The sequence below is a fragment of the Siniperca chuatsi genome, linkage group LG22, assembly GCF_020085105.1.
Source record: "Siniperca chuatsi isolate FFG_IHB_CAS linkage group LG22, ASM2008510v1, whole genome shotgun sequence".
NCBI lineage: Eukaryota > Metazoa > Chordata > Actinopteri > Centrarchiformes > Sinipercidae > Siniperca > Siniperca chuatsi.
The window spans coordinates 19,896,130-20,019,310 of NC_058063.1; the positions used below are offsets into that span (position 1 = coordinate 19,896,130).

Consider the following 123,181-nt stretch of genomic DNA (forward strand, 5'->3'; position numbering starts at 1 on the left):
CAATCATGTAAAGAAACACTATGCGCTAATCAGAAATGCAGTTTTATTGATAATACACATAATGCAGTGCACACAGTATTGCCCTTTGTAGATATGAAGTCAAATACACATCGTGTTTAGCATACATTCAGTCTGTGCCTCCCAGAAAACATTAAGATATCATCAATACTGTCAGGCATAATCAATCACCATTTACAAAAACAACAAAGGAATTTGTCACAGTGCTGTTCATGTAAAAACACATACTGGATTTTCACCAAGTCCCCACATGTTACTGTTTAGTGCAGTTTCATAGCAGCAGCAGAAGGACGCTTGTGTGTAAAACTGAAGCATAGCGCAGCATATTTCCAGAGACTTCAACTCAAGACAATGGGGAAAAACAACTGCTATTGAAGTGCACTTTCAAACATGTTTCACTTCAGGCCACACCCCTATCAGTGATGTCACAGCAGGTATTTTGCCCTCGACAGCTAATGGAAAATGTCTTGTGACATCACTGATTGGGCGGTGGGCGGAAGTGAAATGTGGCTAAATGTTTCAACCCACCAGAGATCAGCGCAGCAGCAGTTTTTCTGTTTTCAGTGCTGAGTTACCCTTTAAAAACAGATCTAGTATTTTCAGCTGAATGTGGGGTTTGAAATTATAGTTGCCTTCACTTCCACAGCAACAGTGTTTTAAGGTTCATAAAGGCAACTGGAAGCCATAGCTAATTAAAATACCAAACATTTTGTGTGTTTCTGGTCTCTGTATAGTTTTAATTAATGCTGAGGCACGAGTTAGTGTTACTACATGTCAAGGCAGCAAAGCTAAAGGCACGTTACATTTACTGACAGGAATAATATCTGGCAAAAACAGCGCTGAGTCAATGTTTTAAAGACAAATTTGCAGAACGAAGGCATTTTGAGGCTTTTAGGAAAATATAACTAAAACAATCACTGAAAATGGCAACTGACAGCAGGATTGTCTAAATAAAGTGTTTCCATTTGGAGACTTGTGGATTTACATCAGCAGGATGTTTAAAGCTCTTTCATATATATATATATATATATATATATATAAAACTATTTCAAGATACAAACACAAACATTAAATGTAAAACACAATGTAACACAAGTCCATAAAGTCATCATCTATCCAGGCTGACATGAATCAAAGTTAATTTATCTCATCCAGGTATCTGTCTTAACAGGTATCTGGTGTATTTTTCTTGTTTTTTGCACAAATGTCACCATGTTTTTTAATGCATTTACTAATTTTTCCTGAAGATAACAGCTATAGCATAGCTTTAGCATGGGCTATATGACTAGCCTATTTACTATTTATTGTTGAATGTCACACTGATTTTTGGCCAGACTTCCTTTTTTCTGCTTCTGTCGTCCCTATTATCATTAGAAAAGTGAAGACATACATCTGTGGAAAACCACAATCCAGGAGCATTAGTCTGACCCTCCATCTTTCTGATGCTTGGTATGAATTCCGGTGTCGATTGTTTTTTACGCAAGTGTATTGTGCAAATTTCTCGACCAAGCGGAACCATTTTCAGGTCAAATTATCACTTATTTGCATCCATTTGTATCATCTAAGGTGAAGAAACCTATTAATTTTTCTTTGCCTTGTATCTGCAGACACCTTTTCAGCAGGTATTTGACAAAAGCAGGTGGTAACATTCATTCTTCCAAACTAAAGATCATTTCTTTTAATGTAAACAGCTAGAAGAACCACACAGAGAGGTGACCTGAACCACAGGATGCCAAACAGGAAAACCCAACCCAACCATTCCCCCAAAACAGCTGAATACCTGAAGTACTTACACTAATAATACTGATATTAAAATGAAAGCAGGCGATAAGTCCTTACAGAAGCTTTCAAACACTTCGCACAAGAACTTTAGTATCTCACAACCAACCAGCTTTGGTGTATTTAACGGCCAATGTCCACAGGATCCAGCTGCGTCACGTTCCTGTCGTTCTACGGCACAGTCTCTGTTGTGGTTTCAATGTCCACTGGAGACGTTTCCGAAGCAAAGCCTCTGTTCTTCAGCAGCCACATTTATAATTTAGTTAAAGCATTTTTTACGTGTTTTACAAGCATAAAAACACATTTGCAGCCATGTGGTAACAGATGCTTTGTGGCTGTACTTTAATGTGACGACCTTTTTGTGCATCTAACTTTCTCTATAACGAATCATTGTGAATGTGAATTTCATGCTTTAGAGACACAAGCTGCTCCGGAAAAAACAGACCCAGCACATAAATATAGCCGAGCGGGGGAAAAGAGCCACGCTTGAGCCGTGTCTGAGACACTCCGGGTCACGGAGCCGGTAGACATTGCCACACCGACTGGAATGGTAGTGGATCATCTCCTGCGGCCACATCACAGCCGGATCCAGTCAGCACTGTTTGCAATGTTCACAGTGTGCACTTGCACCTTTTTCCACCAGTAAGAATTGCTTACATTCAAACAGGGAAGCCAAATGGTGCACAGAAAATGAACCAGGGCAACCTAAACCAACGTAGCGACACTAAATCCCTGAAAAATAATCATGGAGCACTTGACTCAACTCATCTTAATAGCGATCTATCTACTTTTGAGGGGTTTTAGTGATTTCAGTAAGTTTTTGTGACAGGTGAGAATAAAGCCATTTGAACTAAGTCAGCACTGACGGGCCTCGGCCCACCTCCAAGCAAAATGCACAGTGGTTTCTGAGGAGCAACAGCATAATCATAACTCTGCAGGAAACAACTCAAAATGCAAGAGTTTATGGGTACAAGGAGACAAATGGTGACATCTGATAGCAAGCAAGTCCCTCATGTTTGGAAAGCCAAGCAGAACAAACTGGATTCTGGAGTAAAAGTCTGGACTGATGTTTTTTAATATAATATAATATAATATTAACTGATTTTAAATCTCAAAAGAAGGTAAATTACTGTGATATATATGTTGAGGTTAGCGGTGCTGGAGTTAAACCCACTCTGACCTGGCAGGACGACAGGTTGCCAAAACTCTGTCCAATAAATGAGCTGCTTGTGAGTCCATGTGACGTTTGTTTACAAGGCCTGGTTGGCTCGTAATTGGCTGGTGTGAACCGAAAACGAACCAAACAGGACAAAGTCAACTTTTCCACTCTGGAGCGGACCAAAGCAAACTTACCGAACACATGATCGCACCCAACGAAAAAACTCAAATCTAGAGGAACCACTGAGAAGAACGAGTGGAGTTACTTTTCTCTCCTCTCTACTTTATGCAGGGGCTATTTAAGGGCCTTAACACACACACATATGTATATGTATATATATATATATATATATATATATATATATATATATATATATATATATATATATATAAAAAAACTTTGTCCTTCACCCTCCGCGGGTGGTCTCATCCTTTGAGCTCGGGTCCTCAGAGGCCTGGGAGCTTGAGGGTTCATATATGTATATATATATATATATATATATATATATACAAATATATATACGTAAACTGTACTTCAGGAAATCCCGTAGAATCTGGGTGGATTACTCCCTCTCCTCTAACCTTTCCTGTTCGGACTTTGTGTGTGTGTGTGTGTGTGTGTGTGTCGACCAGGACCATAACCCTGCCCTGACCTTAACACACACTCACGAATGTCTGTAGACACACAAACACACACATAAAATACTGTAAATGTGTGCATGCTCAAACACACACACAGAAAAGGAGGATGCAGGTTATGTCCATCAGAAGACAGACTAACCTACATGACTCCAGTTTTTTTTTCAACACTGTGTGTGTGTGTGTGTGTGTGCACGTGCGCGTGTGTGTGTGTGTGTGTGTCCTTCTTATCTGCGTACATCTTTCTAAAAACATGCTTTGTACTAATTAAGCTCAAACCCTGAGATCAACAAGAGCAAATCCCTGACTTAACCTGCCGAACCCTGAGAGTGCTGAAAGATTGGAGGAGGAGGAGGAGGAGGAGGAGGGAGGAGGGAGTGCAGGAGGACGCAAAGAGCAGAGGGAAGAAGAGGAGGATGAAAATGAAGGGGAGGGAAAGACAGAAAAGAAGCCGGAGAGTAGGAAGGAGAAAGGAAGGATGGGAAGAAAAGAATTTGATGCAGGAGGAAAAGAAGGAAGAAGAAAATTATTTTAAACAGGACGAGGAAGTCGAGAAGACAATTTAACAACATTTTTTATACAACTTTGATTTCTGATTGCACTTGAAGGCAGCATACGCAGCAATCATGTTTACTGTAAAGACGATTCAAAGAGAATGAAATTCCCTTCTTGCCTTAAGGTTCTTCTTCATGAAGGTTGAAGTTTTAGAGTGATAAAGTTTGACAGTTTGAAGCTGCTCCGTCACCGCTGCCTGACCTGGCTTCGCCTCATCGAAGCCGCGGGGCTGCAGGGAAACAGCAGGCGGTAAAAAGATCAGGCATCACAATCTCTGATTCTGTTTGCGCTTTTCGAACATGGCGACGTTTTTCCCAGTGGGCTTCTCTGCGTGAGGGCAGGCGAGACGAGAAAGAGGAATTAAAGAGGTGACAGAGGGATGATGAGGACACGGGTGACGCAAGTTGAGATCTGATAATAACTTTGGAAATGCATTCGGTACGGTAATGCAGTGTTTCTGATGAATGGAGAGACAGTGAGGCATAAATCTATCAGTGAAGGCACAAATGGAGACACACACACACACACACACACATGTCACAGGCGTTTGTGAACCTCGGGCACTATTGCTCATCAGGTTTATCTGTACAAAAGAGTGTCAACTTATCTGGAACACACAGTCAGATGACAGAACAGAAAGAAAAATAACATGAAAATCAGTTCAATTCAGCCCCATTTCACTTTTAGAAACTCGACATAGTTCTTCATTGTTTCAGCTTGTTTGTGTTTTCTTTCTTCTTCTTCTTTTTCTTTCCACTTTCCTGCTCTCTTGCATCATCACTCTGCTGCCTTGGCTGGTCCAAAAGGTCCCACCATCTTCATGGCAGCGTAGTTCTGTGGCACAAAAAGAAAAAAAAAACAGTAAAAACAGAAAAAGAAGAAAGGATGCAAGAGGTTGCTTTCCTCTCTAAATCACTCTGATTTGCTTTCTTCTCTTTTTCTCTCAGATTGTTTCATCACCTATGCTGAAGCTCTCTGTCTTTCTCATCCACATATCATCTTATTTATATAGTTCATTCCCTTCATCTGTCTTTCTTCTCCTTAGGAGGTTTTTAAAGACCTTTTCCTTTACTGTCATTCTTCTCTATACCGATAAAACATTAAACATAGAGGTCAATATTTACACTTTTTCATCAACATGTATTAATTTCTTACTTTTACTTAATTTTTATCTTTAGCTCTTGTTTTAGTCTTTTATTTTATGATTCTTTTGTACATTTCTTGTGCCCATTTAGAATCCCTGATGTTTTTGATTGTACTAGATTGTATTAGATCTTTTTTGTATTGTGGAGCAACTTTAGTTTATTCCAACTCTGATTTTATTTTAGTAGTTTCGGCCATCATTCCTATTGGTTATCACCATGTTAACGGCTAACATTTGGGAACGCAGCAACATTGCTAAAAAGAAGTCAGACGTTCAGGCAGATCTACCATACTTGCTGTAGTTGTGCACACACGCAGCTTTCTTGTGCAACATTTCGGGTGTGCTCACTTTTGGTTTTTCTTCATTTAGATATTCTGCCTGAACGGATGTTTACAACCTGTCCGATCTTCTTCATGACTGCTCGTGTTTCTTGACCCGACAGACTTTGTCGTATTGATGTCATCTTGTTCACAGAACTCAGTAATTACTTGTTGAGGACAATGCTATCATGACTGATAGAAATGATGGCCTGGGGCATCCTGGTGGTGGAATGGCTAAGACGCATACAACATAACCACCTCTCTCTCCCCTCATTTCCTGTCTGTCTCTATATCCGGCTGTCTAATGAAGGAGAAACTGCCCAAAAAATATTTATGAAATATGAAACTATGAAGACCAAAGTTGTAATAAACGAATTATAAAGAATTATAATTTCATTGTGCAAATAAAAATAAAATATAAGCAAATTTTACTGTCTGTTCCTTTCTTTCTCTATCTCCGTCCATGCACTGCGACAGTTTCTCATACACACACACACAGACTCAAACTTGCCGGGAACGAGTAGAGGAAGACGCCTAAGAAGAGGACGATGAAGAAGAAGATGATGAAGAGGATGATGAACCACTTGAACCGCCTCCACAGGATGAACTTGAGGGTCTTATAGGGGGAGGAGAACCACAGGAAGGAGGTCTCTGGACGCCTGGGAGGAGAGAACAGGGTGAGAAACCATATTTGTATGTTTGAGTGTGTGTGTGTGTGTGTGTGTGTGTGTGTGTGTGTGTGTGTGTGTGTGTGTGTGCATGTGTGTGTGTGTGAGAGAGAGAGAGACTCACTGAGGCTCCTCCAGGTGAGGGTTCATGTTGGGTTCATCCCTGCCGTTGCCAGCTGGTCTCTCCTCATGCTCCTGCTCCGTCACGATCTCCAGAGACATCTCCACCTTCCCCTGAAACAGAGACAACGGGCCTTTACGGGTCGGCCCCACCAGGAAGCGGCACCGCAAAATTCTACTGCTAACACGCTAGTTAGCCAGGAACATGCTAGCGCTAGTCAGTCACAATAGCTCTTTATTCCCCCCTGGCATTTTGTTCTCAGGATTGTGCATCATCTCATTTAAAAAAGCGTTTTATTTAAGAGGAAAAAAGCTAGCAAACTGCAATCAGTCAGTCAACAATCTCGTTAGCTTGGTTACTAACAGGACAATAACGTCACACAGTTTATTCAAAAGACACATTTGTAGCATCAACTCGTCTTCTCTCATAATTGTCTGCAAACCATTCCTCATTTGTGAGGTAGTTTATACTCAGAGAAGGTTAAATAAAATGGATGGTGCAACACAGCTAATGAGCTACGATAGCTTCCTTCATTTTGGACTTCCTGGCTCTCAGTTTCTCAAGACCGTCGAGACGCTTGCTATGGTAACGGTGCACATTCTTGTGCCAGTTGAACTTGACACAAAAAATGTATGCAGATTTACTTTACTGATTTTGTTGCGATATTTTTCCATTTTAAATGCTGGTGTGACTGGGCGTTTATAGTGTATTGTTTTGAAAGTTAATAAACAACAAAATGATCTATTTTACTGTTGTTGCACAAACTGGAAATGGCTAAGGTGTGCCGGTATGTCATATCAGGCCTCAGAGTATTGCATTTAAAATTTCACATATGGCTAGTTGCCACTCCAAACTTTTATCACTTTATGTGCCTTTTTTTCTGTTTTTCTTGTGTCATTATTTTTTACAGTATGATCACACTGCACGCTCAATAAGAAACATTTAAGTCATGACTACAACCACAAAAAATACATTCATGAACACACAAGATCAGATGTAACTATTCTATATAGAGTTAAGAGCCTAGAAATTGAATTTGGGTTAGAGTTTGAGTTTTTTAATAGTGCTGCTGTCATAACTTCCAAATAATGTGCCCAAAGATAATATTTTTTATTGTATAATTCTACTTTCTTGTCTTCCTGGAAATGTTTTTTTTTTTTTTTTTATTTTATTTTTGAGATTGTGGCTACAGAGTGAAATGGCTGAATCAAATTCTAAAAATAAAATCCGTATTAAGCTGCAGCCCAACATCCTGTTTCAGGTCAATAATGATGAATCATAAAGGAAATTTCAAACTCTTCTCAGTGGACCTTGTTGAGCAAAATGAATCATCATTGTTCAGTTTGTTTTGAAAATCACAAAGGATTATTCATATTAGAGTTGACCTTGACTGTATTGGTTTATGTTTTTTCCCTGTCCATGAGCGTGTGTGTGTGTGTTTACTGATAACGAGTGTCTCTGTCTGGGTGTGTTTGTGTTCTCACAGCGATGATCTTCTCTCCGTTCTGCTCGCAGGTGCAGGGCCACCATCCTTTGACGGTCTTCTGTTCAAACAGAGACACCAGTTTGTCCGCCGGCTGGTCCAGCAGCTGCAGGTTACATTTTTCGGGAGACTTGGCCGGACGCAGCATGTGGTTCAGGTCCATCACCAGGTGACCTGAAGAAACATTTACAGTACATTCGCACAGGCCTGGAGCACAAGGAAAAGTCAACGAGTCAACGAGTAGCCACTGAGGAGCATTTGTGTTGCATCCAGGGATTAAAGTGGTCATTTTTGTATTCATTGATTTTTATATTTCAGCCATTTTTTTCATTATTTTCTGTTCCCCCACACACAAAGTGTCTAAGAAAGCTTTAATGAATTAATATTGTCTGAAGAAGGACACTGATTTCTATAAAAACGTAAAAAAAAACTTAATTACTGAACAAAAACAATAACAACTTCACTGAAACGTGCAGTTTGCAGTTGCTCCTGCAGCTTCCAGAGCCTTTTAAGACGCTCTTAGCCTTCTACGAGTAGGATGAAGGCACTCTTGAATGTACGATTCAGAGTATCTTAAATTATGAGACTTTTGGGAAACACGTGTTAAGCTAAAGAAGGGCTGAAAGATGGATGTTACAATATTGGGCTTAAGATGCTTTTGGGAAACCCTGATCTGTATAAACCAGCAGTGTCAGGTCTCCATGTAGCCAGTTTTTCTTAATGACTAATTACTGAGTGTGTTATGAGTGAATTATAGACGATCCTGCGGTGGAGGGTAGTTAGTACAGTTTTGATCATTGTTGACATTAAGTATGGAGGGATTGTGGGCTGATGAATGGCACAAGAGGGACTAGATGTCCGCTGGAAGTGTTTTTCCAGAGTTAGCTGCAGTTTGACAGTGTGATCGTAGGAAAATGGCTCGTGTCTGACCCTCACACCGTGCAGGAAGATTAACAGTCAGCGGTCCGAGCTGACGAGCTGAAGACAGGCAGGAATGGAAAAAATGCTTTGAGGTGGCCACACACCCGCTGACTGTACGAGGTGAATAAACTCAAGCGAAAAAAAAAAACGCTGGTGACAGACAGGAACAGATCAGAGTCCTGGATTCCTCATCTTCCCCCTCCTCTCACGCCGCAGACACACGCTCAGTCTACACACCGTCATCCTCCCTTCTTTGGCGAAGAAAAGAAAAGATGAAGTGAAGCAGGGGGAGTGAAAGAGGAGAGGCACGGCTGTGAGTTATTTCAAGGGACAGAGCTGGGGCAGCGTCAGGGGTGAAGGAAAGGCAGAATTTTGACAGCTTGAGTCTCGCGCAGCAAAAATAAAATCAGCCCTTCCGCTCTCTGAAATGTGCCAACACAGTGGAAATGGAAGAGCGTTAATTCTAAAGATAAATGTTATCGCAGTAGTTTGTCTGTGCGCACATCGCACATGTGGTTCCCTGGATGGATATACCACCTAAACCTTGGCCAGAAATTAGGGAAAAACCTTCAAAATGTCAAACTGTATTTGAAGTAACTGTATTCCTACAACCAAAAGGCTTGTATGTATGTTTCTGACTTACTTGAAAAGGTAGTAATCTGGGAAATATGGGTCCATTTCCAGTAAGCCTTTTAAATATTTCAGAGTAAATCAAAATCGAAGAACTAACTAACTAAATCAACTTTTACTATTACTACTTTAATTTGGAAGTCAAAAACAGTATGATAGCTAAGATCCCATGGAGAGTGATGCACCTGACTCTCTTCTGTTACTCCTTAACTGCAATTGTATTGAATTTGATGACAAAACAACAAAGTACAATGATTTTACATATGTTTTAGTTAAAGATTTAACTGGATGGTTCCAAATTCTAGCCAAAAAGCGCAAAAGATTGTGCTTTAAAGATATTTGTTCTGGGAAATACTATCACTAAATCTGTAAAAATAAATGTATTAGCCAATGATTTTGTTCATGTTTATGTATCATGATTATCCAGGTTATAAACCCTTTGACAACCAACCAGAAAAGCAGCAATTCTAGCTAAAGATGAGATGAAGGAAGTGTATTAATGTACTAGTTTGGTGGAAATGTGATTTTCTCTGCTTTGTTAAAAGGCCCAAACACAGTCACCAATAGAAACACACACACACACACACAGCCATGTGTTTTACCGAGGTAGTCGTCGAAGGAGAACTTGTCATTGTCCCACACCTGGATGGTCAGTTTAGGAGTCAGTTTAGTCTCAGCTTTATCTATACTCCAGAAATGCTCCTGCAGACACACAGAAAGACCAGAGGGAAATAAAGGAGAAAAAGTTAGGTTTTGCCATTTTCTAACAGCAAGTTCTGTCTTTCTGTGATCTATATTCACTCTGTATGTGTTTCTAATGCCTTAACATTCACTTTTGCTCTGAACTGAAGGAGAAGACTTCAGAATATCTTAAAAATGAACGTGACGTGTTGAAATACGGAAAGTTCCTGCATGAAAAGAAAAAAAGTTCCTCCACCTAGAAATGTTTATGGAGACACAACAAAAGACGATAATTTGTCTCAGAAGCAGTGTTGTTGTCAACAAAGGTGTGAGGAAACATGTTTACCTCTGATAAAATCAGTTCAATTCAAAACTCAGTGCGACCGTGATATCTTACAGCCCTGAATCACACATTACAAATTTGCCTCAAAGGGCTTTACAATCTGAATAGCATACGACAAAGTTTTTCCAATTTAACCTTGACCAAAGTTTTAACCCTCAACCTTAAAAAAATGTTACAGCCGCGTAAACTTTTAGCTAAAAAACATCACTTACATTACATTACTAGTACTTCATAAGAACTGTTAACATTACTTAAAATGCAAGTTAATTTGTATCTGCAGTGTGTAACCAGAATGTTGAATGGCCTTATACTTGCAAAGATGAAAAAGTCTTGCATATTAGTTACTTATTTGTTTCCTGTCTCTATTTCCCTTTTTGTTAACCACTGGGAGTGAAGTTTTCATCTCTAATTTGCACTTTTCTTTTCAAACCTCAAACTTTATCAAACGTCATTCAGACAAAAACCCAAACCTCCCCGAGAAAGGTTTCTAAAGCTTCTTCAGCTCTTCTTTTACTGTTTATGTGCAGCTGGTGCTGCTATAATAAATTCTTCTCTATTCTTTGATGCATTTTGTGAAACTGTGTTGGATGAGGAGACAAAGGAGAGGAGAGACGCTCTGAGAAACATGTTCGGAGCAGCACTCAATCAACACATCTCTCACCACATCACCACTTCCACACTGGAGCTGTATGTGTGTGTACGTACGTACACCATCTATCTGCACAAACACATTTTTACAGGTGCAACCATGCGTGCGTGTGTGTGTGTATTAGACCTATTATCGCCTCTGGTAAATTCACACTAAACTGCCAGACAGTATCTGATCCTGTCTCACCTTTGTGCTAATGGGCTTCACTCTACAGCTGAGGCACGCCGAGTTGCCTCTCTTTCTCTTTCCATTCCCTCAGTCGTGCTTTTTATCTGTGTGCGTGAGACTCTTTGGCTGTTGTTATAAAAAAAATATGGCTTTTCACACCTGAAATAAAATAGGTCCCCTGTGATTTGCAGCAAATGTCAATACGTCACGGTAATGTTCCTAAAAATACTTGGTGAGGAGATTTTCCGCAAACTAAAAGCTGCACTTGCCAACTTCGAATTTTAGGGACCTTGCTAATAACCAGGACATGTGATGATCGATTTACAGCAAAGTGAGGCGAGAGGGGCTTTTGGAAAAACTTTTCACAGTCTCTCTGCTTAAGAAAGTTTGCATTTCGATTAGTGAATTCCCACATGCTGATTTCCTGCCTGACTCCATTTGGGGAATCCACAGTGTCTCAATTAGTAGGCATGAACCTCTATTGATTCACACTCATGAGACGGGTCTGTCCATCCATTTGCCGACCCTTACCGTGTGTGGGTCGTGGTGACAGCAGGTATCCAGGAGGCATCCAAATCAAAACCAAAACCACCTCAACTGGCTCTTTTCATTGTGAAGGAGCAGCGGTTTCTACTCTACGCCACTTCCAGGTGTCTCAGTTAGGCGTCTTCATGGGTTTAAAACCTTGGATCTGATCCTGGATACTGTAAACCAAGTGGATCTGTGAAGACCTCACACACATGGCAGCAGCACAGGTAGACACACTGCATCGCCACTCCTCTTTCTAACGCTGGGCGACGCCCCACAGAATCAGCATTATTTTCTACACTCCCTGCATCAACCGGCACATGCAGGCCTGACTTCCCTGGTCAGGCGATGTTACGTTCATATCGATTCATATCAATTTACTGTTTTTTGGCTGGCTGGTAGTGGGCGGGGCTTCAGAGACCCAGGTGCATTACAATACAGTATTTGCTTTGGCTCAGTTCTCACAACACCGAGTTTCAATGTGCAAAACCCTTAATCCAAAGAGCCAAGCTGTCTTGCTAAATTCATACCTTTAAGCACAAACTGTTGAACTTACATACAAAATCCAAAACTCTAGATTACATGCATATATTAGCACAAGTTTCGGTGCTAATTAATAAGTGTACAGATCACTGAATCCATGCAACATGTGTTTGCAAACACTTCTTATTTTAACATCACATATTGCGGCATAAATGCTAATTACATCACCACCACTGCCGTGCATGTGAAATGGATGGGAAAAAATGGAAAAAGACAAAAATGTTGCATTGTATTGAGTGTCTATTACAGCAGTGTAGATGTTGTTTACAGTAATGTTATATGTTGTCAAGCATTTCAGCGTACTGTATTTCAGATGATTAGTGTCTGGAATAAAGACAATCTTTGTTGTCGATACAGAACAGAAACCGATGTACAGTCACTGCATCAGTAGGATTGACTGTAGTGTAAAGTCAGACCTTAGATCTACATCATCTATATTTACAGTAAAACAGCATATTTAATAGATAAAATGAAAGTTTTCTTAAATACTGACTTGTTGCTATTGGTATAATCTTGAGGAAGTGACCCATGCAGACTCTGTTTTGATGAGATTTTTATTTGATTTTAAATTATTCATTATTTGGCTTTGTATTATGCTTGATACGCTGTGTTGTCCTTTGGATACACCCGAGAATTTAACCTCACAGTTCTGGCTTTTTCCTCGGAGATCTGGGACTCAGTTTTTCCTGATCTTCCTCTGAATATCCAGCTCAAAATGTGAGTGATGCTTGGCTTTAATTTGCTGGGAATTTTTCTGTAATTTTACCCTCAATTACTATGGAGTATAAGGGGACAAATATGACATTTAGCAATGCAAACCCAGTTTAGTGTTTTGCTTAACAATACATCTGATTTTTGCAAATATGCACAAAAAACCTGCTCTGTTTCTGTATGTTTAAATGATAAATGGACTCCTCTCTGCTGCCTGTGTTATGACTTCACACTGACTCTCTAAATCAGAGTCTAAATCCACATCATGCTCTCACACTTCATAACAACACACACAAACACTGAGAATAAACACACTACACCCTGTGTGTGTGTGTGTGTGTGTGTGTGTGCGCGTGGCTGCTAAAGCATGTACGCATGTCAGTGTCAATGTGTGTGTGTGTGTGTGTGTGTGTGTCACTGCTTGGCTCACTTTATCCACAAACTCTGTCCAAGTACATTAAGTTATCACTCTACAGCTGTCACACGCAGGGGTGGGACGCTGTATATGAGTGTGTGTTTGAGTGTGTGTGTGTGTGTGTGTGTGTGTGTGTGTGTGTGTGTGTAACTGCTCTGCAATATCTAACAACATCAATCAATTTCCTTTTTGTTGCCAGCATGCTAAGTACAGTCTTGTTCAGTCTTCTCTCTCATTTCCTCCATCCATCTTTCTCCCTCTCTCTGTTTTTCTCGCAAATCAAATAAACTCTAATGGCGTAAATGTTCATTTAAATTATCGCCAAAGTTAAATTACATATTGTTGAATGCAATGAACATGTACATAATTGTTAAATAATTAATAAGAAAAAGTACTAAATAGAAGAAAACAATTAACTTAGGCTTACCGACATTATTTTTCTTTCACTTTCTCCTGGGTTTTTTTCTCAAATTTTTTGGTGGCGTTGTTTGATGGTTGTGCAATAAAGAATCTTTTGCTGAGTGGAATAACCTGAGGCAATTGACATGTGTCCACCACGCAATCCTAGTAGCAACATCACATAATTAAACATACAATATGCTATGAAGAAATTGCAAATGTGACCGAAAACATTTTGATTAACAACAAAAGTTGAATCTTTTTATTTGTTATTTATTTGTTTTTTTGTGATATAAGGCCTGTTTAAGGACTGCTTTTATGTTTTGTTTTTTTATTACCCAACTCAACTCTAAGGATCTTTTTAGCATCTTTTAGCTCACCGCTCTCATGGTGTTTTTTTCAGCCACCCACTGTACACAGCAAACAGCAGACAGACACAGTTAGAGACCAGCTGGTGAACATAGTGGAGCATTCAGCAGCTTACTGTAAGACCCAAACATTTTCCTCAGGGGTTGGTGGAGACCAAAACAGAGCTAAAAGAAAGTGAATATTGGACTTACATTTGCCAGGTGGACAGAAACATGACTCCAAACGAATGCTAATGATGCTCCTTATCTGCTGAATGTGCAAATATGCAATAGCTGGCTAACAAGTTCACCATATCAATTTTATTAGGCGATAATACTGTATGTTGTGCTTTCAGCTTGTTGCGCTGTAGAGGCCAAACATCTGTTAATACAGGTTTATACACTAACGTAACTATGCAGAGAAGTAGCAGGGCAATATCAGCCTGTTAGCCTATATTTAGAATTTGCACACATTTATGGGGACTGTGCTGGTATTATGTCCGTGACAGCAGCTGTAGCACCTGGAAGATATAGTTGTACATTCGCGACTCACTGCCCTCCACCTTTTAACATTTCAACATGCTAATTAACTACAGTATAAATAAATGGTAAACAATTGTCAAAATGTACTTTAAGGTTTTTAGGTTTCTGAGGTGCTAAATAAGCTGTCTAACACCCCCTGAGATGCCTTACAGTTCAAACATACACCTTACATTCTGCATATGGGTATGATGCCTTGAAAAAACATGAGTTGACAAAGTCAGATTTTCTGAGACTAAAGGTAAAATTTCAATTAAAGGCAGGTTTCAGAGGAAATAGTCAGAATTCTGGGAAAAACACTCTAGGTTTTCTGAGTTGAACTAATCAAGCTGAACAAGTGCGAGTGTTGATAGTGTTGTTGATCAGTCCCTCTGACTCAGTCATTATATCACCAACCGCTGAGGTTTCTGGTTTCATAAACTCTGTTTCTGGCTCCATCTGTGTTTTGGAGTAAAAGCTCTCCACCCAGCAGATTTTTTATTTAAAACTCCCTCTTGTCTTTTCAGCTGCTCACTGATTGAGGATGCTGCTACGAGCGAGCGAACCCCGTTGTAAAACATGTCAGCTATGGACGGCTAAAGAGGCTCGTTTTCATGCCAAGAAAAGCAAATGACAGCCGTGTTGTTATTCCAGTTTTCAGTGTGATGTTATTTTAGCTCTTCACTACATGTTTCTGTTGAGTCTCAGAGATTCAACAACATTTAATTCACTCCTCTTTCTTGTTTAAATGTCACTTCATTATTTTTGTTAATTGCAGACCGCTGTAGATTATTCAGGGAGCAGAAAATCTGCAGACCTCCTGCTTTTACTTTTGGAGGGGATTTTTAACCAGGTTCAGTAAAACAAAATGAATAAAACATTGGAAACATTAGAAATGACACAAGTACAAAAAAACAGTAGTTACCGGTATGTAGCTTATGTTATATAACAAAATATGTCTTTGCTTTGTTTTAAACAGATGGATTTGGGTGAGATAGTCAGGAGCACTTTTCAGGTCCAGTAAAACGTGTTGGACCCACTAAGATTTCCAGTGGACCGTCTGTACTGTAGATGTAAAAAATCTGAAGTTCTTTCACGGATAAGACTGGCGATATTCTATATTTTTGTTAACAAATTCAATGAAAAGACCAAAACCAACAATGTGTTTCTTCCCTACCCTGTCTGTGGCTCTCAGCCCCAAGCCCACTGGTTCCTACTGAAGACGTAAATCTTTACAAACAGCTCACAAATATATAGTTTAAAGGCTGGTCACTGTAGTTTGTATCAAACTTTAATCAAACAATAGGAAACAGTGCATTTGTTGGGGACTTTTTTCAGCAGCAGGACGGTGTGTGTGGGATGAGTGAAAATATACTGCAGTGTGTGATCATGCTAATGAGGGAACATGTCACCCAGTGCAACAGTGCGGCTCACTGATGTGTTTTTATTAGTTTTTGGACAACAGTGGAGCTCTATGGCACAGAGGAAGAAGATATTACACAAACTGAAATTATTATTCTGTGTATTGTATTAGTCAATCCTGTCTTTTCTTTGTCTTCTTCTTTCTTTTTCTTTCCTTCCTTCCTTCTTTGTTTCATATTCCTGCTGCTGTTGTTGTTATTTAGCAGGTATGGGCGATAGATGAAAAACAGAAAGCTCAATTTTTTCCCTCCTTACCTTCCTGTCAACGACACAGAGTTGCTCTGCTGGTAAATAGTGGAAGGGAAACAGGAATCTGTAGTTGAAGTTTCCCTCTCCGCCCAGAGAGCGGTAATGGACGTCAGTCTTCTGCTTGTTGTGTTCGTGTCCGTCGAGCCAGCTGAGAACAGATGACGGGTGTGAGTTATTATTCTTTTTATTCATTTATTAGTGAGATAACTAATGTATATGTTTAAAGTAACAATAATGAGAACAAAACCAAATGAATAAATGACGACAGAGGCCTTCGTGGTTGACTTCCTCCTCTCACCCTTTAACGTAGATGTCGCTCATTTTCTCCCCACTGATGCTGACATCATCCAGGATGACATCACTGGTGTTCCAAATGATGCAACGCAGAAAAAACCTGAAGAAGAACCAAAAACACATCTGATTACCTCAACTATTGATGTATTTACTGGTGTATTGATTAGTTTATTGATTTTATTCATTATTCATTACTCATTATTATGAGTCATTATGTGACTGGGAAAAATGATTAAATGACCAATTGATCAATGGATTGTATGACTGAGTAAAAGACTAACTTACCAACTGGTAACAGCTTAATTAATTGACTGACGTCCTGATTGATTGATTGATTGACTGACTGACAACTGACTGACTTATTAACCAACATACTGGCTGAAGGACCAACTGACTCACTGACTGATTGACTGATAAACTGACTGATTCACTAACAAACTGACTGATTGATTTGTAACGTGATTGATTGACTGACTGACTGACTCACTGATCGATTGATTGATATACTCATTGATTGATTGACTGACTAACTGATATAGTCATTGACTGACTAACCAAGTAATTTAAACACTGAATGATCAACTGGCTTACTAATCCACTGATTGACTGACCAATCATATGATTGATTAACTGACTAACTAGCTGACATTCTACTTTATTGAGTGATCCACATACTTATTGATTGACTGACTGACTCACTGGCATTCTGACTGATTAATTGACTGAAATTGATGTCTGATTCCATCTCACACCAAAATTTGCACGTCTACAGTAGACTTGATGTATGTGTGTGTGTGTGTGTGTGTGTGTGTGTGTGTGTGTGTGTACTACTTCTTAGCCTTGCGTGGTGTGACATTGAACGGGGGTCCAGGTGATCCCAGGGACTTGGGGAACAGGTCCACCCACATCATCAGACGCCCCTGACAGACAGCACCGACGACCAATCAAAAGACACAGAAAAAAAACAACCAAAAAGAAGCTAAAAGGCTAAGAAACAGCTGACAGCAGATGGTAGTGGAAACCAAAGGGACACTAACTGTATAGGATCATACTGAGTGTACCTTACCTGCTCTATGTCAGGTTGCAATGGGCTGTACAGTGGTCTGGTCTCCACATGTTCAGGTACAAATCCCAATTTCCTCAAGATGAGGAGGGACAGTCGCTCCTTAATTGGGCCAAGGTGACGTTTGGACACATTTTTGTCCTCTGAAAACACACACAAACACATGCACACACACAGGCATAAAAAACTAGGTTTAATCTAGGTTTAAGTGTAGGTCAAACAAGTCTTTAAATGACTGTTTAGGCTCTGAGAATGGAGAATGGAAATACAGAATACTGGGTGGACTGGGAGGAGAGCAGGTCACATAGGAATTATTCATAATTCATACACACTCAGACACAAATACACTAAGCTGTTCATTGGTCTCTGCATCACAACTGAATGAGGAAAATCTGTGCTGTTTCCAAGCAAAACTAGAATATCAAACTAATGTCAAAAGTTTATGACTGTAAACCTTGACTGTGAGAGGAGAGGAAGGAAAGACTGAGGAAAGGGAAGGAGAGGAGATAAAGGAGGAGAGGGGAGGAGAGGAGCAGGGAGAGGAGACAAAAAGAAAAGAAAGGGAATAAAAGGTAAAGAAGAAAAGACATGAAAGGAAAAGGAGAGGCTAGGAGATGAGACAAGAGGAGACATTAGGAGAGGAGGAGGGAAGGGAAAGAGAGGAGAGGAGGAGACTAGGAGAAACAGGTCTGGAAAGTTGAAGAAAAGTAGAAAAAGAGGAAGAAGGGAGGAAAAGGAGAGGAAAGGTGAAAGAGAACAGAAATTAAAAATGAAAAAGGCAAGAGAGAAAGGTAGATGAAAAGGGGAGATAGAAAAGATGAGAGAAGGAAAGACGGAAATGAAGAGGGTGATATGGAAGATAGTGAAAAGAAAAGAAAACTAAATAACAGGAGAGAGAATAGGTTGAAAGGTGAGTGAAAGAAGGATGGAAGAAGAGAGAAGAGCAAACACAAGTAAGAAAGAGAAAAAAGAAACCAGGGGAAACTTGGAGGGGTAAAGACTGAAACAAATATGAAAAGAAAGGAAAGAAAAAAGGTTAGGGATAGAGAGATAGATAGAGAGAAAGTATAAAACAAAAATCAGAGGTAGGAGGAGGAAGAGGAGCGTGGCCTCTCAGCCAATTAGCAACCGCTTTTGACGGACAGCAGGCTGACGCACGGTAACCGCGGCAACTGTGGAAAGAGAACGCGGCGGCGTTCCTCGCTAACCGAGAGATGACCACGATGTTGACGTTGGCTTGTCCACACACACACACACACACATACACACACACACACACAGACAGACACACACACACACAGTTGTACCATAAATCACCAAAACGACAACCATGACCTTGTATCGCACCAGCCATGGAACATATGTGTGTTCAGTGTGTGTGTGTAGAGGTGAAAGTTAATCTTTAATATTTATCTCATCGCTCTGCTTTTCAGGTGGTCCTGTGGCTTAACTCCCCCCTCCTTCCTCCCCCTATCCTCTCCCCCTCCCAGGTTCTACAGTTTTAGTAGCAGAGGAGGCGATGGAGGAAAGGAAGGATGGAAGGAGGTAGATAGAGACGTGGAGAGAAATGATGGGGAAAAGAAATGGAGTGAAACCACTAGAGAAGAAGAGAGGAGAGGGGTAAGAAAGTGTAGGAGGAGCAAGGAAACAAAGGAGAAAAGGAGGGGAAAAGGAGACAAAGGAAAGAAAGAGAGGATAGAGTGAAAAACAGGATGGAGAAATGTGAGGGGAAGAAAGAAGCAAAGAGGGGAGAAAGGAGAGAAGCGGGTTCAGAAAGGGAAACTGCGGTCCAGGTTCACATTGTGGAAATTAGTTTGTGGTGATTAATTAATTGTAAATATATTTGCTAATATGCACCACGAAAGCACATTATGAACCGAAATCATAGGGGCCTAAGGTGACATCAGCATCATCACCTAATCTTGAGGCCCCAGCTTAAAGAGCAGGCAAATAGCTGCCCAGGGGCCCAGTTACCTCCCATGTAATGTAGGTCAAAATCTACTGTAGATAACAAAACCAATACGATCACGTGAATCCCAATAAACATGACCTCATATCGTCTAATAATAATCAATGCCCCCACGTGAAGAGAGGCATGCAATGGAAGAAAAATGAAGACACAGGGGGAAAGAAAAAGTGGGAAAGGAAGAGGAGCAGCAGGGTTAAAATGTTGAGAGAGAGAAAAAGAGGTATGTGTAGGATGGGACGAGGGAAATGAAAGAGGGGAACGAGGAAGAGAAAGAGGAGAAAAAAGGGTGAGAGTGGAGTGGAAAAGAAAGAAAACGAAACAGAAAAGGTAGAAAATCGAGCAATGGGAGGGACAGAAGGAAGAAAAGGGCGAATAAAGGAAAAGAAAAAGACAAGAGAGAGAGGGAGGTATGGGTGGAGTGGGAGTACAGTGTAGAGTGATTTATTTACTGTGAATTTACTGAACGTGTAAGCACCACTACACACTTATATACACACACACACGAATATGTGGATGATATAAATCTATGCAGTTTGTATTTTCATTAAACTGACTTTTTTTTAATGGTAGAAGGTCTGATGGAGTCTGAGCCAATCAGCAATGGACTGAAGGGCACGCGTGTGTGTGTGTGTGTGTGTGTGTGTGTGTGTGTGTGTGTGTGTGTGAGAGAGAGAGAATGTGTGTGTATGTGTGTGTGTGTGAGAGAGAAGAGAGAGTGTGTGTGTGTGTTTCAGTGGTGCCAATGATGCCCTAATCGAACTACCCTGCGTTTAAAGCTTTCCAGCCTCTCACTCTCTCTGACTCTCTCTCACTAGTTTTGTTTTCAGTTCACAGTGGCTTTAATGGTACAACACACACACACACACACACACACACACACACACACACACTCCTCCTGTTAAAGACAAAACAAGTCAGAAAGCACAAAACATTTCAATGAATCAATCTACAAGTCAATATCTGAGAGTGCAAGACAGATTCGGAAACAGAAACAGCGCTGTATTTAGATAAACTTTATCTAGTTTTAAACAGAGTAAGAATCACGATTGAACACTTGAGACATCCATCAAAATTAAGAAAAATAAAGAAAAGAGAGACAAAATAAAAGAACACATATACTGTAAGACAAAAAAATGTTAATAAAGAAGAACAGAAGTGCCTTCCTACTTGAGAACGTAAGAACTATGATGTATTTGCTTTTCACTATGCATGGGGAGTGGGGCTGAATCTTATGTTTCACTTTTTTTTTGTTTTTAAAACCAAAGCCAGTTCTCTCATTCAGGAAATATTGTTTATTTATATTCTTGTTTTATAACTGCATGGCGAAATAACACAAGCAGCAGAGAAGAAGGGATGGTGATTGTCTGTAGTGAGTGCAAGGACAGTGACATGAGTTACTGACAGTAAAATGTTTCATAAAACCCTGTGTAATTAACTAATATGTGGACTGCTGTTGTTAGTATGTTAGTCATGCTAGCCCCCGCAACTTATGTTTACAACCCTACCCACACAATTTCCTGTCCCCCCTGCTTTTGGGCACACCACAAGTAAATTTCGCCAGTGCATGCTTCGAAACAGGACACACCGATATCTCTTAATCTCTTTTTCACAGTTTCAGTATTTCAGACAAATGAGAAAGCCAGTGGAGCACGCTGGGAGGTATTCTGACAGGTCACGTTCAAAAAAAGGGTGTTTTGCAGGTGAGTGATACAAGCAAAACTTGGTGTGCCCTTACATATCTGTCTCTGCGCACTCTCAAATCTTGATTTGCTGATTTATTACGCCATATATTAATTTATTTTTGTTGATTTGTGAGCATTCGTCACTCACCGAGGTCTGCAGCGGTGTAATGGTCTCCTCTGAAGTGGACTACGTCGTCTTGGTAGACAGGCTTTCGCAGGTTTTGACGCTCACACGCTCTGTACAGCAGCTGCCTGGGTGTCAACTGATCTCGCCACTGGTTTACCCCTGATCTAATGGGCGAAAGACATAGAAACAGAGCGCGTGAGATAGAGAGGGGGAGAGATGGAGACTATAGTCCTCAGCAAGCTGGATTTAACTGGTTGACTCTATAGTAGAGAAATATTTCAGTTTATTTACATTCTGAGTGAGTGCATCTGCCTATTGTGCAAAGGGTAACCATGTTCTTTTATTTTTACAGACATGATAATTTGATTTTTATTTATTTTGCATTTATTTCAGTCACATAAAAAAAACACTGGAAGAACACAAATGGACACAAAACTAAATAAATAACACATTTCTAAATATTTAAAAGAATATTAAAAAATAGCATTCTTCTGTCTTAATCTTAGGAAAAAATGAACAATAAACAAAATAAATAAATAACGGGAGTTATAAAACTCATCAGGCGGTTGTGTCTACTCACACACAGTAGGACTGCGGCAGGCCACACATGGCTCCATATTTGGACAGGAAGCGATTCTCCAGGTCAATCACCGTCTCTCCGATCTTCTCGTCTTTGGTCAGCATGTCATGGTCATACAGCATCACACGAAGGTCCTTCTCCACAGGGAGGGAACAGGTGAGCTCGAACATCCTGAAAGAAAAAGAGTCAAGAACAGAGGGAAAACAGTCAGAGCTGTGATTAAGGCTTTAGAGGCTTTGCAGGGGCGTCCCAAACCTTCCGGTGACCACATCTGGCATCTGATTGTATGTAAATCATGTGGGTGGGGGGGGGTGTCAGCCACAGTCTTTCCTGCTCGCCTCAGGGTCCTGGAGGTGTACAGGTCCTTGAGGGAAGGTAGACTGCAGCCTTCTAGGCGGAGCAAATGACACGCTGCAGTCTGCCCTTGTCCTTGGCAGTGAGAGCAGCGTACCAGATGGTGAGAATGGACTCAATGATGGCGGTGTAGAAGTGCACCATCATTGTCTTTGGCAGGTTGAATTTCTTCAGCTGCCGCAGGTAGTACATGCTCTGCTGGGCTTTCTTGGTGAGGGAGCTCACACAGGGTGATGGGGCGGATGGGGCTGGGCTCTCCACTGTCTTTAGAGTGTTGAGCTCCAGGTTGTTCTGGCTGCACCAGGTCACCAGGTGGTCAATCTCCCACCTGTAGGCAGACTCATCCCCATCAGAGATGAGCCCAATGAGGGCGGTGTCATCCGCAAACTTCAGGAGCTTGACGGACTGGTGACCGGAGGTGCAGCTGTTGGTGTACAGGGAGAAGAGCAGAGGGGAAAGAACGCAGTCTTTGGGGGGAATCGGTGCTGATGGTCGGGGAGTCAGAGACATGTTTCCACAGCCTGACGTTCTGCCTCCTCTCGGACAGTAAGTCTGTGATCCACCTGCAGGTGGAGTCAGGCACACTCAGATGGGAGAGCTTGTCCTGTAGCAGAGCCGGGGTGATGGTGTTGAAGGCAGAGCTGAAATCCACAAACAGGATCCTGGCATAGGTTCCTGAGGAGTCCAGGTGCTGGAGGATGAAGTGGAGGGCCATGTTTACTGCATCGTCTACAGACCTGTTGGCTCTGTAGGCGAACTGCAGGAGATCCAGGAGTGGGTCTGTGATGACCTTGAGGTGGGACAACACAAGGCGCTCAAAAGTCTTCATTACCACAGAGGCCAGGGCGACAGGTCTGCAGTCGTTAAGTCCTGTTTTGGGGACGGGGATAATGGTGGAGGATTTGAAGCAGGCTGGCACATGGCATGTCTCCAGTGAGGTGCTGAAGATGTCCGTCTGTAACAGTGATCCAGAATATTCTGCTCTCTGGTCGGACATTTAATAAGGTGGTATTTGGGGAGTTCATGGCTGAGATTACCCTTGTTAAAGTCACCAAGGACAATAACTAAGGAGCTAAGGATATGATGTAACATGACATTACATTTCTTGTGACACGACATTTTGTGATGTAACAGTTTGCGACGTGGCGTGATGTGTTGTAACAGGAAATCTTGTCTCCTGAAGAAAGAGAATAAGAAGAAATCTGTTCTATTCCTTTCTATAGCTACAGTATATTGTAATGCACTGTATAATGAAAAGCAGAGATAAGAGTCTTCACCTTTATGTGCAGGTGAAAGAACTTTGAATTTGAGCTCTGAAGATTGAACCTCAACAAGTACAAAAAATGTCATGTCAAGAGTTTTCAGCAGGACTCTATCTGCTCTGCGCTGCTTGTTCAGCCACTGAGAGCAGTGAAGCAGTAAAGCATGCAGTCTGAGCTCTGAAGTGCACTGTACCTCTCTATGTCCTGGTGCTGTGATTGGTGTGAGTGTAGTGACCCCTACTGGTGTGAAAATGAAAAAGGCAAAGGGAGAGAAAGACAGAAGAGACAATGAGGAAAATGAGAAGGAAAAGTGATCAGATAGCGACTAACTTATTGAAGAGTGCAAGATAAATCTGTCAACTTGTTGAATTTATGTAGTCAAACATGCTCTTTAGTTTCACTGTACAATGTGATGTCTTCATGGAAAAGATTGCCTTAGTTTCAATCTGAGTAATGTGCTTGGGCTGGAAAGAGCAAATCCACCCATCATTTAACATGCTGAATGAGGATGAGAATAGCCTTGGGTTTTCTGCAGTGGAGCAGCCCCAATTTCAGTTTTCAAAGTCAGACCCCAGAGGAGGGAGAACCCCAAAAAGCTGCAAGGTCACAGGTGTTTTTCTCTTTGGACTCCAGACTTTCAGGGGCTGGAGATATGCACCACTAAAGCAGACTATTGACTGAAATTATCAGGGCTTTAAAGAGCAACTTAACACCTGGTTTTAGCTTGAACATGACCTCCTCACATATTCAAAAGTGCACCCAAACCCAGGACCCTGTGTCAAAATGTAGATGGTGCATATTCCTAAAAATAAATTATTAATTTATTTCACCAAATTACCACAAACAAGGGGTTAGTTTGGACCCACAGCTCATTTTTGGGGGTTCATCAGTTACAAAGTGAATTTCCCAAAAAGTTACCAAATGGAGAGTTTGTGTTGTGTTCTGTAAAGGATTTCGATGAAGTGTAAGAAGTTACAGTTGTAAAGAAATACTTTAACTCATCAGCTTTAGAGAAATACAAGATGTACAAAGCACAAACACAACACCTTGAGTTGGAGTTGGAGTTGGAGCTGAAGCTAATGTTATCATTTTATGAGGAAAAACAAGAAAAAAAAAAGTCAGACAGAAAGGCTGAATCCAAATGTCCACCATCCAAAACTGCAGACTGAGCCCATGTGGACTTTATATGTTACGTGATGTGTTCATGGTCATCACATCACGTCTGCAAGGGCGCTGGGGATAAAATGCGATCTGAGACGGACTGGACTCTCTGGAGGTCTGCAGATTTGATGAACAGTGGATTTGGACAGCCCTCAGCACTCGCAGACTTCCCGGGAACATGTCTCTATAGCCTGCGAGTCTGCAAGTTGAGGAAGTCCGAACATTTGGTTTCAGCCACACACAGATAGAGAGCTCAAAGGGACGTTACGTACTTTCCAAAGACAGGGTCCAGTGTACAGGGGATGTAGTTTTCATGGTCGTTGATGGTCTTTTTCCCCAAAGTGATCTTCACATAGGGGTCACACTGAAAAAACAAAGCAGGAGACAAGCTTTCCATTACCAAATTTGTTCTCCCATCCCCTTCTGTTGGTTGCACTTGTTTCATTTCAGTTCATTATTCCATTCTTCAATTAATGTTATTGTCTTTCCTGGCCATTTCTTTTATCTCAGTACCACTGAGTACCTCAAAACGTTAATACAAATTAAGTGTATAATATCCATCCATCCATCCATTTATCCATCCATGTCTTTTCATTTTAGCATCCAGGATTGTAGTCCATTAAATTGTATAATGAAAATAACAGATCTCCCTCTCGCTTTCTCCTCTCTCTTTGTACCTTTCCATTGGCGTCTTTGGGCTGCAATCCTTGAGCCTGGATGATGTAGACTCGGACTAAACACTCCTCGAGGCCATTGGGAGGAAGCTTTTTGAACTGTCTGGGCGGAGGAGGAGTGGAGGGGTCATCCGGCAGCGGGTAGATCTTAAACATACCCTGGTTAATGAGGGTGAGGGGGTTTGTGGGGTCAAAATAGACAAGACAGAGGGGAAATAAAACATTTGAATTCAGTTGAAATGAAAAGGGAATGTGAGTTGAGCAGGACATTTTGGCATGACACGATGTGAGATTTTTGCAAAATGACATCATGTTTTTGTGTGTAAGTGTGACGCGACGTGACACGATGTGGCATGACGAGATGGGACATTTTGTGGAGTGACTTTTTTGTCACATTTTTGTGACGCGATGTGGCGTGATGTGCACATGACCAGAGCAAGCAGCATTCTGACATGTTGGTATTTTCCTGACTTTGATATTTGCTTTGCCTGTCTGTGTGGTATTTTGCTGTGCACAGTGCACAGGTGAGAGGACAGGCGAAAACAGGTGGCAGATTCATTCAAATGAGGCAACGCAAAACGAGTTGTTCGTATTTTGGTCAAAATTGGGTTTCGAAGTTGAGCTGAGAATAGACCCCTCAGAACCCGGCAGCGACGGCCAATGTTTCGGGGTATCCGGTGTAGCCAGCGGTGTAGCCATCTGTTATCCGGATATCCAGGCCAAGACTTCCTCTTCCGTGCACCGGTCATTGTTTACAGTCTGATTAGCAATCTCGGAACCCATTGGCTATCGGCTGACGCCGATTTGAATGCAGATACATTTTTTAAAAAGCCAATAAAAAGCTAATCTCTAGGGGTCCGAGATTGATAAAAAGCTAAATCATCATCAGACAATAGTCGATGGGTTCTGAGATCGGATTTTGGCCAGTGTGTTCTGTTTCTTTTGCACACGGATTGTTTACCTGCATGCACCCAGATTATTTTGTGTTGTGTCGCTGTTGTGTCACATCAATTACCATATGATGTGACCATTTACGGGAGAGCCATAACTGAAAAGCATCATGTGATCATATGATACATACATTCAATGTACTAATTAACTAAAAAAAAACCCACACCATCTGGCTTTGGTTGCAGAAGCATTGTGTGTGCATGTTGTGCTGCTCTGCACCATCCAGACAACAATATGATTTCTTGGAGAAGTTGTTTCTTCATTTGATGAGTCATTGTTGTCATGCTTCACTGTGACTGGTTCAGCTGTTTCAGGGCTACGAGACCAGCAATGCAACTGGCTGAGAGTGCATTTATTAATCACCACACCCTCTGACCTATATTCCACCTTCACTCAGCCCTTTAGCACTTTGCACTGCTATACATACATGAAGTGGCATGACATGATGTAGAGGACGGGATAGAACATGCAACAACTTATAAAGTCATGCAGCATAACAGAAAGCAACACAATAGAATGCAACGTAATATAAATTACTAAAACAAAATAAAATAGGGCATAACGCAGAACAACATAGCATAAACGAACACAACAGTAGGGAACAAAATGGAACATAATAAAAAATGAACCAAACAGAATATAAAAAAAACTAAATGAAGCTAACTCTTAAAGCTGACAGAATGTAACTGAACAAAGGTAAATCAATACATAGTGTGATATTTGTATGCACCATAAGAACACAGCAGAGGAGAACACAATTTTTACCTTGAACTCTCCCACCACTGAAGGATCTTCTCCTTCATCCTGAGACTTTCCTCTGTACAGCTTGAAAGTCTGACAGAAATCTGAGAGACCTTCGAAACCCTCGACCTTCTCTAACTCCCGGTCATACACCTGAGGAAGAGGAGCGGAGTTTATTACATCTCATTCGATTGTATTTAGACGTTTTGAGAGCAGTGTTCATGTGACACATGGCATAAAACTAAGAGAAAGGTGAGAGGAAGAGATTGAGAGAGAGGGATGATAGGAAAAAGAAAAGAGCGAAAAAGAGGAAAGAATGAGAAGTTAGAGGGAGATAGAGAGGGAGGAAAAGGAGAAGGGGAACGAGGAAAGAGAAACGAGGGTCGAATGAGAAATAAAAAGAAAGATGAGAAGGGACGAGGACAGAGGAATAGATATAAGAAGAGAAAAAAGGAGTGAGGAGTAAAGGAAAACAGAGAGAAAGAGAAGAAAATACATGACAAAAAAGAGGAACTGGGGAGGAGAGATGAGAAAAAAGGATTAGACAAAGAGGGAGGGATGAAAAGAGTCAATAAGCAAGTGAAGTAAAGATGAGAGAAAATGAGAGATAAAAGGAAAGAATGACAACATGATTATTTGAGAGTATACGACAGGCATGTAGGAACTTGTTTCTGTGTTCTTGCGAATAATTCATTTTTACAACAACACAGTGTTCAGAAGAGTTTAATCTTTAAACAGAAACACACACACACACACACACACACAGTGGTATCTTCATCAGGTTGCCAACAGAACACACACACACACACATTATTCTATATGGCATCATAGCTGAGTATTGGCCAGTGTAATTCCACTGGCACTGGATTTAAGCTTGAGTCAAAAGCTACTCAACACTATATTATACAGTCACGCTGCAGGGGTGCTGGCAGTGTGTGTGTGTGTGTGTGTGTGTGTAGATGTGTACATACTGTATCTGGGCAGGGACGTCTATGTGTCAAAAGCACAAAAAGATTAATTTGTTTTCATTAGTGATGTTTGTTTACATCACACACACACACACACACACACACACACACACACACACAGTCCCTCATTCTTTTCCTATCAGGGAAGAATGACAGTTCTGCAGCCAGTTGCTGAAAAGACGAACTCTCAGAGAGCGAGCTGGAAACAGTGGTTCACTTCAGCATTAGACTAACAAAACTAGAAGTGCTAGAAGTAACACAGCTACAGTACTATCAAGGGAAGGGGGAAAAGTAGTATTCTTTTTATCCCCCCAAGATTAGCCAACAGGTGTAGCAGCAATCTTATTATTTGATGACACATAATTCAGCAGTATAGAGCTTTCATTTCTTGATATGATGTACAATTTGTGGTTTTTGTATGTCACGTACATACCAGCGATACTGGCCTTGATGAAAGAAGTTCCATCTTCCATCTACCGTAACTTCTTCTGTAATTAACGTAATGTTTAAACCAAAAATGTACGTAAAACCAAAGGGAACAAAGAAGTTAGTTAGGAAAGAGAGATGCGGGAGATGAGGAGAAAGAGGGAGGAGGAAGATGAGAGGAATGAAGGGTATATGTTCTAAGATTTGGGTGGAGAAGGGGTGAAAGTGTTGGAAAAGCAGGGGGAGGAATGGGGGGAGGAACAGGACAAAGAGAGAGTGATGAAGGGGGATGATGTAAACGAAAGAGAGGTCTGGAAACAGCGGTTCATTTCACTACTTGAACACCAAACCCAGTACCGAGGGAGAGGGGAGATGAAGAGAGAGGGGAGAAGGTTTAGACAAAGCACTATGGGTTGCAGTGTTGATGCAATTAATAATTAGACCATGTTGATTATTAGACAGAAGAGTGTTGAAAAACCATTGAACTACACCCTTCATAGAAAACTGACTTAACATCCTCTTTAAGTATAAATCTATCTATCCAATAAATCACAATCCCATTTAAAGGAAGAGTTCCACATTTTGGGAAATACGCTTATTCACTTTCTTGCAGAGACTCTCATGTTTGTACGGTAAATATGAAGCCACCACCAGTAGCTGGCTAACTTAGCTTAGCACAAAGACCGCCAACCTTGCTGCCCAAGAAGCAAATCTGTACAAAAACCAAACTGTGAGAATAGCAATTTTCAAGGTTTATTTCTTGTCTCAGTTTTGACATGTCTCCTGCACTAACTCCTTGCGGGCTTTCATAGAAAACAATAGGTGTGGGTGTTGTGTGTCAAACTGTGATAGTTTCACCAATTCTGGAGTGAAATAAATTAATGCATCTTTACAGAGGGAAAATAAAAAATTCTAAATCCTCCCTCAGATCTGCAAGTCCATATGCATATTTTCGCAAACTCCATGATTCTTTAAATGGGAATAGTGAGGGAGATACCAAAAAACAAAAGAAGTGCTAACTTTTTAAAATACCGTTTGTGTAAAGGTGAAGCTGAAGTTGAGGAGGTTAGAGGTGTGAACGCCTTGAAGAAAGCTGGGATCATGCAAATAAAAGACTGGAAAACACTGGAAACACTGTCTCACTGGAATACAACAAATCCCAATCCTCCTGCACCAAACCCAGTACCAGGGGAGAAAATGAAAGGAGGGAGGAGGTGAAAAGGGAAGGCGAGAGGTGAACGAAGTCATAACAACGATGGAAACAGCAGAGTCTTTGTGACAGAAGCAAAAGTAACCAATTCTACTGTCAGAAGAAGAAGGAGGAGAGGAAGGAGACTGACTGCAGAAAAGAAGAAGAGAGGTGAGGAAGGGGTGAGAGTGTGGAAGGAGAGGGGTGAACCAAGGACAGAGAGATCCTGACTTTGCTGAAGGCAGAGACAGGAGATTGAAAAGGACAGTACAAAGAAGGTGGAGAGAAAAAAGGAAGGGATGCAGTGAAATTGAGCAGGTTGAGGCAAGAAAACAGGAAAAGGAAAATAAAATTGGGTTTTCAGGTGATGTGATGCAGCTTTTGGCAGCCATATTGAAGGTCCACAGCTCTTATTTATAAATGTGCAACTCAATTCAGTAAACAGTAGTTTACTGAACCCTTGGTTTAATCTGATTATATTAGTGATACATCTGATCAGTTTTATGTTTAGATAATAAAAGAGCTAGCCTCATTGTAGTGTTTAGCTAACAGTCACTGTCTAGCGAATGTATCTGGCAGCAACTAGCATTAACCAACTCCCAGTCTATAGTAGCAAACTTCAAAAAATCACACTCCTTGAACACACAGACATGATACACATATTTTAAGATTCAGTGCGACTAACACTTTCAGAGGATGTATTATCTCCGATACATCGCGAATAAACCTCAATAAATCCACTTAGAATTCCTAGAAAAAAAGGCACTCCTAATTACTTCAGAACTTGCCTGAGAATTATCAGATTTTTAAGTTTTCTTCAGTATCAGAGTAATCCAGTGATAGCTGTCTGTACATCCATGGGTACACTGCAAACAGGAGTCAGATACTTTAGAAAGTTGTCTTGTTTTTGTCTGACCAAGAGATGATTTCTGTTTTTATAGTAAACATGACATTTTCTTGCACTTTGGGGTGCAGAGTTCACTGCAATGTTACAGATTTTTTGGTCCAAAGGAGAAAATTACTTATTTCTTCTCCAGAAAAAAGACAAAGAGCTTCCGTTGTAATGAGGACTATTCAGTTTGACCAGAATCGATTGTAAAATGGAGTTACTCTGCATATAATGTACTTACTCAGAGATGATTTAGCGGAAATTATTCTTAAAAGATCTAGTTGAAAGAGTTAATTGTTTTACAATAACTTATAAAACAAATCTACCTTATCTGACAATTTGCTTTCACTTAAATTGTTACTGAAATAAGTTGCTAAGTCATAAGTCATCATATGTGCTGGATGAATCCTTGAGCTTTTCCAGGGATCTCTCATTTGCTTAACTGGTTATATATTTAGCCATTTCCACAGCTCCCTTTCTAGTGGACCTCCATGAGGGCACCAGACGAGAGTTCTAAATTGCTGATGCAACTGCAATGCCTCTGCAGCGGCAGGACGAGATGGAAACAGAAATACAAAAGGTGACAGAAAAGGAGGGGACAGCAGAGCCGAGGCTGAGAGGAAAGGTGAGGATATTAAGAGAGGGAGTTTACCTCGGGTCAAAGCAAGGCTGGAAACTGTGTCTCAGCTGACAGTAGCAGCCCAAAGACTATCGAAGGGCAGAGGGAACAGAGGAGGTAAGAGGCCAAAGAGAAAGGAGGTGGCAGCACCGGGTGAGAGGAAGGTAAAGGAGGTTGGAAAGGTTGGAAACAGTGGCTCATTTCCCTGTGACAGTAGCAGATCTGACTAAAGGGGTTGTCAAAGGAAAGAAAGGAACAGGAGACTAGAGGAGAGAAGAGGAGGGAGGGAATAAATAAAAAGGAGGCGTTGGCACAGAGTAGGTGGGAGGGGAGGCGTGAGGAGAGGGTGAGACTGAGGCAAAGCGCCGATGGAACCAGTGGCTCATTGGTCATTTCACTAGTTTCCATCCAACTGTCAAGTGAATTTTGAGCAAAGTTTTGAAATGTCGCAAAAACTCAAAGACGACTTAGATGTGTTTCCATCTGCAGGGGTGAAACCATATAATAAGCTTCCTGAATGAAAAAATACACCCACTAGATGGCTAAATGGAAAGAGCCTTTCAAGAGTCAATGACTGTTGGGCAAGCTGTTATTGTTCTCTATTGTGCCATTTAGTTTTAGCCATATTTTAATGTGTTCATCTGAAGAACAAGACAAAGAAATGTACTTCCACACAGGAGCACGTATGTTGCATGGCCTTTCTGGAACATTTCTGGTAGTTAGAGGATATTTTTCAAATACTTTTGCAACAGATTGATCTTTATGTTAGCTATTTATTTTACTGATGCTTCCAAAATTGAGCAGATAATTTAATAATCTTCAAAAAAAGCGTCAATTAAATCATCAAAATATTACTTTGAAACTCTTATTCAGCCTTTGTATTACATATATGTAAGGATACATGCAGAAAAGTAATATTACAGCTGCAAAATGAACCAAAAGCTCTATGAAGGAAGAGAAAGGACATAAAAGAAATAGAAAGGACATAGTTAAAGCTGCTGCACTGATGTGAAATGGCTTTCAAGGGAGAGGTTAGAGGTCTAATTTAAGAGTAATAAAAAAAAGGCCAAATTCTGACATGATTAGTCATTTGTTTGGGCATCAGACAAGAAGAGTGACGTGTGCTTTGAGTCCCGGTGGAAGAAAAGGTCGGCGTTTGGGCCGAGAGAATCGGGATAAGGGTTGAACAGAGCGTGGGTGATGGCGGAGGGCTCCTGGGACGGTGGGTGAACTGTGGCAGACTCTGAAAGAACGAGACTAAAGACAGACGTTGACGACGGCTGATGTGATCCCTTGTTTCGGACTCGCCAACATCGGAAAGAGGCCTTTTCTCTGAATCCGTCCCACTGCGGCGTTCCCGAAGCGAATTCAACACGGATGAGTCATCGGAGTCGCTCGGCAAACGGCTGGAATGTCACGGCGCCGGGCTGCGAGTACAGGGCATGAGAAGAGAGGGGGAGGAGGGGAAAGATGGAGGGACCGACTGACGGAGGGAACTGGCAGGACAGCAAAAATGTGATTTAAATGGTGAAGTTTTGGGCAATGAGCAAAACATTTTAAGAAAATGGAACAAAAGGCTGCACTGTCTCCATCTTCTTCATGTTTTCCTCCATTGCTCTCCATCTTTCTTTATAGCTTTCTTTTTCCCCCCCTTTCTGTTTTCTTTATCGTCTTTATCTTCTTTCAAGACATTTTCTCACCAACAGAAACGCACAAGTATGTATTTACCCAGATTTACATTTACACACTCATGCATACACACAATGCAGTGTGTGTGAACTGGACAAACACAGACATACAGATACACCAAAAGTATTAGAGCAACTAAAATTGATTTTTACTACTGATTCATTTACAAATTTTTCCAATGAATAATGTCAAAAATAATGACGGCTTGCTTTGTCAAAACAAGAGGTGGAAGAACTTATTTCATAAGAATGTAGACTGGTTTCTCACCTGTGCGAGGGGTAGAAAACAGATCAGTGTAAATGAACAAAATACATAAAAACCAGAATGACTCAACACGAAGAGTTGTTTTTGTGCCATAAATCACAAACGTAATGAGTGGGAAATGTTCAATATCCCAAGAAGGAACCTCCCTGTTACCTCAGAGTGCATAATTAGCGGTTAGCATGTAGCGATCTGGATTTTAATGAGTTAGTGGATAGTTGGCTTTTGTGCTCTAACCCATGTTGCCAATCGATGGTCTGGGACACACAGTTCATATCACACTAGCTGCAAGCACTAACTTTGTGTAGTCCGGGTTAGCGTTATCACTGCTATTAGCTGCCATGTTAGCCGGCTAGGGCCGACAAATGTCTGTCAGCATGTAGTAAAATGCGAGGATGAGTGCGACATACAAATTTACCTCTAAAACTTAATTTTACTGGTTTCATTGTCAGTAAATATGAAATGCGTCTATTGAACAAAACAAAAAGGTTATCTTTTGAAGCTGTATAACCAGCAAATGTTTGGTGTTTTACCTGATACTTGCCTGAAAACACAGATTTTCGCAATATACTTGATTATTTTTTATTCTAATTGCCTAATCTTGTGAATGCAAATAAAATACATTTCAGCACATATAAATACATAAAAAACAGTACACTCACATTGTACATTGCTTTTTATATGGACGGAACATTTTTAATAGAGCTTTTATTTCAGCCCATCTTACCTCCAGCGTGTCGAAGCCTCTCTCCAGGTACGTCCCGTACTTGTTTTTCTCTCCTGTCGAGGCGTAGAACTTACTCCACCAGTCCATGAACTCCTCTTCCTGTTGGTCACATATCCAGAGGTCAGAGGTCGACAGGTTAACAATGGACTGGATGTGCTGAATCTAAGCGGATCTACATACTGTGGTTCAGATAAAAGCATTAAAAGATTTAGATGAAAACAAGTAGAGTTTATACTTATTAAACATTTAGGTTTGTTGTGTTTACAGTTTTTATAAGTCCGTCACTTTGAATTCCAAAATTCAGGGAGCATCACTTGTGACAGAAATTTTATTTAGTGTTTTTCTCGAATATTCATGTATCCATGTGTATTCTATGTTGCACAATTCAAATTCTTGTTCTCCTTGAAATGTTTGCATTGGATTAAACTCCACATCTTCTTTATTTTCATACAAACTGAGTTCATCTCCTCTCTCACCAAAACTTCTGTGGCTACATCATTGATGGTTATGATTTTGCTTAACATCTTAACTCCTGTAATGACCTTTGACCTTTAAACCACTTTAAAGGCCCTGTAGTGAGTGCTGTTTGCCTTGGTAGAGTAGCGCACCGCCGGGCTCAGAAATAACCCGCTTTTCATGATTTTTCCAATGATCGCATAGCAACATGGAGTTAGCCAACTCACGTCAACACAAGTAAAAATTGCCTCTGGTGGCTCTGTGGCATTAAGGTCATGGTATATGGGCGTTCTGAGGCAATGGAAACGGGCAAAACATTAAGATGGGAACGGGCACAAAGTGGACAAAACCAACATGGACATCAGAAGAAACATGTTATGGCAAAAAAACAAAAACAGTCGCGAAATGTATGTTTATGTATGAATGAAAAGAATCCCTCTACTGTTTTGCTCCGAGCTCTTTTCCTTCACTTCTCCACAGAAAATATTTGCCACATCTATTGTCTTTTCCACTTGTTACAACCTTATTATACTGGGGCAGATCGGATAAAAACAGACGATCAGGACGGTTCATGCCTGGATTGAATTTATTTAACAAATTTATCTATCAACTGTGTTCAAATGAAGCTATTTTGTTTATGTTGTCAGATTCTTGCACGTGTTTTGCATCTGGATGCATGATGTGTGAGGTCAACATCAATGACTAGAAGCAGAACTTCTCTACAGGGACCACAACTCTAAAGTGAACTTAAACTTGTCTGGGGACTGTGGCTTTGGCGTTTGCCCTCCTTAGGATTGGGAATATACTGTATGTGATTCAAAGAGTTAGGCAGAGCTGGGACAAAGTCATTGTTTTGCAAGTCACATTAATATTAAGGCTCAAGTCTTGGATATGAAGACAAGTCAAGTGCCAAGTCAAGACCAACAAGTCCAAAGTCCTAAACCTTGTGTCCTAAACAATTATGAGTCATTATGAGCCTTTTATTTAATAATTTTAATGCCTCTTAAAGTTTTTAGACAGAGTAACAGTTAGTGTGGTAAATTTACTGCAATAATAAACGCTTTTTATAGTCTGCGTTTATTAATTTCAAACAAACTTTATACCATTTAAAAGCAAAATGATTAGGTGTGCCTTGGTTTGTTGTTTGTAATTATTGTTTACTTAATTAAAATCACAAAGGTACTAATAGCTACTAGTACTGTAGTGGATGTCGATTTGTCTTAGAAATATGGAAAGTAAGCCCCAGGAACAGGCTTCGTTTTTTCAGAAAGACCAATGAAAGAAATGCTGAATGAGAGATTGCATTGAGTTACAGAAGCTAGCCCAGATGTGACATCATGACTAATGCAGTCGATAAATGCACAGTCTATGCTGAGGTACTTTGTTGTAGGAGAGAGCTGACAATACCCTCATCATCTAAACACAATGTTTAATAACTTATTTAGATTTCTTGCAATGATGCAAATAAAAAGACAGTTTTTATGAAAAAATAAAAAACAATTCTGATTAAAGAGGGGATATGAGACACCCAATCATGACATGTTTAACACACAAATCTAGACACTAAGCATCCATGTCAGTAGGAACCTTATCTAAATGATACCAGTATGAAACTCTACACACATTACTGTATGCACTGCTGCATTATGTGACCTCTCACTGAGTGTACAGCAGTGATCTGAAATCTGTAATTAAAACACTTTCGTATATGATTAAACAAAGTTGCTCACAAACTTACCCATTGTAACATCTAGTGTCCGCGTTAACAGTGAAAGGCAGGTCAGACAGAAATTCAATTTCATCATACACTGTACACTCAATCAATGTAGACACACAACGCTGACAAAATGTAACCACATACTAAAATAACAGGATGAAACACATTTTAAGTAGCTTTTCAACACATTTCGTAATACTTATTCTCATTACACATTTAGGGTTTCATTCCAAAATGAAACATACACTATTTGAAAAAAAAAGAAAGAAATCCCTCTATTACAAAATGACTGCTGGCATGAAAGTAAAGGCCGTAAAGTCTTACTATTACAGCTATGAGTCATCCTGAAGCCGGCGCTTACAATGTCGTTCTGTTTTGGAGGATAAAATATCTTTGTTTTTGAAATGTTGACTGATGGCTTTTCGTGGTTTGGAGTCGAGTCATTTTGATTTATATGATATGATTTTTGAGGGGATATTAAAACATCTTTGAATGAAACCCTGTTATGTGTTTTTATCAAGACTTTTATAACCCTAAGTATGAAGCAGCCTCATCCATCAAATTTACTAAAAGTCTGTTCACATTGGCAACGTCGAGCGGTCTATTTAAACATTAATTTTTGAGTATTTTCTCACAGAAATAAAAACTGTCTGTCTGTGAGTGTGTGTGTGTGTGTGTGTGTGTGTGTGTGTGTGTGTGTGTGTGTGTGTGTGTGTGTGTGTGTTGCCTGAGGCAACTAGGAAACAACGACTACAAAGATGGGGAATACCGAGGGGATAGATCAAACTACCAGCCTGCCCCTTCACAGACACACACACACACAAACACACATTTCAGTTCGACCCGTCCCGTCCCCGCCCTGCAACCTTCAACCCTCCGAGGAACACTCGAGCTTAAAACACACTCATGACGCATGTACTACTTTTTCCTTTTAGTGTGTGTGTGTGTGTGTGTGTGTGTTTTAGTGTGTGTGTGTGTAGGCATAAATGTAGAACAAAAGTGCTCTTATGGCACTGGGTTGGTGTGGAATCCCCTTTCGCCTACTTCCCACAGACTCATAGACACACTCACATATAAACACACGCACACCCAGAGGGGAAAACTATGGAATTCCTAATTTTTCCAAAGTGGCAGCATGGCATGGAAAAGGGCAGCACGTGGAGTTTAACTAGGACATGACACACACGCATGCATGGCGCTGTGTGTCTGAGGCGAGAAGTGTCTGGGGTGTGTTAATGTGCCCTCTGTGTGCAGTCGGTGCCAAGCATTGATGACAGGGGCGCCACAAATTGTGTGTGTGTGTCCACTAGAGTGTGTGTCAAGGTGTGTTCACTCAAGTCCACAACTCCTGATTCAGACAGATTAAGGCCGTCGGTGGAGCATTCCAGACTGCGACAGCTATTTAGTGTACACTCAAGAGATCGAACACACACATAAACACACACATGCAGTGGTCTGGTCAGGGTGTCAGTGTGGTTTGCAGCCTATCATTACGCCCTGTAGGGAAAGCCAGGCTAACCAAACCAGACTGGCACTGCCAAGAACTCTGTGAGCAGAGCGACTGGATTTACATAACAGCTCTGAGCTGCTTCATAAATGCTTTTTGTGGGGAAATCCCTTCCACAGCAGTCAGAGGTCAGAGGTCAAAGCTGCAACCCTGAAGCTGGAAGAGGCTCTGGACAGTCCAGACTCATAGAGACCAAAACTGATGGAGCGTTCGGGAGCTTTTTGTTGACTTATAAAGTCAATTTATCTCCAGGAAGTTGCTGTCAAAACAGCCAAAAAGTGTAAATAGCAGTGATAATGTGTGGTTAAGTTCCAGGTTCCAAGTCTACAGTATGAGCTGTGACACCTCACTTGATCTCACATGATGGACAACTGCTAAACAGTGTTCAAAGTACAATTGAAGGAAAACTGACATAAAGTGTCTTAGAAAGGTGTTGGGCCACCACAAGCCTCCAGAACAGCTTCATTGCTCTTTGTCATAGATTCTCCAAGCGTGTGGAACTCTACTGGAGGGATGAACGCCTTTCTTCCTAAAAATATTCCCTCATTTGGTGTTTTGATTGACAAATTAAACGACAAAACACATCGTTAGTCCATTCCCTTTAGAACGACACAAACAAGAGTTTTATGATCTGAAGCCCCTATTGGCAGGACGACATCATTTCTCTGTGCCCGCCAAAACTGTTACAAAAATCAAATCACTGTTGAAAAGTAAATGTTTAATGATGGGACAATGCTATGGTTAAGGTTTGGTTAGGTTTGGGCACAAAAACGACTTACGTAAGTTTAGGGAAAAATCATGGTTTGGGTTAAAATTACTATTTTGTTAAGGTTAGGTGACCGTTTGTCCTAACCTTAACAACCACATGGTTAAGGTTAGGAAATGACTGCGGTCACGCTTTAACAAAACATAACAACGTATACGGTCTGCAAACAAACAGCTATTTCCCATCTTAAAGTAAAATCTACCCCGACCTCCTCCTGGCGCTGACCTTGTTGCTCTTTAACAACGTCACCTGACTTCCTCCTTTGCTCCCGTCATAATTACTACGACCACTCAAGGACTGCCTGAACGTTCCACATTAAACAACTAACTGGTGCACAAGGGATTACGGCAGAGCTGGCCAATTATGTGCCATGGAGGGTCCACAGTCTGCACCCTTGCAATCCAGCCAGTTGGTTTGAATAAAAACCTGCACAATGTTGGCCCTCCATGGTTCATGACTGGACACCTCTAGATTATGAGATACTAACTGCTGCAAAGATACAAAGACTGTATCCTGTGGATTGGGACAAAAAAAGGCTGCATTTCTAAACCACAACTGAAGGAGACTTACAGGCCTTGTTGACCTGTTATGACATTTTTGGTCTAGAAATGTGGACTTCGGAGGATCCAATACCTGAATTGAGACACATGTGCTTCAGTGTTTTGCTTCAGCAGGGAAGTTGGATGCTTTGAGGAGAATTTCCTGAACCACCCGGCCATTCTGCCCAAAACCTGCCCTGATTTTCTTTGACCCGATTCTGTATCTCCAAAATAAATTGGTCAATGTGAAGAATGTGGAAAGACTGGGATAGATGTTTCAGCAGAGCTGTTTGTGTGTATTTGTCATTCCCTCCACTGTGGTTTCAAGGCAGAGCACCAAACCTCAAGTAAAAATCTGTGGCATTTTCACATAAATAAATGTCTTCTTTGCTAGCACTGATTGACATTACACAGTAGTGACTCGATCTATATCCAGTTCCTGAGAGTTTTTCCAGTTTCTGTGCTACACTCGTTCTGCCCGACAGCTCTTTTCTTTGAAAATTCTTCTGACGTGCAGGAAATGATGCATACCAGATTTCTGTTTACCAGATTTAGTTTGGAATAACCTAAAGAAGAACTGGGTTGTAGCATTAGCAACGATAGCCACCATTGAATCATGGAAGGATTACCACTTTAAAGATCTACTGAGCAGCAGTTTACTTTAAAACATATCCTTATTTCTGATTAATTTGACTGAGAGAATATTCACCGATGACACTTCCCGAAGCTTCCCCAAAACTGATAGCTTTGAGCGGAGGGTTTTTTTGTTTGTTTGTTTTCTGGTAAGCACTTGGTGATTTTCAGTTTAAAAGACATCTAAACATCTTAGGTGTAGGTTATATAAAGTCATTGTTTCAAAAGCAATAAGACTATATTTCAAATGTGACGCAGGTCCAACTGACCGTCAACAGTTCAGTTGGAAATTCGTGTGTTACACTAATAGTGGCTAATATAGCTGCTAGCCTCAAGCAGAGATGAGGAGCGGGCTACAGAGGTCTGGTAAACTCACTTCTTCCTAACTCCACAAAGATTTCACACGTCACACAGCTCCCTCTGGAGCCACAAAAAGGCTTTATACAAATTTTTTTCACATTGGTGTAAAATCGGTGGAGTTCCCCTTTAAACAAAGTGCTTATCAAATCCTCTAGAAGTGTCTGAAAGCTTCTCCTCCCACTACTTTTCAATGTCCGAATTGGGGAGGGGTCTAAATCTGACAATTTTTGTAACTTTCCAAAGCCGAAAATCCGATAATCCCGTCCACTTTACGCAGCGATTGGAGATGCACGATTCCTCACACTTTTGTTCTATTCTTCAAATAATGTCTTGTCATTTTGGTCTGTACAACACCATAAATACCATCGAGGACAGATTGTCTGAACCCCCATTTGAATGATAATCACGTCTTGTCTCTATCTATGGCATCAGGCTTTTAATCCCACACTTGTGTGGCTAAACCTGCATTAACTGATTTTTGGCCACTTGGGAGAGTAGAAACAAGCTGTAAACACTGAGATAACATCTTCTTTTAAGTTGATGTGATGAACTTGTTTGCAAACAGTTGCTTATTTACACACCCAGCAGACATGCAGTAACAACTTTCATATTACACGTATATCATTTGATTCATAGTTAGTATAAAAATATTGCTTAAAGCAACTTTTAAAATCTTGAACTTTTTAACCAAATATAGCCCAGATATAAACTAGACATCTAGAAGTCTTTTGACTTGCAAATGGCCAAATGAGTAATAGATAGACTGACATAACCCATATACCCAACCAGAGACGTCTGTTTTTGTGTTACATTTAGGGACTGTTAATTCTGAAGTATCCAATGTGCTAAAGTCTGGCTTGCAAGCCTAATGGTTGAGCAATACACCCATGTCATCCAGAAGTGCATGGGCACATTTGGATGATATTCTGGGCAGCAAATATGTGCAGCATTCAGATTCTGGAGGTGAACAGCAGCTTACATCAGTCTGCGGCTGAAATTAGCAGAACAAGAAAAATAATAATGATTGAGTAAGCTATTTTGACATCTTGTTTCTGGTCACAGTGTCATTATAGGGCCATAAATATGTGTTTCATAAAGCCCCAAAAATGCCACAAAGTCACCTGGCATGAAGCCATTTCAGTTAGGTTCTCTGGTTCTAAAGCAGCCAGGAAGGATTTATGGAACTAGAGGCAAACTACAACATTTTCAGAGTGGGATTATAACCAAACTTGACTGTTCTTTGGTGATGAACTGGAATAGTTTTGATGAGAATTAATGGTAGAGGAGAGACACAGTGCAACCACAGTTTTTGAAGGGGCACAAATTTATATAAAACACGTCACCAATGGAAAACATAAACACAAAAACCATATTATATGGAAGTGACTTGACAGCTTTTCAAATGTAACTGCCTTAAGGAAGAATTAAAAAAACAAGAAAAGAGGGAGGCTGGTTTGATCCGCGACAAATACTATCATCAAGCCTGGATGTTGCATATGAAACGTGACACACAATGTTCTTTTTCCATCTGAGCGATGTTAGATCTCAAATATCTCGAAGGGGGGTCAGTGCCTCCGAGGTCTGAGGAGCCATGACGCTACTGACAGCCCATCTTCTTAAACTTTTCCAACTCTGAAACTAAATCTGACTGATCCGCCTTGGAAGCCGCTCCACTGAGCGCACACTCTGCTGCAGTAATCTGGTAATCATCAGACATACGCCCATGACCCGTGTTTTTGGTCGCAACCCAGAGATTAAGAAGCCAGGATTTACAGCACATGAGAGAGCGAGCGTTCTTTTTCTGGTGCCATGAGATATTAGTCCTCCCTCTTTTTCTTCATTTCAGTCAACCTTTTTCTGCTTCTCTGTAAGTCACTTCTCCCTCCTTAACCCTCTCTCATTTATCCATCCCTCCCTCTGCCTTTAGTAACTGTCTGCTTACAGAGAGTTGTGGTATAGAGGATCTATAGCAGCTCTGTTGACTTTGGCCCCGGCAAGACAGAAAGCCAAGCCTTTAATTTGACTGGTTTCAATATCTGACCCTTAATAAAACAAATATCTTTGTTTGGAGAGAAAGAAATCACCCCCAATTACTGTCGAGAGAGGAGGGAGAGAGCACTACTGGATGTGTGTATTTGTGTGCGCAGTCTGGTCCGGGTCAAGCTAAGTCTTCAAATTGACCTGGCTTAGATAAATAAAATGAAAGAATGTAACAAGGAGCGTGGTCTCCCGTTCAAACCTGGGATCAGATTTCTTCTGTAACCACACGGCTCGGTGTGTGTCGCTCTGTAAAACCTTGATTTCTTCAGTAGAAAGTATTTTCCTGAGCCGCGACCAACAGAGCAAAATGTAAAAGTTTCTTGTTTCATCCCAGAGCAAAAGAAAGCAAAATTTTCTTCTTTATTTCATTCCTTCCAGATCAACCCTCATCTCTCTGCAGCGAGTTATCCATCTGTGTCTTACTTAAAATAAACTTCATCAATAAAGGGCTTTCACTCTAAAATTAGATCTCTGCTACTGTCTACTGCCTTGCAAGTAAAGCACATTGTGGGTTACTATGAACATGAGGAATTCATTTAAAGAATCATTTGTGTGTTGTTATGGTTTAGTGCCTCATACAAATCATATAACATTTCTGGTGACATTTTCATAAAGCATGCAATATGGTTTTTGATTTTTGTATGTATTTTTACCACAGTTCAAGGCAGTCATTGGTTTCTAATCATTTCTATATGTATGAAACTCATTATTTTCCATTACAATGAGCCTCAACTTTACATTACATTGTCATTATTTGGTAATACAGTTTAAAGGAATAGTTTGACATTTCGGGAAATATGCTTATTTTGCGTTCTTGCTGAGCTGACAAGCAGCTGAGCTGAGCATACACACTCAAAAACAACAACATGGAAATAAACAGCTCATTTCGAAGCAATAAACATTTACGACTTTAAGTTGTTCACCTGAAAACCTTCTTGAAATAAGCCTGGTTGCATCAGCCGGGTCCTCATTGTATTACTGTTTATGACATAACGTGCTTTTAAATCATGATTGAAGGATTTCAGAAAATTGCAGTTTCATTAAAACCTGTCAAATGTGACATAAATGTATTAAATATAAGGTTATGGAAGTCAGGAGAAATCCAGAGAACAGACATGTAGTTATGTTGTGTATAAATTGGTATTGCTTGTTGCCAATGTGAACAGATGTAACAAGTATCAACGTTAATCTCTCACTAACATCATTAGCATGTGAAAATGAGGTTATTAAATGTGAAATAGGAGATAGGACAGTGTGACAAAGAAGAAAGAAAGTAGTTCTGTATCTGCAAATTTGATGGATGGTAACAAATCAAGGAATAAAGCAGGTAAATGGGAAGTTTGTTTGACATTCTGGTTAATGTCAAGGTGTTTGAATATGAATTAATGAGTTCAAAGATGAGTTTGTTACCTACATGAAGGCTGGAACTAGAGGTGGAAAGGTTAATGATAGCTGAACTGGCTCCATCTGCAAGCTACAAGACACATGCACACACCCAAACACACACATAAAAACATTTTCAGGTTAACTGGTTAGGGTTAGCCACAATATTAGCATCAAATCTCAGGGAACAAGTACAGTGTGTTGAATAAAGACAACAATTTAAATTATTTCACATAATCTGTCAAAAACGTTAGTTTGTAATGTTAGAAATACACATTAAACACGCTGTATTCTTTAACACTAACATCATTAGACATTACATACTAATATTATCAGACATATTAGTGACTCAAACGCACAGAAACATTGTCGTCATCATCATGTGTTCTCCAAAAAGAGCAACAATGAATCAAAAATCTCGAGTCCAAAAATGTTTTGTGAGGGAAAAACTGAGCATGGTGCCTTTACTTAAACCAAACATTTTCTTTCCCTGGGAGGTCCCGCTCTGTGATGTGCAGACAGCAGCGTTCGCCCAGCTTCTGAGCCCAGATTAGAAAGACAAAGTGTTTGTATAAGGTCACGGAGGAGCTGAGCACATGGAGGAACAGAAGAAGACGATAGGAAGGGCGAGGCAAGGGTGCTGTAAAACACCAGCGTGAATGCAAACAACCTCAAATTATCCAAGGGACAAAGTTGGAATAAATACTTTTTTAGTGCTGTTTACTGTAGATACTCACCTTAATATCAGCACTCAGACTATTAACCCTTTATTACAGCACAGAAGGCCTGTGCTCTATAAAACATGTATCTAACCTCATTCATGAAACCACTGTCAACTCTTCGACTGTAAATCCATTCTCATCACTGCTAAACCAGTTACATAGAATTACTTGACATGAAATAGGTACAAAGTCAAAGTTTTTACTGCATGCTTACTCTCAGTCAGTTTCTTGCTCTTTCAAGTCGTTAGTCATGTTGCCTGTACTGTACTATGCACTGTAGTGTACCATTAGGGGAACTCCAGCAGTTTTATGCCTAAAGTACTACTAAGCCAGTGAAAACTGTTATATAACATGTTCTGTTGGTTATGTAGGTACTGCTACAACTTGCAAGGTGAGGATCATGTGATTGGTGGATTAACCATAGGCATCAGTACCACTTTTCCCTGTAACTTTGCTAGCTTGTCTACTTGAAGGTAATCAGTGAAGAAAGGCACAGCTGTCCTTAAGAAAAATTGTAAAACTCGACAGCACAGGGAAAAACACAATAAACTGGTTAATTAACCACCAATGTTTCTTTATTCTTTCATCTGTGTTCGACAAAGCAGCAACTTATGACTGATTCAAATGTAAGCAATGGAAAATGTGAGAAGATTGTGAATGATGATTATGAGAGAAACAAACTAAATACACTAGCAAGCTAATCTCCCTTCAAAATATGACATTATACCCTTCATGAAAATCCATGTAAACATAACTTCTAGCTACTCAACTCAATTTTGAAAACCACATTTAAGGATCAAGTCAATATAAACTACTTAAATTTCTGTTTTACAGTTGTATTATCTCAGATCCTTTTAAGTGTGGGAATGTTTCCCAGCAAAAGGCTACCACAAACTTTGTTCAGAATGTCTGACTGAAGAAATATCAGATAATGAAAAGGGCTCAGCTCAATGCCATTGTAGTAAAAAGTCAACAAAAGTCACTTTCATTATCAATTCGCTGAGCAGTGCTAGCTTGACGATCCCTGTCGGGCACGTGACCCTCACCTCATTCGTCTGAGAAAATAACCCTGATGATGTCTGGGCTAAGAAACTACACATTTATACCCAAAAGCCTATGTCAAATGTCTAATGAATATCTAATGAAAAGATGCTGCTAGTTGCATTATGGGACATGTAGGATGCAGCATTTAAGGAGCTTCACCAATACTGTAGACTAAAAGTCAGGATATTTCAGCCTCCATTGCACCGATTTGGACCATTCATTTTTTAATCTGTGCAATAGTAAATTGGTAAAGAGTACCCCTTTAAATAACACAGACCAAAGTCGGGCAGTGTCGGACAACATGTTTAACCAAGATCAGAGGGAAATGAAGGTCAGCTGGCACATAACCAAACTAAATGAGTATAATTAAGTGAATTAATCATCCAATACAATCAGTTATTAGGTCTGCCTAGCTAAAACTAATGCAGTCTAATACAACAACCCTGCAATAAAGCCTACCTTTATGAAATGTTCAGTTTTTGTTTCCAAAAGGTGTTTGATGACTTTATGGTAATTTCGGAGGCTGTAGTTTGTGGTGCTGTTCAATTGTATTATGTTATACTGAGAGGTGCTTCTTTAGTAGTCTGCCTTCATAGACATAAATGCAGTGGAAAAGATATGACAAAAATGCTCAGTATTACTCAAGATAAGATTGTAACAAGCATAATGATAAACGTTTCTTATTTGGTTACAATCTGCAGATGTTCTGAGTCGACAAGCGTGACGAACTTTTAGCTGTCGCCACAAATGTCCCCGCTGGTTGCATCACTGTTATTGTATCCACGCAGAGTTGTTTTGATGTCAAAGCTCTTTAATTGGATGGGGGCGTTAATGTCAGGGCGTGTATACTAATTTCAACACCCCACTTAGACTCATCACACACAAACATACACACACACACACACACACACTCACACAGTGATGAATATTAGCTTAGCTCATGCTGTAAATTTTTGGACTTCCCATGTCACCAAACATTTAATGCCGCCCCCCATAAACACAACTAGACAATTGAGTTTTTGCATCAGTGCAAGAGAATGGAAAAACAAGACATGTTAAATTGTGCACACATAGATGTGTGTGTGATTATGCGTATGTGTGAGCGTGACAGTGAGAGAGAGAGAAAGACAAACAGCTTTTGAACTCATCGATATAAAATTGTTTTTGGTTTAAAACACTTCAGTATGACGTGTGTGTGTGTGTGTGTGTGTGTGTGTGTGTGTGCATGAAGCTGTTGTGGCGCCTGTGGGTTAAAGGATAACAAAGAGGGACACACAAAGAAATTAAAAGAAAGAAAAAGGCCAGAGGATTTAAAGATGATGGAAGGATCACAGAGGGGATGAGTGGTTGATGAACCACAACAGTAAAGAGAGAGAAAAAGAAAAAGAGGAGGATAACATGCCCTTTAATGAGCTACCACATTAAAACGACTGTCAGATTGATAGATAGAGAAGGAATGAAGGAATGAGAAGATGAATTAAAGGGGTAAAGGGAATTAAAGAGTGGGATGGAGGAAGAGAGAAAAGAGAGAAAAGCAAAAACAAGTATGGTATGTGGACAGACAAAGTGAAAGAGGAGTAAAATGGAGAAAACAGAATGATGGAAGGAAAGAAAGATGGATAGAAAAAGATGAAGAAGAGAGATAAGGGAATGGAAATGGCCCGGGTTTAGAAAAAAGATGAATAGGGTAAAGACGACAACACAGGTGAAGAAAAATCAGAACAGATGAGTGACAGAAGAAAAATTTAAATGAAGAAGGGAGGGAGATGGAGTGGGATTAGTAGACAGAGAGAAAAGCGATAACAAGAGGGATGGAGAAAAGAGGGTAAAAAAGATGGAGGGAAACAAGGAGTGGAGGGGGTATTGAACAAAAGGACTGAGGAGGTAGAGGAGGAGGGATGCAAGAGGAAACAAAGCAGAGATGGGAGGATGGATGAAAGGAATGGAGGGAGAGATGGAGACAAAGAGGTCACAGGGGAGGAAGGGGTTGAAGGGAGACAGAAGGTGATGCAGGATGCAAATGGTAGTCATAAAGGAAGGAAGGAAGGAAGGAGGAGTAGAGTAGAGAGGAGCAAGGGAGGAAAAGTATGAAGGAAAAGAAGGTGTAAGAAGGAAGAAGTGAAAGAGAGGGGGGACATGGTGCAAGGAAAAGAGTAGAAGGAAGGAAAGAAGGATAAAGGAAACAGGTGAGTTGGACAGGGAGAAAAGAATGGGAGAAAGGAACAAAGGAATAAGCAAAAACAAAGGTGTAGAGAATTGTGCAGGAAAAGCAGTGGAAGCAAATGCAGAGGTGCTGTAAGTAGATAGGAGTAAAGTAGTTGTGGAGGAATAAAGAAGAAAAGAAAGAAAAAGAGAGATGTGTGTGAAAAGCTGGAGGGAATGAAGTAAGGAAGAGGCATTATACGTTATTTAGGGAGGAAGGAATGGAAAGAGGGAATGAAGGAAGGAGGGAAAGAAGGATGAAGAGGGATGATAGGAGGGAAGGAAAGAGTAGAAGGAAGGAAAGCAGGAGAAAGGAAGTGAAAAAGAGAGAGCAATAAGAAGGAAAGAGGCAAGGATGGAAGGAAGAGGCAAAAGAATTGGGTGAAAGAATGTAAAGACGGAAAACAAAGGAAGGAGTGAAAGAGCGTTGAGGAAGAAAAGAAGCCAGGGAGGAAGGAAGTGAAGAAGGAAAGAAAGTAAGAGGTGAGTAGAGGGGGTAAGAGTACAAGGAGGTTAGATAAATTTAAAGGTGGAGAGAATAAAGGATGAAGATCGTCAAGAGAGGGTGAAAGGAAAGAAAGATGAAGGAAGGCAGCAAGGAAAGGAAGGGAGGATATGAGGAAGCGTAGAAAAAAAGATGGAGGGAGAGTTCCAGTGAAGTCCTGTGGGGATAATGAGACAGAAGACGACTAACAAGGAACAGACTCCCTGTGTTTGTTTACACGCACTGTAACACACACACACACACACACACACACACACACAGTAACACGCACGCACACAGAAACCGCAGGGTCTGTCTTGTATACCATCGAGGGTCAGATTTTCCCCTTCAGTGATTACCAGGAGAAAGACTTCACTGAGACAAAGGAGACAGGAGGAGGAGAGGAAGAGGAGGAGGATCAGGAGGGGGGGGGGTAGGAAGACAAGAAGAAGTGGAGGAGAGAGAAAGAAGACAAGAGAGAAGGAGAGGAGGACCACGATGAGAGTGTAAGAGAAGTAGAAGAAGAAAACAGGAGGAATGGAGGACAGAAGAAGAGGAAACGGAGAGAGGAGGAAGAAGAGAAAGAGAGAAGGTGGAGAAGCATGAGATGGGGAGCAAAAGGAGTAAGAATGAGATGGGGGGAAGAAAGTAGGAGATAAGGGAGGGTGAGAGGAGAAGGAAAAGTACAAAAAGAGGGAGGATGGAGAAGCAAAAGATGAGGAGAAAGAGATTGAAGAGAGGAGGAGATGGAGGAGCTGAGGAGAGGTGGAGGAAGAGATGAGATGAGAATGCAAGAAGGAAAGGAGGAATAAGAAGAGGAAGATGAGAGAAGAGAAACAAGGCGGTGAAGGAAGATAAGGAAAGAGGAGGAGAAAATGAGGAGTTTAAGAGAGGAGAGAAGAAGAGACAAGGAGAACAGAGAAGAGGAAATGAGACAAGGAAACAAGGAGAAAAGAGGAGAGGAAGACAAGAATGCGATGTGGAGAGGATACTAAAAAAAGAGAGGGGGGAGAGAAAAGAGGAAAAGAGAGGATATGTGACAAGGAGGGAAGAGAGGAGAGGAAAATGGGGAAGAGAGAAGAGGGGGGAGAGAGAGGGGGATGAGACAAGGAGAGGAGACAAAAGGAGGGGAGGCAAGGAGAGAAAAAAAGAGGAGAACACATGAGACGGAAAAGGCGACTATTCGGGAGAATAATCGGTAGAGGAGAGGAGAGAAGAGGAAAAGAGAGAGACGAGGAGAGACGGAGGGGGAGGAGCAGACAAGCAGAGGAGAAAAGGTGATGAGGGGAAGACAGAGGAGAGGAAGAGAGGAGAGGAGAGATGAGACAAAGGGATGGGGGAAAGAAGAAGGAGTGGAGTTGAGAGAAAAGGAAGAGGAGAGGAGATGAAGAAGGGGAGTAGGGGAGACAAGGAGAAGGGGGTGTTAGATAGGAAGAAGGAAAGCAAGGAAGAGAAGAAAGACGAGACGAGGTGAGGGGAGGCAGACGGATGTTAAGAAAGAGCGAGGAGAGGATGAAGAAGAAAAAAAGTAAGCATGACAACAGATGACAGAAGAGGGGAAAAAGTGAGGAGAAGAAAAGAAGAAGTGAAGGACGTCAAAGAGAGAAGCTGCAGGAATCCAGAACAGAAGTCTTGAATCATTGTATCCACAGAGAGGAGGTCGACAGGAGTCACGAGCTCCGAATTCTTTCCCAAAAATCAGAACTTCTCCACAGATTCACTGTCTCTGAATGTTACTTCAATATTCTTAAAAGGGCCAATCCAGTGGTTTTCCATGCTGCAGCCCATTAACTTCAAATCCTGTACACTTAAACATTACTGCAGAACATTTTCCAAGATCTACCATACTGTCTTTACTGATTTCTTAAAAGGCAGCCATTGCTTTTACATAATTACAGCTCAGAATAAATATCAACTAGATGAAGAAACAGCTAGCCTGGCTCTGTCCAAAGGTAACAAAATCCGCCAAATCTCACTAATTAACACGTTATATCTTTGTTTAATCCATACAAAAACGTGTAAAAACAAAAAGTTTAAAAACAAACTTATGTGCCGGAGAGAGAAAGTTGATTTTAGGATCAGAGATCAGGTGAACTGTCTAAAAAAGAGGAGAGAACATCGAGTCTTGGGCTGTCACTTATCTTTCTGTCGTTATCTCTCAGTTCATCTCTTTCATCTCCCTCTTCTCTTCCCTTGGCTCTCTCCATCTTTCACTCCACTTTCTAACAGTAACGTTGCTCTCCCTGGCCGCTGTCTCTTCTCCTCTTACTATTTTTAGTAAATGCAACAACAACATTATAAACACAATAATTAGTTGGCTTTTTTAATGGACTTCAGGGACCACAGTTTGATGACAGAGCATTCCTAAGCCTGTCCTGGTCCCTTCAGACCTTATTGGTACAAATGTGATTACACAAGGATAGCTGTGGTCTGCATGTGTGTGTGTGTGTGTGTGTGTGTGTGTGTGTGTGTGTGTGTGTGTGTGTGTGTGTGTCTGCATTATTTGTTTGCCCCCTCAACAGAGCGTATGAAAGCCTCATGCAGTCTGCCAAACCAGTAAGACTAAATTATGTCTCCTGATTCTATACAATCCTCTATCCACTAATATACACAAAGAAACCATTTAATAGACCACCGCAGTGTGTGTGTGTGTGTGTGTGTGTGTGTGTGTGTGTGTGTGTGTGTCAGGGGGTAAGAGGTTGTTTTGTGTGTTTACAGACTTTGTATTTTCTCCGTCGACAGTAATTGACTTTAAGCTCCGTGCTCCTGGATGTCAGATTTCCTCAGTTGACATATTAGCAAAACAGGTTTAATCATCAGGCCATGGAGCACGTTTGACTGAAAGACATAAAACACTGTAATAGCTTAAAGTTGTCCTAAGATCATTGTTCTCAGTGTACTGCAAGCTGCCATGTTGTTGTGGCGTTTTGTCCAAAGTTATTAGTTGAAGTTTGAGCTTTGAGTGGCATTCTGATGGACTTTTTGTAGTACGAGGGTGAATATTCTGACTTTGCATCATAATTATTATGGCCGCTAGAGTTTGGGCTGGAGCACTTTTCTCTAATGCTTTTATCTTCATCTGTATTGTTTAATACTGTGGAGTTTTACATCTGAGAATTCCAACAAAATGAAACAATCTAAAAACAAGACAAACTCTTTGTTTGAACTGCTTGCAACTCACAGATCTGCAGGCTGCAGTGAGCCGTCACAAAAAGGTTTGTATTATGGAAGCAAATAAAGCTGGGACCACGTTTTACATACTCACAACATCCCGGGTTTAAACCCGGCCTGGGACTACTGCCCTTCCAGGTCACCATGCCGGCGTGTGGATGTGGAGAGCAACTCAGTCCTCATTTCAGAGGCATAGTTATTAAGTTTAAATTCATTATCAATCTTTTTATCTCTGAATATTGGGTGATATTAGCGTATAGTGATCGATGCTAGCTTAAGATAAAACTTGAACTGGGTGAAACTGATGTCACAGCAGCACAAATAGGCTCCAAATTGTTGAGAAATGTTTGTTTGAAAATAATCTGCAAAATGATGAATTCTCATCTGATACCCGGAAGTTGTGAGCATCTTAGACACTAGGACAAAAGGTCCTTGTGTGTGTTAATGCAGATAATATTCATTATATCATATCACTCCAAGCGCTATGTGTTGACTGTATTGGTTTTAGCATGCAAACACTGTTTAATACTACTGTATATCTGTTTGTAGATGTGTGGCCTCAATAATGTGTGTGTGTGTGTGTGTGTGTGTGTGTGCATGATAAAATGTAAATTGTGTGTGTGAAACTAGAGAAATTTGAACAAGGATTAGGTCGAATGGAAAATAGTTTCCATGTTCCTCCTTTACCAGCGAGAAAAGAAAGATGGAAAGAAAGAAAGTGTAGAAAGGAGGAGAGAAAACTAAATGTCTTAAACTTGGAGAAAAGAGAGCAAGGGAAAGGGGGAGAGAACATTAATGATTGGTAACGAATGCGGGTCTCGTGGTCGCCACGGTAACCACCGACCACAGAGACGGTTGCCATGTCATCATGTCAGAACATGTTTATTTATGCTGCTGGTACCACTGAACACACACACACACACACACAGAAACACACTAAGACGAAGATACAGACACACACACACTTCAGACACGCTTTTAATCAGTCCTCACAACTGTACAAATGCCGTAACACACACACACACAGACACACACACACACACAGATGTTCTCTGTGGAAAGATGAGTGTTTCATACTTGCCCTTTACACTTATTGGTTATAACACCCCACACCCGAAAAAGCACACATTTACACACTCATACAAAGATGCACATACACAGATAAACAAGCATCAACAGAAATGTCATGGCACACACACACACACACACACATTCCTCATACATGCATTCGGAAAATCACTGGATCATTGGGTATTAAACCACTTACAGTAGGTTCAGCTGTAATGAAAAGCAACTGGAGAACAAAAGTTCAGCTGCAGTTTTTATTTTACCAAACAAATGCAAGCAGCAGCATCTTTTTGTGAATCTAATGGTTTGCTTTGTTCAATAAATGTGATACCAGTGACAGCATCTACTGATCATTGATCAATAGTGGTTATACCTTGGTTCAGTTACTGTTAAATGAGCTTGATGAAGAAAAATATAGAAGCCTGTATGTGGTGTTTTTAGTAATTAAGATAATTTGTTGAGAGTAGCTTTCTTTCCCTGAACTTTGTCTTTCAGGCAGTGCATCATTAAGATTTTCACAATTTCAAACTCCATTATTGATACATGTACATATATTGGCATGTTTTCTGCAGTTGAAATTCAAAGTATCTAAATTCAGTAACTATCTCTCTGTATAGTAGTTTGTTAGTGGTGGGGTCCGCCATTCTCACACGGGATTCAAATTACCCACACAAGCAGAAGGGATTCACGGGAAACAATGCATGCATGCACTTTTCTACATTCACGATTTCTACAGCCGTCTTAGAGCCGTGTTACTGAACATTTCCGATTAAAACATTTCAAATTAAAAACGCACAACTGGGGGGCAGGGGGGCTTTTATTGTGAAGCAGCCACAGGAAACGCAATGTGTTTGTTTGTGACAACAAAGAGGTTGCAACCTGCATCAGAACTTTTTTTAAAAAGGGGCAAAAAATTCAATAAAGTTGGGCTGCAGAAATCATCCTCACTTTCAATACAAACAACAAGCTCTGTTTTGTGTCCTACAGCAACAGATTTTCTTTAAAAAGAAAGATCCCACTAACAAGTATTCGCTGTGCAAGGCTTCTTCTGAGCCATAAGGCTTCGTTGTTGTCCATAAACTATTAAAAACACATCAATGAGTCACACCGTTACACTGGTACACATGTTCCTTCATTACCATGATCACACGCACCGTATTTCATTTTGAGTCAATCCCACATACACCGTCCTGCTGCTGGAAACACTCACTAGAGCACTAAATGTGTATTGATCCACAGCTGAAAATAGTCCCAAACAAATGCAGTATTTAATCCTGTTTGAGTAACGTTAGCTAAAAAACTATATAGCCTGACTGTTTTAGGAAATCTTTTTTAAAAATGAAACTACTTGTGACTCGTTATAAAGACTGTAGGGTACAGTGGGCCTGTGGCTGAGAGCCACAGACTTGGTAGGGAAGTCAAAGTATTGACAGACTAACACATTGATGGTTTTGGTCATGGACTTTGTTGAAAGTAAGAAAAGCCACACTCAGTGTTAAGGCAGTGATGATCTTTTTCATTTGCTCAAAAATAATGCGGTATTGTTCACACAGAGCACCTTTAACCAACTAACGGACAAGATGGTTTTACCTGGTCAGGCACGAGCGGCTCCTCGTCATCGATGTCAATAAAAACCTCCCCACAAATTAAGTGGGGCGTCTCACCTACACATACAAAAACACAGAGCAGAAAGACATTTTTAACATTGATTATCAGTCTGGCTCTTTACTAGACATGTTTACATCCATTCGTATCTTACGTCTCCATTCCTCCTCATCCTCCTCCACCGCTTGTTCCTCCTCTGGGACGCACCGATACTCCTCCAGCGACCGGATGGTGCACTGACCGACCACCGGCTTCCTCCCAAACTGACGGTTGTCGATGACTTTGATGACAATCGGCGGCATGTAGAGATCCTCGCTGGGAAGCCTCTGTGCAGAGATGGAGGGAATGAAAGAGAAAAAGAAAGAGGGATTAAAAAGAGAAAAGCAAGATGGAGAAAGAAACAAGGAAGTGAAAGAATATAAAAAGAGACAAGATGAGTATAAAAGACACCACATCCTCTGACCTATGGCTGTACTGGGCTCCCTAACGCCTGACTCTAATTGGTTATGCCACCTGCCTGCCTGATGTTGATTGGCTATGGCTGCTGACTGTCTGAAGATGATTGGTCATGCCTTGGTGACACTCCAATCAGGGAGATTTGATCTTTGTGAAGGAAATCAGGACACAAACATCACTTTGAATTACGATCTCAGTTTCGGATTTAAAATAAATGTTTACATGTAGAGTGACACCATGAACAGCAACATTTACTCTAAATGGCATTATGGCTTGCTCTGTTCTTCTCCATCCTGTGCCAATTTTAGCAAGAACACACTGTGAAACCACTGACTGTTATCAAATGTCACCACAACCTGACATTTCGAATTACTGTCATTCTGAGTGCCAAAAGAGTGCAGAGTTTTATTTATGCAATTCAACTCATTTCCCATGGACACTTTAATTAAAATAGCTTCCTTCATCACAAGTTTTGGGTTTTGTAATCCTTTTTTTTTAATAATAACATTTCTATTTTAATTGATTGTTTTTATTTTTATATTTTAAATTGACAAAGTGAAGCAACATCATCACAGTAATGCCCTGGTCACATCAGCATTTAAAACAGCAACATTTTGCAGCAAATTCAATCCATTTCAATGGAATCAACATGATCAGTGGATTAAAGCTACAGGCTGCAAGTGTGAACTAATGAGCTTGCTAACAAGCTCATTAGTTCCCATTTTTTCCTTTTCAATAACTCTTTATTGAATGAAATTATGTGCAATCTTGAGAACAAAATGCCAGGGGGGAAGTAAAGGGCACAGTACAGAGAAAAAAGAAAGAATCTCTGAGAGCTACAGTAGTTCACCAACTAGCCCTACGAATTGTCACTACATCACCAAACCTACAGAGCCACATATTTCACAAAGATGTGCGGATGAATTTCGCTGTACCACTTAAAGTAAGGAAAGGAGAAAAAAGTAAGTTCCTTGTTTGACTTTAGCATCATTAGCCCAACTTAACCTTTTTTAAAGCCAGAGAGGTAAAAAGTGGATTACAATTATCAATATCTATGTGTTTTCTTTCTTGAGCCTTCCTGGCTAAATGAGTGTGCTGTAGACATGTCTTTAAATACAGCTGCTGTAATTGAATGTGAAAAAAAATCATAGCTGGTATCTCGTATGCTGGCTCACTGGCTTACTGGGACACTTCATGGAAATGAGCCATCGTTAACGAAATTTGTTTCACCTGTGCTTTTCCTGCTATGACAAGTCAAAATGTCTGCCGTGAAAAAGGCCTCTGCAGTTACTTGCAGCTGTGGCCACTGGTTACACAACTAAAGGCAAAATACTTTATTTACACGATAAACATGTAGTATAGCAAATTTCCCCCAGGGAGACCAGTGAAGTGCACATTTATCTGATTTACATGACAGCCACAAAGACCCCTTTTGACCAGTAGCTACTGTGATTATAATTATCCCTATCATTAATAATGTGTACAACTAGTGAATAGGAGTTTTCTGACTTTTATTATACAATATAATATAGCAAAATCTTTACTGCAAAACCTCTTGAATCTGGGTAAACGTCTGTCTGTGTGCTGCAGAATGTTCAGTCTGTCACTGCCACTGAGTTATACATCGTATATTTTATACATCTCAGAAAGTGTGTAGCTGTGTGGTTCAGTGCGTCAGAACACAAACAGACCATCACTTGACCTATCAGGCTTGTCGTAAATCTCTTATAATAATATAGCCGTTAGCTGGCAAACGTGAAGCCTGCAGAACTTATGCAGCATGTGCATTTGCTTCATGTTTTCAAGAACCTCTACTGTGATAAGCTTGACTCCCCCCCCCCGACCTGTTTGGCTTTTATAGAGCGCTGAGGTGTGGCTGAAGACAAGTTGAGGAGCCAAACACTAGACTGCTGGAGTCAAATTTGAAGATGATACTGCTGCTGCTAAACTCAGACAACCAGCCTCAATATTAAACTTCTCTAGCCTTTACAGCAGCTACATTTAAAGGCAATACTACCCTACCCTACCATACCTTATAATACTCTCATTTAGCCAGGCCGGCTCAAGGGGAAAAAAATTAGTTGGTAACTGTAATCCGTTTGACCTCTCTGGCTTTAAAAAAGGCTTAAGTGGGGCTGATGATGCTAAACTCACACAATAAACTGAAAGAGCTAACATTAGGTGGTTAGACTCTTCAAAGAGTTGTATTTAAGGAAACTATGCACATGACATTTTCTTATGCCCCCGTGGCATACGAAAACACTTACGCAGTCAACTTAAGACCTTAATATAGTTAACATTAAATGCTTGGACTTAGTTCAGGGGCTGAATTTAAGGGAAAAATATGTGCATATTTCCACAGTCCGGTTGAGGCTGTCATACTCTTGCGGTGGTCAACACAGGACCTTAATCTTGTTAACATTGAACTGCCAGAGCCAAAGCAAGGATATGTATTAGAGGGAAAAATATGTGACTATTTCCATACTCCAGTTAAAGCTGTCATAATAAAACACTGAGGTGATCAACTTCAGACCTTAATATTGTTAACATTAAACTCTCTGAGCCTGTTCTGGAGCCTCCGTTAGGAAAAACGTGCGTAATATTTCCATATTTCAGTTTAGGTTTTCATAAGAAAACACTTGGTGGAATGTAATGGCACCGATGTAAACTCAGTGGAAATATATTCACGGAGGACAGTTTTATATTTGAAGAATAAATAACGACTGTTGAGGCACCTTCCTGCTTTCAATATTGTGGTTTTGTGTTGATTAAAATAAATGGCTGAATCAAAGACACTTTCTATATTATATCCACTAACAGTGTGACAATGAAGTCAAGTTAGGTGTAGACATGCATATCATTTAGCCCACGAAAGTTGTATTATGACCATAATAATCTTTCTTAAAGTTACACATTAAACAGTCAGCTTTGGATTCATCTGGAACAGCTTCAAAATGTATTTTGAAAAAATTGGTAAGCACTCTTGCACTTTCAAGCAACAATAATAAGATTTCTAGAGCAGCAGGTAGATGTCTAGGGGGGAAAATTTTATAACTTCTTCCCTAAAACAGTGGTGGAAGTAACTAAGTACATTCACTCAAGTACTGTACTTAAGTACAATTTTAAGGTACTTCTACTCCACAACATTTCAGAGGGAAATATTGTACTTTTTACTCCTCTAGATTTCTCTAACCCTAACCCAGCTATAATTACAAGTTACTTGTAGATTTTACATTTAAAAAAAACATATGATAAGCATATAAAATACAATGTATGATGAAAGATTAAACCAGTGGTTCCCAACCTTTTTTCTTGTGATCTCTTACAAAAAACACTGTCTAGTTGGGCCTCTTGTCATGTTTCTTTGAGTTGTTAGCAGTTACACCAAAGCGACATTTACCCTCTCACGTTTCCATTTATATACATTACCTGTTTGAGACCCAAAGAGGTAAAACTCTCCAATAATATTCCAAAAAAAAGCAAAGATTAGAAAAACGTCTAAAAAATAAATGCAAATTTTTGTATCAGAACTCCCGTTAATCATCTCACAACCCCTTAGATTTATCTTGTGACCCTTTGGAGGGGCATTCAAAACAACTGATTCCCACTCCAACAGTACTGTCAAATAATGATTCTGGGAGCATCAAAGATATCTCTGACCACAAACTAACCACTTAAGAAGAATCCCACATCTCCAATCGTTTATTTGCTTTAACAATAAAGCAAATAAACCCTTTTAATGCATGCATAGTCTAGCTGCATGAGGGCAACAGAAGAAAGCAGCTGTTCTTACAGTAACATTCATATTTCTTAGTTTGCATAAGTAAGCTTTGACCCATTTTTCCCTCTTCAGTTACCGCAGCTTGAGCCTTTTGCGTGGCACATAAACTTGCCATCTTAATTGCAGCATCCTTTGGTTTAATCTGTAGTAGATGTAGACAAGCCAGTTGTTGTGAGTCACACAAGTACAGTAAGAATTAAAAATCAACACTAGAAATTTAAGAGAGCATCGCTGCTGTGGTCGAATTGGGCCAGAAAGTGGCTCATATCAGCTTCCTGAACTTGGAATTTCAAGATTATTCAACACTGCTTATGCTTCTCCCACCCAACTCCTACTGGGTCAGCCACTGGCATCATAAGAGGTGTCAGCTCTGAATGCTAAAATCCCCTTTTTAAGTTAAAAAGCCTTGGCAAAACAGTTTTATTTTTCCAGTAACTAGCATGGGATACATTAACTCTTAGCTAAACTTCTCTGGATGTCTGTTGTAACTGACTTTTGGGTGAAATTACAGGCCAGCTGGACAGTAAAAAAAAAATGCATTTTCTGATATTTTTGGGCCACTTGGGGACAACAAATTCAACTAAAAATGTGAAATTTAAAATTGCCATACAGTATTATTACCATATAAAATTGATATGGAAAACGTGTTCGCAAGCATATTTACACATCCAGCAGATATGGAGCAACATTTGCATTGATTTGGAGTCGTGTCTCTGTCCACTTGATGAATGTAAGTCCAATAGTCACTCTCCTTTTACAGTCAAATGAGAGACAGAGTGAATTTTTGCAGTGAATTTTAGTGACCACTAAGAAATATATAACCCTAACCAGCAGTTTCTTGACATGTGTTCTGTCCGGCCTATCAGTCCTAAGAAAATCCCTCCACCTGTTTTCCTGGTATATGGAATTATTAGAGATAAATTTGTTTCTAAGCTGCTGAATTACACATGAGCCCTGAAATCGAAAGAAAAAGATTTTTGCTGAGGCTCTTTGTCATATATCATAGCCATCTCTGTGTCAGTGGTAAGTCCCAGTGTTTGAAGATATACGCGCATGGTGTCTAGTTTATGATAATGAAAAATAGCAGTGCGCGCAGCTCCAAATCTTACACACTGTATCGGGTGCATGGTCGTGGCAAGGATCAAAACAAACAGACCACCAGCACTCACAGATAAATAGTCTTCTTGTTTATTGTGGGTAATAAACAAGAAGACTATTGGTCTATTGGCCTGGTTTATGAGGCATCAGATTCAGTGAAGTGTATGACCTCGTTCTGCAGTGACATCCAGTTTAAAAGCATCTAGTCAGCATTTGTACCACAGTCACATCCATGATAACAATCTCCACCCTGCATTTACCCAGCATTAGTAATGTACACACTGGTAGTCATGGGAGAAGTCCCCCACCCTTCATCTTTACAACTCTGAACTTCTTTTTGATGGAAAAACAGCAGCAACACTTCTACAATGGCAGCATCTGCAGACAGCCAACGTCCACATTCAGAATTACAGCTTTTATGCGGAGGATTTCTACTTTTTTGGAAGAAGAGATAGCCATTATTGTGGCTCCACTGATGAAGATAAATGACTGTTGCAAACCACATCCACAGCAGAACTCTCATTAGCCATGAAAGCATTGAGCCTCTGCACTGATTACATCTGCGTAATGTGTGTATATGTACAGTACAGTATGTCTCTGTGTTCTCACCACATCAATGATCAGCTTATTGACGTCAAAGTTGGGCTTCTTCTTCACACTGCGGATGACGCAGCTCTGGATCATGGTGCCTCCACACTCCACCTGCAGGCTCGGGGAGGTAACACTGGCCAACTGGAAACTTTTCAGGTTGCGAACGCCCCATGCTAAGATCTGACAGAGGGGACAAGAAGAGAAGTAAGTATCCTTATCGTCGATTAATTGGATGTTTATTTTTTTCGACAATCAGCTAATCATTTAATCTATGAAATGATGAGAAATAATGAAAAATGCTCATCACACTTTCCTAGACCCCAACGTGGCTTCTTAACAGTCCAAACCAGAAAGAGATTCAAATTACAATGATATCAACCAGAGAAAAGCAGTAAATCCTCCCGTTTTAGAAGCTGGAATCAGCATGTTTTGGATGATCTTGTAAATCAACTGTTGTTCCTTGAGGCCCCTTTAAGAGCTGATAAGTTTAGTCAATTAATCGATTGATAGATCATCAGAAAAATAATCAGCAACTACTTTGAGAATGAATTAATCGTTTAAGTAATTTTTCAAGCCAAATGCCAAATATTCCTTAGTACCAGTAAATTAAATATCTTTGGACTGATGGTTGGACAAAAGAAGACGTGAAGATGTCACTTTGGGCGTTGGACGCGTTTCACTGTTTTCTGACATTTTATTGGCCGAACGATTAATTGAGAAAATAATTGGCAGATTCATTGATAATGAGAATATCCCAGAGGAAAGTTGACAGTCGTGAGGTAAACAAGGCGACATTTTTGGTCAAAAGGAATAGTTTGACTTTTTGGGAAATAGTAAAGCTCCCCCTGTTTCCAATCTGTATGCTAAGATAAGCTAACCGACTGCTGGCTGTAGCATCACATTGAAATGACAGACATAAGTGGTAATAATTTTCTCAACTAATTCTCAGTAAGAAAGCAAATAAGTGTTGAACTATTCCTTTAAGACGTTTCTATGGTGGTTTGGATAAGATATGCTTTTGCCTTGACTTTGAGTTACCATTGAAATCCAGTGTAACTGTTGTAAATCCAAGCTGACCACAGCTGCCATCCTCCACAAAGGAGCAAGACACAAACTTTTTCAGAGCCTCCTTTCAAGCCTACAGGAGGTTAGTATCTGATCCTCAAACCATACATTTTCACCAGATCATGCCTTAAACATGAGAAGCTTCCAAGAAACCGGTGCTACTGAGAAGTTAAACAGAAAAATAAAGCACACAGTAATAGTTGTAGTAGATCTTAGCGATACCTCGATGGCAGTTCTCTGCAGAACAGGTTTGATTCCCTGAGGAACCACGAAGACGTTGGCCTCTCTCTGAGGGGGCGGGTACGGGAGGTCCGGCTCCTCCGGCTGCCAATCGGAACGCAGGACAGTGGTGAGTCAGAGACAGGTCATCAACAGCAGACAAAAAAAGAAAACACAAGCCATGTTGTTCACAGCCAGACAAATTTAGTCTTTTTCAAAGTAACATAAATAAATGAATATAGGGGGTTACTAGTGTTAACATGTCAAATGAGTTTTAGAGTGTTAAAACAACACAAACATAACATTCAAGTCAAGAGCAATGCAGGTTTTTTGACAAAACACGTCAGTTGTAAAGTTCTTTACTGGTAACATAAGTGCAGAAAGGCTGGAGAGACTTTTTACAATTTTTATTTGTCTTGTTTTGTTATGTTGCAGTATGTTTTCTCCTGATAATTAGCAAATATAAAATAATGACTAACTTTAAATAACTTTGATTTCTTGTGATCCAAATACTATTCCATGATCACAAGAAAATGTTAACAACTTTAAGCAACTTGTTATGTTAACACAAAATACAGAATAAATGTTTCTATATGTTAAGATCACTAAATGATGACAGACTGTCATCTCGTAATGACAAAATATGTATTCGGTGATCTCATGATGCAAAATTTGCGGAGTCAGAATCATAAACTTTTTACGTGTAAAGGACGTGTAAGGATACATTTTAAATAGAATTTTTTACAAATGTCCTCTCTAGCTTTTCACACAAAATCAACAAAATATATAACTGAAAACAAAATGTTGTTAGAGGAATTTTATGAAAAGAGTATGAAAAAATGAAAAAAGTTGAAAACTGAAAATAAGAAGTGGGCAGGTAAAGGAAAAAGGGCACATGAATAGTTTTAGGTTATTTTGTATGATGAAGTTATCCGCGTGTGCTGTACAGCAAATGAACATGCAGACATGAAACAGGATGGGTATGTTTTCATATTTATATCTCCTTTTGTGTTCATGGCTGTGTGTACATTGTACCCATTGCTGCAGGTTTTCAGAGAGGAATCCTGGAAACATCAACTGAGGAAGCGGCATTGAAGAAAAAGAGACGAGAAAAGATAAAGAGCAGTGAAATAAAAGAGAAGAACTGCAGGTGAACATTTTCAGCAAAAATTCGCAAAAGGTAAAACATCAGAAGAGATATTAAGGACTTCACATTTCATATTCTGCACATATTTTAGAGGAAATGCACTAGAGACATGCATACCATTTTTGATTCCTTTAAAAGCAGGATTCTTGAGCTTCAGAACTTCTTTTTATGTTATTCAGCATGTTACATTATAAAATGAAAACTCCCATTTTTTGTTGCTTGTGAAGAGCAGACATAAAATCATCAAAAATAGCATCATTTGGTTTTCTAATAACCACATCAGAGAAAATTCATATCAACCTTTTTTCAACAAAGAATGGTCTTCTGATGGATAACATCAATGTCAAACCCTTTTCACTCTCAGCATGGTCATCTTAATTTTAATTATCGGATTAACATGTGTAAAGATGCACCGTTTTCAGTTACTGTGTGGGGAAAATGGTGTGACCATTTCACGTGGTCAGTGTGGTTTTACCTCATCTAGAACGTGGGTGGAGGTCATGATGTCTCCCTGTAGGTGAGAGAGGAACAGATACGTTTATTTTAAAAGGCTGAAAATGTACAAAAGAGGGAAATGACGAGAGATAAATCCAAGAAAAAATACTGAGAGAAAAGGAAAAACTGAAAGAAAATGGTAAACTGACCTCTTGACCTGGAATATGGTGAATTGCTGGCTGTAGACACAGAATGGAGAAACACATTACTGTTATAAAATTATAGAAATTATAAGTATTATTAGTATAACGTTTTAAGTTAATCTATTAAGGTCAGGATTAGAGTGCATACACCTCCCATTTAAGCCAAATGTACTTGCTCACTTATCGTGTAAAATCCAAAACACAAAAACAAATTCCTTTTCCCTCCCTCACAAACTTATACACCCAGATAAAGTATTCATATTCCAAAAACCCTTAAACACAACATGCATTTTTTTTTAAATTTGAATACGAAGAGGAAGAAAAAGAGGACAACAATAAATACATTGGAGGAAGACAAGCAGAGGATTAAGAAAGTGGTGATGATGCTTAGAGTGGAAGGTTGACCTCTGACCTTTTCTCTGCGTATGAGCTCGAAGGCGGCCAGCAGCTCCCCGGCGTTCTTGTCCCCGCTGCGAATCGGGAACCAGGCCAGACGGGGGGAGGCAGTCAGGGAGGGCTGGCACACACAGCGGCCCATGAACTCGTCTGCACCCTGCACATTTAAAACACACATATATAATCTTTATACATGGAAAAAGAGCATTTACCATTTTGTGTTTTTTGGCGGAAAGTTAGAAGCTTCAGTCCAGCCTCAGCCGGGACAAAATGTAAAATACATTTGATAAAAAAAAATATATCCACAGACTTCAAACAAACACTCACGTATGTATCCGAATCGTACAGCTCCACCACGACGTTGGGCGGAGTGGCCATCGTCACCTCGGGGTCGCCGAATATCTCCACCTCATAGAAGATGAGCGTCTGGTCCCAGGTGGGATTCAAAGTGTTACGCACCGTCACTGTTTTCTGGGACTGATGGAGGAACGACACAATGGCGTAGGGATCTGCAGAGAGAAAACAACATGAACAATGTTCTATTTGCTGTTCTTAATACTTGGTGTCTAGTGATGAGTTTATGGTTTGTTTTAACCACATAGAAGAAGAAATGATCAGTAAGCTGCGCTGCAAAAAAATAAACTCACAATATTAAGTAGCTTGTCAATCGTGCGGTCACTAGAAGTACAGTTAAAGTGAGAATACAGCTTACCTTAATCACCAAGGATTCAACACCTCTTACAGAAAATGAATGGGAGGCTCCATCCAGCTTATTACATTCAGTCTCTAAAACATACAGTATTGTGCTGCAGAACTTAATGTTTGCTCTACATTTCATATTAAAAAAAAACTTTCATTATACCCAAAGAGGGTAAAAGTCTACAGCGGCGTTTTGAGCTAAATGCTAATGTCACCATGCTATCATGTTCACAGTTAAAAAGCTAAAATGCTGATGTTTACCAGGTTTGATGTTTATTCATTTGTTTTTAAAGTATTTAATCATAAACCAAAGTACTGGACAAAGTGACATTTGAAACATTTGACATGACTGTCAGTATGCAGCCCTTTAATTAAGTAATTAGCATGAGCGTGCGGTAGCCACCATGGGCAGAAGACAAAGAACAGAACGGCATCTCCAGAAACGGCTTTAACAAAAAAATCCAGGAGGAAAACATCACAGTCCCGCCCACACTGTGTGATTGACAAGTGAGCTCTAATAAGTGCACTGCAGAGATGCCAAAGCAATAAGTACAGACTGCCAAAAGACATTTTGTGAGACCATCATTGGACAACATACAGTATGTACAGCATGTGTGTGTGTCTGTGTGTGTGCAGTTAGCATGCTGATTGGGAGCAGAGATGCCAACTTTAATGGCAACACAAGCTAAGTCACTGGAACACAAGGCAGTATGTAACGTCTGCCTAGCGCGTGTGTGTGTTATTGTACTTCTATCTTTGTGAGGACCAGTTTGAGTTTTAGACTTTGAGGGTCAGGGCATTTTGTCGAGTCCTCACTTTTTCAAAGTGTTATTTGCGGGTTCAAACAATTAGAAATACCTAACTTGTTTGGTTCAGTTCAGTCAAATGCGGTGTGTTTGCCCCTTCAGTGCGATTAATTTAGGCTGGTGTGAAAACTGTCAATCGAACTCTGCTGCGGACTAAACAACCGGAGAGCTTTTCAGGAGGACTCTCTGCGATTTTAGCATGAATTCAAAAGCTAAACTGCTATTAAATTGATCTGCTGATCATGAACTGTTAAGAAAGTGATCTCCCAATCTGTAGGCTAAGAGATGTATAGCCTGTATTTAAGTATATAGTACTTTTCACACAAGAAATGTACCTCAAAGTGTTTTACATGTAGAGAAATCAGCTGGAAAGGTATACTATATAAACACCATTTACTTTAAAGTGAAAATACATGTACAAAGAGACAGAGGGTAAATTCCCTCTTTCCTGAATCATTTTTTAATGGAGCGTATTACTTCACTGCCTAAATAAAGTGAAGAGTCAGTGAACAGATTCTGGGTCAGATTTTAAGCAGGCGCTTATAAGCCTCAGTTGAAGTTGGCGTCCTAAGATGCAGACTACAGGATGAGGATATAGCTGGAGTTAGATAATTCATTCTTTATGAGGGTCCTCACAAGTATAGCAGCACAAACTTGTGTGTGTGTGTGTGTGTGTGTGTGTGTGTGTGTGTGTGTCCAAGCTATCCCGGCGTCCCACACAGTGACATCAGCAGCTTGGGAATGCCGAGCTCGAGACGGAGGGCTGGGAACACCGCTCGGAGACATTTGTTATTCCAGGTCACAACCACTCTCCTCCATGTTGCCACACACACACACAACTTACAATGTGGACACATACTTAAAAACACACACATATATGTACAGTTACACACACACACACACACACACACACACACACACAGTGAGTAGTTTGTTATTTCAGGCCGAGTAAAGAGTCTCTATGGAGCCGTTAGCATTAGAGTAAACAGAAGCTAAGTTGCATTTTCCCACCAGCCCTCAATTAACCTTGGAACTGTAACACACACACACACACACACACACACACACACACACACACACACACTGTACAGACACACCACCCATGGTGACCCATTCAATTACCGTCCACTCCCAACAGCCCATTAGCTCATATAAACAGCAATACAAACAGCCCAGGGGGGTTACGTAAGTTTGTGTGTGTGTGTGTGTGTGTGTGTGTGTGTGTGTGTGTGTGTGTGTGTGTGTGTGTGTGTGTGTGTGTGTGTGGAGGGGAAGCAGCAGTAGTGGGGACCCCAGTGGGAGCCACAGGGGTACATAAACACAATGAAGACTGGGAAGAGAGAAGTAGAGAGAAGTAGAGAGAAGTAGAGAGAAGGGGAGGGGGGGGACAAGGAGAGAGAGATAGAAAGGGGGAGAGAAATGGAGGGGAAAAGAGAGGAAGACAGAAAGGAGGAGAGAGAGGCAGAGAGAAGCAGAGAGAGAGAAAGAAGAAAAGAATGAAGAGAAGATCTCTACATGTGGGAATTTAGATCATCACCTAAAATAAATTCTTAAAAAAGACAGACAGTATGAAGACAGAAAGAGGATGGAAGACCGATAGACAGAAATAAAGAGATTGAGACAAAGAAAGACAATCAATTGAGACAATCAGAGTAAACCAAATTATAACAATGTAAAGAAACTTATTTGCAACAATTTTATTTATATAGCGCCAATTCATAACAGAAGTTACCACATAGCACTTTTCCTACAGAGCAGGTCTGGACCGTACTCTTTATAATATTATTTACAGAGACCAAACAAAGTGACAGAAGGAGAGAGGAGAGAGACGAGAAAGCACAAAACTACTGCAACATCTGGTTCAGGAGGGAGTGCAGGCAGGCATGGAGGAGGTTCGAACCAGCAGGATGGTAGGGATGGGACAGCAAGGACTAAATGGGAAAGTGCACTGCAACGAAATATCACCTGGTCCAACATCTGGCAAGCAGACTTCCATCATATCAGGTTCCTAGTTCAAGCTGTCTACGATGCCCTACCAAGTCCAGCAAACCTTCATGTCTGGGGCAAAAGTGAGACACCTTCCTGCCCTTGTTGTTCAGTTAGGGGATCTTTGGAACACCTCCTCAGCAGCTGCCCAAAAGCCCTTGGAGACGGGCGCTACAGATGGCGCCATGGCCAACTGCTTAAGGCAGTTGCTAAGAGTGTAGCCACAGCCATCAACACCAGCAAGCGCCACCACCAGCCAAAGACCATCACGTTCATCAGAGCCAGAGAGAAGCCCCATCCCCAACCTAGAGCAAAGTCTGGTCTCCTCACCACTGCTACCGACTGGCAACTGGAAGTAGACCTTGTCAAGCAACTTCGACCAAACATGATCATCATGTCAGAGTCCACCAAACAACTGATCGTGCTGGAACTCACAGTGCCCTGGGAAGAGCGTATGGAGGAGGCCAACGAGAGGAAGCGCACCAAGTACCAGGAGCTTGTGGAAGAGTGCCGAAGGCAAGGCTGGAGAACTCGCTGTGAGCCTGTAGAGGGGGCTGTCAAGGATTCGCAGGGCGCTCACTCTGAGAAGCCTTTACGCTACTTGGCTTCACTGGGGAGGAAAAGAGGGAGGCCATCAGATCTGCCACTGAAGTTGCAGAGAAAGCCATTAGGTGGGACGCAAGCTGGAATTTGATCAACCCCGGCTGGGTCGCTGAGTGAGGGTGTCTGATGTTGAAAGACCCGAAACACCCAAAGGTTCCATCAATGATGATGCGTCCCAGTGCCTCTGCATCTTTCATCGCCCTAAAAATTGATTATGAATTGGCAGAATCTCTCTCTACTGTCAGAGATAGAAATCAGAGACAGATCCTAACCAAGTACAGGCTCAGTGACCACAAGCTGGCAATCGAAAAAGGAAGACAAAAAACATCATGGCAACCAAAAGAAAACAGAATATGTGGTCACTGTTCGACAGGGGAGTCTGAGACAGAGATGCACTTCCTGCTGCAATGTAAAACATTCAATGAAATAAGAAACATTTACTTTAACAAGTTCAACTCTGTAATCTCAGATTTCAAAGAGCTAAATGAGCTCTCAAAATGACAAATACTCCTAGGAGAAAGAGACGGAGCATAAGGAGCAAAAGAGGAATCATTTGTGTACAGTTATGAGACAAGAGTCGATGGTACAAATACGACCAAGCTGTTAGCGACCAAGCTAAGCTAACTTGGAGAGCTTTATTTTCCCTCTTCAGTAACTTTTTATTGGACAAAATGGTGTGAGATGGTGAACAAAGTGCCAGGGGGAAATAAACATATCAGTAGACAGAAAATAGAGATAAGTTCCGGGAGCTATACCTCCTCTGTTGCTCTTCCTGAGGTATAAATAAAACTGACTTGATTTGACAAGAAACAAAGAGAGAAACAAAGACAGACAGAAGGAAAGGATAAAAGACCAAAATAATGAGATTTAGATTGGTAGTAAGAAAGAAAGAAAGAAAGACCTCTTTGACTCAGTCTTTAATCATGGCTGCCCAGACGCCATGTGACACCAGATTAACACACAACTGAAGCCCATCCATCAACTCTACTCATCCATTACACTGTGTATGTGTCTGTGTGTGTGTGTCTTTAAACAGCCTCCCTCTATCATCTATCATTTCTCTTTTCCTCTGTCTATTCATCCCTCTGTTTTTTAAACGCTTCGTCTCTGTTTTCACATCTGAGTCTGTGGTGGGTTTCTGAATAACGCACACACAGTGGCCGTAGTTTCCATGACCTTCAAACAAAAGAAAAACATGTTCTCCTTTCTTTCTTTGCCCTCTCTTTCTGTGTCCATCTCTTTCTATAACCTCACTCTCCCCTCTTTCTCTCCCTCCATCTTTTAGTGCTACTTCCTTGGCAGTGCAGTAACATCAAACTCTATTAATAATCTGAGCTTTTTTCAAGTTCAATCATTTTTTTGGTAATTCCCCTCAATCAATAACTATTAACCGCGCAACTCTTGCTCTCTCTCTCTGGCTCTGCTTTTTTTTCACATTTGTGAAAATTTAAGTATGAGCTCAATTTTCACAAATGAAACTTTGAGGCCACCAGATGGCACAAGTTATCAACACTGATACATGACAGATGTATGATGAGAAAATTATCAAAGATTTTATATAATTCACTGCACGTTACCTGAGAAGCTGTCTTTGTCCATGGCCAGCAGGTCTCTGGCTTGGTACATGTAGCAGCGCAGGTGGTAGCGGGTGCCACCTACAAACACACACACACACACACACACACACACACACACACAACAAACATTGTATTGACAAAAAAAGAGGTAGAAGAAAAAAGTTGAGAGGTGAAGGAAGAGTATGAAGAGAATGGAATGGTGCGCTGTCTTACGGTCAAAGAAACAGGAAATGGTCGGTCTGTTGACTCCAAACGTGGTTGTGACCGACTTGTCATCGTTCCTGTCCTCTATACTGCTCTGTGGGAGGGGGAGGAGGAGGAAGAGGAAGAAGCCAAGAAAAAGGAAGATGAAGATCACATTCAGAAAGAAAAGAACAGGCAACTCTGACTTGAAGCTGCTATGAAATATTCATAAAACACAAGAGTACACTCTTCTTCTGCATGGCCTTCAAAATAAAAGACTGTCTTAATTTAAAGTTCTGAAAGTCTTAACATACAGTACATCAATGACCAAAAATATGTGGACACTCATGCACACATACTATAATGTACTTCTGTTCTGGGGCAGTTTTTCATGGTGTGGGCCTCTTAGCTCCACTGAATTTTAATGTTACATACAATAATATTTTAGAAAAAAAAGTGTGCTTTCAACTTTGTGGCAACAGTTTCTGTATGTCCCTTTCCTTTTTCAACATGACAATGCCCCCATACACAAAGCCAGGACCATAAAGAAATGGTTTTCCAACTTTGGAAGAACTTGACTTGGCCTGCACAACTTCAACCCCACCCAGCACCTTTGGGATGTCCGGAGCACTGATTATGAGCCAGGACTTATCAACCAACAACAGTGTTGGACCTCACTAATGCTCTTGTGGCTCTATGGGAGCAAATCCCTGCAGCCAGGTTCCAAAATCTTGTGGAAAGTCTTCCCAGAAGAGTTGAGGCTGTTATAGCAGCAGATTAGAGCCCATGGTTTAAGAATGGGAATCACATGTAGGTGAAATGTTCAGGTGTCCAGGTGTATTTTAAATGCCATTATTAGATGTTTTATTTTATCACTATGTAATGATGAATGTGATGAATCCAGAAAACTTATAAGTTTTTTCCTCTGCCTGTTTTTCTCTCTCACCAGAGAACACTCCAGAGCAAAGATGGCCGCCGGTCCCGTCTTCTCCAGCGGCTCCATGCGGTACCTCCACCTGCGCCTCCTGAAGCTGTCCGTCTTCCTCGGCTTCAAATGGAACCTCCAGCCGAACAGTGAGGCGTACTCCCAGCCCTCCCTCTCCGCCTCATCCGGTCGCTGCTGTGAACACACACACACACACACACACACACACACAAACCACTCTGAACCTCTGTGTTGCTCATTTGTGCAACTAGACCGCCATCTAGTGGCTGGTAGAGGAAGCTTCAACTGCTCACATTAGAGGATGACATGAGAGATGAAAAAATAAAATGTAAATGCTTGTCAGCTGTAGAAGGCAAAAAAGATTATTGATCCAGATTAAAGGCTGTAAACTCAGTTCAGTGAAGCTTTACTGGCAAGACGTTTTGGTCAAAAACACACTACATACTATAGAGTGACAACATGAGATAAGTAAATGAATACACAAATAAAGCACATGGATTAAAACAGCTACTAACTGATAAAAAGTGATTCTATAAAAGTAAGTAAAATTATGTTTATTGCACTATATAAATGTTTTTAACACAATAAATACAAAAAATAAAGGAAAATTTGGGAAAATTGTCAATTCATTTTTTTTATATTTTGGGAAGTTTAAGTTTTTCCAGATATTTTACATTTATTTAGCTAAATGGCTACCTGAATTTTTGTAAATTCATCTTCTCACAGTTTTCTTTATTAGTAAATATTTGAAAGGAGATTTTTTTCAGTCAACTTGCAACTTGTTAACTTTGTTTTAGTTGCAAGTTTGCGATCACTAAGTCTGTATTTATTTAAAATTCGTCTCCCTGAGGCGTCTGGTGGGCTGGTGGTTGAGACGTATACCATATAACCTCAGCGTCCCTGGTTTAATTCCAGCCGCTGACCTTTGTTACATTTTATACCCCACTCTCTCTTCCAGCATTTACAATCTGTAACTCTACTGTCACTTTCAAATAAAGGCAAAAATGCCCAAAAATGTGTCTCTTTCTCTCTACCTTTCTGAGAGCATCCATCTTCTGCTGGTCTCGTCGTCTCATTCGTATCCATCGTCTTCTTCGGTTGGTGTGGTACATCTTCTCTGACGTCACCCACGACTTTGGACGGCGGTCTGGAGGGATGGGGATGCCGTACTCCCAGCCTGGACACACACACACACACACACAGGATGGGACTTTGTACTGTGTTTAATTTTAGCTTTCGTTGTTGACGGGTGTGTTTTGTGTGTGTGTGTGTGTGTGCACCTTGTTCATCCACAGCCCTGTTGAGATCTTCACTCCACTCCACATCCTCCCACACCCAACCTGGCGGACACTCCACCTCATCCTTTGGCACCGCCTTCTCTCCATTCTGACACACACACAAAAACACATTTTTTAGATTTACAGAGATGAGTGAAGCCATGAAAGGTGCAGAAACACACACATATGCAGTATTTACACACACGTACCACATCAGTGTACCCCTCCGGCATGCCGATCCACTGTCCGCCCGGTAACCTCATCTGGTTTTCGAAAACTTCCTCTGTGAAGGTCATGTGACCGGCGTCCGCATCAAACAGCAGTCTGAAGGTTTATCATCACAGACATATACAGTACACATGAATACACACAGAACCACGCTCTCACACACAGATAGATACTTTTACAAAAATTATCTCTATTAATAACTAGTTGCATTAGCCCATGAGCATATCTCATTCCGCAGCAGCCAAATGCAAAATGAATGTTAAAAAATGATTACTGTCCCCTGTGGGCTACTGTAGTTTTGTTGTGACTAGGTGATTCTTTCCAGTGTTCTGGGTGAGAATATAGAAAACATTTTTTGACCAGTAAACTGCCAAAAAGTGAAAAACGTTAGAATTGTGCATCCAGAAGTAGACGAAGAAACAACTGCAAAAGGTGACAGCACCAACAAGACAAATAACATTTTTTAAATGCAGTGATGGAGACATCGTTGTTCAACTAGATGAAGAATTAAAAAATGGCTCCATCTTAAAAGAAAAAGAATAATTTCAGTAATTATTTGCTAGTATGTAGTAGGAACATATGAATTTTAGTGGATACAATTGCACCCAAAAAGGCCTAACGTGCCTCTTGAAATCAGTTCAAGGAGGCACAAATTGCACTCATTACTCATTTCACCTTGTGAAACCCATGCTGATCAAAGTCTGGATTTTGAAAGAAAGGTGAAAGAGTGTGTGTGGGTTCAGGTGTTCGTGTCTTACACACACACACACACACACACGCGCACTTACGTCTTCTCTGGGCTGATGAACCATTCTCCAGCCCAGGTCCAGCCAGGCGAGGGTTTGAAGCTCTCTTTGGGCAGTTTAATTCTTCCAGTGACGTCACTGAACTTGGGGTAGGTCAGACCTGTAGTTCCCCAGCTGCCCACCAGGGCGAGTCGTGTCTGGTTCTCATACTACAGAGAGAGACAGACAGATTTGAATCATGGGATGACACTAAATGCCCCCCTCCATGTTAGCTTAATTAGCTAGCTACACCTGATAAAATCTGTTAGCGACAGTTGTAATTTCAGCCAGTAAAATCAATAGTCATCAGCTATAAATGCTTTTGTGTGTCTCTGTCTGAAATCAAGTACCTACTGTTTCAAAATTACTGGGAATTTTGATGGTAAATCTGCCACCGTTGTAAACAACGTGTGAGAACAGAAAGCTTGACAGGTGTAGCAACAGTAACTAAGGGGGGCAGGGCTTATCGAACGGCCAGTTGTTGTGAGATTAATTTCAGCAAAGAATAAATGTGATGAGTGGGATTTATGAGGTCAATTCTGACCCTGACTCTCAGATCTTCATCTTACCGTCTCAGCAAAGACTGACAGTTTTCCTTCAGCGTATTGGTTGAAGTGTTTGACATCAGCAGCCAATCCAAACCAGACTTTGACCCTCAGCTGACCAGGAAGTTTGGCTTCTCCACCGCTGCCCTGTGGGTACTGAGTGTACAACACACACAGCGGGTCAGTAAAACTTTATTTCAGTGGACAAAATGTTAGATATTAGAAAGACAAATAAATCTGATTGACAAGAGCTGTGACACTGTTTACAAAAAAAAGGTTTGTAAACTTTTAAAGTAAAAAGGCGTGGACTGGCCGTCCACCTCAAGGTGTAATTGTCAGTCTTTACAGCTTGAGCACTTGGTGTGGAAGTTAGTATGCACACAAATTGTGTGCTTTCTCGTTTCTCTCCTCTCTCCTTCTGTCGCTTTCAGCAGGTATTTCTGCCTCCGGAGCTGCAGAGTCTGGATCTGTGGTTGTGGGCCACCTGCTGCCCCCCGTGTTCCTGCTCGACAACTGCTACTACAGTTGTTATTATTGGCTCTGTTACTAATACTGACATTATTATTCCTATAGCTGTCATTCCTATCATTATTATTATTATTATTAATTTATTAATATTGCCACTACAATGACATTACTACTATTTTAGTATTTGCATTGTGCCTCCCTCTCCCTCTCCCCCACCCCCCTCCCCCAAAACCTCTCTCTCTCTCGTCTCTATCTCTAAACCTCTCTCTCTCTCTCTCTCTCTCTCTCTCTCTCTCTCTCTCTCTCTCTCTCTCTCTCTAACTCTCAAAACCTAACACGGCAGCCCAGCATTGAGTCTGCTTCTGTCCAAGGTTTCTGCCTCTTAAAGGAAGTTTTTTTTGCCACTGTGGCCAAGTGCTTGCTCATGGTGAGATTTGTTGGGTAAATAATATTATAAAGAGTACAGTCTAGACCTGCTCTATAGGAAAATTGCAATATAGATAGCTTCTGTTATGAATTTATATATATATAAAATTTTATTGAATTGTTTCTGTGTGTGTGTGTGTGTGTGTGTGTGTGTACCTTGAGAAAGACAGTCTGCAGCTGTCCACAGTGTTTCCCACAGTGCTGCTGGGAGAAGATCACAGTGTGTGCTGGGATGCGGTAATAAGCCACCCTCCGGTCGCCCTGCAGCATCCATATCACTATGTCTGGAAGACTGTTCTGAGGCTGGGCAAGAGACATAGAGTACACACAGAAAAAGAGAGAGTATAAGTAGTGTTTTGTTTTCTTATTTAAATGTGTATGCTCTTTTTTGACTTATTCTTTAAATCTTTCTCATCTTTCCCATACATTCCCCATTTACAGCCTCAGACATAACATAATTACCACTGCTTCTCTCACACACAGACATACTAAACACACAACACTTGAATTGAATGAATTTAATAATTAATTAGTTCCGATAAAACAGTAAAAAAATCTAGAGATCAAAAGATGAAAGGGGCTTTTTGCACAGATAGGTCTCTAAATGTTTTTAAAGAATAACACTGATGTTGTTTCTTTCAAAGTATTTTATTCAAATTTTTAAAGTATAAACAAAATCTGCAAGGAAACTGCACAATTCAGTAAAACTTTATCAACATCACTTTTTGTTTGTGATGTTTGTTAATAAAAATTGGCCAAAAACTCTAACAAACACTTTCTCCAATCTTCTCCAATCTTTTTTGTTCTGTAGATGACATGGTTTGTTTTCTGACACAACTATTTGTTCTTCTTTAACTTTTAATTGAGTAGTTGGCATCACAATGTTACCTACAGTGTACCCTACTTCTCCAACCCAGCTGATGTAAACACCTTTAATTCATTACTAGAAAAGTTCATTCGTCAGATGGTTGGTGACACAATAACATGCTCACCTCCTCGGCCATGGTCCTCAGCCTGCTGGCCCAGTCCTCAGCCTGCTCCAGCACTGTGGAGAGCTCAGTGGCAGGTCCGTGCTTCAGCGCTAGCGCCGCCGCAACAATCTGCTGCAGGTGGAGAGTACGAATGTGCTTCAAGGAGCGATCCAGAGGGGTCGCACACTGCCACTGGTCGAGAGAGGGCAGCTCTTCACTGGAGAGAGAGAGAGAGAGAGGACGTGTGAGAAAGAAAACATAAATAAATGAACAAAAGTGCAGAATATATTTGCAGTCTGAAGTCGTGGGCTGAAAGTCGTGGCCCCTGTGATTGTTATATTATTGTACATTATATTATTGTTACTGATATATTCATGTGAAAGTAGCATTTTACTGTTGTAGCTGGTCAAACTGAGGCTCATTGTAACTACATTATATTTTGTTGAGGAGTTGTGTCATATTAGATATAAGATGATTATATGTTTTATATCTAAAATCTTTATCTGAAAGTAACCAGTAACTATAGCTGTAAAAAATAAATGTAGTAGTAAAAAACTAGAATATTTCCCTCTGAAATGTACTATGTATTATAGAAGTATAAAGTAGCATAAAATGGAAATACTCAAGTAAAGTACAGTACTGAGTAAATGTACTTAGTTACATTGCACTACCGTTTAAAATACCTAAAATACACAAGTCTTGACAGTGACATTACACAGTGTTTACCTGCAGTCTGTGATGACCTGATCCAACAGCTCGACCACTCGGAGCTCCACCTCCTCCAGATCACTGCCTGCCTTCACATCCAGCTGCACCCGCTGCAGGTTCGCCTCCTGGACACACACACACACACACACACACACACACACATTCAGATGGTGAATGCTCTACATGCAATTTAATTAGAAGACCAGCTAGAGTGTCCTCATTTTGCTTTCTCATTTTCAAGAACTAAAACTCAAATAGGTCCCAACAAAGATAGATGTACACAAGCACACACACACACACACACACACACACACACCCACCAGTCTCTCTATGATAGCCAGCAGCATGTTGAGAGCTTCGATCCTCGGTTTGATATCTTCCCACTCTGAAGACAGGACCACCACTGGCTTAACGTTTCCCCAGGGCAGGTAGTAGTAGTGGCAACCTGGAACACACACACACACACACACACACACACACACACACACACACAACACACACACACACACAACGATACAATTATTATTATCACATTCATCAAATCACAGCTTTTAAAATCATGATCATCAGCAAATCAATCAACAGCATTATAAATCCAAAACTCTTTGCGAATGGATCACTAACTTGGGTTAGCTAAAAAATATACTAGGGGGGATACTGAGGTGACAAAACGTAACTGCAAATATAATCAAATTAAAATAAAATTGCATTGTTGCTTTTTTCAGCTACAATGCAGTTAGATCTTCTAAACCAGTGGTTTAAACTTTTTTCCCTTTTGGAAACTGAAAAAACATCACTATCAGTTGATACCAGTGTTGTGGAAACTAATAAACAAAAGCCAAAAACATGAACTGCATGCAAACATATTTTAATTTACTACATGTGTATCAGTTTATTGCACATTTATATGGCTTTTACGCACATGTAGATCTATTTGCTACAAGCATACACCCATTTGCTGTACAAACTGCTCATCTTTGTTTGTTTTTTGCACATGTATACCAGTTTATTCCCATGCACATTAATACCCAACTTATTGCACATTTTCACAGCTGTGTTGTACAGCTACTTAAATTTATTGCACATATTAGGTACTTTTGGTGCTTTGGTATAAATGTAAATAAATGATTTCACCTGAAATACACTGCACCAATTACAACCTGACCTTTGACCTACCATCAAACACAGCCCTGCTGAACTGGGTGGTGGAGGCCAGAGGGAGGCAGGTGTAGTCAAACTTGTTGCCGTAGTTACCAATGCTGACCTCGAACTGGATGGCGTCGTCGACGTCCTGGAGGAGCGTGGCCGAGTAAAACGCTACGAAGAGAGAGAACTTCCTCTTCCTGAGAAACTTCTGTTAGACGGAGAAAGAGGTTGAGAAAGTGGGAAGGATGGATGAAACCTTTCTTTGTGTGTTCATAACCTTCCTCCCTCCTTTCCTCTCACCTCCACCACCAGCAGGTCATCTGATGGTATGTCTTCAGTTCTCGGCTCCGGTTTGTCCGCCAGTTTTGTAGTCAGTTCCATTAAAACTCGACCTCGGTACGCCACGCCCTCCCCCTGACAGAGAAGATGAGAAGAAGGCCTTGTTTACAGTTGTAGTATTATTATATCTTTAAAGTTGCAATATTCCTTAAAATACCAATACATTATTGCCACAATCTGTTAAAGACATTAGCGAAATTACCAAAACATACACTACAAAAGGCCTGCAATAGCCTCTACTCCTCTACTAGGTCAAATCTGGAAGGAAATCTGGACATTTTTACAGCACAAAACATGAAAATAGTGCTGATATTTAAGTTCAAATGAAGCTACAGCTGAGGTGAAGGCAGATAGTGAAAGGCCACAAGGCCAAGGGAAGATAGGAATTTAGGTCTTGTGTTTAAATAAATTGTATATATGCTATTGAAATGGTTTTGTCAAATTTCAATTCCATACTGTATTTTTGGGCAACAGAGCAATTCTAATATGACACAAGGCAAAAAAAAGAGTTTTGAAGATCTTGTCTGTGTTTATGTGAAAGTAAAATTAGTGTCTTTTGGTGAAGTATTGGTTAGACAAAACAAATAATTCCTGACATTTTATAGCCCAAATATTATTTTTTTAATTAATTAATAATATTTAATTAATCAAGGAAATAATCAGCATAATGAAAAACTGCAGCCCTAGGTGTAAGAGTAGACATGCATCAGAATAAACACATAAAATGGAATACAGTTTATCTCAATGATAATCTACCTGCCAAAATCAACTTCTGGGTGCTTTTATTTTATTATTTTCTACCTTAAATTTAAAAGATTTGATGATGATTGTATTTAGAAGTGAAAAACAAATGAAGTGAAGTTACTTTTCCAAAGTTTAGTGCTTCGTGTGGATCGTTGAAGGCCGAGAACTCTCTGGGGCTGCCATACATGTTGACAAAACATGGACCGAACGTTGGCAGGAAACCAAGACTGTCATCAACTGCAATGACACAAAATGGCCAACAGATTTCATAATAAACAGGGCAGAATGTGGAACAATGAAAATGAAGAAAAGATTGATTGATTGATTGATTGATTGATTGATTGATTGATTGATTGATTGATTGATTGATTGATTGATTGATGAAATGATGTGCACTTGACAAAATAGATTCAGAGTTTCATCAGAATTACGCCAAGATGGAAAGAGAAAATACACATCATAAAAAGGAAGTGAAACTGTTGAATTGAACTGTTTCACACAAAATAAGAGAAGATGGTGGACGTACTGCCAGAATGGAAGGTCCGTGGAGTCAAGTCATCTGAATGCGTGGAGAGGAAGGATGGTTCAGAATCACGGACAGATGTTCAGAGTCAGACAGAAAGGAAACAGACGTCTTTGAACGCCACTCAAACCCAAACAGATGCACTGGACCACAAACTCACTACACTCACTACAACACTCAAAACCCTGCATACTCAATGCAAAATCATTTGGCTAGTTTCAAGTATATAACTTGAAACAAGGTGATGATGACAAAAAGTTACTTTACTGAAATTACTAAACATTTTACACCACTGCAGAAAACTGGAAAACAAGTTAAATAAGTCTATGCGACATTTTTCATGAATAAATGTTTACCATATTAAAACAGATTTCTTTAAGTAATGAGACCATCGCTGCCGTGTTGGTTTTGGAGGGAAATCTGCTGGATGGCTTTACAGCACAAAACAGAAAGGGGACTCAAACAGAGATAAATCATTCAGTTTTTGATGACAGAAAATTGTGGAAGGAAGGAAAAGCTGATAGAAAAGATGGGGGGGAAAACTGTTCTAACATGTTTATTCTCTGCAGGAAGGGAGCAATAGGAAATACTTTTATTTTGAAAAATACTAGCCCAAACAGCACCTCTGTGAAATCCAGAGTTCCAGTTTTCTCTGCACTTTGTTTAAAGAACCATAACGATGTTTTTTTTAACCCTTACAAATCAGGCACTTTATATCACAACTTACCATTTTGAAAGCCATCCTACTCTGTTTTAGAAATTCAACAGCAATTTTGCTTCCATTCATTTCCATCCAATATTAAATTTGTCTGAGTTGTATGATCCAACACTGTGGACATAAAGTCTGCGATCACTTTTGTCCAAGTTGCATTATCGTTGCAGGTTTCGAGAATCTGCTAATTTATTTTTAAACTGTACGGACATATAGAGTGTTTTTGGTGTTTTTGGTGTTTTTACAAAATATGACTTAAAGACTATTGTTACTTGTTTAGTCATGGTAATCCTGAACTAAGATAAGACACCAAATAACACTTAGTCCAATAACTTATCAACATTTCTGATTGCTTTCCTGTTGCTTTTGATTTCCACAACATTATATTTGTGTCTCAAGTCTAAGTGTATGCTGGGACATATTTTAGCACAAAAATAAAACTTTTTTTGGATGCACACAAGTTATTTTTGTAGAGAAGTTATCCTCACTCAATGAATTATTTGAGGAAACATTTGTGCTAAACAAAATTAATTTGTGTGTTTGCTATTATCCACAAAAGTGCACAATAATAAGCATTTCCCAGTTACCAGTAATCCTACTAGAGATCTGACTGGACCCAAACCAGCCAGAAATGACATTTTACAATTCTTTGATTTGGTTGAAATTGTGGCACGAAGGTAAACATGAGAGTGCAAAGAGCAAACATTTTTATTTGCTCAAATCAAATTAATCTTTGCCTGTTAATAATTTCTCTACAACATATTTATGTGCTTGCAAAAAAATATTTTTCTGTGCTCAATCATACAATCATACACTCGAAATTGAGACATAAACTATAACTCCAAAGTTTTGTAGCACCATAATGCTGTATGGCGGCATTAAGGTGGCAGATTCACATAATGTTTTCAAACAAAGACAAAGAAGAAATGGCACTCGTCACACACAGAGCTCAAAACTCACGCATGTCATCTTCATCTGTACAAGGACAAGACAACTGTGAGACACTCCAAGGACCGAAAACTCAAGCAACGTCAATGTTCAGGACACAAACATAACCAAGTTAGTCTTCATGCATGAAACTTAAAAAATTGGCATGCTTTGTTATGCTGACAAACCACAGATCCATCTGGTGGTTCAAGACTTAAGATTTCTAGATCAAATCCACTTTTCAGTTCTCACACAGGACTTCAAAGCTAACTCCTAAATTCCAAACGGATGCACACCAGCGTTGTGCGTGAGTTTATCTAAAGTCGCTAAAAGCCATGTGTAAAACATGTCAGTTTTGTCACCAATTTCCATCAGGGTCATGAATGTTTCTGCTCTCCGTACAAAGCCAGCCCAGTCCTGTGTTTTACTGAGTTTACTGGTCTGAACTGAGTCAGACTGGTCGACTTAAGAGCCACACAGTTCAGTTTGTTGCAGAATGGGACCGGACAGGGCAAATCAATCTAAACCCCTCAAACCAGAAGGTCTGTAGTCTACAGTCAACCCACACCAGGAAGAGCCACACAAAATGGATAACTTAAGATAAATTTAGAGCAGACCAGGCAAGTTTACCATGACCTATAGCTAGGGGATTCAGCCCAAAAGATAAAATCTCGATTTTTTTCAAGCTTGGGGACAACTCACGACTTTTTCCCCCCTGCAAAATGCAGGAAACCCAAAACACAATTTCAATATCATATTATTCATGTTCAGCTGGAGTTGTGTTTGTGTTCTCCTGAGGAATTTCAATATTCACTCCCCATTTAGCTCTGGGTTAGCCTCCACCAACTCCTGAGGGAAGTAACTAATTAGCTAACTGGCTCTGGCTAATAACCTGCAAAAGGTTCATTTGTAGTCACCTTTTTGGAAAGGTGTACAATTCCTCCAGTTTGTTTTAAGGCAGTGTGAAGTGCAACATTTTGGGGCAAACTAAACAAAACAAACCATATAAACACAATTGAACCTTAAACAGACTGAACCAAACCAGACAAGACGAGTTAAGTATAAACTCTACGGTGCAGTCAAAGCCAGTCCATTCCAGCCTAAACCAGTCCAAACCACACTGGTATTGTCCACTCCAGTTCAGACCAGTTTCCACTAGTTACTTACCATCGATCTCTCCACCTGGGGCGGAGATCTTAGACATGCAGAGGTGGGATGTGCCGATGACATCATTGTGACTGGCTCTGTCCCTAGAATGAGGAAGTAAGAAAAGAAATCAAAGCTCTGACTTTTAAAGCCACATGGTGACATAAATTAAAATGTGAGGCGGGAGAGTTGAAGGGGGAGCGCAAAGGGAGAGACGGCGTGAGGTGAAAGGCAATTGAGGCACACTAACCCTTAGCGCCCGATTGCCGCACTTTGCGTAAAAGTTTATACTCCTTCTCGAACTCATAACTCAGTCAAATATGAACACACAGACATGATACACGTATTGTTTGATTCAGTGTGTCTTGGACTTTCATTATCTACAATCGCTAGTTAACATTTATAAATTCGCTTCTAAATCATGTAAAAGAAGACGTTCATTATACCTCCAGAACTTGCCTGAAAGCGTTTTTAAGTTTCCTTCATTATCAAAGTAATCCAGTGATAGTTGTCTGTACATCCATGGGTACACTGCAAACAGGAACTGCTAATAGCTAATTCGGCATACTTGTAATGGTGCCAATTTGCCAAAATGTAAACAAACTTACAAGCTAAAGACAGGGCTCAAGTTGTAGCCTACAGCGTTAACACAGTTAACCTCACAATCTTGTCTGAGGGGGGGGCCCACAGTGTCAGACTTTGAAAACCCCTGCTCTAAACTAAAGACATTTCTAATTTTATTGGTGAGTTTGATAAAACAAAATGTAAAAAATAAAGTTATATATCAGCAAGGATTCACCAGTCCAGAATTCTGATCCTCATCTTCTCACACATGGAGGGAAACTAGGAGGGAAAAAGAAAAGCATATAGTGTATTATGATAGCGGTGAGTATACTTGTCTTGGTAGCACAATAAAGGTGAATAATAGTGTGTGTTTGCAGTGTTTGTTTGTGTGTCTCACCCTAATAGGCATGGCCAGACTCTGGTTCCACTGTGGATTGGCGTTCTTCTCCAGAATCTTAGTGCAGACCTAAAAAAGAAAGAAAATGCAATACACCTGAAATGGCTGAGTGCTGTATTTAATGTTGGGTGTGGGATAAAATAATGTTCGGATCAAGTGACTTTGTTGAATGATGTCATACGCACAGTTTTGCCAGCAAAGTGGATTTCCACCAGAGGATCCACCAGGTTCTTCCTGTTGCTGTCAAACCCAAGAATCTGCCTCATCCCATCCATGAATGCATCGTCCACTGCAGACAGAACAGAGAAAGAAATTAGAAATCTCTCAAGCTCTATTTTTAAAGCAGATGGATAAACAATAACTAGAGTCTAACTTTGTGGCAGGTCTTCGGCTCTGAAGATCCTCAGGGTGAAAGTGGCTCCTCTCAGAGACAGACCAGCCGGTCTCAACAGGTTTCCTTCTATATCTTCTTTATCCTCCACACACTCGCGTTTATCAGCCTGGAAGACACACAGATACAAATACCCAGTTATATTAATGCAAAAATAAACACCTGCAGTCATTAAGACCCAAAAGCCTTTTTTAAACGTGGAATACGTAACATTAGAATTTACAATATAGAAATTATGGGGAGGAAATGCTCGTCTGATTAATATTGTGGTTGTAGGAAGGTTGTTTTCTTTTGTCCTTTTACCTCATATGTCCCACACTGTGAGAGAATAAATAAGAGAAGAATCTATTTCTGCTTAAAATGGGCTCATTTACAGTGTCATGGTTTATTAAACTGATTTTATTTTCCCTGTGCATAAGAAAGGATAACAGCAATTTATCACAATGCTTCTGATAAGACCGTACAAGACCGTGCATTTGATCTCTCGCTGTTTATTGAACCTCGTGCTGCTGTGGCAGGCTTTTACATAAAAGTCGGCGCTTATTCAGACATGAGACCAACATTTAAATTGCCATCATCACCTTTACGTAATGACACCAAAAAAGCCCAGCAGAGACTGTTCTGACAACTTTCAAAATTCAAAGTGAAACCCTACAGTTTTATACTGCTATCATTGAAAGTATCCTGACTGTCTGTTTCCACCTCTGGGAGGCGCTAAAGGTCCTTGTTCACCAAAACACCCCATTTTATGGAAAACAGCTTTTTTTTCGTGCTGTAATAAGGATTCTGAAATCTGCCTCTTAATTTCTAATCGCTGCATTTTGCATTGCGGTACAAGCTTCTCTTCAGTGTATAGGAATATTGTGAATCTTATTTATTGTGTAATATGCTGCGTATACGTTGTGCTGCTGACACTGTGTACTGACTGGGGTTTTTTTTCCCCAAGTTATAGCTAAAACAAATTCCACTAACTTTGGTGGCGTCGCCATTAAAGTGAGGTGAGCGAGGTCTGACTGAGGTCTGATGGTTTTAGAGAGAGGTGAGATCAGAGGTCCACAACAAACATCTTTGCCAACACCTGAAACCCAGTCTGAGTTCAGTGTAGAAACCTGTGGTGGAATGTAACTAAGTACATTTACTCAAGTACTGTACTTAAGAACAATTAAATACATACTTGTACTTTACATGAGTATTTCCATTTTTATGCTTTATACTTCTACTCCATTACATTTCAAAGGGAAATATTGTACTTTTACTCCACTACATTTATTTGACGCTTAGTTACTTTTTACATACAAAACATATGATATGCTTATGTGATATGATGCAGTACTATGCTACTAATCTACCCAGTAGTATACAAATGATCTAAAATAGGCTCCACACTCCAAACTACAACATTAAAATGCTCTTAAATATATTTGTTAGTGATAAAAACAGAATAATATAATACAGTATTCTATAATAATATAACACAGTGCAAGGGGCCATTCTGCATAATGAGTACTTTTACTCTTGATACTTTAAGTGCTGATAACACTTCTTTACTTTTACTTAAGTAACATTTTGAATTCAGGTATTCAGTATTTTTAGACCATGGTATTTCTACTTTTACTTAAGTAAAGGATCTCAGAACTTCTTCCACCACTTGTACAAACATATTAACAAAACATTTAAGAGGCTGAAATGATCATTAAAACTTTTGCTCTCCTTAGTTCTTTACCACTAGTGAGACGAAAGGGCAGCAGAGGAAAGGCCATGTTGTTACCTAAATCAAAATGTATGCTAGCCAGGCTCAAACTGGGGTCCAAGCTCTAGTTTTCCAGCCTCAGCTGTACTTAGTCTCACTTTGGAGACTTTGAATTCTAAATTCAGAATGCTAAAAGGCTAACAACACTATGTTGCAGTAACATTAAAAGCTACAGCATGTAATGTTCACCACCTTGTGTTAACATGCATACAATTAGCAAGACAACATGCTAACATTGCTAATATGCAAACACTACCAATGTTGGCTCAGCTTTGGACCTCCACCTCCTGACGTGAGAACAAATATCATCATGATGCTGTTTCGCTCTTTCATCCATTCAGACTCACCGGTGGCTCATCTCCAGCTGCCAAAACCAACAGGCTGACCTTCAGGTAACCTTTGACCCCAGCAGAGAGGTCGTCGGGGTCACACAGCAGCAGCCATTTCCTCAAGAAGCAGTGTCCTAAACGGAGGGGGGGGCGGGCTTAAACTCAGAAACTTTAAACTAGAACCAGGTACTAAAAAACTCTGGGCTCTGAACTTGAAGCTAAAAAATTAAAACTAATAACAACTAATAGTCCAGAACTCTGAGCCACAATATCATCCTCTATATTTTAAAAACACTTGATGATTTTGAGGTTTTTTTTCTCCCATTCTCTATTCACAGATGATTTTGGAAATTAAAATTTTATCAAACAGTTACAGTTTGGTGACAGTCTTTACACAAATACAAGAGTACAAATCACCAAAAACATTAAGTCCACATAAACATATACTCAACTGTGCTCGTTGTAGACAGTGCCCACATCCAACTGTAGAAAATATCAAAAGATTTTAGATGTTTTTTGCTTTTCAATTCACTTTTGATCACAGAACACAGTGCACTATATACTCTATGTCCAGCATTAAGTACTTTATATGTCTTTGTCAGTTGGAACAGACATGTGTACTGAAAGTTACAGCTATGACAGTTTACCTTGAATTCACCGATCACAGCATCAGTTCTGAGTGAGCAAGAGTCACACACCTGACAGGCAGAGAGAGAGAGACTTTACATTTTATCAAGAGCAACTTACAGTGAACATCAACACAGCTGAACACAACAGAATCCAAGATTCAGTGTTGCAAAATGCACTACGGCAAAATTCCTCTTCTGAATGAAACAAAATGGAGGTAAAAAAAAAAATCAGACTCACAGTGATGAAGATCGGTTCATCAAACAAGTCTGAAGGAGTCTCAAAGAAGTTCAGGAAGAACGTCTGTCGAGAGGAAAACACTTAGGTGGCAGTTTGACAGACAAACATATTGAACATTTGAATTAGAGGCTAACAGTTAGATTGTCTGTTTTCTGGCAAATTAGTTTTACTTTTAGTAATTCTTGTTTACCTCATCAAAGACTGGGTTGTTGCCTTTTCTAATGCGGGTCCTCTTGGTCTGCCCGGCTACCGTTACCTTGACAACAGGCTTGATGTTGATGCCCGGCAACTGTCGACCCTCGATGACCCGCACACGAACCTGGACAGGAAAACATTTTGTCTGTTGTACAGATTGTAAAGCCCCTTGAGGCAAATTTATGATATTGGGCTATATAAATAAAATTGACTTGACTTTATGTATTGTCTTGGTTCTTCTCATAGTTTTGTGAAAATGAAATATGTTCTGTCTTTTGTTCCTTGTGTAATATACACAGTGGCACTCTGAGTATAAACTGATGTACATTATATCCAGCACAGTACAGAATATTATGCAGCTTGAAATCCAGCTTGAATCAAAAGCAGTGGTCACATTTCTGTGTCTTTGAAATGATAAATATACATCTACAACTATTCCTAATCGATGAAGACAAAAAAAAAACAGACATGTCTGTGGTACACTACAATGAAAATATCATCAAGTGCAAATGATCTACAGGTTGTTACAGGAAAGGAGACAGGTTGGAGTTGGGTGGCTGAATGGTTGCTTTCTATAAAATGATGAACAACAGGGAAGGCAATAGAGCAAGACAGCTAAAGTTCTTAGTGACAAAGATCGAGATCCTATTTCACACCTTCCAATCTTCAGGTCATAGAACAAAATGTAATATTAACTAAGAATGAGAATGACTTTTGTACCAATGTTCTCAGCACAAACAGGGTTTAATACCCACTAGACCCACAATAATGAAAATATGCAGTGATAAAGCATCTGAGTGTCAGAACGCAAGAAGGACGTTTAAACTCCTATTTTACATGCATCTGCAGGGCCGTAGCTTCCATTTGAGGAGACGGAGGTCATGTGCTCAGTGTTTTGAGGCATGTGTAACTTTAACTTTTATCCGAAACCAGGTGTGGACACGGTCTGCCAGGATATTGATCACTGAATGCATCAACTTATATTTTGACATTTAGGCCTCAGCTCTCTGTCATATTCTCTGGTGATATGGCCTTATATACATAATACAGATGCCATATTTGATTTTAAAAAAGAGTAACATACTTCACCATCAACTCTGTTTTAAGGGACCAGCTTTCTTTGCCTCCATTTGTAACATTTACATAAAAAACGACCCTTTAGTCACGTTTTTAAGAAATGTGCCTGGAAATGATAGTAGTAGTGTTACACCAAGCCTATTGTTAATCTATTTTATATGAAACCAGGCAAACAAACACTTCAAAAAGCAAACTGCTTGTAGGACTCGTGACCTCTGTATTTCTAAAATCCAGGCTATGGCCCTGCACAGCACATACCTGTATGTCCTGTGGTTTGTTGGCCAGCGCTTTGGGCTGACTGCTGGCTCCTCTCCTCCGCTTCCTGAGCCCTCCATGGGTGTTGTAGGATGGTGGCGAGCGTTTAGGTGTCTGGGCAGTGGGGGACTCCTGGCCCGAGGGCCCCTGAGGGCCAACGATGACCATGGAGCGTCCGTCGTCGGGACCCTGGTCCTCTGTCGGCTCCAGCATCATCATACTCTCTGTATCCTCCTCGCCCATAGTGTCCAGAGAAATCACTGCATAGGTACACAAATTGACAGAAAGTAGTCCCAGGAGTACATTATAGAATAGGCCAATACAAATACAATACAAACTGATAGATTTAATAAGTAAATGACAGATTATATTACTTGTGACAGTGTCCATCTCCACACTGGGGTTGTTATGGGGCAGAGCCTCAGGCTGGGGAGGAGGCTGGAAGATTGGAGCCGATCCTGGAGGGGGCATGTAGGAAACCTGCAGGGTCAACGTGGCCTAGCGTAGACAGAGAAAGCACAATTATATTATTTAATCAGTGCTGGTAAAAAGTAAAGGGAGGGAACACAGACAATCAGCGTCGAAGACATGTTAAAGCACATCGAAAGGGGGCTGTGCGATTGACCGTGAAAAAAATGAAGATGAGGATCTGACGTGAACGTATTTCTGGGAGCACCAGAAGTCATCCCTAAAAAACAAGACTCAGCAGGTTACTGTGTTCAGTTGGGAACTAGAGTGGTTCAATTTCATTTTGTGTGTTATACTGTTGTTTTATTGTGTTTGTTAGCAATGTCACATGTGACTACGCGGTTGACATTGAGAAAAGAGGAATACTTTGTCAACTTAGCACAAGATGTCTGGCTCGTTGGTCTAGGGGTATGATTCTCGCTTCGGGTGTGAGAGGTCCCGGGTTCAAATCCCGGACGAGCCCCAGTGTTTCTTCTCTAATATTCCATCCAAAAACTGTACTTCTTTCATGAAACTCTATAAACAATTGACAGAATGCTGTCTATTTAATACTCAGTACTTTACAATGAATCCAGGTGTATGTGATGGTTAGTGTCAGGTAAAATGAGAATGTTTCCTGCTCAAACAAGCCAGTAAAGGTGTAGTCTTCTGCCTTTAACAGGAAAAAGCAACTTAAGTGATAAGCTTAAGAGTAAGTTGCTTTAAACCTATCTGAACATGTGGCTCATTGGTCTCGGGGTATGATTCTCGCTTTGGGTGTAAGAGGTCCTGGGTTCAAAACCTGGACGAGCCCAAGCTTCTGCTCACAAATATTCCTTGCAAGCTATGAAGTCTACTTTAGGACCCTATATAACATTGACATGTGAATGTGATATTGTTAGCAAAATGTTGTGTTCAAACAAGCCTGAAGAGGAGGCAAAAATGTGCAGCTGCAGTGTGAGGTTTGGAGGTCTAGCTAGAAAAGAGCTTGCACCTCCAAAACTCTGTTTCCGTAAATATTCTTCGATCATTTGTGCACACGAATTAATGTTAGTATTATGAATTTGTTAAAATACTTTTTTATTCCATTTCAAGCCCTGCTGTATCACTGCAAACGACACTCCAAAGCTATGTCACTGACATTTTCACTTTGCAAAAGGAATAGCTAAAGTGATAGCATCCACCATTCCTCAGTTCTCCCTTTAGGTATGAGAAAATGAGCATTTCAGCGGAAATACTCATACTCAAACTTAACGAATCCTCATGTCTTTATATACAAGGACGTTCACGGATGGAGAGCTTGAAATTTTATAAAAAAGACACAAAAATGAGGATTTATTCAGCATATGTTGTCTTGCAGAAGCAGTGAACTGTGTGTGGACCAGTAAAAGGTGTAGTCTTCTGCAGTTTCCTTTAACAGGAAAAAGCAACTTAAGTGATAAGCTGTAATGTTTCTGTAAACATTTTCATGTGATAATTGTTGATTTTGCCTTTGTTATGTTTCAAAAATATTTAATATTTAATCCATGAAGTGAAATCTTAAGTAAAAACTATCATCCTAAAATCCTAATATAATTTTCCAGTTAAATCTTTCCTTTAAGTTGTAAGTCATTTAGCAAATTGAATTGATTTCAAGCATTTTTTGTAGAATCAAGTCATTTGTTGTCTTGTAACGATCAGAAGTGTTGACAGGTCGGAGTGAGAGTGCATGACTTATAGATAGTTTTTTGCACTAAAAGATCTTCAAATTAAATCAGATTCAAAATGAGAAAAAGAGAGAGACAGAGTGATATGGTTGTTATTCTGACTCAGGAATGTCTTTCTCTATTTTAAGATCCAGACAGGAAACTCAGAATGATTTATGATTTGTCATTGCTTCGTGATACAATGAGACTGTAAATTAATCTGTCTGTGTCTTACTCTGTGTGTGTGTGTGTGTGTGTGTGTGTGTGTGTGAATGCTGACCCCTGTGTTGTTTCTCTTGGTGTCCAGCAGGGAGACGGTGAAGGAGGCAGCCAGGTTGGGAGAGTTGAGCACGTCTCTGAGAGCCAGCCGGCTTTCCCCCAGGAACCTGAACAGACACACACATTTAAAATGTCTTCAAGTACTGTATATGGTACATTAGTACTCTTACTAGACCCTGACTTGAGTAAAATGTATCCAACACATGAGCAGTGCTATTAACGTTAGGGTCTTCTCATAATATATAAATTTAAAACATTTTATCATAACCACCCCCAGATATTGTTTCTGTTTCCTCAGGCCAACGATGTTCCACATGAGCATAAATAAACAAGAAAAATCCAATTTCTGTAGAACAATTGAGTGAAAATGAGCAACATATGTTAGAAAAGTTGTATTAGAACATGCATATGGTCGCTTGTTCCTTTATGTACTAATTCAGTATCTCCTCAAATACATTTTATGAAACCTTCTGGCTTCTCGATCTGTGTAGAACCTGAGGAAACAGTTGGTGGTGAATCACATTTTCTGCACTGCCTTTGCAAAGGAATATATTTGTGTAGCTACATGTTACCCCCTCCCACTTACTTCCACTCTATTCCAAACTGCACTTCACAAAATGTTGTTTGCACTATCATAAATGGCAAATATGGAACATTCTTAGTTTCTTGGAAATACAGTATCTAATTCTTTAAGAACTAATGTGTGGTTTCTGTGCGTTGACTTGTCGGGCGAAAGCAACACAACTGCCTCTCAAACCTGATTGTGGGATTCATTCTCCCTCTCTGTCACTGTCCTCAAACTCACGGTCCTCACTATCAGAGGGAAAAGACCCTAATCACTCATTCAGGCTCCTTTCTTCCATTTTTATTGCTGCGAGTATTAGTAGAGTTATAGCAAAAACACTGACCATGGTCATCATTTTACATCCTAATATTTCTCCATCATTGAGCATGGTATTGTGTGATACTATGAGTAAAAAGTTCAGTTAAAATATTTATGAATGGGAGTGTGTGAGGGTCAAAAGACGTTCTGTTGCCTCGGGGCAATGGTATGCAGTACAAGGTAAATTGTAAATTACTTGGCTTGCTGGGTGATTGCTGACATAAAATATAGGTTATATATAGGAAATATAGGAGAGAACAGAGACTGTATGTGCAGAACCAGTGGAATAAAGCTGGCAGAGAGAAAACTGAAAATGTAGCGGCTTATTAGCTGTCATTTGCCCCAGTAACTTCATCATGATATAGCGGTTCTTTGAGCTAAATGCTAACGTGCAGACAATAACAAAGTTAACATGCTGATATTTAGCAGGTATAATGTTTACCATGTTCACCATCTTAGTTTAGCATGTTAGCATGTTAACATTAGCAAATTACTACTAAAAACCAGAGCCGTAGACTTGTAAACTCATCTCAGACAAGGAGGACTTGCAATTCGACTTGGACTCGTCTGCTGGGAGACTCGACTTGACTTGAGACTTGAAGTCAGAAAGCTGAGGAGACTTGACTTGTTGAGCCATAAATATTGTAAAATGCTGTGCTGTGCTAGCTTTTCCTTTTGGAGCACTGCCAAACGATCATGAATAATTAATAATGGTGATGGGGGAAATGTCTCCATATAATACACACTTACATTTGCAGCCCCGCCAATAGATGTTGAGATATTTCAGTCTGGAGCAAACCCACTGACAGACTAATGCTGCCATCCCTAACAGGCATTACATTTCTCATTAAGTTATGAGTTTTTAGCAGTTTTTTCTTTTTTCTTCTTCCTCTTTTTCCCCTTGTTGACATTGGCTTTATTTCATCATTGTTTGGGGTCTCACAAACCCAAATAATAACAATAATAATAATAATAATAGTAATAGTTTTTGTTTCCTCTGACCATTTAAAAAAAAGATATATAGCAAAGTATTGAAGTGTTTACCCTTCTTTTTGCCAATAACTGGACTTTTCAAATTTCATGAAGGTAAAAATACGGGAACATTGTTATTGCACCAAACACGGAAAAGTTTCATATGTTAAATGGGCTATGCATGGACAAATACAGTATATTGCTTTTGTTTTCTAAATTATAATTTAAAGACAACGAAATGTACAGTACAGTATGTTATCCTACATAGTGACAATACTTACTGGGGTCAATTAGTCGTAAAAGAGGTCAAACTCCCTCTTAGACAAACTTTTATGAACAAACTGTTGTAAAAATAACAGAAATACAAGTAGACTTATTATGGATTTGGGAAGTTGCAGTTAAAATGTGCTGTCAACACCAATCATAGACATAAAGCATATGAAAATCCATTGTATTTAACCAGATTTTACAGCTGTGTCTCTAAAACGGCAAACAGAGGAACAGTAATGTGTTGTTTTTTGTAGCGGGTGTCTCAAACATGTCATCACTAAAAAAATCATGTTTATAAGCAATTATAACAAAACTCAGAAAAGTCATGAAGTACCAAGTTGATAAAACAATGTTAAGTGTGTTTCTTGAGCTGTTAATGTAAAAATATCAAAATGAAAACTCAACAGTTTATTAACTGAACTTTTTATTAAAGAGTAGTCAAAGTAAGCCCCATTTCAGCTTTCCGAAGATCTTCAGTAGCTGATGTCTTCTTTTAGGGCGTCGTGTTGTCTGCTGATGTACTCTTTCTTCGCCTTCATCGCCGTACACTTCCCCTGCAGAGCTTTTTCTTTGTTCAGTTTGTTGTGAAGCTTCTGGAGTTCTTTACGAACAGCGTCATTCTGTCGGCTCATGGTGTCTCTCTGCACTTTCAGGGAATCATAAATGATGGTCAAAACTTTTTCACCCTGGAGGGCGTTGCGGAGCTCCTGAATCTTGAGTTGCAGAGCACAGTTGTCTCGGCTCAGGGCTTCGTTCTCTGCTTCTGTCACATTAATCTTCTCCTCCAAAGCTAGTTCCTTTGACCGCTTCTTCTCCAGCTCCTGAACTTCTTTTTGCAGAGCGTTGTTTTGGTTGTTTAGAACTTTTTTCTCTGCCTTCACTGACTTATAATTTGCCTTAAAAGCACTCAGATTTCCGAGGTTCTCGTTGAAAACCTGACTTTCTGCAGTCACTCTGTTGATTTTTTGCTTTAAGGCGTCTGTCTGCTCCTTTAACAGGTCATACTTGTACTTCCAGTCTTCTTCATTCAGAAGCTTCTTGTACATCTCAGAATGTGTTTTAATCAGGACTTTACTTTGTGCCAGCAGGACTTTCTCCGCACTTTCCAGTTCTTCATATTTGTCTTTTAAAGTTTTTTGAATCTGGAGCCGTCTGGTGATTACCTGGATTTGCTGTTGCAAATTGTTGTTTTCTCTCTTCAAATCGCCCATGCGGTCCATCCTTTCCCTGCACAGGTCACCCCAGATCTTTTCATCTTTGTACTCCTTCTTGAGACCCTGGAGTTCCTGCCGCAGGGCGTCATTTTGACGGCTCATGTCCTCTTTTGACACTTTCATTGCATCGTTCATTTTATGCAAAGCTTTTTCCTTCTGGAGCTCTTTGTAGATCTCCTGAATCTCGTGTCGCAAAGCATCATTCTGCTGGCTAATCGCCTCCCTCTCGGCTTTCGCAGCATTGTAGGATTCATCCAGAGCTTTGACTTGTTGATGCCTCTCCTTGAGCTGCAGGATTTCCTTTTGCATGGCGTCGTTTTGCTGGCTCAGTGCCTCAGCCTGCTTTTTCTTTGCAGCAGACATTTCTTCCAAAGCTGTTTCATTTTGGAGTTTTTCCTGCAGGTCCTGAATTTCTTTTTGGAGCTCAACATGCTCTTGTCTCGCAGCTTCACTCGCTGCATTCAATGTATTAATCCTGTCGTCCAAGGTTTCGTGATCTACTAAGATCTTAAACTCTTGAAACTTTTGTTGCAGAGCGTGACGGTGACGGTCCAACTCCTTTTTGGACGCTTTCGTATCTCTGTACTTTGCTTTCAAAGTGATATGACCTTTGACCTTGTTACGAAACGCTGTCACTTCTTTTTGAAGGGAGTTACATTTTTCGTTTGCAACCTTTTCCTCTGCCTTCATTTTATCATATATAGTCGCCAAACTTTCACAGCTCTTAAGCTGTCTCTTGAGCTTGTGGAGAGCCTTAATCCGTTGATTGATGGCCCGTAGGCTCTTTTTCATGGCATTGACGTTGCTACCCTTATCTCTTTGTTCCTGGTGGAGATCCATGTTGTCGTTCTCCGAGGACTCCAGAGGAGGGACGTTCTGTTGGTCGCAACTCGGTTTTTGCTCTCTTAAAGCTCGTCAGTGTAAAATACTTGTCTCAGTTTGCCAAGGAAATACAGTACCAAGCCGTATTGTCAGTGCTCAAGAGGTAATAACCATAGTGAGAGTCTGTCTCTCCTTGAGGTGTCATAAGTAGTTCCACTTAGAATGTTGGCAGTGGATCAAAGCACAGAGTGTGACATCACTTCCTGTTCTACAATGGAATACCTGCACAATGCTGACAAAACAGTACTGTATGTAATCAATAAGTTGCCCTGGCAACAATGAACTGTGGGACCTTATTGACCCCCTTCTCCTCTTCCCACTATGTATACATTGTGCATGTAGCCTGTCGCCCATCAAGTACACACAGCACACTACATGTGGCAGATTCATTACACTGTATTTTGCCTAAATATGCCAAAGTACCCCTGCACTAAAACAGTCTTCCCATAAGGTCCATTAGTAGCTGTTCTGGAGCTTTCTATCATATCACACACTCTTCCTTGGCATAGTGAGCTGCCCAGCTGTGTGAACGGAATTGTTAACATTTCTCTGAGCATTTTTAAGCTTCTTGTCCACGTTAGCTTAGAAGATGTGATTTCTTTCTTGATCTTGTAAACAGCACTTTAGCACAAAACAATCTCATCTCTGATGAGCCTTGTGGTGAAATTGTTTCGTGAACTGCTGTTTACATGCTCGAAATGGACTCAAGTATATATCCTATTCTATCACTTTATTCTGCCATATGCACGTTCTTTGAATTCAAACTCAGATCATGTATTGCACTCAGGTGTTTTGATGAACTCATTTGATTTTTGTTTACATTTTGTCTTCATGTTTTCATGTTTTGTTGGTTTTTATACCCTGTTAAGAGTTATAACATGGCAACAAAGTGTGTACAGAACTGTGTATGAAACAGACATGTTCTGAATGAATCTGTGTTTTGAGGTGGTACATTCTTACAAGCTTTGGTAATAGAAACAGACAATATAAATATTGATAACTCCCCATCCAAGGACATACCATCTAATTGTTCAGTGTCTAATTGATCAAAAACAGCTGCAGAAAGTGCTCGTTTAGGGTGTGAGAGGGCCCAGGTTTGAATCCTGGACGAGCCTGCAAATTCAGAGCTACTTCTAGTCCATTCTTTGTCTTTCACACTTAAGGACAGGCTGTGAAATCCAATGATGCATGGGTCAAACATAAAGCTTGTTATAGTGTACATTATATTATTACACAATAATGGCACTGCACAAGGAAAAATGCTTTGGCTTGAATAACAGTTCTTCTCTTGCTTTTTTTCGCTTCCCTGTTGTAATTCAATAGAAATGAGAAAATGATAATGTTTACGTCACAAATTGTGATAGTTATTCAAAAAGACAAGAGGCTTAAAATGTTATTACCAGGATGGCACCCAAGTGTACTAACTTCTCTAAACAGAGTGGTGATAGATGTTCAGTACATGTATGATTGAATCTTTAACACTAAATCCACAAGGTGAACTGAGTTTACTGAATCATCATCATCGTCACTGACCAAAGCAATGTCTTTTAGCTCTGGAGCTCCCCTCACCCACAACTTTTGTCCATATGTTGTGAAGCTATAGACCTTATAAACGGTGCTTATACAGGCCTTATTTTGTACTAAATAGAACAAAACAGTTCAAACCAGCAACAAACTGAACTTACTACTGAATTGAAAACAGTCAGAAGCAGCTTCGTATTATGAATGTGTTATGAATCGCATATTGCTTAAAAAAATTTACTACATAGTCAGCTACTACAACTTTTTCAACTGACCTGAACCTGAACGAACGTTAATAAATTCATGCTTGTGCTGCAAACATGCAGTGAAATGCAACTGACAACTTTTGGTACAGCAAACCAAAGAGGTCACACTCTGGTCTGAGTGTACCATGAGAGAATGATGAATGGATCACTAAATCAATCAACACATCAGTCGGTGAATGGGGGGAAATATGTATGAATAAATACTCGACGACCACAATGAGAGGATGACCCGATTCTTTCATGCCTGCCCCTTCCCCTCTGAAGGCACTCCAACATGCTTGACATCTGGATGAAGCGGAACAGTCCAAAAATAACCATCTGAAGGGGTGTTTTCATAAGACAAACAACTTTGGGCCATGGACCACACCCCTGTCTGTGCCCTGGGTTTGGTCCGATCTGTCCACTGCTTGCGTCTAAGTCTAACAATGCCACAGTTCTTATCTATATTCCTGTACTCTGAGCTATGGGAAGGATTTATCAGTATTCTATATGTGTACATGATTATCAATACAAGTGCAAATATAGAAAGAATGTATGAATGTACTTTACAACATTGCCACTGATGGGATGATATTAAAAATGTTCACAAGCTGTTAAAATGTGATGATAGAATTTCACGTTTGCCGCTTTTTTGTGGTCTCTTCACAGAGGCAAAACTGTATATCAAATTAAATATCAGAAACCCATAATTTAGAGTCACTGTTTTAACTAAACAAACTAGCTTTCAAAGTGACAGATGAAAATTTCACTCGACTTTGGTCACAATTCATGTTAATCACTGAGGACATTAATTTGTCCAATAGGTCTGGAGAATGCAAGTAGCCTAAATTGTTCTATATCAAGGTGTTTTTGACAGCTGACATCCGACAGCATCTGTGCCAAAGTACCATTCCCTACAGGCTGCTGCTATCCACCTACACTAATCTCATCACAGCATTATTACTATAACAAGCTTAGCTAACCAAGGTGTGGTTTCTGTGCTTGCCATGGTCACACAGTAAAGTTCAACCATTGTCAACTCTGATGGCAGCAGCAAACACAAGAGTGGCAGCCAGCCTCTCTCTCCTTGCCACTGCCGCCTACTTCGGTGGCATGCTAACATTTGCTAATTAGCACTAAATACAAAGTACAGCTGAGGCTGATGGGAATGTTATTTGGTCATAAACCCTACTGGACAAATTGAAATTTTGACCTGATGATGGCACTGAATGAAAAGTCAGGGGATCACCAAAGTTATTAAAATTCATCCTGAGGGGAACATGACCATCTGCACCAAATTTCATGACAAAAAATGTCAACCCCATGGTGACACTAGAGGATAATTCAGGGTCTCACCAAAGTCATTCAGCCACACAGCAGTCAGTACCTGTTTCTCCCCATCTTCTCATGGTCTTTGACAACACAATGCAGCTCTGCTCCAGAGTCCAGAGGAATCCCCTTCAGATCCCATTCAAAACCCTGACAGAGAGACAGGAAACAACATTAGTTGAAAATAAAAGAAAGAAGAAACTGTAACAAATATAACATGTTTTCACAGTGTTGAGGTTCGGGTAACTGCCAAAATAGAGAAGCGCCGGAACAGAAAGGGTCTTAAGGCCACACATGGCAGTTATGATTTGGCTGAAATGCTCAAAATGGTTGTGAGAGTTAACGTTAGCATCCAAAAATCCAGGAATGTGTTGTAAGTGAGGTAGATATATTTTTATTAGCATCTAAAAGCGGTTTGTGCGATCAGCCTTGTCTGGTATGCTTTTCTGCTATAAATTCATCACTTCCTGTTGGTGTAAAGATTTCTAGCGATCAGAATTTAGTCTGGGGAACAGGGTGAACCTATGTCATCTCTCTGTTACACCTCCCCTTTATGATTTAGGCTGATAAGATGGGTGTATTTTCAAATTAAAACATCCCTCTGACAGCTTTAATAAGTACTGTCCACCACGAGCTACAAGAAAAGCTTCAATTCAAAAGGATTTTAGAGGTGTTCGAAGTCCATTCATTCTTTGGGTTTTTTTACCAAATATCTGAGGCAACACCGTCGAAATAGCAAACAATGAATTTGAGGTTGTGACGAACCTCGTTCCAAACAGGGTTAGGGTTGTTCTTGATGACCTTTGTCTTCTTCTTAGACCCTGAAGAAAATGGAGAAACAGGAACATGAAGAGTTAGTTTATGAAACAGTAAAACATTTTGGGTCCAACATGCAAGTAACTGTGCTGTCTTTAAAACCCTTTAGTTAGCGTAATCTTAGCAAACTGACTTAATGAGGAGAAAATAAACTTTGCAACCACACAACACACACACACACACACACACACACACACACACGCAGTGGAGCAAAATAGATTTTGTGTGTGTGCATGGGCGTGTGTGTGTGTTATCTTTCTGGGGCTTCCTGTAACATGGACTTCTGAGCTCTGATTTCCTGTCTGTTGGGCACTCTGGCAGGAAGTGGGACGTAAGATGGACCAATAAACTGCCAGGATTCATCATTCGCTTCTTAAGAGCCCACAGAACACACACACACACACACACACGAATGTGATGTGTCACGAATGTGAAGTTAGTGAACTATCACTAACTTCACAGTTCAACTAACAGTGAACTATCATCTTTTCCATTTGGTTTTAGTCAAAAAGAGGAATAGAAGCAGACGCACACACACAGAGATTAATATGTTCTTTCCAGATGAAAGGAAACAGAGACAATGACTTTGTCTGATTTCAGAAGCTACTGATTAATTTCCAGGGAATGACCGCTGGACAAAGCCTGGAATAGATAAACAAGGCTAAGAGTCTACAGCGCTGCTAGCAGCTCTGTGAGGCTGGGCTTAGGCACAGCCGTGCTTTGAGCTAAATGCTAACATCATCATGCTAACTTGCTTACAATGACATTTACCATGTTACTATGCATGTTAGCGTGCTAAAATTTGGTAATTAGCCGTGAACACAAAGTACAGCTGAGGCTGATGGGAATGTCATTCGTTTTTCAGGTATTTGGTCATAAACAAAGATATTGGACAATTAAAAAGAAAGTCAGTAGATCACCAAAGTTATTAAGATTCATCTTGAGGGGAAAATGATTGTCTGAACTAAATTTAATGACATCTCACTCAAAACCACAAATGTCAACCCCATGGTGGCACTAGAGCAAATGTCTGAGGGTTACCAAAGTCGTGAGACTTTCGTTCAACTCATAATGAAGCATATAATCCTTCAACAAAACACGGAGATATGTGTTTTCAGGCACGCTAGTGGCATGGCTCTGGGGATGGCAATGTCGACGACTTTGTCGGTTGACCTCTTTGGTCCACACTGAAATTTCTATGACATTTTGAACAGACATTCATGGTTCCCTGAGGATGAATACAACTGACTTTGGGGATCCTCTGACCTTTCATCTAGCACCACCAGCCTTTTTAAAACCAATATTCAAAACGAGACTTGTTTCCTGAAATGTTTTGGAAGTGCATGGCTTTACCCAACAATGACATGGTGTAAACAAAAGAAATAATGAAATATAACATTTAAAAAAAAGATCAGGGCTACATCTGGAGGTGGCTTTCCCATTGCACCAGTGAAATAATCAGTTTAGTTCACATTTACTTTAAAAACAAAAACTGAACATTAACAACACAGCCAAGAAATCTTGACTGACCAAAAGTCAGTAGCGGTACACAACTCCATCCACTGATCTATAGATTTGTTGATTAATGAAAATGTTGCCTAAAACTCCATGTTCGTCCAACTGATGGTCTTGATTTCAGAGCAATTCAGGTTCACACTGCATGTATTGTTAATGCACACACACACACACAGACACACATTCTTTCTCTCCTTACACACACACACCCAGAGAATGGCTGTTTGCTTTCCTGTTTTGTTTTCCCCACAGTCATCACCCAATGTGAGAACACACACACACACACACACACACACACACATGCACACCAATGTACCTTTACACACACACAAACAAGTACATTCTTACGCAAATACACCCACACAAATACCTACGTAAGTGTACCTCCGTTCTTGGACGATGTCTTAAAAAACACCTCCACCCTTCCATAGAGGGGTTGAGAGGGTACATTATATTTGTGTGTGTGTGTGTGTGTGTGTGTGTGTGTGTGTGTGTGTGTGTGTGTGTGTGTGTGTGTGAACTGTGTAAATCTCCCAAGAGCTTATATCAGAGTTAGCATCTCAGAGACAGGAAGTGGCACAGCATCAACTTCCTGGTTGGTTCAGCTTGGCACAGTTTCTGTCATTCTGTCATGAGCCGAGAATAGAACAAGCTGTGACCCACAGTGCTGTGAAATATCTATGGGAAAGCTAAGTTTAGATATGGGCGGCGTGTGTGTGTGTGTGTGTGTGTGTGTGTGTGTGTGTGTTGATGTATCTGTGGTCAGTTCAAAAGGATTCACACTGTTTCACACTTTTAAAAATACATTTTCTTAATGTATATTTAAAGTTTAAGATTAGGATCAATCACTGCCCACATCTCAAATGTTAGCAAGGAATCTGGTGTTTCACTGAATGGATGGATTTTTCCTAACTACTGAGCCAATCAGAGCCTTTATTGGGACTAAAGTTGATGACTTCATCAAGCTGAGCCAGACAGATAGGTATATCTTAAAAAAAAAAAAAAAAGTGATTTCATAAGCGTTCATATTTTGTTTTTGGTGACTTCAAGTGGTTTGACCTGTTGCAGTGATGTAGACGTGTACTCCAGGGTGTGTCAGTACACTGTGACATCATTGTTGGGTGTGATCAGGAGCGCAACAGAGAGGGCATCTGCATTTCAGCCTGGTGGTAAGTTACTCTTAAAAGATACCCTGTGGAGTTTTGTTAAAAACAATCAAAATATATGTTTACAATTATTAAGTGCGCACTTCCATCCACCTGTTCTTAAGAACATTTTGAATTTGCACATAAAAAAGCTGAATTCTGAAAAGTGAAAAATCTTGAAATATTGCCAAAAAATGTTATGCTTGGCTGAGGTGGAAGAGTGGGTGTATAGATAAAAATGAAATATGACTAAGTGCAATGGAAACAGACTTAGCAAATTAATCATGACGTACGTGAAGCATGTGACTTAAAGGTCCACCGAAGTGTCCTAGATAAAATATTAGATCTGTGTGGAGGGATGAGGAGACTGTAACCTTGAATCCTTTTGAATCCCTTATTGAATCTAGATTAATCTAGATATTAAGATATTAATCTAGATTTAGCTTTCAGCATTTACAATTTACTACAGTTATAGAAAAACTGAACTTCAAAGATTCAGTTGAGATCTCTAATCACCTTTTGTTGGCTGAAAAGCCTAATTATGTTTTCTATAAAAAGTGCCCTCACTTTTTATAGATAGCATAATTAGGCTAATGTTCATAAAGCTACAACCTGAAAATGAGGTGAACAGCATAACATATGAAATGTTGTTTAAATGTATCTGGCACGCTGAAATACTGAACTATCTATTTTCCAATAACAGGAAACCTTTGTGCGTTAGTCCAATGTCTTGACGAACTAATACAAGACTGCTGTGTGCGTGTGTGTGTGTGTATCCACATGGTAGAAATGCACTTATTGTAAGTCGCTTTGGATAAAAGCATCAGCTAAATAAATGTAATGTAACGTGTGTCCAGGCTGTACTTAGCTCAGGGCTGGGATGAATAAGCAGGGTTGCCAGTTTTTATTTTTGACGGAAAACAACACTTATCGTTCCAATAACAAGACTTTGGCCGGAAATCCTGCCTTCAGCACACAAACACAAGCACATGTTATGATATTTAATCACATGTACACATGCTTCATCACCTACATCTGCAGACACATGGCCACAAACATGATGTAGAGGTACATTTAAAAAAAGTAAACTATCTGTATGTTAGCAATCATAACATCTCTCTCATTCTACGCTCTAACCTGCTCATCAAAACATTGCTCAGCAGCTCCACGGGTCTTCAAAACTCTACGTGGTCCATTTATTACATTTCAAACAATCCAGACATTATTTGCAAAAGTTTGCCCAGTCCCTGCAATATTTCCACAAACATATTCAAAACCACTGTAATAACCCAAAATCAGTTTAAGCCTTGTCCTAAGATGTTCCTGAATGTCATCAAAAAAGGTGAAATTGGTGCCAAAAAGCTGATACACAAATGCTCTCAAAGCGTTTTGCAGTTTGTCAGAAATGATTTTGGGATACAATAATCACAGCAAAAGTCTATCCCACCCTCTGTATTCAACTTAATCTGGATTAAATATTAGTAGTATTTTTGGATCTGTATTTTACTTTTGATGGTGAGTAAAATACATGTTTAATTATTTGCACAAAATTTCATAAACAGTTTGGAAAAGTTTATCTCTCTCTCTCTCTCTCTCTCACACACACACACACACACACAAACACACACATTCTCTGTAATTTCTATAAATGGACATGGTATCTGTTTTCTGAAGGGGAGGAAACTCTCTCTCTCTCTGCTCTAAATTCCTTAAGTTGTTGCAACCCAGAAACACTTGACAGTTCATTACTTTCCCATTAGAATATAATACTTCCAACCACAATAAATAAATAAAGCAGATTTTATGGTAATCTCTGGAAGACCCTAAACGTTTCATAGTTCAGTATCAACATGCAGATGGTGTTTGATTTCAACTACAATCTGCCTTACAGTTCAACATTTTACACTCACTTTAATTTGTGCCTCCTGCTCCTCACAACAAGTATGGAAGTACAAGCATGTGTGTGTGTGATGGCACCAGGAAACAGTGTCAGGACAAAGGCAGGAAGTTAACAGCAGAGCTCACCTCATTAAGAAGGCAGACACTGACTCATGGAAAGTACAACAACAAAGTGATGGAAAAACGGACCAGGTAGCCAAGTCACCTTCACCATGAAACATTTGGCATCTTCAGTTGAGTTAAATGAAGTTAAAAAGGTGTTCACTTGGAGGCTGCTTTCAGCCAGCTGTACTCTAACACAGGTGCAGGCTTGAGACATTCATCTTGGCGTTGAGTGTCGCTAGACCTGACTTACTTGAGACTTGACTCCATAAAAGATATGATTCGAAAGCAAAAACATTCAAGTCTCAAGTTTTGACCTGGAAAATCCCAGAACAATAAGAAATGAGACAGCTATAGGCAGGCAGACTTGTTTATGGAGACTTCACTTGGGCTTGCCTTCAAGGAATTGAGATTTGACTTGATACGTCCTCTGACAGACTTGTGGCCTGACTTGGACTTATCTTGAATGACTTGAGACTAGACCTGGTTTTTGTGCATCAGGGGATACTTCTGCAGTTGCCAGGGTGTACGCGGGAGGTTTGTGGAGTACAGCTAATTTAAAAACAAACTGAAATCATGATCCTGTAAAATTCCTGTGTTTGGAAGAAGAATAAACATTACAACTTGATGTGAGGCTGATCTTCAGTATATTTATTGTCACAATAACCAAATAAACCACCAGCAACGACAAGCTGACTTCACAGGATACCCCTCCAACCATCCTGTTGTAACACACTAAATCCACATGCTGTGATTGAGAGTACCTGAAAACTAGTTAGGAAGTAATGGGTAAATGGTTGAAATGCCCAGCTTCCGCCTCTCCAGAAAAGAGAGACCAGGTGTCATGGTACAGCTGTACCATTCCAGCGTTTCTGTCTGTCTTTCCCCTGTTGGTTCTCCTCCTGTGTGTATATGTGTGTGTGTGTGTGTGTGTGTGTGTATGCTGTGGGGCGTGGCCTCTGAGAAACTGCCAATCAACAGCTGACACACCTGCTACCCATCTACTGCTGCTCACCTGTTCTCCATCCACAATCACACCTGACGGCATGTCTACCCGGCTCTTCACACCAGTCTTAGCCAGCTCATCTGTTTATCTTAGTGGTACAAGGCCTCGGCTCCTGACTACCTTCTTTGTGATATTACCTGCTTGTTATCAGAACGCCTGACACTTTGACTCCCTGTACCCAGGTTCGCTCATGTCGCCTGCCTCCAAGTTGCCTACCGGCTTTCCCTCAGCCTGCCTGCTCTCCTCAGCCTCGTGTCGGTCCGCTGTCTGCCTCCAGTCTACCTCCAGTCTACCGGCTTCCAGCATTACCTCCACACTCCTGGTTCCTCGTTGTGTTTCCTATAAATAAACAGAACCTACTACTTCACTTCCACTGTCCTGGACCCTTTTGGGTCCAGCCCTGGTATACCATAACACTAAGCCTAATCGTTCCAGGATCACTAAGTCTTTAAAAATATCCACTTTTATATAGTTAATATAATATAGTTAAAAATGAACACATTTGGAACATGAGTGGTGTCAATAGGGGTACTTGAGCTGATGGGCTGTGGGGGTAAATCAGACAAAAATGGCTGGGTGTTCTTTTGAATGGATTGTAAACAATGGCATGCGTCACTATCAGTTAAATAAAAGTGGATATTCTAACAATGGTGTTTTTTTTTTTCACACAAGACAGTCATCCTGAACTAGCCAATGTTTAGGCTTGGTTTCTGTTTTTCAGTAGGTTTGGTCAAGTTTGCATTTGTACCACTTGGACTTCTAGAAGCTGGATATTTATTTTATGCAACCATTTATATTACCTCTTGGACTTGTCTGTTCGGTCGCAAACTAGTTTTTGCGCTTTCTCAGTCACACCAAGTGGTGATGTGGTGTTACCACCAAGGTTGGTGGGAGGTGTTACCTGTGCAGCTGGCATGTTGTAGTTGATAACTCATGCCAGCTAAGAGCGCCGTCCCATCTGCCTATAAATGTAAAAACGCCCAAAAACTCATCTGGAACTGCTGAAATTTTCCATCACGTTACATAGATTCCCACCCCTACATGGTGCCCTTTAATTCCATAATTTCGTTGCGCCCTCTTCTTCTGCACCCAACTCGAGAGTTAGCAGCACCAACTGCTTACCTGGATGAACCAACTGCTAATGTTTTCATAACAGTAAAGGATGGAAACGTGCTGTAATTTGCATTTTCTTTTGCCAATGTTCTGGGAATTCGGTTAAAACTTGCATTAAATTTACATAACCATATCACCAGGGGACTATGGTCCAATACAAACACTGTGTAAGTGCATTCAACAAATCAACAATTGGATGTGCCAGAACAAAAAAAAAAAACTGAAGTAATTGTTTTTGGAGCCAAGGAGGAATGATTGAAAGTCAGCGCTCAGCTCCAATCAGTAATGTTAAAAACCACAAACCGAGCAAGAAATCTTGGTGTAGTCATGGACTGAGACCTGAATTTCAACAGCCACATTAAGAAAATTACAAAGTCAGCCTACGACCACCTGAAGAATATATCCAGAATTAAAGGAATTATGTCTCGGCAGGATTTGGAAAAACTTGTCCATGCATACATCTTACTACCATAACGGTGTCTTTACTGGTCTCTCTAAGAAATCGCTCAGACAGCTGCAGCTGATTCAAAACGCTGCTGCTCGCGTTCTCACTAAGACCAAGAACGTGGATCACATCACTCCAGTTCTGAGGTCTTTACACTGTCTGTCAAATAATTGCTGCTGTTGGTTTTTAATGCACTGAATGGTTTAGGGCCAAAATACATTTCTGATCTTCTGCTACGTTATGAACCATCCAGACCTCTCAGGTGGTCTGGATCAGGTCTGCTTTCTGTCCCCAGAGTCCAAACTAAACATGGAGAAGCAGCGTTCAGTTTTTATGTACCACATATCTGGAACAAACTCTCAGAAAACTGCAGGTCTGCTGCAACTCTCTTCAGCCTTTTAAATCAAGGCTGAAGACTTTTCTGTTTTTTTCGCTGCCTTTTTATTAAATCAAATAATGAATACGTTCTTACACTGCACTGTAACTTTTACTCTCCTGTTTTATCTTGTTTTTATTTTCTGTTTAACTCTTTATTTGTATTTAAATGTCTTTTTATATTGCCCTATGTTGCTTTTCTGTTTTATGTAAAGCACTTTGAATAGCCTTGTTGTGCTATACACATAAACTTGCCTTGCCTACATTTGGATGGAAACTTGGCTATTGTGACAATAAATATACTAAAGATCAGCCTCACTCCAACTGGTAATACTTATAACTATTACTGTTTTCCTCCTAAACACAAATATGTGGATGTCATAATAATAGTAATTTTTCAAATTAGTTGAGCTACTCCACAATGTGTACAGGTACCCCTGGTTGGGAATCACTCCACTAGAGAGAAGTAGGGCTGTTTCCACAACAACGCCTGAGTTTACTCTGCTGTACTGCGCTCTATCATCTTACTACCAATCCCCTGAATCTCCCATGAGCCTCTTACCTCTGAAGGTGACACTAGCCAGGGGGTCAGAGTGTCTGAGGTTGTTGGCTCGCTGAAGAACGCAACGCAACATGGCTGAAATCTCAGCAGAGTCCAGCTGAGTCCTGAAACCTGCGATGCTCAAAGAACTCTCTCAGAGGGGGAGGAATCAGGTCTGACTGGCAGGTGATTCAGTTCACCAGGTGAGAGGGATCCAGGGCTAAAGGGACGGTAGGTTACATGGCCCTGGGAACTTTGATAATGATAAAAATCTGTGTGCCTGATCACCAAAACTAATAAACCAAAGACCAACGGGTGGTAAAAAGAGAAGGAAAAGGTGCGAAAGAAAAGCTCCTCTTAGTGAAAAGAGATTGTGTTCCAAAAAAAAGATATCCACTGCTTGAAAAAGTAAAACCAACTCTTTCAGAAAGTAAAATCAAATTATACGACTTTTTTAAAGGATTGTCAGTAACTTAAGTCCTTGTTTGGCAAAATGGAAGTCCCAGCATCGCAAAAACTAATTATACAAAGATTGTTTCCTGCTTTGTCTCACAGCATCTGTCTGTATCTGAAAGTACAAAATAAAAGCTCTTTGTCTCAAATATAGCCAGCTTCTTCTTCTTTCTGACTCTCTCTAACACACTCGTAGGGAAAGCGAGCATGTCGGGAGCACACACACACCTCACATCCAGAGGAAATCTCAACATTTCCTGTTCTCTTTTCCTCTCTTGTCTTCTGGCTGTTTCACTATCTTGCCCACATCTTTGCCTCTCTCATTTGCCAGTACATTCTCTACCGCCCTCCACCTCTAATCCCTCTATTCTACTTGGTCAGTCTCTGTATCGTGGATTTATTTCAATCTGGTGTTTTCAGTAAACTGTCAAAGTCTCTTAAATCCACTGCAGTCCCACATATATCCTGAACTTTTAATCCCATTCTTATGGAAAAAAACACATCTGCCTGCCTCAAAAACTATAGAACCTGCAAAAATGTGCATTATTACTGATAAATCAACGTTTATTTCAAAGAGTCTTTTGCAACTGTTGTACAACTGTAATTGGCTCCAAAACTTAAAAGGAGGAACTTGTTTATTAGTTCACGGATGCAGGATCCCACATTCAGTTTGGACATCAAATTCAAGGACTTCTCAAGGACTGTCAGGTTCTTATGTGGTGAAAATTTAGGAACTCAAAATGGCCTTTTGTGTTTGTGGTGAGTCAAAATTATTCTTTAGGCCTGGTGTTTCATTCAAGATCAAGTCGGGTCAAGAAATCCCAAGGTTTTCTTCAGACTGAGAGAGCTAAATTAAAAACGACTGTCAAGAAACATTGTTTTCAAAAACATCAAGACCCAAATTTATTTTCTTTGAATTCGAATACATTCAAGGGATTTTTATACCTGTCACTGATCGTCTCTTGGCTTTCCACTCTTAGAATTCAGAGACTACAAAAATACACGAGTCAAAATCAGGGGCCAATGGGGAGGGGGCACCGATGCTTGAACAACAACACGTGCACAGTGAGAGAGCGCCACCTGCAGACGTAAATCAGGGCACACACACTCATACTGTCTTATTTGTAGAGAGGTGAGAGTGTCTGAAACATAAGAAAAACAGCACCATTTTCTGATAAGGCTCCATTTTTAAAGGCTTTATAGATTGTAATTAAGCCATTAATATAAAGTTGCCAGATTTTTGTTGTTTTGGTGTTTAGCCTTCCTCTGTGGTGGCAAAGCTGTTACAAATGTTGATAATTTATTAATGAATTGTTAATAAATAGATTTTGTTTCCTTTTCTGGAAGGTAAGTGGTCATACGGCCCAAGCCAAAGTTGTTCTTAAATATTAACAAATTTGAACTTCATTATCCATATGTCTCTGTTGCACTGACTATATTAAAATTTTTCGTGGTTGTACTCTTACATCAAATTGAAAACTCTAGATATCTTGTGCATCATAATATACACATTATACTGTAGTTCAGCCTGATCTGTAAGGATCACATCTTTGGAAATCTTGTGATCATGACTAGTTTAGAATAAAAGTCCAGTGGGTTTGTACACTGTGTGTCGGCAAGAATCAGTCTTTAGTCTCATCTGAGCTTCAGGCTTTCTAACCAGTTCTCTCTGCTGTATGTATATCATGACCTCATTAACCCAGCCAGCAGCAGAAGCAAGCAAAGAAAACCTTTGTTTTAGTTTTTAAGTCTGAAGTCGGTAAGACGGTGTAGTCCCTCATTCATCCAGGAGTGTTTCATCGTAGAAAAGGTTTCAGTCGTAGTCATCTGGACGCTGTTTCAGAATCAAGACGTTTCGGCTCCCATCCGGAAGTCATTCTCAATTGTGGAAAAGGTCTGAGACTCAGAAATTTTAGCTACTCTGTGTTGCTTAAGCCCTGCCCTCAGGGAAGAGTCCCTCCTCCTAGGCCCCTCCTTCCTGAGGGCAGGGCCTAAGCAACACAGATTAGAAAAGTTAGCTGATACTGTATGTTTCTAATTCTAGCTGCAAATGAAAGGTAATTAAAAAGATACATGTTTGAGGAATTTAAATAATTGTGTAATAAAATGAGACATATGAGACAGTATGTTCGTTTGGCGTGATCAACTGTTTTTGGGCTGAATGATGGCCACAATGGATGGACAAGCCAATAAAACAACATTTTCAGGACGAAAATTCAGCATACTTACGGCTACTATACACATATTTCAATATAAACAAATGACTGTGTGTGACTCTAATGTGAAAGATGTCGGTCGTAGAGACGAACTCACAGAGAATTATCACCAGATCTGCAGTTCCCCTCAGCTCTACAAAGCATTTTAGCCTCTTTTGACTAATTGTTTTGGTTCACTCTCGTAGCTTTCCAGGAGCAGCAGGCAGCTGTTTCAGTGAATAAAGCTCTGCTAAACTATCTGTTCGCTACCTGCTCAGCACCAAACAGCAGACACAGTTAGGGACTAGCTGGTGAACAAGAGCCTGATATATTTCTCAGGAGTTGGTGCAGACTGAATCAGAGCTAAAAGGAGAGTGATTATTGAACTTACATTCATCAGGTGGACACAGATACTGTTGCTGGATGTGTAAATAACCAACCAAGTGACCAAAAAATCAATTAACAGGTTTAAATAAAAAAATTAATAATTGTTCCCCATTTGTTTTCACTCTGTTGTTTTTATTATTGGCTGCTAAAAACAGGATTTAGACCATCAAACCATTCACTACATCTTCTTTTCATTGATAAAGCTAACTGTGCCTTTAATAACCAATAAACCATAAATTAATTTATAAAAACTCAGGTGGTGCAGTCTGACATTAACCTCAAAGCTTGTGGCTGGGAGAAATGGCTGTTTTGAATAAAAGGAAAGTAGCAGGTTTGGAGACTCCAAAGGGCATGACGAGGCAATTTCAGGATATATAGTTGAGTCAGAGCAGCAAACTAAATTTAGAGCCAAAAAAAACAGAGACAAAAACCCCATTACATTGTCTTCCATGTCTGCCTTTTCGATTTGAGATACAGATCTTTGATCTTTCTAGATCGCTCTTCTTTAACAGCCTTTATACTAACTCTGAATGGAAGAAATGATGCAGCAGTTTTTAAGAGCAGACGCAGCAGACGCAGCAGACGCAGGACGCAGACGCAGCGATCAGCTTTCAGCAGATGAGTTAAAACAGATTAAGTATCAGATATCAGCTAGTGCGGAGAGGCTGACACAACCTGCAGATAATTTTCAGCTGTTCTGTGATGCGGTCACAGATTGTTGTCCCACTGAACAGCGGCAATGGAGGTTTTTCCACCCTAACAACAACAACACTTGATACTTGTCTTTTCAGTCTGAAATTTTCTTGAAAATTCTCTTGCTATTTTGCCTTTATTTTAGTCAGAGTTAGACAATGAACAGAGAAAGGAAACATGGGGAGAAAGAGCGGAGGTGACATGTAAGACAGGTCCATGATTGTACTTGAACACAGGATGTCACCGTTACATGGGTCACATTTCATACAACTCAACCAGTAGGACGACATAACGTTTTTCAAATTAAAGGAAATTTCAAATTGGTATGTTATATAAGCTTAAGTTTTGTGAACAGAGGTTGGATGAGAGACATTTAATGAGTTCTTATTTAAGGTATAATCAAAAGCTGTGCAGTTATCAAAATATAACATAGGACGCAAAGCGTAATTACACTTCAAACTGCGGGTGTGTTATCACTCATAACCACACAGGATGGAGTATGTTATTCCACTTAAACCGTGGATACTAGTCAGCCGTTAAAATTTCATGCTGTCAAACGGCCACACTGAGCAGAATTGTTTATACATATTTTGGGACAATATATCCTCCCTGTATATACCTCCTTTTCCTTGGTGGAGGCACAGCACAAATTTACCAGAATTTACCATTTAAATATACAGAAAGACACAAAAAGACAGAAAATACAAATTCTTGATTGGCTGGTAGGTGCCAACATATGTAAGGACACCTCAAACAAAAATCTCATAAACAGATAAATATAAATCAGTGCACAAGGTATGTAAAACTGCAACATTTCATACTTTGTGCTACATTATCAGTTAACTAACTGACTACCAACAAACTTTAAAAAATGTGGTATGTAGCCATGATATAAGCACAATAATACACTCTGATATAGAAAATAATTGACTCAGCGGAAGAAACCTCTGCTTTGTCCATTTTGTTTAAGTAAGGGATACTGTACCACGAGACGGTCATTATTGCTGTACATTATCCCGCTTACTACACGGATACTTACTAAAGAAATCAATAATTTGACACCAAATATTGATTTAACTGATTTTAAAATGATTTTTTTGCCACAGGAATTCTTTAGACTCGAGAGTCTACGATCAGAATTGCGTCCATAGCAATGCCACAATTGACCAATAAGAATCGAGTATTCAACAAAGTCTTGTAATAATGTAACAGAACACCTCAGAGTGTATAATGGCTTTAGAACATCTTTTAATTTAGTATTTATTATTAATATGATTGGTGTGAAAACACTGGTATCATATGCAACTTTTAATCAGTTCAGCTATTCATGAAATGTATCAGCTAGCGTTACTGATTAACTTAATTCCAGCCCAGATTTTCTACAAGTGCAATTTAGTGTGTGTGTGTGTGTGTGTGTGTGTGTGTGTGTGTGTGTGTGTGTGTGTGTGTGTGTGTGTGGAGACACACTGCAGGCGCTGCCCTATATTACACAGGGAAACTTTTGTGCAGCAAAATAGACAAAGTGTCATGAGTTCGTGACACACTTTAGAAAAGTTAGAAAACTCAACACTGCTTCGTACACACACACACTGTGCTCTGCTGTTGTACTCTACTGTAGTCTACTGTATTCCAAAAGTCCAGTCCTGACCTGGACTGTCTCTCAGACTATAAACTCAATCACAGACAGTTTCAATTTGGCTGTGAAGGAAGGAGAACTTTCTTTGACATAAACAAGACAAAGAGTCTACAGCCGCACTAGCAGCTCTGACATTAGGTACAGTGGTGCTGTGAGCTAAAGTCTTTGTTTAGCTTGTTGGCATGCTAAGATTTAATTAGCGCTAAACACAAAGTAAACACATAGTACAGCTGAGGCTGATGGGAATGTCATTAGTTTTGCTGGGATTTGGTCAGAAACCAAAGTATTGGACAAATTAACATTTTGACCTGATGATGGGGCTAGATGAAGTCAGGGGATCACAAAAGTTATTACAATTCATCCTGAGGGGGGACATAGATGTGTGCAGCAGATTTCATGACAATCAATCCAACAACTGTCAAAAGATATTTCTCAAAACGACAAACGTCAACCTCATGGCGGCGCGACAGGAAAAGTCAGGGAATCACCAATGTCATTAGGATACATTGTCTGGGAACCATGAATGTCTGCAGGAAAGTTTTGTTCCAAACCATAAAGCAGATGTTGAGATATTTCACTGGATAAGTGAAGACCTTGACCTGCTGGTGGTGCTAGAGGCAAAGTCAGAGGATCGCCAAAGTCATTAGAATTCATCCTTCGGGGATCATGAATGTCGGTACAAAATGTCATGGTAATCCATCAGATATTTGTTGAGATATTTCAGTCTGGCACAAAGTGATACACCGACAGACTGAGTGACCGACATTGCCGTCCATAGAGCGACGCATGGCGTAAAATCTAAAGACCTACTACACCAACCTGAACCAGGCTATTAATAGTCAACTCCATAATTGAACCACTTTTATTTTATGGTAGTGAAATGAAAGCCCCCTGACAAACCCAGAGTATGAGAGAGAGACAGAGAGATGGAGGGCCCCAAAGGATAAACTCTGCTGAGAGACTGGTGGTAACTATAAACACTGCCTTTACTGGAGACACACACACCTCCTCATAACAGTGCCCCACCCCAAACAGATTGGACGCCATGAAAGAAGACAGGGGGAGACTGGGGAGACCAATAATAACCTCAGCTGTTAGAGAGATAAGGACGGGGGGGATGTTGGGGTCACTGCGTCTTTGTACATGAACTTTGTCTCTTATTCCCAATTTTTTCTCTCCATCCATCCATCCATCCATTTTCTACCGCTTGGTCCCGTTAGGGGTCGCGGGTGACTGGAGCCTATCCCAGTGACTTTGGGCCTTAGGCAGGGTACACCCTGGACAGTGGCCAACTCTGTCGCAGGTTTTTCTCTCCCTCCTACCCAAATAACTCTTTTCTTTCTCCCATCATGTCTTAACCTCTCTATGTCACACACACTCTCCCCCACACACACACACACACACACACCATCCCTACCTTCATAGGTGACGGTGCAGTAGGCATCGCTGATGTCGTCATCTGGTGTTTGCAGACGCTCTGCGCACAGAATAAACACACGCAGCATGGCTCACAGACACACACACACACACACACAAACACACACACAAAGCAAAGCCCTGTCAAATCCCACCGACAGATGCCGTGAGGTCCATATACGGGCGTCAAAAAAAATCCTTAAAATGAGGAGAGATCCAGTGAAAAAGAGAGAGAGAGAGAGAAAAAGTGGACGAGAGACAGAGAGGACGAATAGGGACTGAGAGAGCGACTGGTAGAGCTGCAGCTCTCAGCTGTCTCGCTCGCCCCCCTACTCTACACACAGAGAGAGCATGGTGCACTGGCTGACTCATGCACACACACACACACACACACACACACACACACACACACACACACACACACACTGTCCCTTCAATCACAACTGGTTTAAAGGGCCAGCAACACACAGACACACACATTGGCCTTTATTTTCGGATCACACATGCCTGCACACAATCAACAATCCAGACTCAGCCAACTTAAACCAACACACGTGGGGAGCTCACACACACACACACACACACACACACACACACACACTGACAAAGGGTAAGAGGGTGTTGAGGAAAATGTGCTTGTTGAGGCAGATTTGTGCAGAGAAAGAGACAATGATACAAGACAAGAGGGTGAATGAATCGCATGTCTGAAAATACCTCAGGAGACAAAGAGTGAGAAGTGATTAAGGGCATGGTCACACCCTGGTCGCCATGAAAATATGACCCCGCGACTCATCTCTTAAGGTCCCACAGCTAGTTGGTGAACCAAGGGCGTAGGTTTTGTTTCAGCATGGGGGGCACACACATATTAAGCAGGGGTACTGAGTGTCCTTCCCCAAGAAATTTCGATTGGGATTTCTTGGTGCACCAATTTGTGCCTTTTCTGCATAAATTTATGGCGGAAAATTCTTTATCAATGTAAAGGAAAACGCAACATTCAGGCGCCAAATGTAATGGAATATGATGCAGAAAGGCTCTCTGGCATTCTCGTCTTCTAAATAGTGAGGGGGACGTGTCCCCCGCATCCCCCCCAAAATCTACACCTATATGGTGACAATGTGGGGACTACTGTTGCTGTCGAGCTAACTGCTAACACGCTAGCAAGCCGGGAAAATGCCAGCGCCAGTCAGCTCTCCAAGCTTTATCTATTTTCTCTGTAGTGTGCCGTTCACTGCCCCCTGGCATTTTGTTCTCAGGATTGTACATCATTGTCAGTTAAGCTGGCTAACTGTCAGTTAGCTTGTTAGCTCAATTTCTAACGGGACAATGAGTTCCCACAGTTGATTCAAAAGAGGAACGAGTTGCAGACAGTTATGAGACAGGACACCTCCTGTCTCATAACTCGTTCCTCTCAAAGTTGAACTCAAAAAATTCACATGGATTTACTTCCTCCACATGAGTGAATCCAGACGCTACAAGGGCTAATAACTGAGCAGCACACAGCAATACTGTGGCTGAACACATCCTGTGTAGGACCCATCGGTGGTGTATTGCATCATTTGGGGAAAGACGAGTTGTACACAGCATAATAACTTTTGAGTGTTTCAAAAAACAGAGAAATAGTGAAATATATCTCTTTCTTTTTTCATTTTTGTTGTCAATACAGATTTTTTATTTTATTAAATACCTGCACAATTTTGGCTTAGCCACAGATCTTTTCGGATGCTAGAAACTCCTCTGGTAGACACTGACGAAGGACTGAAGGCTGATGTAGACGGGGCTGTATTCAGACAGACAACAGCACTGAGTGAAAAAATGCAAATAAGTTGCCATTTTTCTGATGTAACTGTGTATCTCTAACATTTTGCGTAATTAACCAAAAAAAGAGTCAGGCAGTGATGGCTGTGTTTGATTACATGCAGCAGGAGTAGCCAGTTAGGACATTCAAATCAGGAGAAAGGATGTTGGGATGAGACAGAAAATTAAATAGTCTTCGAATTTGACATAAAAAACCAAAACAATCCACAATCGTCAGTGTTTGACTCTGTGGACTGTAAGTTACGGAAACCTTCATGAACCTGCAACCACAATGAAATCTGGATTTTAAGACGCTTCATGTGACTGAGTGTTAAAGCCAATCTCTGCCTCGCATGAATAAAGGTTTTAACAAAGTGTTTTGACGGACAAAAGACAGAAAAGGCAGTGAAGGAATTTTAAATGGTCAAACTCATGTGACTTCTGGGAATGAGTCTGCGAATCCTTTCTCACGGTTCACACGCAAACCTAAAACACGGACTTTTACGTTGGAAACCAAAGTGAGGAAATGAAATGATCTGTTTTGTGCAGATGAGATATGTCGTTCATGTTCAGTAATGGGAGCAGACTGTGAGCTGACATAGGGGGGATTTCTGTTCCTCCTCTATTTATAGTCTGACCCACTGGGCTTCAGTCATGTCATCTACATATTTAGGGAGTGTGTGTGTGTGTGTGTGTGTGTGTGTGTGCACTTTCAAGAAGTGTGCTAACTTAAGGAGTCACTTAAAGTGAGCTGATCGTGTGTGTGTGTGTTAATGTAAACTGCAGGTTAAAGCTCTACAGTGCAGTGGTGGAATGTAACTAAGTACATTTACTCAAGTACTTGAGTACAAATTTGAAGTATAAATACTTTACTTGACTAGTCCCATTTTATGACACTGTATACTTTTTACTCCACTACATTTATCTGACACCTATAGTTACTAGTTACTTTACAAATTAAGATTTTACATACAAAACATATGAGGAACTTTCAAAATATGAAGCATTGTATAAAAAAAATTAACGACCAGACAGTATATATCTTAAATTATTAGTCAAGTAATTAATTAGTTGATAAATCAATTATCAAAAAGTAAAACAATTTATATTTTCACTTTTAAATGTTACATTTAAGCTCCCATTTCAGTCCTCCTTGTTTTTATCCCTTTTTATAAAGAATTACTTTGTCATTATGTCATATTTTGTTAGATACGTCTTTAGCAAATGGTTAAAATTGGATCTAAATAGCACTGCCTGCTTGCAACAGCATCTTCCATCAGTTCAATTAGAGGGTATTGATCCTATAAATGTTCCTCTCGGAGAGGCTGGTGTAATCGAATTTCCTCTCAAATGACTCCAGAGCTGATGGATGATGCCTGAAGCAACCTGCAGCTCTGAAGGACACTGAAAGATCCTCTACCAGAGCGGTAGTGTTGTTTGATTCTACTTGATATGCTACTCAAGTTTGATTTCTGAAGGCCGACGTTATGATAAAACTTGAAATTTACAATAAGGTATCCGATCTCATTTTGAAAAGAAAATGTGTTGAAAGAAAAGAAACAGTGTGATTAAATGGACAAATAGAGGGTCTGTTTTGTTCATTGTTAAAAATATGAGGTTTATTAAGACAAGCTTGGTGTCATATTTCCGTTACTGTGTGCACATGTGTGCACATGTGTGCTAATGTTCCAGCCAAACTGTATTTTGTAGTAACATACACGTGCCACAAGATGGCAATAGCTACATTTGAAGTACCATATGGGAACCATACAAGTCACTGAAGTCTCCACAAAGGGCTTGCAAACGTTTCACAATAAAAGTCCTGTTAGGAAATTAAGGTACAGTATTCTTTTCACTGAAATGCTAGAGAGCTTTTAATTTGAGTTTGCATTAACAGTGTAATGTAGTAACAAACATCAAACAGTGCAAACAGGAGCAGATCAGAAAACAACCTCTAGCTTTTATACTTATATCCACTTTGTACTTCATTTATCTTACCTGTATTATAGTATATTATATTTTGATTTGCTTAGAAGCAAGTGTGTATCGATGTGATAGTGAGCAGCTGTAACGAAAGAGTTTTCCCTCAGGGATCAATAAAGTATTTCTGATTCTGCTGGTGGATCTAATAACCTGGAGTCTAGATATATATATATATATATATATATATATATATATATATATATATATATATATATATATATATATATATATATATATATATATATTCTCAAAGACCTCTAACATCATTAAATAATATTGTACACATGTACTTTTTTTTAGTAATTAGTGGAAACCACAAAGATCACATAGACCTGCCTGTCTGCAACAGTGTGTCAGACACCATTTTGTTTTACGTCATCTGTTGGGGGCCTTATCAGGTTAGAGGTCTTTTATTCTCAAAGACCTCTAACCTGATAAGGCCCCAACAGATGACGTGCTCAGGGAATGTCTCAGGCAATGGGGAACAGACGTGCTGGAGGAGGGACCATCATGGGAGGACAAACCCCTACATGGGATGTACCACCGAACATAACTGAAGTGGCTGATATCAAGAAGTCCTACCAATGGCTAGAGCGGGCTGGATTGAAGGACAGCACAGAGGCACTCATCATGGCTGCACAGGAGCAGGCCCTGAGCACCAGAGCAATAGAGGCCCAGATCTACCGCACCAGACAAGACCCAAGGTGTAGGCTGTGCAAAGAGGCCCTGAGACAATCCAGCACATAACTGCAGGGTGTAAGATGCTGGCAGGAAAAGCATACATGGAGCGCCATAACCAAGTGGCTGGCATAGTGTACAGGAACATCTGCACTGAGTATGGACTGGAAACCCCAAGGTCAAAGTGGGAAACACCTCCAAAGGTGGTAGAGAATGACCGAGCCAAGATCCTGTGGGACTTCCAGATCCAGACTGACAGAATGGTGATGGCGAACCAGCCTGACATCGTGGTGGTTGACAAACAACAGAGGAAAGCCGTTGTGGTTGATGTGGCGATACCAAGCGATGGCAACATCAGGAAAAAGGAACATGAGAAACTAGAGAAGTACCAAGGGCTCAGAGAAGAGCTGGAGAAGGCCTGGAAGGTGAAGGCGACAGTGGTGCCCGTGGTCATCGGAGCACTCGGGGCAGTGACCCCCAAACTGGAGGAGTGGCTACAGCAGATCCCTGGAAGAACACCAGATATCTCGGCCCAGAAGAGTGCAGTACTGGGAACAGCGAAGATACTGCGCAGAACCCTCAAGCTCCCAGGCCTCTGGTAGAGGACCCGAGCTCGAAGGATGAGACCACCCGCGGAGGGTGAAGGACAAAGTTTATTCTCAAAGACCTCTAACATCATTAAATAATATTGTACACATGTACTTTTTTTTAGTAATTAGTGGAAACCACAAAGATCACATAGACCTGCCTGTCTGCAACAGTGTGTCAGACACCATTTTGTTTTGCTTAATAGTGCCACCATCTGGCACTATTAATTTCACCATTAGTTGCAAGACTGTTTTGCATTTTTAAAAGGTATTTTACTGGGGAACAAAAATAATGGCTCGCCCTCTGTGGCCACTTAATGACACGACTACCTGCACTACTGCCATATCACCAAGTTGGCACTGTAGGCAGCCTTACCATGAAAGCCTATAAGCACAGCATGTTCGTGCATCTGCAGGGCAGCTTGTAATACAGACATCTGTCCACCAGGAGGGGCTGTGGTTTATTTTGAAAATGCAGCCATATTTCCCCCCTGGTTCCACTTCCACTGCAGGCAGTTTAACAATTAAAGCTGCATTTTATGGGAATACAGTTTAAAAGCTGCATTGTAAGCAGGGTTGTTACTGGGGATTTGGGCTAAACCTCTTCACCTTTCTTGGTCTTGAGAAGCTGCAGTGATCTTTATGTGACACACTGTAATGTGCATTTACTGCCGGATTGACAACTTCCTGCTAACCTTTTCCTCTGCTCTGCTCCATTCACCGTCACTTTTTTGCCGCTCGCTCTCTCTTTTCCCATAATCCACGGGTGAATCGAGGGGCAGCCGCTGGTTTGGCCATGTCTGTAATAACAGCAGGACAGAGAGGACAAAAACGTTGCAGCTAAAAAGTTACTTTTGAAGATAGTGTTGACAGAAGTCCCCGTGCCAGTACATTTTCTTGGGAGTTGTAGTTTTTTGTATGCTAATAAAGTAAAAGTTTGTTAAAATCATGGACTTTTCAATTTCTAATAGCAAGTGCTGTAGTGCAACCACTTTGTTTTAGAATATGGAAAGTAAACCCCAGGAACAGGCTTCATTTTTTTCAGAAAGACTGATTAAAGTAATGCTGAATAAGAGATTAAATTGCGTTACAGAAGATAGTGGAACAGAGGCTTTCAGTTGGAATTACATTTGTCAGGTGGCCATAAACATGACTCCAAACTTATGCCAACGTTGTCTGTTGGATGTGTAAATTGTTTGCTAACACTCGCACTCTTTTTTCAGCAGTCTTTTGTTTTACTGCCTGCAACCTTTTCTCAAACAAATCTTGTCTCCTTGTTGTAGGCTAATAAACAAACACACGTGCGTGGCGAGCGGCAGAAAAGTGACGGTGGAGGAAGTATTCTGATCCTTTACTGAAGTGAAAGTACTAATACCTCACCCTTAAAATTACTCTGTTACAAGTAAAAGTCCTGTATTGAACATGTTACTTAAGTAACAGTATGCAAGTATAATCAGGAAAATGTACTTAAAGTATTAAAAGTAAAATGCAGATAAATTGCCCCTTCTTCACATTTGTGAAGCTTTAACCATGAAATGTTTTTGTGTGAAAATGACTTAAATGATTAGCAAAATAGTTGCCAAATAATTTTCTGTCAATCAGCTAATTGATTGACTAATCGTTTCAGCTTTACAAACTGTTCAGTAGTTTATTAGTAGGCCTAGTTTATTTACATTTTAAATGTTCTTATACAGCGGGAATACAATAAGAGAGATTAGAATAAGAGGTCAAGTCAAGGTCAAGTCAGATTTATTAAATGTATTAAAATATATATAAACTGGTGTACATCTGACATATTGGTATACCATCATGATTGATATTGGATATACAAATCATGATGCAGCTTTATATTGTAGTATTTGGTTGTTGCAATCCAAACTTTTAGAGTATGCCATAGGCAGAGGCTTCATTTTGACATGAGGTAAGATGAGTTGAACTTGGGGAACGGGAAGCAAATAATAATACATGTTCCATATGTACTATTCAAAAATGGTTAAAGAACTGGATATTGTAAACCTACTGGACAACTTTGGAGATGTGCTTGTAAGGGTAGCGACGACAGACGGAAATAAAACCGAACGTCTTTTGGCTCAACCTCCCCTTCCAGACACACACACACACACACACACACACACACACACACACACAGCCCCTAACCCTAACCTTAACCATCACAACTAAATGCCTAACCTTAACCCTTACCTAACTGTAACCTGTACTCTAAAACCAAGTCTTAACCCTCAAAAAGCAGTCTCTACCCGTGGGGACTTCAGTTTTTGTCCCCACGGTGACACAAGTCGCCATGGGTTTTGATGCAAATATGAAAAGCACTCTGTCTGTGCTGGGGGCCAAATAACTGTAGTTTGTATTTAATTTTTTATTGCAACTTCCTTCTCCCCTCCCTTTGTATCTCAATATACTTTATAGTTACTATTCATGTTGGTGTATGTAGCATTTAGTACCTTTTATTTTAGTTTTTTCATGCTTCATTTGTATAGATGTTCATAATATAGTATTTTAGTTTGGGGTTTTTTTAAGCTTTTTATCTATGCATCTGTTCTTGAGTTTATCTGATCTAATCTTATGTTATCTGGGAGGGAGGTGGGGTATTAACATAATCTTGCCTAATTTCTTCATATCAACATGTGTAGTGAAAATTCAGAAGTTTATGGTGAAACAAGGTGACAGAAACCAGCAAATAACCACAAGGTGTCAGAGAGCCAGCACAGACACCACCAGCTTCACCCACTGCAATCAACAGATCTCACTCACCTGAGTACTGAATACACACCTGCCACTAATCATCAACTCCACACTATATAGTCTCACTCCCCCGGTTCACTCACTGTCTAGTCTCAAACCTCTTACGAGATTCAACCCGACCACAGTATCTCTTGACAACCACTTTGGACTTCTCCGTTGAGTGTTTGGTCTCCTCCAGTGGATCTTACTACCATCTCTACATCAAGATAAGATTCATAGACTTTCCTAGCTTTAGCCCCTCATATCTCCCATCATTGCTTTTCTCTGTCTGGCTGTTCAATAAACTCCCTCGTCACTGTACTAACCTCCGTGTCCCGTGTCTACCTGCTGACACAAGGAAATAAAATTAGCTACAGCAACACTTAGTCATCACTGTTTATTACTGTGTACTGATGGAAACATTAAGATTTCTTTACATTTTGTGGCCTTGGTTTCCAAATATTACCTATTACCTATTGAAAGTATTACACAACTTATGACATGAAGTCTGTGGACAAGAAGATATATAACAATGATGAGGTTAAGGGATAAAAACATGAATGTTAAGATAAATACGTTCTCATAAATACAATCATATCCAGTCTGTTTCTTAAAAGAATAAAGTGCCTAAATGCGCACAATTGAAATACTACATCATATACAAATACGTCTGTCAATAACAGCTGCACCTATTGATATATTTCATTATTGATTCTAATAATATCTAATAATTCTCAATTATCCAATAATTGGTTAGTAAAAAAATGCCTTCCACAATTTCTGACTCAAGGTTAAATCATTTGTTGATTATTACAATAGTTGATTAATTTTCTGTTTCAATCCACCAATCAATTATTTGAGAACTGGTCATTTCAGCTTTGGTGTGAATAATTGTCAATTATTCTAATTCTCAATTCTTAAATACAAATAAAAATGCTCAGTTTAGGAAATAGAATAAACTGACATGATGTTACACACGCTTGTACAGTAGGTGAAGGTGTGCACCTTAAAGTTGTTTGCCAGTAAATCGAAAGAGCAGGAAGAAGTATACGAAGAAGAAAAAGACGACGACGAAGAAGAAAAAGAAGAAGAAGAAGAAGAAAACCGGAAGTATTAACGATTTTTTTTTTTGTGCCGTTCTACAATTTGAGACATCTGAGAATGGCTGCCTGCTAACAGCCCGAAGATACGTTTGAGCACAACAAAGCTGCAAGATACACACACATAACGCAAGGTATCCAACAAAAACGATGTTATAAAAACACGCAGTTTGTTAACCGGAAACCGTGATTTGCGTTTGTTTATAACTAGGCCCTCCTGAGGACTACCGTTAGCGCTAACAGGAGCACGAGAGCCTAGTTTAACGTTAGCCGTTTAGCTCTCTTCGGATGGCGAGCAGTTCGTGTTTAACGATAGAAACTAAACGCTTTTGACAACATTTTGAAGCTTTTACGCTTTTCCTTTATTGTAAAACTTGGATCTGGCCAACCTTAACGTCAGTAACGGTTGGGATCAGGCCTGTGGCTCGTATCAAACAGCTACACCATCATTTAGACCCCAAATCTGATAATTGTTGAACTGACTCTTAGGTCAATCAGTCAGTAACGTACAAAGTATGTCGGAACAAATGTCTGCATTGTTATAAGTGTTGTGTTGATGTGACGCAGCTTAAAAAAAGGTTACACTTAACACCTCAAAGGATTTTTTTCTGTCACATTAACTCATTTTTTTAAGACATATAAAATATGTCAACATATTACTTTATTAAATACAGTAGCAGGGTGGATATGGATATGTAAATATAAATGTTACTCTGCAGAAAGGTGGACACATTACCATGAATAATTTAATGCAATTCATTAGAGGATGCCAGCAATAAATAGTACTTTCTGAAGTTTTTATTCAGACTGTGAAGAGAGGTGTCGACTCAATTCTTTGGTAAATTTGGAGACCGTATCTTGTGTTTATGTCATATTTAATTTATCACAATTTCCTTTTCCGAAATTGATAATAAGCCTTTTTCATAGCAGACATTTTGAAGTTCTTTTCTGTGGCAGCAATCACAACACACAGCCTTTCAGTCTCTGTGTAAAGGGAGGGTGATAGTCCAACAAACACTTCATTTGAAGCATACAGAGGCTTAGGTTGAATAGTTTGGGATTTTATTGTAAGGTGTTCCCGTTGTGTCCACCCATGGTATTTAAATTTAATTTTTTTTTTTTTTGCCATGTTTCTATAATGCTTACTGGTGAGAGGTGATGCACCTTGTCAGTTGAAGAATAGTTGGGTTTTCCTGCCTATTAGTCTTGCTGCATCCCATTTCCAATCTTCGTGTTTCACTCTCAAAACTGTCTTATGTGTAATCCTTCCCCTCATTTTCGACGTGTGTATATATATATATATATAATCAGCACTGCACTTGGCATTGAGGACTACTCATAATACCTTGCAAATATCTCAGGAAATATGATGAGCAATATGGCAGCGATAGCAACATTAAACTGCATACAATGTCCCATTAACTAAAGAAGAAGAAAGGTTGCCTTTCACAGTCTTGACGCTGACATTATATGTACATGCTTTTTCTATTCTTCCAAGTCATGACGGGCATACCACAAAAGTTTGACTTCTGAGACTTTTAGCTCTCTGCTGCAAATTACAATTGTGAAATGAAGGGAAGTGTTGAAGAGGAAATTTGGGATAAAGCCTTACAACAGTTAAACAGTTCTGCGTTAAAACAGTGCAAGGGGTTGCATTGGTCGGGGCATATTGCTTCAGGTAAAGCTTAGCAAGAAATGGGTTTTTCTGTATAATTGGATATAAGGGTTAGAAGTCCCAGGAAAGATTTGTAATAAATAGCCAGAGTGGGTATTCATTTTTGAATACAATTTGAGACACATGACCTAAGGCTCTTTCCATGATTCTTGGATCGTATAGGTTTGTGAGGTTTTGGACTTGTTTCTGCTATTCCAGTTGAATTATGATATCACACAACTATTTTTTTTTTTTAATTGCCATTGGTCATTTTTAGGCTATTCAATCTTATAAACTATAAGTTAAATTGCAGTTGTGAGATGTAAAATTTTGCAGTGTGCTTTGTCTGTCTGCTGGTGCCTCATCTGTCAACTGTTTCCAACAGAGATGAGCGTGGAAAGGAAATAAATGAGTTTGTGTCTGTTCTGGATGTTTCATGTTAACAGCAGTGACTTTGTTTTCTCTCTCTATCTGTGCTTTGTTGC

General features: G+C 40.2%; 2 protein-coding genes and 1 non-coding gene across 13 annotated transcripts; 1 reads left to right on the forward strand and 2 right to left on the reverse strand.

The window, feature by feature from the left end:
- Positions 1–4,150: 4,150 nt before the first annotated feature.
- Positions 4,151–112,486, reverse strand: dysf (dysferlin, limb girdle muscular dystrophy 2B (autosomal recessive)). Of its 11 annotated transcripts, none has more exons than XM_044182890.1 (58): positions 112,160–112,486; positions 97,187–97,242; positions 96,480–96,571; positions 89,107–89,212; positions 87,069–87,192; positions 86,698–86,954; positions 85,358–85,486; positions 85,168–85,230; positions 84,948–84,998; positions 84,753–84,783; positions 84,319–84,434; positions 82,204–82,330; positions 82,016–82,119; positions 81,831–81,899; positions 81,669–81,712; positions 80,891–80,973; positions 78,088–78,120; positions 77,683–77,798; positions 76,779–76,892; positions 76,509–76,686; positions 75,653–75,777; positions 75,351–75,457; positions 74,646–74,841; positions 73,810–73,956; positions 72,784–72,915; positions 72,218–72,384; positions 71,411–71,525; positions 71,205–71,310; positions 70,959–71,101; positions 69,925–70,098; positions 69,009–69,093; positions 68,796–68,873; positions 63,452–63,633; positions 63,141–63,281; positions 62,735–62,764; positions 62,566–62,601; positions 61,979–62,020; positions 60,947–61,048; positions 59,678–59,839; positions 53,888–54,059; positions 53,719–53,792; positions 43,469–43,528; positions 36,231–36,242; positions 34,037–34,135; positions 27,293–27,421; positions 25,580–25,735; positions 25,175–25,266; positions 22,126–22,296; positions 21,567–21,709; positions 17,771–17,910; positions 17,536–17,624; positions 16,709–16,804; positions 16,417–16,558; positions 10,039–10,138; positions 7,887–8,059; positions 6,406–6,515; positions 6,125–6,272; positions 4,151–4,983 (listed from the first exon to the last, which is right to left on the reverse strand). In XM_044182890.1, exons 1-58 carry the CDS (start codon positions 112,245–112,247, stop codon positions 4,927–4,929), a joined length of 6,414 nt encoding a protein of 2,137 aa, XP_044038825.1. In that variant the 5' UTR covers positions 112,248–112,486; the 3' UTR covers positions 4,151–4,926. The 11 variants fall into 11 exon arrangements, with proteins under 11 accessions (XP_044038825.1, XP_044038828.1, XP_044038829.1 ...); XM_044182893.1 differs by lacking the exon at positions 112,160–112,486 and adding an exon at positions 105,400–106,044; XM_044182894.1 differs by lacking the exon at positions 78,088–78,120.
- Positions 87,554–87,625, forward strand: trnap-cgg. Its single transcript has one exon. It is a non-coding gene; the product is annotated as a tRNA-Pro (tRNA).
- LOC122869689 (myosin-8-like) lies at positions 91,635–93,493 on the reverse strand. Its single transcript, XM_044182918.1, has one exon. The coding sequence runs from the start codon at positions 93,282–93,284 to the stop codon at positions 91,704–91,706; it is 1,581 nt and encodes a 526-aa protein (XP_044038853.1). The 5' UTR covers positions 93,285–93,493; the 3' UTR covers positions 91,635–91,703.
- Positions 112,487–123,181: the final 10,695 nt, after the last annotated feature.

What these genes read in the sequence shown, in the direction of transcription:
- LOC122869689 (XM_044182918.1), bottom strand. Translation starts at nt 93,284, where the DNA reads ATGGATCTCCACCAGGAACAAAGAGATAAGGGTAGCAACGTCAATGCC.
- dysf (XM_044182890.1), bottom strand. Translation starts at nt 112,247, where the DNA reads ATGCTGCGTGTGTTTATTCTGTGCGCAGAGCGTCTGCAAACACCAGAT. An exon ending in TCCACTTTGCTGGCAAAACT is followed by an intron (nt 81,900 to 82,015) that starts GTGCGTATGACA and finishes TTTCTTTTTTAG; the next exon opens with GTCTGCACTAAGATTCTGGA. An exon ending in TTGCTCTGGAGTGTTCTCTG is followed by an intron (nt 69,094 to 69,924) that starts GTGAGAGAGAAA and finishes CCCCTCCCACAG; the next exon opens with AGCAGTATAGAGGACAGGAA.